The following is a 141,748-nucleotide window of genomic DNA, read 5'->3' on the forward strand; positions in this document are numbered from 1 at the left end:
CCGTAGGATGCCTGAGCCGTGGCTTGTGGGAAATGTAGTCGGCACGCTGCTGGGTGCCCTCTGATGGGCAGCAACAAATGTAGCTCTCTCAAAAATGCGACGGGATAGGATTGCCGTAAGCAGCTGCTGGCTGGCCAATGCACGGCGCCTGTCGAGAACTCGCCTCCTTGCACTGTGCAAGGATTGCCCCTCCCCGCTCTCCACGTTACGCGCACACACGATATAACAATTATTTTTTTGCAGATTTCGTTCTCCTCAACCGTAAGCGAGATCTCGCTGCCTTTGTTGCAGCGCTGGTCGAAGCCACTACAGTACGGTGGTTTCTTTTTGATTTCTCGCGGTAGGTATTTTACTTCCCTTTTTGTGGTTTGCCACAGAACTAGTGGCTTCCTCTCGTATCTCCACCGATGCCTCAGACGTTTTTTGGAGCGCACCTCGGTGACAAAAATAAGATCAGAAATGGCTTTTTAGTGGGCTGCTGTTGTACATGCGTTTTGCCGAGTAGAAAGGCTGTTGAGCTCAGTTTCTTACTTCCGAGTAGGCATGCCTAAGGCGGCACTGAGAGCCATTTTGAAGAGCAAATTTGCATTCTTAAAAAGAAACTTCGATTGAAAAGGGAATTTTAAGCAGTAGGTGCTTAAACCTGTGGCAATTCCTAATAGTGGTTCATATTTAAGATGATTCTATTTTAAAACTCAGGTTTTTAATGCCCAGCCCCATCACAAATCTTATTACTAAGGCAAGAGGTGGAGATAAGCAATGGTGTAAATGACTTATTTAAAAAACATATAAATGCAGGGTACTAGCTTTCTGCCACGCTAGACAAGAATGGCATTTCCATTGCAAGTTACCTCATGACCAAGTACTGAAGATACCCATCCCCAGTTTTGTCTACCTTTATTTCACCCCCTACAGATGCTCCACCTGTCAATCATGTCTTGTGGCTGGCAGGTAGATGGCCCCATCCACCTGTCAATGTTGGCAAGTGGGAGATGATGACCAAGCAGGATTGAACCCTGCTACCCATCAGCTGATGCACAGTGAGGGGTTCAATCCCGCTTTCTGCAAGGATCTACTCCAGGCATCCCCAAACTGCGGCCCTCCAGATGTTTTGGCCTACAACTCCCATGATCCCTAGCTAACAGGACCAGTGGTCAGGGAAGATGGGAATTGTAGTCCAAAACATCTGGAGGGCTGAAGTTTGGGGATGCCTGATCTACTCTGTTAATGTCACCAGACCACTGGGGTGATTGACAGTGAGCATGGTTTCAGAAAAACTGATGTGGGCCAAACTGCAACCTCTGACAGACCAGAGGTCCCCCACCTCTCCTTCAGGACTTTTGTCACAATGCAACAAAGGCCATGGGTGAGGTATGAGGTCACCATATTATTGAAGCTAAGATGATCTGGGTAAATTCTGAAGTACTGGTGCTCTTTGTGACCACTCAATATCCATGCTACTTCCAAGGATTAACTTTGGGCCAATGGATGCATTATACGTAACTTTAATGTCAAGCCAGCTTTTTCTTCGCAAACCAACTCACTGTGCTCAACATCCAGATTGATGAATAATTTTAGTGAACTCAGAACCACATTCATGTCACCTTGGGTTCCACAATAGAGGAAAACCAGGAAACTAATGTAAGAAATAAAATTAAATGAGCACCATAAGGACTACTGTGGTCCTTTCTGGGTCTATGGTGATAGCCTTGGGTGGGGGAAATCTCAAGACTGGTGCTTGTGAGGTTTATGAATGCAGAGATGGATCTGCAAGAACTATTGTTTCTTGCTTTACAATATGTACATAACAGTCAACCAAGCTACAGATAAGTGCCAATTATGACGATGCCAGCAAAGCGAATGCAGATGTTGAATATTTACCAGGGCTTAAGTTACTGTAAAGAATTCATGTTAACTTCTTTTGCCGACCCCAAAAAGCAACACCATCTTTGGTATTTGAGGATCTTTATTAAGTTAGTTTATAATTGTGCAGAAAGAAAAAAAATCAGCCACCTTCATCATTTGGCTCTGGCGGACATTAGCAGTGACATCCCTCCCCACAGGAACACACAGGTGGAAGACTAGCTTCTGGAATGTGGCCGGTGCCGACTTTGCAGTAGGATGCACAGACGTTTCATCAGCATAAGGGGGGGGGGGAACCACTGCCTTTGCTTTTAGTACATGAAAACAAACAGCTGGTCCCAAACAAAAAACAAACAAACCCATATTCTCAGAACAAAACCAGTTTCATCTGAGGAACATCCTCCTCCTCCTGGCACCGTGCATCTCAAAACATGGATCACTGTGGATCAACACCGTCCACCCAAGGAGACTTGCCATAAACTTGGAACATGTGTAAATTTTGTCTCTTTGCTTGGAAGAGAATTGGGAGCAAGAGGTCATTTGTGGTTTCAGATATATTCAAGGACCTGGAACAAGGATTCTGTTAGGACTAAAAGAAGGCTGGGGAAAATCTCTGGCTCACTTCTCTTGTCAACTGCTGGTTAAAAACATAATACAGGATTTTAAAATATAACACCCCACCCCCATATAAAATATATTTTCATGTATAAAATCCCAAAGAAGGTGCAAGTAGTAGGATCCAGCCCCAAACACGCCGAGTTATGCAGGTGCACGTGATGAATAGTTTGATAGAGGCTTGGTCCATTTCCTGGAGGGGGGTGCTGGTTGCTAGGATACAGCTTTGTCCTCCAAAACAAGGTACACAAAGCTGACTAACCTATGGAGCAAACAGACAAAGTTAAGTAAATTGACTTACACCTGAAACGTACCAAAATCTGCAAGGTATGTCATCATACCACAGGTTTAACAGTTCTTGTTTATAAACTTGTTTTAGACCCAGAGCCATTTCAAGGAAGCACAGGCCTGAATTCATGCCTATAAAGCTGTTTCAGGAGATTTACCGTATTGCCTGAATACAAGACGCACCTGCAAATAAGCCACACCTTTAAAATTAAAGGCTTATTTGCGGGTGTGGCCTGCCTCCCGGCACTACCTCCCCAAGCCAGTGCCGGGGTGGGGGGGCTTGGGAGTGGCGGGTGGGCTGCACGCCATTTTCCCGTACTCCCCACGGCCCTCGTGTCCAGCTGCTTCAGCAGCGATACCCTAAGGTTGTGAATATAAGCCGCACTTTAACTTTTCGAGATTTGGGGGGAAAGTGCAGCTTATATTCGGGCCAGTACGGTAGACTCTGTAGAGCAGAGATAGCACGGTGGAATACAGCTCCCATCATCCATGCATGTTGGCTGGGGCTGATAGGAGTTGGAGTCCAAAGAAAAACTAGAGAGGAGAAAACATTGTGCTGAGAACAAAGGAAGTGTTCACGTCTTAATGTTGGTGTTTTTAGATACCTGGGTCACCAGAAGAATTCTGCAGGCCAATTCTGAGCTTGAGCAGGGAGGGCAGCCTGCTGCGCTAGGCCTAACTTCAAAAATACAATGAAAGTTGGCAATTCAGACCTGTGGCAAGTGCAATTTGTCCCTTCCCCTGGAGCCTGTTGGGCAACATGGAAAAGAGGGCGGGGACAGAAAAAAGGAACAGCCCCATCCATTTTTGGATATGGCCTAACCTACTCACCTCTAGCATGTGCGCTGCCACATGTTACACACACTCACACACACGAGAATGAAGGCAAGAAAATAGCACCCTCCTAGAACACTCTTCTTGAAGGAATAGCTTCACATTGTTTTAGGGTAAGACTAGTTTTGATCATTGTGGCAAGCAGAAGGCAGAGACGCCATGCCCAATATAAGTGCCATCCCCCAGACTGGAAGCAAAGGTGGCCTCTCAAATCCTGTCTCTGCCTCTGCACCCTTGCTCATTCATAGCTCCACCCGACGTCCCCTTGTCAGGCCTGATAGCGGCTCTCGTCTACTTGCCGATACTGTTGTGCAGCATCTCTTTCTCTTGCAGGGCTGCCATGGCCAGGCGCAGATGCTCCTTCAGCTGCTCAATCTCTCGCTCTGACCGCTGTTTGATGTGGTTCAGCTCCATGTAGACATCCTGGTATTTCCCCGAGGCAAACCTCTTATCCTGCAGGGCAAAGGAATCCACACGCTGATGATTGGTATCCAACCCAGAGAGAGACTCGGTTCAAATCCTCTTCTCCAGGATCTCCTGCAGTCTACACACCAGGGATGTGGAACCTGTGGCTCACCAGATGTTGTGGGAGATGGAGTTCAACAACATCTGTATGTCTGTCTACAACAGTCTCATTAGCTAGTAAACAGAAGTAGAGTATTTCAAACAGGGGCAGGGGACCTCAGACCAAATGGGGCCCTCAGTACTTTCCCCAGGAAACACCTTCCACTCAAGTGCTCTTGGCCCGGCTCTGCATTCAAATGCTTTTGGCCTGGCTGGAATGTGTCCTTGAAATGTGATAATGCTTTTTGCTTGCCAGGATGTTTTTCTCCCTGTGTAAACCTCTGACATGTACATGGCAGGAACACAGGCTACTGTTCAAAGTTGAGAATCTCCTCCATTGCTCTACCTACTTTTTGCCTCTGGCCCTGCCTACCACTGACATGTGCTTCATCTGGTTAGCCACTGTGAGAAGATGGGCCATTGTCTGGTCCAGCAGGACTATTCTTCTGAAGATCTGCCGTTCTTTCCCATTTCCCCAAAGTCTATACCTTCAGCTTCCTCTGGCCCTCGATGGTCCAGAAAGGATGGAAGCAGGGGAGACTTATTCTGACCTAACTTAAAAAGCTGCCTTATACCAAGCCAGACCATTGGTCCATCTAGCTTAGTACAGTCTGTACTGATTGGCAGTGGATCTCCAAGATTTCAGATGGGACTCTTCCAGCCCTACCTGGAGATGCCAAGAATTGAACCTGGAACTTTCTGCATGAAAGCAGATGCTCTACAGAGCAGATTGATGTTGCAGATGGGAATCGCACAGTGACATCAGCATCAGGGTACCAAACGACGCCACACAGAAGTCAGCATACAGAGTACAAGTAACTCTGGCCCTGCCTGCAAGACTTGAGCAAAGGAGGGGCTCTGCCTTTTCCCTGCTGGCAAGCGAACCTGACTTGCTCCCAGGAATCTACCTTTTGCATCATTTGGAGTTCGTCCCTAAGACACCGGATTTCTTGCTTCAGGTACAGAAGTTCGTTCTCTTTCACTCGCAGCAGCACCTGCAGAGGAGAGCAGAAGGAGAGAGGTAAGGAAATGGGTTGAAAACTTGCCGAGGGCGCAGGTAAAATAGGTTTCCTAATCCCCTTGGGAGAATAAGCAACAATAGCTAGGTTGCTCAAGTGTCCCATATAGCATATCAGCAAAATGGCTTCTGGTACGAAGCAGAATATCAGAACACACACACATTTTCATGAATGGACCAGGGGGTCGTCTAAGAGTGCAGCCACACTCAGCAAGTCACCCATCTTGAGCAACAACAATTGGGCCTCATCCCAAGCTTCTTCAAATTACTACTTCACAGCCTATGGCAGCTATTGGGGAGGGAAATAGGTCGCCCCATGTCAAAGTCTAGCTACGTTAGCCCTCAGAAAGACAAGTTATATGCCTCTGCTTCCAATGTTCTGACCAGCATAGATCATACCTAGCAGCACACCACTGCGAAACAGTGTTCACTGTGGCACACCAATAGCCAATCCAAACTGAACTCAGTGCAAGGTTGTCAGACACCTATGGCTGTCACACTGTGGGGGTTAAGCAGCTGCAAGCTGTTAATTGGCAGCCGTCTTCCCACATGGCTGTTGTGTGTGAAGAGGCCTTGAGTTTCCTCCAGATTTAACCACCTGCACGGGATTTCTGTTTGCTAAACAAATAATCATTTCTAGATTCAAGTGCTTTGGGCAAACTGAAGGTAAAAATCAAATTAAAGCTGAGTTTCTGTTTTTATTAGTCAGACTTATGGCTTGTCCTTCCTTTGGAGAAGTTCATTGTGTTTTACACATGGTTCCTAGGCATTTCACATTAAGTTTCTTACTCTAAATTTCTAAGTGGCTTGATTGTATAGATATTCCTATTGCACACTGCTTTGATTTTTTAAATGATATAGTGGTATATAAATGCATTTATAAATAAAACATGTAACTCTTTGCTATTTCGTCATGGCATGAAAAGCTTCACTGTCCTTACAGTGCTCACAACTGCCATCTTTTCACGGACTGGGCTGCCCTAGGATTACTCGGGAAGCCCGAAGCCAAGGGTAGCTCACCCAAAGTCAGACAACATCCACTGTCCTCCAAATCAAAATCACTCTCCTTAGTTGCTGTACTCCGTGTTTTATCTGCTAACGTTTCCCCTTTCCAGCCTTTGATATCCACTCCTTTCCAAACTGATTACTCTTCTCCTGACACTTCGGAAGCGGCAAGCTCTCAGATATAAGCAGCACTTCATATCTGAGGCACTCGGCGCACAATGGGCATTGAACCAGGTTATAAAAAGAAACGAGTCCTTACCTCCAGCTCACAAGAGTTCCTCTCGTTGTTGTGTGAAGCACCATCACGTGAGCCTTGGGCTGCAATGAATGCCCGTAGTTGCCCAATTTCCTCCGAGAGGCGCCTCTGTAACTCCTGGGGACAAGGAGGGGAAGAGTCAGGCTTCGTTTATCTGCTGCTCTTAAACAAACAGGCAGATACTTGGCATCTTACAAAGCCTGCCTTTCCAGGGATTCTTAATGGAAATGGCCAAGTCCCAAATGCCTCCAGCTTTAAAATCTGCCCCCTGCGCAAGAATCCTATGAATTGGCCTTCATCATCATCATAGCTGTTGCCAAACCAGTCAGTAGCATGAACCACCAGCAGCAGCTCAATAGGAATTTTAGGTAAGAGCTAGGAGCTTTGGGGCTGTCTTTTGAAAGGCTTTGTGCATCTTAAACATTAACAAATATTGCAATGGTCCTCCTCTCCCCACACACAAAGGCCCCCTCCTGCTTTCATAAGCTACCCAGTCATCGCGGTAAGCCTGACTATCGTGGTTACCAATTCGTTTCTGGTCTCCACCCAAAGTGCTGGTTTGGACCTATAAAGCCTTAGGACCCTCAAACCTCAAGGACTGCCCCTCCCCACATGAATGAGCCCAGATCCTGTGGGTGTTCATCAGAGGCCCCTTTCCGTGTGTCTCATCTAAGGGAAGGGCAGAGAGTGGCCACAAAAAATGCGCTTTTTCCAGTGGTCTTCCCACCAATTGTTGTGGAACACTCTCCCCAGGGAAACTTGCCTAGCACTATCATTGTCAGTTTTTAGGTGCCAGACTAAGAGGTTGGTTAGTTGGTTATGTTTGTATAGGGAATTTTTTAATGTTTGATGTTTTATTGGGTCTTTATATTTTGCTGGAAGCAAAATAAAATTATTAATATTGTCATCATCATTATCAACCCAGGCCTTTGGGAATGATGTTAGCTTCTACTGCAGCACTTGTCTTTTTGTGTTGTGGCGGTCTTCCTTGTGTTGCTGGAAGCCCATTTTAGGATTTTTTTTCTTTTGGCTTTTAATTAATTGATTTTATCTGTTTATATTTGATAACGTGCGGTTGATTTGATACCCTTTCATATAAAACAATTAATAAATTCAATTAATGAAAATAATGAAAATCATCATCATCATCATTATAATAATAATAATTTATTATTTATACCCCGTCCATCTGGCTGGGTTTCCCCAACCACTCTGTGCAGCTTCCAACAAAATATTAAAAATACAATAAAACATCAGACATTAATAAACTTCCCTGAACAGGGCTGCCTTCAGGTGTCTTCTAAAAGTCATAAAGTTGTTTATTTCCTTGACATCTGATGGGAGGGCATTCCACAGGGCGGGCGCCACTACCGAGAAGGCCCTCTGCCTGGTTCCTTGTAACTTTGCTTCTTGCAGTGAATGTAAATAATGATGAAGATGAAGAAGATATTCTCTTCCACACCAACTTTCTTCTTTCCAATTCCCACCCTTGGATCAGGTGTGGGGAACCTTTGGCCTTTCCAATGGTGCTGGGCAATAATTCCCATCATCCCCAGCAATTGCTAGGTCTGATGGAAGTTGTAGTTCAGCAACATTGGGCGGGCCAAAGGTTCCCCACTCCGGTCTACGCAGAAAGCCACTCGCCTGGTTTTGCCGCAGCAACTCCTTTCCCTCCTGTTGGCAGCGCTGCAGCATATGCTCCTGCTCTTCTGCCTTCTGCACAAGGCCTCCAATCTCCAGGCACTTCTGGGAATACTGCTCTGAAAGAACCTGCAGCTCCCTCTTCAGGGACTCAACGTCAGACCTGCAGCAGAGGTTTAAATAAAATAAAATGCTGTTGCCAAGAGCTGTCACCCCATCCCAGGGCTCTTCCACAAACACAACCGACCTCCCCGTCTCTGATGGCCTCTTCTGCCATCATTGGTATCCGAGGGTTCCCCTTGTGGGCTGCACAAGCTGACCCTTGACCAGAGAACAAAGGTGCTAGATGACAGATGGGATTGGTCATAACTCTGCACAAATGACCATTGGTTACAAGATCATTGTCATCCAGTGAAAACTACTGATAGCATCTATTATACCACAGCACTTTGGCTTAAGATAGCTGCATGCTCAGAAACACTAAAAGCTGGACAAAGGCAGTATTCAGGGCAGTTTCCTAACCTAATCTGATTCCCAGTGTATCTTGGGATAAGAGAGTGTCCCAAACCAAGCCATGTGTGTTGCTTCAGGAGAAGGGCTCTTATCGACTTCCCCGAATCACTTTTTGCTTGGTGGGGGATATGGTAGTTAAAAGAAAAGACACTGACAAACAGTTTTAGGTGGGAGTTTTCTATCCCAAGCCAAATTCAAATGTGCCTCAAGGTGGGAAAATGTCCCAAAAGAAAACCATTTGTGGTGTGTCAGATGAAGGGTTCTAGTCTGTTTTTCCTGCCTGGATTGGTTTTTCTTGGAAAAACCACAAGGGACTTTAAAAAACAAAACAAAACAAAACAAAAACCAACCCCACAAACCACAACCCAGCACATTAATATTGGCTGGGGCAAAAAAGCACCCCAATAGTAAACATCAAAAGTCTTCATTATTATTATTTTCTTCAGGTGTTTTTCATTTACATAACCAAAATGCTAAATTGTTAAGTGTCTGAAACTTTGGGACAGTGTTTACTACCATGGAGGTGACAATTATTGCTGGAGACTTATTTCAATGTAAATTCTGAAACGTAAAGTGACCCCAGGCTGGATTTCCACCCACATTTATGCCGAAGAGCTGCATGTTGGACAAAAGATCCCACCATTGCAGGGGGTTGGACTAGATGACCCTCCCTTTCAACTCTACAATTCTATGATTCTGTGATTAGTTATCAGGATCCCACAATCCCCCATCCCTCCTTTTCATCAGACCCAACGATATTGCAAGCTGCACTTGGGAACACAGAACCCTCCCCTGATCTCTAAACTCAGGGACACTATTCCAAGTTCAGAACAGAGGCCGAAGAACCATTGCAGTTGCTCACTGATGCTGCCGCCGGAGTGTATCGGTGTCTGAACCACCCTTCTGGAAGCTGCGGGTCCTGCCCAGTTCTTTATTCAGCTCTTCCCTGTGTGCCTTCTTCAGTGCTTCAATGGCTAGAGGGAAAGAAAATTTGAAAAAAAATGGGCAAAAGGAACAGAAGCCGGGGGAGACACGCGAGATGTGCTGAAGTAGAAACTGCAATGCACTTTAATGCTTCCTAGCTAAATGGGAGAAGCCAAGCCTTCTTGGGGAAGGGACAGAGCTCAGTGGGGACACAGCACACGCTTTAAATTCCATCTCTGCCATCTCGCCAGTTTAAACAAAAGCAGCGACTGAGCAGGCAGCACGCAACAAGGAAGATCCTTTGTGCAAGAACCTGGAGAGATTCTGCCAGCCAAAGTAGACAACAGTGGGTGAGATAGACCCTTGGTCTGTCCCAGTAGAAGTAAGCCTCATATGTACACAAAAACCCCATTATTCTATTCCACGTATCAGAGAAGATGCTTGAAGATGTCTATACAATATGCATAAATGCACATACACATATGTATATAGACAGTCATGGCATGTGTCCTGATGATATCAAATTGTGTCCCACCTTTCTAAGATGGAAAAGACAGTCACCCCCCAAGTCTGCATTCTACCTTCACAATCATGCTGTGCAATAGGTTAGGGCTTCATATCCAAGGAGGGATTTAGAACTGGATTTCCCCAATCCTAGGGCCACTTGAAACAGTCATGGTTTCTCCCAAAGAATCCTGGGAGCTGGAGTCTCTTAAAGCTGCCAGGAATTGTTAGGACTGCTCTAATGACTATATCAGGCACCCCCGAACTTCGGCCCGCCAGATATTTTGGACTACAATTCCCATCTTCCCTGACCACTGGTCCTGTTAGCTAGGGATCATGGGAGTTGTAGGCCAAAACATCTGGAGGGCCGCAGTTTGGGGATGCCTGGACTATATTTTAGCTAGACAAAGGGGCACATGCAGCAACCCATCAAGCAAGTGTACAAAAACACACAGTGGCTCCTACCTGCAGCTGTAGCAGCTGCCTCCTCAGACAGAAGCCGCTCCTTCTCTTGCCGCAACCGCTCCATCTCCTGCTGGTGATGCCGCTGCAGTTCCGTCATAACCTGTTGATGGGAAGTCTCCATCTCTGCTAAACTGCGCTCACATGCCTCCTGCCAGAGAGATCGGGAGTTGGGGGTGGCGGGGGGGGGGGAAGAGGAGAAGAGAATGAAATGCTGCCTGCGAGACTTAAGTGGGGGAAATCTAGGGTGAACAAAGGTTGAGCTTGGCAAACCAAGCCATGGAGCCTGATTCAAGAGACATTTCAGGTGCTTAAAAGACAGCTGGCTCAGTGGCCATGTGTACCCAACTTTTTCCTATAAGTAGTAGCAGCAGCTGTAGTCATCATGACGTCATCCTACAACTCTCCCCATTGTTCAGGGATGGGGAACTTGCAGCCCTGCAGATGATGTCAGGCTCCAAATCATGGCCAAGGATCAGGGATGATGCGAGTTGTAGTTCAGCGACATCTGGAGGGCAATAAGCAGTGGCGGAGCTTCATGCTCCGGCACCAGGGGCGGGGCTGGCGCCCATTCTGGGGGCGGGGCACACCTCCCGGGGTGGGGTGGGGCACATCTCCCGGAGGGCCATGGCGCACATTCCAGGGGTGGGGCGCACCTCCCAGAGGTGCCCCTATCTTCCTATGCCCCTGGTAATAAGGTTCTCCACCCTGGCCAGAGCTAGTTGCATGTCTCTCTCCCCTCTCCCTCTCCCCCTCTCTCTCCCCTCTCCCTCTCCCTCTCTCTCTCTCTCACACACACGGTGAAATGGAAACATTCAGAAGTGCCTTCCCCCCTCATGGTTGTATCTCGGGTTGCCACGTGGGGGCCTACAAAAAGCAAATGATTGCAAAAGAATGGCAGAGATCCCCCACCACAGACACTGTACACTAGATGGAGTTGTATGACCATTCGTTTATAAAAACCACATCGCAAATGGAAAGAAATGTACAGTATTAGAAACACAAAAGCGGGGCAAAACTGAGCCTTTATAAGGCTTACAGTTCATTACACGAAGACTGCAAACCAGTTCTCAATATTTCTCTCCGCGGCTTTAAACGTATGTACCAACAATTTTAAAAATGTAGTGCACAAATATACGTATTTTACACTTTTGTTTCTAGAGTTTGATGTGCATGACGCAGAACAGAGCAGATGGCTGCAATCATATGGCAACTCGCTTCAGAGGCCAAGAGTGCAATAAATAACTTTCAGTGTTAGCTAAACTTGCCGCTCTTTCCTCCTGCTTATTTTTGGTAGATAAATAGACCAACAAAGGTGACGCATAAGGACAGGCCAGGATCAGGCTCTCTTCTGATTTTTCCTAAAGCCGACTGCCCTGGCCATGCGTTAGGCAGGGAGGTCTTTGCATACAGCAGTTATAAATAATTAGCATTGATTACAGATGGGTCTGGTTGTGGTTGCTATGGCAGCAATAAGCTATATTAAGTGCAAGCAAATGAGGTGGACTCTCCACCCCCCCCCCAAGTCCTTGCTTCCCTGCCCTTATGGCATGGGCTTGGTGGGGAGGAGAGAGAGAAAATGAAAAGCTGGCAGATTCAGATCACCACACTAGGCTATGTTGTTACCTGGGAGATGTAGCCTCGGGGCGCATGCCCATCTCGGTGAGATTTTGCTTCACTGTGGGCACGCAAGGACTCTAGCTGTGACCTCAGAACCTGGACCTGTGTAGGAGAAAAATGAGGTCTAACCATATTGAAGGATTTTTTTCAAATCCACATGCTGCACTAACCTCTGTCTGCCCTTACCCGGCCCCCACCTGCCTGCCATCTTGCCAGTCTAAGGGGTGGGCACTAGGGTGATGACTTTTTCAATTTTTCCCCTCAAAAATTATTTCCTGTAGCACAAATGGATTAACTTTTGCCTATTAATGACTAAAATGAGGTATATTCCATTGAAATATTTTAAAAGGTTACGCACAAACCGTTATTAAATTTTTTTGTATGCCGTTTTACCATTTCATAAAATTGTATTAACAATTCTATATATATTTCGTATCAAATTTGGACACAACACCACATTCCACAATGGGGAGTGTTCTTAGCAACATAGGGTATACAAATGTCACACCTGCGCAAGCTAAAAGCCGCTTTTTGTGACATCAAAACTCAGCCAGCAGATCCTGCCGGGCATGCTGGGAAAAGAACCTACAGGAGAGGTAGCAAAACATCGTCCTCTAGTGGCGTCTATACTGTTATTGCAGCTAAAAAAAGCTTCCTTGTGTGTTTGATGACCCTATATAATGTTGTATATACAGGTATGTGACTCTAAAGCTTGGGTTCAATTTTATATCTGCTTAAAGTGACTTCAAAAATGGTAAAAAAACTGATAAAAATTTTAAAATTAATTTGGTGTGTGAGGTTTTTTAATCAAATCTCTTTGAAAGTAAGATTTTATCTAATCTTTAATGAAAGCTCATCAAATTATGATACAGGGAAATGAAGTTGTAAAAAAGTCATCGCCCTAGTGGGCACTGACTGGCAGATTTCCCCTCCTCCTTAAGTCTCCGCAGTGCTCCTTGCAGGACCTAGCAGGGAGGAGGAAGAGGGAGGATAAAGCTGCAATCAGTGGGCTCTGCCCGCTGTTGGCTTTGGCTCCCCCTACTGCCGGTCTCCCTGCCTGCCACCCTACCAGTCTCAAGGGGCATCAGCCACCACTTCTCTTTGCAACAAGGCAATAAGCACTCAGAACAGAGAGAGGCCGAGGCACCCAGAGCAGGGTTAGAAATTAGCCAAGCGCTTTTTGCGACTGGCGAGGGTCCAATTGCGACTTTGTGGAGATATCTGGATGCCGGGTTGGCAACTGACATCTGGCTAGCCTCTCCAGCTTTCTTAAGCAGTCAAACAGAAGAGCTAATTTACTGCATTTAAATCCCACCTTTTCCTCCAAGGAATACATGGTTCGCCCCGTTCCTCAGTTAATGCCTACAACCACCCTGTGGTTAAGAGGTTGTGAGTTGCCCAAGGTCACCTAGTGAGCTTCATAACTGAGTGGGGAATTGAACCCTGATCTCCCAGGTCCTAGGTTTGGCACTCTTAAAACACTACACCAGCCTGGCTTCCTAGAGTACTTCTGCTATGGAGCAGCTCTATAAATTAAGTAGGAAAATTAACATGGGGGGAAGCCACATGTCATTTAGAGAAGGATCTGAAATATTTTCCTGGAAGCTTGAATTTGTTTTATTCTGAATTGTTCTATTTGATGTTTTAATGTGTTGCAAACCACTTTGAGATTACCCCCCTTTAAAATATAAAGCGATATAGGAATGGAATGATTAATAATAGTAATTTTAAAAATCTCATTTTACGAGACCACTGTAAGCAGATGAAAACATTAGCAGGATTTTAATCTCACTTGTAACGTAAAACAAGCACTATGGATAATATGGATAGATACAAAATATAGATTATGAAATAATAGGCAGTTGAAAATGTTGACAATAGGACCCATGGAGGGGATTTGGGGGGGGGGGGAAGAGTCAGATAAATCTCTTTATACGGATATGTATTTGGTATTGTTATATATTTATAAAATCAAATAAAAACGATTAAAATAAATAAAATCTCATTGCAAAAAAGGTGCCACGGGGCGATCAGCTTACATACCTGAGTTTCTAACACTGACACAAAATATGAAACAAGCTTGTGAAAAAAAGAAAACAGCACTCTCTTCCGGAAAACGATTAAGGCCATGCCATGACTAACCGTACCTCTTTCTCCAGCGCCTCGCTTGCACCCTCGTGGGCTCCTTTGCCCTGGTTCAGCAGTGCCATCAGGGGCACCCGCTTGGACTCCTTCAGGGGCAAGCGCTCCAGCTCCTGCCACTTCTTCTCTATCTCTTCACTCAGCCGAGTCCTCTGGGCTTCGGAGAGGGGGGCGCCCGGAGCCTCGTGGCCTCCTGCTTTAGGGCAGACGTCCCCTGCCAGGCCATCTGTCTGCAGGACCCCACTGGCTGAAGACTCAAACCACTTCCGCCTTTCCTCGGAGCGGAGAGCCAGCTCCCTCTCCAGCTCCTCGCGCTTGGCCACGCCCTCCGTGGCTCTCGTGCTCCCTCTTGTCCATTGAGAAGATCCGTGGCCTGCGGGCCCCTGCTGCAAGGGGGACAGCTCCACGTAGTCAAAAGCGTGGCGCGTCCCATCGGCTCTCCTGCTGCTGCCGCTCCTGGTTCCCGCCTCAGATCCTGTGCTTGGCCGCTGCTCCTCTGTCCTGATGGAGCTCTTGGGGGATCCGTAGCTGCGGAAGGAATTCTCCTTATTGCTGTCAGAGAGCCTAGAATCAGGAGGAGAGGTGGGAATGGCGCAGGCAAGCATCGTGAAAGTGGGCCATACAAAGTTCTCCCCAATCCTGTTATGTGGTCATGCCCAGACCTGGGAACAGCTCAAGCGCAGTCAGCCCTGTTACGTCATGCGGCAACATAAAAGGTTGTGGTTTTTTTGGTGGCTGCAGGATCAGGCCAAAGACCCATCGAGCCCATGAGGGACAGACCATGACAGAGGCTTCACCTGGCAGTATATCAGCAGCCATTATAGCTTGTTCCTCTCTCGGCTACTTTAAACTGCTCTGTGGAAGCACAGACAGCTATGCGCTTCTCAGCAGAGCAATTTAAAGAAGCCTCTGGCTTGTGTGAGCCAGAGGTGGGGCAAGAGCAGTTTAATGCTCAGCTGGGGTGGGGTGGGGGTGGGAGCCTTCGTGCCCCCCAGCTGAGCAGCGCAAGTTCCCTCCATGCCAAGTGCTGGGGACGGAGGGAATCCCTCTGCCCCCAGCGCCATTACAAGTTGCATCGTCCCCGGTCCCATGAGGTGCTGAAGTGAAACTGCCTTAGCTCCCTCGGTGAGAACAGCAGCAGTTTCAAGCTGGCGCCTCGAGAGCCAGGGTCAATGCAGCTTGTTGTGTCAACACAGCCCAACCCTAATCCTGTTCTTACAGAGGCCCAACAGATTGCACAGGCTTGGCATGTAGAAAGTCCCTGCTTTAATCTCCTGCATCTCCAATCAGGACTATAAAAGACCCCTGCCTGGTACCCTGGAGAGCGACTGATGGTTACTGTAGACAACACTGAGCAAGATCAGTGGGCCGGTTCATACCTGCTTGGAGAGCTCAGTCAGTAGAGCATGAGACTCTTAATCTCAGAGTTGTGGGTTCGAGCCCCACATTGGGCAAAAGACTCCTGCATTGCAGGGTGTTGGGCTAGATGCCACCTGTTACAGCTTGGTCCCCTCCAACTGTACAATTTTTATGATTCTAGGTGGGCAGAGTGACATCAGATGAGTGTTGTTTTTTTGGCTGCCAGGGTCTTGCTTTGTAATGCACGCTTTGTAATGCACGCTGAAAGACGCGCTGTGACCACCAGCTGACAACAAGCTGATGGGTGGTGCCTACAAACCCCCTTTTCAGCCGAGCCAGGTTTTTACCCACCTCACCCCGGATGACCTCAGGTATAGGGCAAGTGTGTGTGCCATGGCTCCAATGGCCAGCAGGGCCAAATGGGAAGGGTCTGGCCCATGGGCTGGAGACTCCCTAATCTCAAACTAGATAGATGCAGCTTCCTAACTCTGTAAAAACTCTGCCAGACTCTTTAGCATCACAGTTCTACCACGTTTGTTCTGAACGTGGCCTCCAGAACTCCCCACCCAAAGGATATGAGTATTAACCTACTGTCAGAACTACCAAAAGAGAACTTGTGCGTGTTTCTTTGCTTGTTTGGCTAAGAGGTCATTACTGCCCACCTGCCCCTAAGCAGTGGCTAATGATTTGCTGCAGCAAGAATCTGTGTATTATAGGAGTAATATCAAATAGCTTATCTGTGACATAGGATAACACACTGAGCAACTGCAATGGCCAAAGGAACAAAACTAGATTTACTGAAACAAGTGTTCTTGGCTTGTTCTCATGTTGTTGTTTTTTGGAGAGAGACAAAATGGTGAGCATATGTTTCTTGCCTAATGACAAGCCGTTTCCTCCCAGTGTGGCAGGAGGAGGAGAGGACCCATTTGAGCACTGTGCACCAACCCCCTCAATCATCCCCAGTAAGCCACAGTTTGTTTAACTTTGTCTTACTGTTTCATACAAATCAGGCCAATTAATCAATCAGGAAAATGGATCAAAACTGCTGTGCTGTCAGAGACAAGGGGGGGGGAAGTATCTGAAGGTGCCTACTTTGTGACATCTGGCACACTGGCAGGGCGTATACTTTTCCTCAGAGCTTCTATCCAATTCCGCCGGATTCCCGATGTCATTGCAGACAATGTAAAGACACCATCTTTAGTCTGAAAGGGAAAAACAGACATATTCAGTACTCTCCTTCCAATACAGCAAAGAGATCTGAAGATGTGATGCAAGGGTTCAGTGACAATGAGCATATCTGGCAAACATATCTATTTCCACAGAGCCTAAAAATGTGGGGCTGGCTAAACAGGGCCTCATATATGCTCATCCCAATAGCAACTGCCAAGCCCCCCTGAACTCCCCACCACCACATCATCATCATCATCATCATCATCATCATCATCATCATTATTAATTGAGTTGTTTTGGATTCAGGAGGGTTGCCTAATTTTTTGGCCTGGTGCCATTGGTGATTCATGAATTTTGCCTGTTTGGAGGTCCTGAGCATGACCAGTTTTTCTTCCGTGAAATGGGTATTTAATGGTGCCCACAATTGTTTTCTTATACAGTGGTACCTTGACTTACGAACGACTCGACAACTGAATTTTTCGACTTACGAATGGGGGTAATGGCCCTCAAGCTTATGGATGTCTTGACATCCGAAAGGAAACCACGACGGTTTTAGATAGGGATTTTTCAACTTACGAATTTTTAGATAGGGTTGCTTCGACTTACGAATTTTTCCGTTTCCAATGCATTCCTATAGGAAATCGCGTGTCCAGTGGCTTTTTTCGACTTACAAATTTTTCAACCTTCGGAGTGGATTAAATTCGTAAGTCGAGGCACCACTGTATTTCCAAAATCTAAATAGGAGAGCCTTTTGAATTAAGTGAGTCTTGAGTCCAAGACTCTTTGGTCCAAACCAAACTCTTTATTTACTGGGTCTCACTTTCTACATGTAAATTACAGGCACGTTTTACAGACACTTAATAAGACGTTGGTCCCTGACTCCGCTCCCCTTCTCCTTTCTGGCTGCAGATGCTCCTGTTCCATGGGATTGAATCCATCCATTAGAAAAGAGAGATCACTGAAGCTGGCAGCAGACAGGCCACTCCAAGCATCCCCAGGGGTGCTTGCCACCTGGAAGTGTGTCCATGGGCTGTGGTACCTCTTCCTTACCTTGAGCAGCAACGTTATCAAATCAAGAATTGGGCCAATAAGAATAGAAGAAGCCCCTTGCCACTCATCCACCCAACGTATGTGCCCTGGTGTTAGAATGAAGAACTTGCACATTATATAATTAAGGACTGGAGTGAACTGCAGGCAGAAATATCCACCCCATCTCCGCACTTCAAACAACATGGTTATTGCAGCAGTATCTAATAATCTAAAAAATGCATTTGTGGTGGGAACCATAGGCCAGGTGGCCTTTTTGCTCCTTCCAAGCACTCACATGTATCTGGAAGCCGTAGTTCCGCTGCACTGCATATTCTGTCACGTCGGTGCAAGAGCGAAGGTCAATCTCTCCATCCAGTTCATCAGCCTGAAATGACCACCAGACCATCAGCTTAAAAAAAGGAACCTCACTTAACAGCCTCACTTAATCACCACCACCACCAACAACAATAAAAAGCATGCATGTGTGTACACACATACACTCTGCACTTGTCTATCACATCCTATCTACTTTCCTCCAATATTTTTCCCTAAACCCCCCAGACCTGACATTATTAAAATTCTAGTTTACTAATCCTCCTCAGTTGATAGAAAATAGGATACAGGATTCCCATAGCTTCCACTCTGTCCTTACAAGCTTTGTCCCATGCACACTTTTGCTTGTTCCCCCGCCAAATAATAATGTCCAACAAGCAGAAACTGTAACAAAATGTTGCAGTATGGTATGCTCAGGATTCCAGACATTCCCACTCCCATCCCTCCAGTTTTCTATTTTTAGACCAACAGTCAGCATTAGGGTGAGCACTGAGCATGCTCAGTCCTCCCTGAGCATGCTCAGTCCTCCTTGAGTCCTCCTTTGGGTTCCACCCCCTCAAAGATTCTTGCACTTTTGCAAAATTGATTTCCCCCAAGCCTGCCAATGCCTCCCCTGCGTACATCTGCACCATACGTTTAAAGCAGGACTACCTCACTTTAAGCAGCCATGTCTTCCTGCAAACCATCCTGAGAACTGAAGATAGTTAAGGGTGCTGAGAATCGTTAGGAGACCCCGTTTCCCCCTTAGAGGGCTACAATTCTCCAAGTTTCCAAGAAAGGGGGATTCATCATTAAACCAATCTATTAATATCAGGCAGCACCTTCACTGTACTCTTTCTGGCTGCTGCAAAATCATTTTTGTTTAAGAAAACCTAACCAGACAATGTAAAATAATTACATGTGTTTCAATCTGGTTTTTAGCTGATTGGTGATTCTGATTATGTTTTGAATGTTTTAAATCGCTGCTTTTAACTGTTTCTTACTTGTAGTTTTATAAACTGCTCAGAGGCTTTATTACAATAAAGTGGTATCTAAATCTACCGGTAGTGAAACAAATTTAGGGCGTCCTCCCATCAGATGCCAAGGAGATAAACAACTACAATTGCACCTCTGAAGTCGAACAGAATCCCTTCCGGAGGTCCGTTCGACTTCCAAAACGTTCGCAAACCAAGGTGTGGGGGGCTTCCGATTGGCTGCAGGAAGCTCCTGCAGCCAATCGGAAGCCGCGTCGGACATTCGGGTTCCAAAGAAAGTTCGCAAACCAGAACACTTCCAGGTTTGTGGCGTTCGGGAGCCAAAATGTTTTGACTTGCAAGGTGTTCAGGCTCTAAGGTACGACTGTATCTGACTTTTAGAAGACATCTGGAGGCAGCTCTGTTTAGGGAAGTTTTTAAGGATTGGTGTTTGTAAGCTGCCCTGAGTGGCTGGGGAAACACAGCCAGATGGGTGGGGTATATTATTATTATTAAACTAACACATGGCGCAGCCAGGACCTGTGCTTGTGTGGTGCTGTGTGGGCTGTACAAGGAACGGCACTCACAACCTGAAAATTGGAAACAAGAGGTCATAATGGCATGCTGTGCTTTTAACGAAGAACACCCGTAAATTTCTCTCCATCGCTGTGCAAGTTCCCCCATGCAGGAGAGGTCATGCAGGTCAGGAAGCTTTTCTTACCTCCTCAGCATTGGAGTCCCTGTAATACCTCAGGCTCGAGTCTGTCAACACAAACCAATGCTTCGTCCACTGCAGACAGAACCATTAAAAAGGGAAGGAAAACGGGGAGGGCAAGACAAGAGGGGAGAGCTAAATTAAAACGTCAGCGGAAGTGCACTGCACAGCGTTCATTGACCTTTCAAACTTGCACTCAATAAAGAAAGGTGGTGGTGTCAACCTCAACTCTGACCACTCCATCTGCTCAGGAGACACCTCCCTCCCAGCGTTAATTCAATGAGATGTAGGGCAGAGATTGAGAGGAAATGTGCAACAGGGGTTATGGAATACACAAAGCATGCTGGGTAAAAGTAGCAGTAAGAATGCCTAGTCTTGGGCTGCCCAGGTTCTCAGCTGTGCATCCATTTCATTCCAAAAAGGAATTCTGCAAGGTTGCGCCAGAGAGGTTCGTTTTCTGTACGTTTGTTGGCTTGTTTTTAAAATCCGGAGAGATTTTCACGCACCAGGCAGAAGAAAAGCTTCCGAGAAACAGCACATTCAACCATGAAGGGAAATCAAAAGCAGCAGTCATCCTTGCCATAGGTGCCAACTTCCAGATTGAAAAATCCGAGATCGGCAGCTGCGCGGAACCGGAAGTTGCGCTGTGGCCATTTTGGAACTGGGCAGAGCAGCACCGGAAGTCGCTTCTACGCATGCTCTGCCCATTTCCAAAATGGCCGCAGCGCCAGAAATCGCTTCTGTGCATGGCCAGAGACTCCAGACATGCTCAGAAGGAGCCTCCCTGGGTCGGTAAGAATCCAGGGGATTAATTGGGGGGGGCGTTAAATCCGGGCTGCCAGCAGGAAATGGCTGGAAAAACGGGGGTTTCCCGGGGAATACGGGAGACTTGGCAGCTATGCATCCTTGCTGCTTGTTGGGGAGGAGGGAGAAGAGGACTACACTTATTTCTTTAGCCTTACTTCTCCAGGCTCATCCAATATGGACATCCATCCCTTCTTGAAGTTGAGAAGATCCGGCTGGAAAGAGGGAGGGAAAAACACACATTATGAAATGGCATGAGATTGAAGACAAACGTAGACATCTACAAGAAATCTGTATGTCTAAGATCTAACAATACCTGAACAAAAAAATGAAGACTATTTTTTTTTTATTCTAGCAGGTGTCATCCAACTACTGGATCAGAAGACATTCAGTGGAAATTAAAGACATTGTGCCCGTGACTGAGGACAACTGTTTGAACCCTTCCAATGGATTATGGGTGGGGGAGGGGGTGGGAAGGGAAAGGAAAGGAAAAATGGTACGGGAAATTAAAAATTGGAAGGAGATAATATAATGTATGTGTGAGGGACAAGGGATATCGGGAAGTCCCTCCCATCTTGAGGTCCAGCCCATCGCCAAGCGCTGGGGAAAGCAGGGAGAGTTCCGACTCGAGTGGAGAAGCAGGAAGTGGTGTCCGAGGCTCAGGCAAGGTAGCGGAGCCACCGCCCAAGGTGGGACAGGAAGGGGGAAGCAAGGGGGGAAGGCCGATCCCCCCAACTCCGGAATTGCGCAGGAAGCGTCGGGGGAAGAGGTTGGGTCTCCCCAAGTTGTTATGTTGGAGAAAGACGCGCCAAACCCCATTCGGAGGTTCTGACTCAAGCGGATAAGATGTGTCTCTGTAAATAGCACTGCCTTTAGCACTGTAAATACGCAGCACCAATAAAAAGATAAAATGCAGAGCTGTGTGGAGTCGTTACTCTGAAGTAGCCCACCCAGGCCACTGTGACAATATGTAAAAATTCTCGTACTTTAATAAAAATCTTTTTAAAAAAAGCAGGCATTATCACTGAATTCTGATTTTATAGTCTGTAGACGATGGAAATAATGGGCTGAGTTTCTGTATACCATGCATACACAATTGTAATTAAGATGGATTAAATGGTTGAAATAAGTATCTGGAAAACTGGAGTGTAGAAAGATGACACTTGTGGCAATTAGAAGAATCAAGTTCTACGCTTACTTGTAATGAGCAGAGGAGGTGTCTGGCTAGTCTCTGGTTGTGCAAAAATGAAAATGATACATTTCCCCAACCTGCTGCCCTCCAGAAGTTTTGGAGTAGAATTCCCTGTTCCCTGACTATTGAGCATGCTGGCTGGGGCTGATGGGAGGCCAAAACACCTGCAGATCAAGGAAGGCAGGACCAGACAGACCTTTAAGCTGATTCAGCAAGTTTTTTTTAAAAAAGAGAGGCACCTAAGACTTTTTACTATGCCCCTGGTTAAGGCACTCCAAGAGAGAAAATTTGAGCTAGATCTAATTTGCCTAGCCCCAATAACTATTACAGTTCAGGACTCCAGGGATTTCTGTTCTTTGAAGAGGAGCAATTATCCCCAGCAAACATGGTGCAGTGGTTAGTGTGTCTGACTAGGACCTGGGAGATCAGGGTTCAAATCCCCACTCAGCCATGAAGCTCACTGGGTGACCTTCAGCCAGTCACTGTTTCGCAGCCTAACCTACCTAACAGGATTGTTGTGAGAACCACATATGCCAACTTAAAGCTCACTGGGGGGAAAGTGGGATAGGAATGCAATAATAAATAATTGCACAATCTTAAGCTTACCATTAATTGATGCTACTGTGAACTTTTTTTGTGTGTGTGTGAAGCATTTTGATTTTAACCACACTGTATTTTCCTGAAGCCAAAACATAATATATATTTATCTGGTTCTTTGGGTTGTTGTTTTTTTTAAAAAACCCCACAATGCTGAGTGTATATACATATACATAAACAGTGAATTAGCCTCCTGATTCAATCAGATAGCACACAGCATCTAACAATTTCTTTTGTAAGCAGCACACCAAGAACAGAGAAACAGGAGACACCAGATTTAAATTACATATTCATTAGGGATGCTAAAATATTTCAGTACAGATTTTGAGAAACACTTACAAGCAGGCATGTCAAACCTGCGGCCCTCCAGATGTTTTAGCCTACAACTCTCATGATCCCTAGCTAGCAGGACCAGTGGTTGGGGAAGATGGGAATTGTAGTCCAAAACATCTGGAGGGCCGCAAGTTTGACATGCCTGACTTACAGCATCACTGTAGTACCGAATCATAGAATCTTAGAATTGAAAGGGACTCCAAGGCTCATCTAGTCCAACCCCCTGCAATAGGGGAATCTCAACTAAAGCATCCCTGACAGATGGCCATCCAACACGCTGCTTAAAAACCTCCAAGGAACGAGAGTCCACAACTTCCCGAGGGAGTCAGCTCCACTGGCAAACAGTATAAAAATTAACAGCTGCTCATTTCTGCAAGTAATTCTGGCCCTCCCCCAATGATTTCCTCACCCATAGTGAATATTGTGTCAAATCGTGAGACATGATTTGAAGAAACGGAGCTTTGCTTCAGAAATTGCACCTTTTCATTATTAACTAGAATTGTTACTGTCAGGGGGACTCCCTACAGGGAGCCTCCCCCCATCATCCTGACCAGCACTTCGCCCAGCGACAGCACTAGCAGCGGGTCAGGGGGAAGCGGGAGGGAGGAGGGACTGCTCAGGGAGGCGTCAGAGCCCAGGCACGGCTCCAGCCGGCAAAGGAAAGAAGGCACCGCTCTTTCCGGCACCCAAACGCAGGGCTAAGGGTCGGCGTTTCGGGGTGCCCAGGTTATTATGCTGGCCCCGAAGCAGACGGGCGCCATTGCCAGATTCTGAGAGTGACTAGGAGGCCATGTTTTCTGCTATCTCTGCACTGTAAATAGTATGCACAAGAAAACCTTTAAAGACACAACGGACTGGAGCGTCTTTACTCAGGAGTAGCTGCAACAACTCCCTGACAGTTACCATGAAGTAGAAAGACTGGATTCTGTTTTGTTTGTGAAAACAAAAAAGAAAAAAAGGATCCAAAGTGTATTTTCATCAGCTTTCGTTTGAACAAGCAAACAAGCATTCATTTTGTCATGTCCACACAAGAGAGGAGTAAACATAGAAATATATTAAAATTACTTGCCCAAGGCTATGGAACAAGTCAGATCTGAGATTACAAGCACTTTTCTTGAAGCGCAAAGGAGGTTTCTCCGATGAGCATCTTCCACCATCACCCCATCTGCTGGCAAAGGCCTTGTGCACAGTCAACAGAAACAGGGTGGATGCCATGGGAAATCAAAGCCAAAATGCCACACACTCACTCACTCACTCACTCTCACCAAACGGTTGCTACAGCCGAACCAGTTTTGCCTCCCAGCTCAGAACAGCTGACACAGAGCAACATTCATCCCTCTTGCTTCACAAAATCAAACCTGGGCATAGACCCCACCCACACAGCACACACACACAATAAAAATCCGGAGAAAACATTTAAATATTTGGATGCACAGGGGGAACGGAGGGACAAATAAAGGCATCAAAAGCAGCAGGCTAGATACACCCCCATTCACAAGCAAAATGTACCCCCACCCCCCACACAAATGCCTTCCTATCTTGCCTCTCCTCCGATCCTCTTGGGTTTCGGTACTTTTCAGAACAATTTCAACTTTGCTAATGACGCTGCCTGCCTTGCAGGTGCTGTTTACTCTGCTTCCCCACTCTGCCCACATAGATCCGTTCCTAGTGAGGCAGGGAAGATCTGCTTCTCCTCAAAACCCGAGCTTTTCAAATCGGGGGTGCCTCAGGCCCAGTCTGAACACAAGCCAGTAGGTGGAAGTATATTCTGGATTCTATAACCCTGAGACTTCAAGGTGGGTTTCCATGCCGTAGCGAGACCAGACGGGCGCCTCTTTCCACCCCGGAAACGGGAAAAGCAGAAGGGGACAATATCCATACCAGAGAGTCATCTGCATCATGGTGGCCATTCACAGGAAAGCTGTCCAGCCACCGGGCCACATCCTGCCACATCCTCCACACCTGGGGAGAAGGTTAAGAGCGGGAAGCAGCTCGGCAGCTCCTTCCAAGTGGGTGCTCAGAGTTCCCTGCCGTTTTCCCAAGAAAGCATCCGTAAGGTGATTTTGCAAACCCAGCTCAGCGAAACTTTCCCTGCTTTCATCTCCCAAGGCTGAGTTATTGGGTTACACCCAAGGTTATGGGGCAGGCAGGCAGGCTCAAAGCACAGAGGAGTCCCGGCCCGCCCCAAACGGTACAACCGGATTGGACACGGGGCAGGGCCACCTGTTGCTACAACTGCCATTCCCAGCCTATCGCTGCCCCGGGCTGGGCTGGGGTGTCCGATTGCAGGGACTGGATGTCAACAGGGAGGAGGGGAAAGAAAAGCCACATGGAAACCAGAGCCAGGTGACCGAGGCTCCTTCACTCTGCACCTCCAGGATTGCTAAACACCCCAGGGAGGAGGCAGGGGACGCAAAGTCAACAAATGAGACTGTGCAGTCCTCACGTCCTCACTGCTTCATGCTCAAAGCACCCTTTCTCTGCCGAGAAACAGTTGCACCTAGGCCCATCAGTACAGATGGATTTCAAGCTCTCAAACCCAGAAGAATGTTTAACCTTTAAACGGGATCGGACGTCGTTTGCTCCACTTTATTGTTTTGCAACTTGCTAAGTTGCCACAGAATGATCATCACAGAATGATGGATGGCAGCTAACAGATTGAGGTTGATTCCTGACAAGACAGAGGTACTGTTTGTGAGGGACAGGAGGCGGGCAGGTGTGGAGGACTCCCTGGTCCTGAATGGGGTAACTGTGCCCCTGAAGGACCAGGTGTGCAGCCTGGGAGTCATTTTGGACTCACAGCTGTCCATGGAGGCTCAGGTCAGTTCTGTGTCCAGGGCACCTCCATCTGGTACGCAGGCTGAGACCCTACCTGCCCGCAGACTGTCTCGCCAGAGCGGTGCATGCTTTGGTTATCTCCTGCTTGGATTACTGCAATGTGCTCTACGTGGGGCTACCTTTGAAGGTGACCCGGAAACTGCAACTAATCCAGAATGCAGCAGCTAGACTGGTGACTGGGAGTGGCTGCCAAGACCACATAACACCGGTCTTGAAAGATCTACATTGGCTCCCAGTACGTTTCCGAGCACAATTCAAAGTGTTGGTGCTGACCTTTCAAGCCCTAAATGGCCTCGGTCCAGTATACCTGAAGGAGCATCTCCACCCCCACCATTCAGCCCGGACACTGAGGTCCAGTGCCGAGGGCCTTCTGGCGGTTCCCTCGTTGCGAGAAGCCAAGTTGCAGGGAACCAGGCAGAGGGCCTTCTCAGTGGTGGCGCCCGCCCGGTGGAACGCCCTCCCATCAGATGTCAAGAGAAAAACAGCTACCAGATTTTTAGAAGACATCTGAAGGCAGCCCTGTTTAGAGAGGCTTTTAATCTTTAATCGATTATTTGATTCTTCTGTTGGAAGCCGCCCAGAGTGGCTGGGGAAACCCAGCCAGATGGGCGGGGTATAAATAATTTATTATTATTATTATTATTATTATTATTATTATTAATTATTAGTATTAGTATTACTACTACTACTACTACTACTATCTCTACTTTTTTGAAGTCAGGATTATTATTATTAACATTTTAATGTCATTCTGTTATTGTTATGTTATCCTGTGTCTTATTTTGTTTCTTTGCCGCCCTTTACTTTAATCTACTGTAAAAATGTATAATAAAATTTAAAAATAATAACTTGTTATTATTTAACAACAACAACAACGCTCCGAAGATGACAACATAAAGTGGAGCATACACCAAATTTGGCAGATCCTTCCTCCTGGAGCAAGTGTAGAAGCAACAACTATTTAAAGCGGGATCAGGGCCGTCTCGAGCAGGTCGGTTGCCCTGGCGCGGAGATTGCTCCGGTACCCCCGCCCTCGAAGCGCGGCTTCGCCACGCAGCACCCCCCCCCTGCCGGCCCTGCACCACCGGGAGTGCACCTAGAGCTGGGCCTGAGCGGGATCATAGTGCTTTAATTGCATTGCATGAATAAGGCCTAAAAGTCTAGTGCAGGAGTCAAGCATTTTTAGAAAACTTGAAAAAACAGAATTGTCCTGTCCAACCCAGACATACATACGCCCCAATGGTTTTTTTGTTGCCTCAGATCAACAGAGACGTCACGTTACAAATCAACTCGGAAGTGGAGTGATGAGCCATCCGGTTGAAACCAAAAGGCCTCCCTTGGCCAGCAAAGAGGCAAGAATGAAAAAGTAACAGGAAGCCAAGGAAATCATGCTGACAATTGGGATGTGATAAAACATGACTGCAGTCTAAACATTTGCCAGAGCATGAATACCGAAACAATTGCTTGGGCAGCATATTGGGGTGGGGGGTGGGGAGTGAAGAGCCACAAGGATCTGAAGAACACTGTCGGAATGTGTTGAGTTGGGAAGCCATTGCCCATTTTGCTTCCCCAAAAGGCAACTAGAAATCACGGCGGAAGGTAGAAAATGGTGCAAACAGCAGCAAGGAACCATTCCCCAATGCAGAAAATCTGTTGCTACAGCATCTCCAATTAGCAGAGGCCTAAAAATATCAAACCAAGTAAAGCCCACAACTTTCTGAGGCAGTCGGCTTTCACTACAAAATGGCTCATACTTTCAGAAAGTTCTTTCTGACGTTCTTTCTCGTAATTTAAACCAGTTGGTCCATACGTTTCCCTCTCCGTCCAAAGAATCCTGGGAACTGTAGTTTAAAGGTACTGGGAACTGTGTGGGGTTAACTGCAGTTCCCAGAATTATTTGGGAGAAGTCGTGTATTTTAAATGTATGCAGACTCCATTCAACAGCAATTTAAGATGGCTATGCTAAAAAACGTGCAATTAATCATGAACTTCAATTTTACTCCATTGCCCACCCACCCCTGGGTCACAACAAGCAATGCTAAATTCAAGGAGCACTAGCAGCACTGTGCAAGGCAACAACAAATCTAGATCATCTCCAGTGACTTCAGATTCGCTAGGATTGCTGTTCTAGCTTCGTTAAGAGTCATCACCATTTAATTCCAGAATACCACATATGTTGTACAGTACTAAAACATTTGCTGCACCAGAATCATCATTGCATCATTTACCAAACCAGAGAACCATGCTCTTATCCACTTCCTAGTTTCCTCCATCTCATTCCAGATTAACCACCAATGTCTGTCTGGCTAGCTCCCAGAAGAAGAAATACACGAGGAGTTTTGCAAGAAAATCCCTGGGTATTTAGATGGTCACAGAAACATGAACAATAAACAGCAAGCGATTATAATGGATCACTCGAGCCAGTTACACCCAGGTTTCAAAAGGGGCCAAAGGAATGCAGCATGTGTAATATATTTGTATTTTTGCAGCCAAATGTTGTGCTGCGTCTCCATGGCATTTTAAGTCCAAATAGACTGGGCCGTCACGCAGATTAGAAGCAAGATAGCCCAGAAGTAGTAGCCGCAACAAACATCAAAGTAATGAGATGGAGCACATTTATCTAAGAAAGATGCATGGTGTGTGTCAGGCATTTTCCCCAGTGGAAAAAAGAGCAAGGATAAAATTTAACCCTGTATGATGGCAACACTAAAATGATGGAGAGCTGCAAGCCACATGGGCCAGGCTTCAGCTTGTGTGTCTTCCATATTATACAGTGGCACTCCAGATATTGCTGGACTCTGAACTCTCCATCAAGGTCAACCCCAGCCAGCATGGCCAATGGTCAGGGCTGATGGGAGTGGTAGGCTAAGCATATCTGGAGGATCAGCTGGAAATGCCAGTTTGAACATGACCGTTGCATGGTTCTGCAAGAAACAGCCAAAGTGATTTAGCAGCACTCCCATGGGTTGTGTTTCGTCTTAGAACACCATGCCATTTGGACACAGAAACAAAGCCAAACTGATCGGAGGGATGAATCGGATGCATTGCATGAAAAGATTAAAGGGAATCAAATCAGGTCTACAGGGGGGAGCATGATAATAGTGTGCAAAGATCGCAAGCACCAAAAGGAGGAAAGGAATTGCATAGGATGGCACAAACGGGTAAAGGAGGAACAAGAAAAAAACGCTCAAAAGGCTTGTATGGAGATAATTCAGTCCAGTGGTGAGCATGCAACTAGCCTGAATAAAAAGGCAGTCCATAATTTCCTGAGTGTATGGAAGATATTTAACCTCTTGAGGGTGAAAGCTGAATTCATGGCCGGTTACATCCCAGACTGACAAGAGAAGGGTAGTTGGGTGGGTCATGGTGTTTGGCACATAAAAGCAACCAACCCACATCTGGTGCAGAAGAAGAGAATTCTGCTGTGAGGAATCAAATTTTAATCCCTGTTCACTCGCAAATCTTACTGGCTGTTCTGGCAAAGTTACTATGTAGGAATTGACCTATGTATTGACCTTCTTCAACCTACTTCATAGAGTTGTTATGAGAATTAAAGTGGCACAAATTTTTCAAACATGCTTTGGAACCTGACAGAAATGATACGGCAATTTGTAGCAGAATCACTAGGACACCCCAGGTCTATTTTCCACTGGGGCAACTGAAAAAGGAAGTACTGTAGATCTTGTCAAAATGGCAGATCTTTTCCATGTGTAAATCACACACTAAAAATAGTCAAAACCAGTCTAGAAAATTTAAGTGGACAAAGGTTAAGGCAAGCACAAGGGCTCACCCAAACCACTACCCAAAAGCTTGGTGACAGGACATCTGGTAACAGAGGGCTAATGAACAGAGAGCTGGATCTGATCTGCAGGAAGACCTAAGTTTGGCTGCATCCGCACTACACATTAGAAGCATCATGCCACTTTAGAGAGTCATGGGTTGCCCCAAGGAATCCTGGGAACTTGCAGAAAAGTCCCACTTCCAGCCAAGATGCATGATCAACCTCTAAATCACCTGAACTGCACATCCCTTTCCCTACACACCAGAAAACTGCCATTAAAAACCCTGTTTATGTTGATAACATGGAAAGAGAGTGCACATCCCAATCAAAATTATTCAGGATTCAAACTCCATCAAGTCAGTTGACCAGCTCACCACGGCTGAAGGCCCCCATTAAAGTAAACAGCGCATGGAATCCAGGGCAAGGAAAAACAAACACACACTTTATTAAAAATAGGTTGTGTGACAGATAGGGATGAGATAAGGAGGACACAATATCGGTTAGAAGGGGGGAAAAACCAAACACAGCATGCTGTTCCCTACTTAGGGTCTTTTTAACCCATTCCACGTCTGGTTTTCACTAATAAGGTTTGACCAGCAATAAGAAAGTTCTTATGCTTAGTGTTGTATTATCCTGCTGTGGAGTCTGGAAAATAATTATTTTATGGAGCTCAGAGTCTTATCTAGCAGCATAGTGGCAAATTCAGAGGTGTGGGGTCTTTTCAAAACAGTCACACACACCTGCCTTCTAAGATTATACAACAATCCTATAATGATGCAATAATAATTAGGGACACATTCCAATGATTACTGCAAATCTTCATGCACTGCCTTTCAGCTACAGCTACCATTTTCTGTGCACAACTATTGTGCGAATCGAGCCGTGTGGGTTCAAGCATAGGAGGAATCGTAACGAGTTAAGATCTATGCCAGGGGTCAGCAAACTTTTTCAGCAGGGGGCCGGTCCACTGTCCCTCAGACCTTGTGGGGGGCCGGACTATATTTTGAAAAAAAATATGAATGAATTCCTATACCCCACAAATAACCCAGAGATGCATTTTAAATAAAAGGACACATTCTACTCATGTAAAAACACACTGATTCCCGGACCGTCCACAGGCCGGATTTAGAAGGCGATTGGGCCGCATCCGGCCCTCGGGCCTTAGTTTGGGAACCCCTGATCTATGCAAACAACTTGCTGCAGAAACCAAATCAGCGGCAAAAGCGGCATTGCCAGTAGCTACTTTGAATGTAAGTAGAAAAGCAGCAAATATTTTTTTGGAAAAATTTAAATAAAAATCAAGTGGTGCAGACAGTAGTAGCTAAATACCAGAAACACAAGTAATAGTCCACAAGCAGGATATTGATGGATCCTCATCACAACCACACATCACTGTACCATGTGCCCAGCTTGCCAACAAACTAGATTTGTTGTGGGGCAATTCAGGTGACTGTAGATGTAAACCCCCCCCCCCCAAAAAAAACACCAAACCAACCCACAGAAACAATTAAGCAAGGGAGGGTGGAATGGAAGGGAGAAAACGTCTCCCTCTGCTTTCTTTAAAAGCTTTGATGTGTCTCTACTTCCTAATTTTTAAATGCAAACCCTTCTGCTTGATGCACAATTAATCTATGCTTTGCAACATTGTCCTGATTCATGGCACTAGTAATATGATCTTTCAAGTAGCACGGTCATGTGTTTTTTAAACAGGCATTCAGCTAGTTGCTTACCTGGAGTAAAAAAAATCAACCTCAGGTGACAGAGCAGGAACACTTTTGTAAACTCCGTGTTAAGTCTCTCCCACCTCACCCAACAAAACAGGCTATTAACATGTCACAAATGGCTTTTTTTTTAAGGTATGTGCATGTAGGCTAGCTAGTAACTTTCCGAACATACTTGAGGGCAAAAAAAGAAGCTGCCAACAATCCTTTCTGGAAACCGTTCCCTAGCCAGAATAACTCCTCACAGGGCTAACAAATTAGTTAGGATACTTCCATATGATCTGTCAAGATTAACTGTGGGACACACAGTCGAAAGAACTCTGATTTCTAATAAAAGTTGAGGACAGAACATTTGCAAATCTCTCCCCTGAACTTGAGTGGGGGGATGAAGTGTACGCCTAAATAGTTAAGCGATTTCAAACCCACCTGGAAAGCATAAGTTTGACAGACAACACAGCCCTATTTGGGTGTTCACTTCCCACGCGTAATCAGAATAGTGCAAGGGAGAACGAGGAAGAGGCCCGCTGCCTCTATCATGGACCCTTTGGGTGGCCATGGTGCCTTCCATGTGTAAGTGCCCCTAGCAGGAAGCCTGCTGTCCACAAGAAGATATGCCACGCAGTTAGGAATCCTAATTGTTCAGGGTTCTTGACTGCACAAGGAGCCTCTCAGCAGATGCTTGGCTGGAAATGTGTGGAGGGGTTGACGTGCGGGTTAGCACATTTTCACATATGAGAAGAATGCCTGAGCAGCTTATTATCAACAATGGAAAACTGTGAAAGGAAAATAAAAGATGAAGCTAATAGTCAAGACCCAAGGCAAAGGTCCTTCCTCACAAGTTCTCTTTCCCCCTTATCTATGGCACTTAAAGTAAAAGGTAAAGGGACCCCTGACCATTAGGTCCAGTCATGACTGACTCTGGGGTTGCGGCGCTCATCTCGCGTTATTGGCCGAGGGAGCCGGCGTACAGCTTCCAGGTCATGCGGCCAGCATGACTAAGCCACTTCTGGCAAACCCGAGAAGCGCACGGAAACGCCAGAGAGGTATCTATTTACCCTGTTTCTCATATTTTAAGACATACCCATAAAATAAGCCATAGCAGGATTTTTAAGCATTCAAGAAATATAAGCCATACCCCGAAAATAAGACATAGTGATAGGCACAGCAGCAATGCTGGCCGTGGCAGGAGGAGGAAGAAAAAAATAAGACATCCCTTGAAAATAAGCCATAGTGTGTTTTTTTGAGGAAAAAATAAATATAAGACATGTCTTATAATATGAGAAACACGGTATCTACTTGCACTTTGACATGCTTTCGAACTGCTAGGTGGGCAGGAGCAGGGACCGAGCAACAGGAGCTCACCCCATTGCAGGGATTCGAACGAACGACTTTCTGATCGGCGAGTCCTTAGCTCTGTGGTTTAGACCGCAGCGCCACCCACATCCCTAAGTGCTCTATGGGACTTAGAGGCAGCCAAACTTTGCTTTGCAGCAAGCCATAGTTTGGTGTTTCATCTCACTGGGTAGACAATAGTTTGAATCAGGATCCCAAATACGTTTGGCTTTGCAGCCCATTGCAAACCAGAGTTTGCCCAGCAGGACAAAAGGGCAGAGTATGGCTGAATACAATACATAGATCAGATGTTTCCAATTGCCATGAGCACAAAGAATGAGCTGAATGCTCATTACATTCTCAACATACCCTACATGGGCAAAAGCTACAGCTGACTGGTTCTCCGTGTATTTCTATAAATATTGCTCTAGGTATGCGTCTGTTAAACTTCTGTCTTCTCACCCTTTTTGGTGAAACTCTGAGGATCAGAAGGCACGTCTTTCTCCAACCAATCCTTACATGAGCACCGATTACAATCTCCTTTCTGCCCAGATTTGTCTATCTAGTTAACCATGTTCTATGCTCGGAAAAGCAGCGAGAAGGTTAATCAGATAACAAAGTGCCATGAAGTGATCTGGAGCAGGAGGCACCCATAGATGCTGAACTGGGAACAAGACCACGCCGGCAGGGGAAAATGGGTGGTGGTGCCTACTTCAGTCTTGCGTATCTGATGAGATGGAATCCAACCCTCCTAGAGATTAAAAACAGCTCCCTTTCTGCTAGGCTTGGCTATCGACCAAAGACACCCACTCCCTCCTCTCCCCCAACAAAAGCAGGGGGAATGCAAAACAAACAGGGCAAGCTTGGTTAGGATTTATGCCACTGTTAGGCAAAAGGGTAAGGGGAGGGGGAAGTTATTACAATTCTACCCTTCAGGCCTCAATAAGGGGGGGGGGAGAGCATTTTCACATGTCAGTTTCTTCCTCTCCCACTCCATTAGCAATTATGCTTGGTTTGGGTGCCAGAGCGCGTGGAGGGAGAGGAAAAGGAGCGGTGTCTCCAGGAAGGATAGGAAGGGCTGCAGGATGTTGCGAGGCTGTAGGAAGCACAGGCCAAGAGAGCTCACGGCCGAACTCAGAGCTGTGGGTCATTGCCTTCCCCTAATATGGATGTGCACACAGGCATGATGCCTCCGTTCCCCACGCAGCCAGCCATAGCTAATTGCCATCACATACACACACACACACACCCTCATTTGCACCAGGCATTTTTCTTTCACACACAAACTACAAGGCCAAGGGCTACAGAGGTGGAGAGAGGAAGGGAAAGGAGCCAAGTGCTCATTCATTTTTGCCTCCTCTTGACTTCAGGAGCTTTCACGTAGGAGTCTCCTGACAAATCTCCCGTTAGACCAGGGCTGCCAGCAAAAGCAGCGGCCTTCCTCACCCTTGGGTCACCAGATGTTGGTGGATGATCATTTCCACCACCCCCTAATCATTGGAAATACTGGCTGGAGGCATTGGGGGGGTGGAATGTTTATAGCTGCTCAGTCATGTCTGGTTGGTGGACATTGGTCCCCAACAGAGAAAGGGAACCTTTGGCTCTCCAGCTGTTGCTGAACCACATCCAGTGTTAGAAATTAGCCAGGCACCAGGTGTGTTTTGCGGCTGGTGCAGGTCCAATTGCGACCCTCTGGAAGCCAGGTTGGTGACTGGGGAAAGAAAGCAAAAGGCCACTTAGAGAAGGACCTGAACTATTTTCCCGGAAGTTCGATTTTGTTTTATTCTGGATTGTTTTATCTGATGTCTTAATGTGTTGTAAACTACTATGAGATTTGTTCTTTAAAATATAAAGCAATATATAAACAAAATTAATAATAATAATAAACTCAATTGCAAAAAAAGCACCTAGACATTCCATTGTGGCAACTGTAACCCAAGTTTAAGGTGCTGTTGGGCAATCAGATTATATATATCTGCATTTCAAACACGGACCACAACTCCCATCAGCCCCAGCTGGCATGGCTAAGGATGATGAGAACTGTAGTTCAGCAACATCTGGAGGGCCAGAGATATTCTCCACAGCTGCTCTACAAGAACAGAGAAGGAGCTGGCAGGCCATCGTGCACCGCTGATAGACTACATTAAACTGGACAGGGCACATGGAGTGCAAGTCCTGCCCCCCCCCCCCAGCCGCAAGCAACTGCTTCCTAAGAAGCCCTGGAGAGAGACCTATAGCCATCATTTGCAAGAAGCAACCAAGACTACTTGCTGTCCCACCATTAGCTCTCCCCACCAGGAACACACACACAGACACACACACTTATCTGTCCCAGATGTGATCAGCAACCCCATTAAATCCTCACTCAGGTAGAATAGGAAACTCAATCTCAGGGCCGTGGGTTCAAGCCCCACGTTGGGCAAAAGATTCCTGCATTGCAGGTGGTTGGCCTAGGTGACCCTCATGGTCCCTTCAAACTCTGTGATTCTGTGACATTGTCTGCAATGAGCCATGGAGATGGGGACTGGACCCTTAAAAAACCTCTGTAGGAGGAGAAGCAGGGAGGAAGAGACAGGAGGGTTAGAAGACAACAAGAAGGGCAAAAGGTGAGGCAGCCCCAGAGGCCAGAGCTCAGCTTTCTAAATCCTTTGGCTGGTTTGTAATGTGTTTTGACATCACAAAAGAACGAAAAAAAGACACAGGCCAAAACAAGAGAAATAATCGGGCCTTTTCCAAAACCAGCATAATGTTCATGTCCGAAAGAGAGAGTGAATCCATTCCATGATTGCAGCACACCCACCCACTCCCAGGAGGCCAGGGTGGGGGAGGAGGAAAGGGGCTGGAGGAAGGACTGCAGTTGTGCAAACTGGCTCCTGGAGCACCTCCGAAGGCCACAGGACGGGAAGCAGCTTCCGAGAGGCAACGATCCCTCCTCGGACAGGGAAACATTCCCCTAACCCGGCCGCAGAGACGGCAGTTCTTCCTGATTACATACACGCCTGCTCTCCAGAGGCGATTTTAAAGGTGGGAACAGAGTCTATCGAGGAAGATCGCTTGCTTCCTAACCCCGCTTTTTCGAATGTAAAGAATATATATTAAAATAAAAATAAAAATGGAAACATATGTAGGCTGGCTTTCCCGTTAACACAGAACTCTTTCCGCAGCCGCCCTGTTTTGAACTCAGAACTGGCACGCGCCTAGCCAAGCGGAAGGTGATCTTAAAATAAATAAATAAATAAATGTATCGTGCTCTCTATATCGTCTCTAACGGCCCTGGAACATGGCAACACGCCAACACTTCGTACTCCACGCCTGTGTTCGAACGTGTGAATCCTGCCAGCCTCGGCACAACAACAGCGTTGAGGAAACTCTGGGCCTAGAAAGGGGCACGCTAGCTACGGGGGTGTGTGATGGAGGTCTAGCCCGGAAACCTTTACGAACGGGAGGGTGGGCGGAAAAAAAGGGGGCGGCAGACTGGCACGGAATCCAGCACCCCTCTTCTGCCGCAAGAGGAAGCCCCCTCCCCCGCCAAGCAGGAATCCGGATCTTGTGGCTGAGGAGTAGCTGCCTACCTGTCCTTGCCCTCCAGCCCCCTAACAGAAACTTCTGCACGACTACGGTAGCAATAAAGTGGCAACTCACCGTCATGCTGCCGGCTGCGCTCAAAGAGGCTAGAGAAGTTCGCTGGTTACTTTTCCAAACCTAGCAAAGCAAAATCGAAATCACCTCCAAGCAGTAGCGGCGGCAGCCTCGATGTCCATTTCCCCACCCTCCCCCTTTCTCTCCCTCCGCTCTCAGCACTCCCAACCTCTTCTATCCGCCCAGAATAAACTTTTTTTCCTCTCTCGCTCTTTCTTTAAAACTTCCTGGAAGGACCCTTCCTAGCCAATGGGAGGAGATCGAATTTGCAACTTTTACAGGGCGCAAGTCGCGGGCAGCCAATGAGCAGGCGAAGAGGAGGAGGCGGGGGCGGAGCCCGGCTGCCCGAATGCAAAGAGAGAGAGAGAAAAGCGCCAATGAGGAAGCGGAGGGGCAAGGCTTCAGCCATAATAATGAAAAAAAGAGAGATGCAAGCTAAATGTTAAGAGAGGCGCCCGTGAGTCCCCTTTGCCTTGCCAGAGGACAGAAAGAGCATGCCAGGCAGTGCTGCCAAGGGTCAGTGGCAAGCCGTTGATGGTGGATTGGGGGGGGGAGTGCTGTCTGGTTGCAGGCAGGCTGGACAAAGCTACCCCACCATTTATGCAAAGCCACAATATTTTGCACCCCACCCTGGTTATAATTCGAGCAAAGCTGCAGAGGACAAGATCTGAGCCTTAAAGTTCTGCTAGTTTCTTCGTCTTGCTCCTGTGCCTTCTCCCAACGCTGGGAATTGGGGGTTGGGGACCGGCATATGGTTGCAATTTACTGAAAGGAAAGGAGCCCGTTTGACCTACTGCGGAGGCCTTACACCTCTGCATTCCTCGCTTCCGAATGTTAAACTTGTGTAAAGACGCCCCAGCATCGCAGTAAGAATCAGTGGGGCTGAGGGGGCAACAGAAAGATGGGGGATTGAGAGGAGGTGATGTTTAACTGGGTTTCACGATGGTTTAACTGGCAGCTTTTTCCTTGCGCAAGCGGCAGTCTGATGATCCTAGTGCCCCCAAACTATAAAGCAAACAAGCGCCTTGGCTATATTAATACACCAGGTTAGAATCAGTGGGGCTGCAAGGTCACCTCTAAACTGTCAATATTTTTGCAGGAGGATCATAGCAAATACCTGGAAATCCACATTACAAAAAAAACCACTTTAAAAAAAGAAACACTTTTTGCTGTCAGGAAAGTGACTGTGAAATGCACTGAAAAATGTGGGATGAACTAATTATTAATGGGGAAATGTACGAACACAGTGCAAACAAATCACAGTGAATGCTCAATAGAGTGTGGTTACTCATAAATATACAGTCAGAATAAAAATGTTTAGCTTTCCCTTACACCAGAGATCTAACAATTACACACATATTGGGCTCAGAAATCAGAATGATACTGAATGGTAACAGCTCACATATGAATTTTGTTTCCATGAAGTTCCTAAAATTAAAATTTATGCCACTTAAAACCATCAAGGTTCAAGTTCCTTTGCTGGCAATTCACAAACGCACACCTCAACATACAAAAGGACCCCCATGAAGTCCACAAAAAGCAGTAACCAAAAAAGAAACAAACATTGAATGGTACATAGAAGCTCCCTTGCCTACTCCAAGCACTAGAAAAGTGTTTACCTCCACTGCACAGATGCACACAAGGGCACAGAACAATTTAGCCCATAAAAACTCACATTCACAAAGCTTAAGTGCATGCACATAGAGACACATGCCTCCCCCTGCTTGAACCATCTTAGGGAAGCCTGCCTCACACCAAGACTCATACCATTGAGAGAATGTTAGGAATGCCATAAAGAATTTGCAAATAAAGGAGTAGGAACTGCACAGAACATACCTTCCAATGTTTCTTCTCTGTTATCCTAATTATTATAGAGAACTGCAATTATGTTAGGCACTTCAGACTGTTTGATAGGTTATATCTGCCAGCTGTGTTTATTCCAGCATACAGCACAGAGGACTCTACTGTGCCTTGCCTACAGCCCTCTGAATATTACAAGGTTAGCAAGTCGCCTTTCCTTCTTTCTCCCACAGTCCTTTAGGGGGAAAACAAACAAACAAACAAACAAACCAGGCTCTCATGCCTGCAGTTCAGCCTGGAGTGTATCATGTAAGCAGGTGATCCTCCTTTCCAATCATGCTCCACTGAAATTCAGCCTAACAGCTGAACTTCACGCTCTCTTAGCTGTGCCGTCCTGCTTTTGAAGGAAGGTCCCGTTCAAGCACTAGGGAGTTGCCACGCACCCACCGCCACATCTGCTATGATTCCTATCACTTCTCTGGTTGCCTAAGTGGGTATCAGCACAATAGCAAGCTATAAGTGAACACAGATACCCGGCTCCAGTATTTGGTAACTCAATGCGTTAAACCAGCATTCAGAGATCTCAGGGCCAATTCCTGCTAGAGGTGAATGGCTTCTCATTGCCATCTGCTTCCCTGGAGAACCAGGGCACTGAAGCTTTCAGGGCATGAAGCAGCCCTCTGCCCTTGCAACAAGCTGAAGACAAGCCAGTAGCAAGCTCAGTTTGCCAAAGAAAGACAACAGTTGCATGCGTGTGTATCAGCAATGATGGGGAACCTCTCTCAGAAATTTATTTTTCTTGCCCATATTTTATAACATCACTTATAAACTATACATTGTGTTAAGAAGGCAGTGGGGGGTTTCCTCAAGCCTTGAAAAAGAATATCGGTCCTATTCCAAGGATGACGTAGTGTGTGTTTGACTTAGGTCAAACTTACTTGAAGGACCCTATCACTATACAGTGGTACGTCGGTTTATGAACACAATTGGTTCCGGAAGTCTGTTCATAAACTGAAGCATTCATAAACTGAAGCGAACTTTCCCACTGAAAGTAATGGAAAGTGGATTAATCTGTTCCAGACGGTCCGCGGAGTACTTAAACTGAAGCGAACTTTCCCATTGAAAGTAATGGAAAGTGGATTAATCCATTCCAGATGGGTCCGCGGAGTACTCAACCTGAAGCGTACTTAACCCGAAGCATGGGTGTAATTGGTTCCGGAAGTCTGTTCATAAACTGAAGTGTTCATAAACTGAAGCGAACTTTCCCATTGAAAGTAATGGAAAGTGAATTAATCCGTTCCAGATGGGTCCGCGGCGTTCATAAACCAAAAATTCGTAAACCGGTGTGTTCATAAACAGAGGTTCTACTGTATGCACCTACCAGTACAACAGGGGGGACAGACGGACTTGCAGCCCTCAGGCAAGATTTGACCCACCAGTCTTCCCCGTATGGCCTGTAAGGCTGTTTCCCCTAAACCACACTCAACTGCCCCACACCACACAAAATGACGTGGCTACAAAAGAACAATCTATCAGTAGCTTAAAAATCAGTGCCCAATTGTTCAGCAACAATTTTTCAGGGTCAGCAACCTTTTTCAGCCATGGGCCATCCCTCAGACCATGTGGTAGGCCGGACTGTTAAAAAAAAAAACCCCAATTCCTATACCCCACAAATAACCCAGAGGTGCATTTTAAATAAAAGGACACATTCTACTCATGAAAAAACACACTGATTCCTGGACCGTCCGCGGGCTGGATTGAGAAGGTGATTGGGCCATGTCCAGCCCCTGGGCCTTAGGTTGCCTACCTCTGTGCTGGAGCCAGGCACAATTGATGGGTAGGGGAAGTGCACCCTGCTCCAAGCAATTTCCATTTAAATTGCTGCTAAAAGGGAAGCTTCCACCTCTGTTTTGGCAGTGGCTTCAATGCAAACCATTTGGTGCAGCAAAACCCCTTGTGCTGTGGTGTCTAAGTGACCAACAAGCAAGTTAGGTGCTGGACACCTGGGAAACACTGGGCAGCAGATTTCTGACCGGTGGGCTGGACAACCCAGCTGTCAGACATAGGACATCAGGTGATCGGCAGGTGGGTTGTCCCACCCACCTGTCAACATTGGTCCCCTAGGCCAAAAAGGTTTTTTCACCCCTGCAGTACAATCACATATTCAGTGGAGTCGAGGACCACCTTAGTGGGGGTGCCCCAGTTATGGAATGCTCTCCCTAGAGAAGTTTGCCTGGCACCTACTTTATTGTCCTTTTAGTGCCCTTTTTATTTTTCTGAACTTTTTAGATACAATTTGAATATTGACTGTTTTATGTCACTTTTACCATTTTGTGGCTCATGTTTACATTTTGTCTTATTCTTTTTGTAGCCCATGCTATAAGAGCAAAGACAAAGCACTATAAAACCAACCCCATCTTGCTAAGCATCAAGGATCCCCAAATATTGTTCTTGCAGCCTATGTAAAGTTTGGCATCTCTAAAGCCAGTTAAGTAATCCAGCATAGGAGCAAGTTGTCAGCTGTAAGGTCAAGGCCATTCTAGAGCAGAATTAACACATAATCTTATGCTTGTACCCAGAAGTTACTTCCACTGAATTCTATGAAGCTTCCTCTCAGTTACATGTGCATAAGACTGTAGCTTTAAACAGGTTGTGGAACAAAAGGAAACAATTGGGAGACAGTTACCTGGTTACTTTACATCCTAGCAGTACAAAAAAACCCTACATTTTTAAAGAGTTTCACTTGGATCAAGAAGCCACTGAAATGAAGTCATTTTTGCCTGACCTTGTTTCAGTAGATTCCAAAAGGATGCAGGAGAAAGGAAGACTCACATCAACAATGCACACCTCCAGAAAAGCAAGATAGGCTAGCTATCGCCTGTACACTATCACCAAGGTGTTCTGCCTTCCATCTGTCTGTCTTACTCAGGAGTACATCTGTTGTAGCAAATTATTGCCCTGCTCCGTCTTAAGCTTAAATTACATAGCTCACCTTGACAGGGGGGCTTTCAGACAGGGGGTTTAATAATGCAAACTGGCCATTCAGCTATCCCAAATGGGGCATTGGCAACAGGTTTTGTTTTGTGTCTAATGTAACCGATTTCGCTCAGAAAGGGTAAATTTGGACTTAAATGGGAAAGAGGGGATAGAGGCTAGCATTTTGATGCTGGTGCCATTGTGTGAACACCCTTCTAGAAGCATGCATATATATTTTTTCCCTTTTGCATTTTTACAGGTCACCTAGCATAATGCACATGCTTTCAAAGCAATGATCAGGAGCCATTAGCTGGGAGCCTGTATATAACAGCGTTCAGGGCGCGAGGTGCCGTTTCTTGTGTAGCCAAAACAGTACCACACAGGGAGGTATCAACAGGCATGGGAGAAGGCCAAGGTTTGCAGAAGTACAAAAATATTTTGAGAAAAAATACCCAGAGGGTGGGAGCCTGCACACCCCAAACAATCCAATGGAGGACCACCAAATTCTTGGACTTTTTGGGATAGGGAAATGAACAGGGGAGAAAGAAGAAATGGAACAGAATAGCTGAAATCCTGAACAGCAGCAATCTATGCTACCACATTTTCTTGCAGGCCTTGCTTATAAATCGTTTATTTGTGCAGATGCCTCAAATCTATCTACAAATACAGGTATCACCCACCTTGTGATGATGAATATAGTCTGAGCACATTGTGAGAAATGTTTCTAGCCTGGGCCTTTGCCAACGGCACTGTGGCCTTGGGATATTTCACTCAACTCACCTCTGAATAGGGATTAATTGAACTCTTGGGCTATTTGTTTTACTGCTCTTACAATTAAGGTGTGTTGCATGCTCAGCAGTAGAGAGGCAATGTCTGGAAAAGAGATGAGATGCAGGTGCTAGGCTTGCCCAAGGCATATAGGTAGACACATATCATTCCATTTCAGCTGCATTTCGAGCAGAGGCTTGTTCAGAAGGGGGGGGGGGACATTGTATAAAAGATACGTGCTGATACACAGGTTGAGGAATCAAGCAGCAAGCAGTGGGAAAGATCTCTGCCTAACAGCCACTGCCAGACAGAATAGACAAATATTGAGCTCATATAAGGCTGATTCTAATGTTACCTAGATAGGTCTCAAATCCATTTCCCCAGCATATTATTGCTTCCACTCAGTGGCGGAGCTAGGTGCTCCGGCACCCGGAGCACGGCTAGCCGCCTGCGGGGGTGCTCTGGTGGCGGGAGCCTCCCAGGCTGTGCCCCCCCCAGTGGGCGGTGTTCACTTCCCCCAGCAGCCGCCGGCTAGATTTGCGCGATCGGCGGTCAGATTTCCGCGACGCCAATTGTGCCAATCACGAAAATCCACCCACCAGGGGTGCCAGCAATGCCACGCCGATCCGCCCAGGGGGATTTTGTCACACACACCCCGGCATGACACCCGGGGCAGACTGCACGCTCCTGCTTCCACTGTCCTAGAACTGTGACCAAGCATTCCTTAACTGAAGAAACCAGGGATTGAGGCCAAGGCTGCCCTCCTACCATCAAACTACAGCCTTAGAGAGATAATATCCACTGCTCTATTGATCCTTGGCTGTATTGCCAGCATACATTACGGTGGCCCATTTTGGACATTCATCATGGATTCTCTGGTTTAATATCCACATCCTTCCATTTCATAACCATTGACCTTTATGAACAATACGTAGCTTCTTGGAGCCCAGAGATGAACATCAGGGCTATGTTCTCTTCCCTTAATGTACTGCCTTCAGAGCTATGATCCTGGTTTGCATTAAAACTTACTTCCCCGTTTCAGACACAGAATAGAACCCAGGTTTAAAAGATTAACTAACTAACCAGGGTATTATTTCCTTCGGTTTACATCTGCCCTTCCTTCTGAAAGTGTGCACAGGTCGCTTAACAATGTAGAATCTGAAAGAACTATACTTATGGCTAAAATGACAGTTATTGAAACTACAGCGCCTCCATGTATCTACCCCTTTCCAAAGGACTGGGCAAATAAAATGTTCTGTCTGAACACAGTTGGAAAAGGGAATGGGAGACAGGGTGCCACTATGAAGAAAGCCCCGTCTCGCGGTCACACCCTCCTTGCCACCCACAGTGATGTTACTGCGAGAAAAGTCCCTCCCTCATGAGCTGCATGTGAGGCACATAGGGAGAAAGGTGCTCCTTCAACTATATAGTTTAAATGTATTTAAGTATATGCAAGTATATTTAGATTAAATCTAATCCCGCTTTAATATCCTGCTTAGTTTTTAGTCCAATAAATATTTATTGCTTGCAGCCATAGATCACTGCAAATACAGTAAAATGCCTATTAGCACAGACATAAAACATGAATAAATATACCAATATTAAAATCAACCTTAAATCTTCCAGGGGTTACTCTTAAGATTTAGCTTGCTCAAGTTAACACGTAACCTCTACAAACCACTGACATTCAGTTTGAGATTCTCAATCAGATTTTCTTTGTTGAAATTGCAAACAGTGCAACTTGATAGCATATATACTCACTTTCATCAGATAACAAGTTAATTACTATCTCCTGTGTTGGACACTCACTACATCGTGACACAAGATAAACAGTTTCCCTTTCTAGGACAGGCATACCGTGGTCTATCCCCACGCAACTCTTTCCAAAGGACGCACAATCTGTTTCTTTCAGGGATATGACAATGCCTGCCATCCAAATAAATGGGTGGCATATGTTTAACTTAATCTGCAAAAGCTTTTCTCAACTGCAGGTAGGTAATGTTAAATAAACACCTTTAGATTTGATTTATCTTTTTTAAAGTGCAACATACCAATGAGAGGAGTGATTATTATTAATCACTTCCCTATCCCAGGACAGATGGAATGTTCCAATTTAAAGTGGGCCGAATGCCAAGGATGGATGGCTGGCTGCTCTGTAGGAACTGAGTACAGATTAAGTCTGTCCTGGGCGATCTTCCTTCTCCCTTGCTCTCAGGTGTTCATATTTACACATTTTTTGGAATCCTGAGTCAGCCATTTCATGGCATGCATATATATTCTGGATCATGTTTTTGTTAACTCTCAATCCCAGTTTAATACCCTGGATAGTTGCCAACATTAAACCCGTTAAACCCAAGCTTTCCTTTTGGGGCAAAATGGGGAACACTGGTTAAATGCAAACCACGTTTGCAATGCCAAAGATGTTGCACAAGAGGAGCATGCATTAGGGGGGAGGTGTCATGAAAATAAGATACAAATGCATTATGTTAGGGGAAAATGCTTGCAAAAATATCTACATTGGGTCAAAACTGCATATAAATATGTGTCTGCTAGGAGAAAATGACACTAAAATGCTGATGAATATTCATGCTGTCTCAAGTGTCCTTGGGCATAAAGGCGGGAGAGAAATTGATTAAAGACCAAATAAACACTCCATTCCTTGTGCAACTTGATTTGTTGTATGCCATTATGAGGAAACCTTCGTGACCCAAGTTTTGAATATTAGGCGCAACAAATTTAGTCTCCGTTGCTCCAGAGGACAAAGAACAAGCAATCCTGACTAAAGGATGGGAGAAGTGTAAGAGTTGGTGGTCTCTCCTTTGCAAGCAGTATTTAACGTTTGAAGTCAGCTGATATATGAGCATACTGATGCCAGGGAGATGCTGGGGATTGAACCTGTGGCCTTCTGCACGCTAAGCAGATGCTCTACCACTGTGCTATATGGTCACCACCTTACCTGATACAAGAGCTTCTCTTTGTTGCTCTCCGGTCGACTCTCTGGCCTCGCGGGACTTGGACACCTTCCCCGATTCGTACGTTCATCCTCTACCTGTTCCATTGGACTCCCTTGATTTCTCCAGTGACCCTCCAATTGCTGCTGCTGCTGCCCAGGCTTTGCCGAATGAGGACATTCTCCTTGGTTCATCCAGTCTCTCTCCAAGAGCTGCATTGGATGCACATGGCACAAGGACCCTTCATGGCTCTTTGGGCTAGCCTCCGGCCTTGCGGGGCAAGAGGGGTCTCCTGGGCCAGCCTGCTTCAGCTCAGACACTGGCAGGCTGGCAGGGCACAGGGATGTGCTGCTATCCTCCCAGTTGTCCTGCCTCCTGGGAGCAAAAGGGTTGACCGGCTCTTCTTCGCCCGGCCAATCAGTGTCTAGACTCGTCTGTAGGGTCCTGGTGCAGACCTCCCTTGAACTTTTCCAACTGTCCTCTGTGTGCTGCTTGCTGAGAGCGCAACACCTCGCCTGCTGTGGATACGTGCGACTACTCTCTGCCAGCCGCCCGGGACTGGGAGACCGCCTGACCTCCCCAGAGCTATGCCGGCTACTTTCTCTGCACCTCCCTGGGCTCAGGGAGCGCCTGGTCTCTCTCTGGCTACCCCCAGGACTAAACAGACCCCCAACCTCTCCACGGTTTTTCAAACCAATCCCTGTATCTCTCCCTGGGCTGAGAGCCCGCCTGGCCTCTCCTTGAGTCCCTCGGCCATCTTCCCTGTGCCTCGGGGGACTCAGGGCCTGCCCTCGGCCTGCCATTGCCCTCCCTGGGCCGAAACTGCACACAGCTCCCTGGTAGTCTCTTGGCTCCTTCCTCGGATGCTCGCCCGTGTCAAAGGGGAGCAAAGGCTTGCCCCGCGCCTTCCGGTCACTCTCCTTGTACCTCTCCAGCTGCCTTGCTTGACCCTTGTCCAAACTCCTCCCGGGGTGGGCTGTGCTCACGGCGCCCAGGCAGCTTTTCCACTTAGTCTCCGTGCTTTTCCCAGAGCGGGGCGAGAGCTGCGATTGGCTTTTCCTCCCATCACCCGTTGGCTTCCTGTGACTCGTGGGGCTGCGGAGAGGAGCCCTTTCCCTGTCGCCTTTCGGATGGGGCACGGGGTCCGCCCATTTCCGCCGCTCCGCCGGCTGCTGAGGTACCACCAAGTGTGGAGACACGGCCCTGCTCCTGCTCTCTCTCTCCGGGCGCTGAGGGGAGCTCCCAGAGCCACCGGGCTCCCCTTGGCCCCTGCTGCTTCGCTCAGGGCGCTGCTCTGGTCTCCCTAGGCGCTGGGGGCCTCCTCTGCTCTTGCTGGGCTGATCTGGCTCCCAGGGAAGTCTTTTGCTAACCTGAAAAAGGAGGAGGAAATAAGTAGCCTTGTGACAGCAAAAGGCTAACCCTCTGGGTCTTATGTTGGGAATTAACATTGCCTTGGGCCACATCCATCTTTTTTTCCAGCTCAGTAACTGTCTCCCCAGACTGACAGTGTGGAAGCAGACTAAATTAAATCAGCTGCTGCTGTTTCAACTGTGTCCAAAATGGATCACTTCTTTGGGGAATTATAGGGACAGAACTAGCTAAACTGTAGGGACAGAACTACCTAAACTTATTCGTGTATGCTACTACAGCGGCAAGAATGTTACTCGCCCCCAAATGGAAAGAAGTAGATGTCCCAGCAAAGGAAGAATGGATACAAAATTTTATGGAATTTGCAGAAATGGCGGAACTTACTGGAAGAATAAGAAATCAAGATAATAAACTTTTTTAAAATAAAATAATGGAAATGGTTTGTTGAATATTTACAGATAAATTGTGAACAGATGGCAGGATTATTGTAATAACCTGCAGTTTCATAAGAGTATATGTTTAAAGTAGATGAATAAATGAGCAAATTAAGTTAATTTGAATTTGCAGAAGATATTTAAAATAAATTTAAGGAGCCGGAGAAAGAAGGGGAAGGAAGTCAAGTTTTGAAATGTCAAAATGATTGTAATATCAGTGAAGTGTATACACCTGAAGTGTGTGTGTGTGTGTGTGTGTGTGTGTGTAATGCATCACTTCATACCACACCATTGTCAGTCTTACTTATGCTCAAGACCCACTGGGCTTGAAGGCCACCTCCTTCCTGGGCTACCATGATCTTTCGGCCTAGCACCACGCAGCATTGGACCTATCTTTATTTCAATGCCTGAAGTAACAGAAGTCACCAAGTAACAGAGCCATTTGCATCCAGGCAGTGCCTGGAAAATAAAGCCCAATGTGAGCGACTGCAGAAAAGTGTCACCAATCACAGCTGGGGAACCTGATCTGGACAGTGGGCAGGACTGCTCACCTGTTAATCACCTGACATCAGAACATCATCAATGATTGCTGGGACTTCAAAGCACCATGTAGGGTTTGCAAAGAGCTCTAACAAGATGCTTCGAAGCGCTGCTGACCAGCAGGCTTGAAGCCACCACTTACCAGCTGATGGGCGGTAATGCCAAGCCTGCTTTCTGCAGGGATTGGCTGCGTGACTGAGCTCCCCATTTCCCCAGGCCCCTCACACCAGATGTCACATGAGACTTCAGATGCGGGGCAGGTGGGAGTGGTTTGGGGAAAACATCCTTGTGGGCCAAATTGGGACTCGCGCTGGCCTGCGGGATGGAGCTTATCACCAGGACTCAGGAAGCCTCATAGAAGATCAAAGTGCTCCTTCCTGTTTCCATCCATCCGTCAGCTGTTCCCAATGGTTCTCAATGGGGCTAGGAAGGCATCAAAGTTGGGAGCTGCCAATCTGTCCTGTGGGGGTATGTGAAAAAGGAACCTCAGCCCTTGGGCTGGGAAAGGTTTTCCATCCCTGCTGTATATGTTAGGGAAATTAAGCAAGATTGGTCATTTATTTTCTATTTCTTGGCATTAATTTGTTGTGTAAGCAGCCATGCAAGCCACTTTAAGACCAGCGTCCTGGAGATGCCCCCAAGTTCAGGATGCTTGGCCTTCTTTGGAGCCAAACACCCAAACAGCTGCCAGAGGTTAAAGCTACATAGCTATGCTGCCACCTCCATCATTACTGACCATGAGATGCTTTAGGCATATTTTGAAGACTTGCCTTCTTACCCACAAGCTTTCCCCAGTTGTTAAAACTGTCTTCTGGATGTTACAAGGCTTGACTGCATTTCTGGACTCTTAAAATCGCTGTCCTTGGTAGCTTGGTCTTTTTGTTTGCTCTAAACCACTTAAGAGGCATTTTATACAATTAGCCACATAGAAATGATCTTAAATAAACACCACTCAGCCCCTTCTTTACAGCCTCAGAAATTTCACTAGCCATTGGCAACACAAACCTCCTTCGTAGTAGCAGAGGCTGGGAACTAGGGTGTGTGTTTTACTTGTCATAAAGAAAGCCAAGACAGTGAGGATGTTGGATTTGACACTCGTAAGGAATTGCAAAACATGCAGAATGTGCTTGATAATCCAGAAAAAGCAAACATGGCACAGGCCAAACTGGTCAGCATTGGACTAACTTGTCCAACAGGCTGTCCCCAGCTGATGACTTCTGATCCCAGGCATATCACCTGTGCTCTGTACCTCTTTGTCATCGTCTTTCCCTTTTTTAAAGGATCACTAGGTGGAAATACAGTCGTACCTTGGAAGTTGAAAGGTACCTTGAAAGACTTCCAAAAAGTTTGGAAATCAAAGCGTGGCTTCTGATTGGCTGCGGGAAGCTCCTGCAGCCAATTGGAAGCTGCAGAAGCTGCACCGGATGTTTGGCTTCCGAAAATTGTTCGAAAACCAGAACACTCACTTCCGGGTTTTGATCGTTCGGGAGCCAATTTGTTCAGGAGCCAAGGCATTTGAGATCCAAGGTACGACTGTACAAACTGAACTGCTGCACTACCTCCCATTTATGTATAGTGCTAGTATTTTAAAAGACTATGCATGCATGTGCATGCCTAGCACCACAAAGGGAGAGGGGAACCCCATAGAAACTGGGGCTGTGGCACTGGCAGACACAAATAGCAAAAAAGTGGCAGGGAAGTACAAGCAGCCTACAGCAATTTTGGTCACCCAGCTGTACCGCTGCGGCGCTGCCACCCTTTGGCAAGCGCAATGAGTCACCAGCCTTCCACCCCGCAACGCGGATATGGCAGAGTTGGGTGGGGAACATGTGAACAGCGGCGTGGTGATCCCTTCCCCATTCTAAGGATGCAAAAAAAGGCTTGAGGCAGAGGCTTCGAAGCTCAGCCATCCTGATTTTCGGCTTGGCTGGCAATGCAAGTCAAAAATGGTCCACAAACACACAGAGATACATACTAGTGGTGCTAGGAGGGAGCAGAGCCAGTTCAAGCAGCTTTGAGTAGGGATGGAGAACCGGCGTCCTTCCAGAAATGGCTGGACATCAGCTTCCCATCAGCCCTGGCCGGCATGAGCCCATGGTCAGTGATGACGTCTCCCAGTGGTGCAATGGATCAGTGCGCCTGGCTGTTAGCTAGAAGGTTGGTGGTTTGAGCCCACCCAGGGATGGCTGTGGGCAGGATTCCTGCATTAGATGACCCTTGAGGTCCCTTCCAAATCTATAATTCTATTATCTCTGATGTGGGAGGGTGGAGCCCAAGAACATGTGGCTGGCCCCCAGATTTGGATTTGAGGATCTGGTGCGGCCAGAGGGAAAGGGAAGCTGGTTAACTGTGTGCCAGGAGGGGGCAGCAAAGGAGGCGCAACGCAACAAGGTAGTCCACTCTCAAACCAGTGCACCTTCTGAGGTGGTGCAGTCTTCTGTTAAGATGGTACCTAAACAGCCTCATTCTTTCATACCAAAGTCGAGTAAAGATCGGAAAGCAAGAGCTTTGCCCTTTGAGGAGGACTGTTGTAAGTACATGGAGGCAAAATGAGGAAAACAAAGGCCAAGAGAGAATACAGTTTGAGCAGGCCCCATTCTCCCCCCACCCTCAGCATCCCACTGCCGTTCCTCACTATGGACTAGCCACTCACATCTCTGCGCAGACTGGGGCTTGATTGCCTCCTGACTAATCGCCCTTCCTTTGCCAGCTTTAGGGTCTTACTATCCAGTCGCTCCAAGAGTCCCTCTTCCAGGGCTTGGAATGCCCCCAGTGTCTCCGACTTCCTAAACATCAGAAAAGGGGGAAAGGTGGGGGTGGGGTGGGGAAAGAACAGATAGTTACGAGGTGCTGAATTAACAGCTGACCTTCAAAAAAAAAGCACCTCCAAACACATGACAAGGGGCTTTGGGCCCCCGTTATCGGATCTTGGAGGGCGGCGTTACCTTCCCCACACTGGCATTGTTGAGGCTTAGCTGGGTTTAAAAAAGGTAAAAGTAAAGAAAGGACCCCTTGATGGTTAAGTCCAGTCAAAGGCAACTATGCAGTTGTGGCGCTCATCTCGCTTTCAGGCTGAGGGAACTGGTGTTTGTCCACAGACAGCTTTCCAGATCATGTGGGCAGCATGACTAAACCACATCTGGCACAATGGAACACTGTGACAGAAGTCAGAGTGCACGGAAACACCATTTACCTTCCTGACACAGCGCTACCTATTTATCTACTTGCACTGGCATGCTTTCGAACTGCTGACAGGAGCTGGGACCAGAACAGGAGCTCACCCCGTTGCTGGGTACATCAGGGTGGCAGCCAGGTCAGAGATATGCAGGTGCCCTTCTGAAAAAACTGGATTGGTTCTGCTGTTGCACTGACTTTGCTTTACCCCTACTGCCAGGGTAGTGATGCTCGTTTCAGGAGACCAGCTCCACACAAAAAGACAAGGCGTGATTCTCCCAGGGCTGCCCCATTTCCTCACCTGCGCTCGTGGCCAAAGATCCGCTCCACCTCCACCCGGCCAGGACTTCTGGTGCGGCTGCGCTCTTTTTCAAAAGCTTGCCGGTGGTCCAGCCGCTTCACCTTGGGCAGGTCGGCCAGCATGCTGTACTCCTGCTTCATCAGGCCGTGGCGACCCTCGCTGCTGCCACTCGTGCGCCAGCTCTGGTCCGAGTCAGCGGAGCTGATGGAGGAAGCAGGCCACCTGCCGGGGCCAGAGGCATCACCACGGGCAGGCAAAGCACCACGGCCTGCACGGGGAGGGGAAGGGGCCCGGCTCGGCTCGGACTTGCGTCGCTCCAGAGAGAAATAGCCGCTCTCGGCTTGATGCTTCCTCCTGCCGTCCCCTTGGTCTTGGCTCACGGCCCTGGAAACTGGGAGGGGGAGAAGGATCTTGCAGCAATTCCTCCCATGCTCAAAGTGTGTGTGTGTGCGTGTGTGCGTGCGTGTGTGCGTGCGTGTGTGTGTGTGCGTGCACAGGAAAAGAGCACAAACCAGCAGTGAACTTGATGTGCCAAATGGACACCCAGTTGCCTCTCCAAGCAGAAGAGATTTATTTATTGGCCAGAAGTGGGCAGCACAACAGCCAGAGAAAGGGAAGCTGTGGCCCTCCAGATGTTGTGGGACTCCAATAATCATCAGCTCCTGCCAGCATGGTTGATGGTCAGGGTTGATGGGAGTTGTGGTTGGCATCCGTCTGTCTCAAGGGACAATGGAGTGCACCTCCGGGGGTGAGGTCGAACTACTGTATTAGCAGCACGGAAGTGACCTTTCTGGGGCACAAGCCTGGGCAGTGTGTATGGAGGTCCAGGGCTGCCCAGATTACAAGAGCCCCCTCTCGACGGCTTCACTGATGTGGTCCAAGGGAAAGCAGGGCAATACAGGAGCTGCCAGAAGGAGGCATACAAGGCGCCATCCAACTGCCTTAGGGACTCCACCCTGGATTTGTGTAGGGTTTACTCTTTAGCCTTTTCTTCTCCCAAGATATCCTGCAAAGCAGTGGAGGTGTAGGATCAGAGTTTTCTCTCTCCTACACGGGCTACCTACCCAGGTAATTCCTTCTACAGCACGTGCAGAAACCACCTCCTTGACTGTGGAACCCACTATTGGTCTCGTCCACACAATCCGCCAGAGCCTATCCTCACATGCAGGGGAAAGCCCCTAATTCACTGAGGCTTTGAAACCCATCTGCTACTCTCACCTGTTTTAGCCGGCCAGTCAAAGCCGTTTCCTGGGGCATGGTCACTGTCGTATGGTGACAGCATCTAGGAGCCACAGGTGAGAGCTGAGTGTAGGGGTGGACAAACTGCCCCAGAAGGAGCATGACATGTCCCCCATCGGAGCTAATATCCATCCCCTAACGAAGAGGACTGCAGGTTCTCCATCCCTGCTCTGTTGCATAATGAAATGGCTGGTCCCCTAAACTCACCCCTTTTGGAATATCCAGAGGGCCACCTCCTCAACCATACCAAGGGTACGTGTGCATTATAATGGCATCTACATTTATTATAAGCACTTCACCAGCAGGTCCCAGGTCAGGTGATAACAATTATAAACTACATCCTTCCATTCGGTTATTGTACTGTGGGCAGAATCCAGTTTCTGGGATTTCCAGGTTGACTTTTCAATGCAAAAGCTCCCCACGGTTAATAGCCCTCCTGGTCAAGGGACAAAGGGAGGGATGCGAGAAGCACGTTTCATCAGACAAGGATTTTTGATTGTGCAATGGGACTTCTGCTTTCCTCCCCTCTGAATGCCAAATATGGCCCGAAAGGCTGGGGGAGCCCCATAACAGATTTAGGGGGTATGGGGGTGGGTGGGACGGGAAGTCGCCTCAAACTAGTGGAAATCCTTGCAGTGACAGGACGCATGACTCAGCACATTTTGCCCTTTGCCATCTCAGAACCCAGCTAAAAGTTGCTTGAGATCCTAATCAGTGGGAGAACTGATTATGCAAATGTATTCCTGTTTATTAAATCCAGGCACAGGATCTGGGTTCCTAGTGCAACACTGCAGTTACAGTTCTTTCCTTTGGGATGGTGTGTTCCCACCCCCAGAAGAAACAAGATCTACGGAAAGATCTGTGCTGGCAGGAGGCGGGGAGAGGTCAGCAGACCGAGGAAGGGGGATGGCACAGACCTGCTTTTGGGCAATTCCAGGACTCTGTTCTCCCAGAGGATGCTGGGTCCGCCCATCTGGGCCTATCAGCATGCAGTTTTTCGGGTCGTGCCTCTTGCTTCTGGCCTGCATAGTACATCATGCTGTCTTTGTCAGGCTCCAAAATGCTCTCAAGCAGCCGGGTCATTTCCCAGTCCTATGTAAAGGGGAGGCAGGGGACGCACAGAAAAAGAGAGGCTGTTTCCTACACTGCCCTGCTGCCACTGCCTGTCAGCAGGAAAGCCTGTGTGTCAGAGATACCAAACATCAGGTCCCCAGTAGAAGGGCCCCATATACTTTAAGTCAGGAACGGAGGATCTTTTTTTCAAACTGAGGGCCACATTCCCGCCTAGGCAAACGTCTGGGGGTCACATGCCACTGGTAGGCAGGCCATGGGGCAAGAAGGAGGCAAAGCAACACCTTTGTACAGTAGGCTAGTTTCGACCCTCCATTCAGGCATGCAGGATGCCATATCAAAGCCCAAGGGCACATTCCAGCTGAGCCAAAACACTCAAGGAAGGTGTGAAGTGGGGCCAGTGAGGGGGGTAGCCTGCAGAAAGCTCCGAGGGACAGATTTGGGGCCAAGAGGGCCGCATTTGGCACACAGTCTGAGCAATGGTGCCAACTCTATAGGGCCAAGGTGTTTTTTCTGCCCCTCCCCCCCACTCCACTGAAGTGGCGCCGCACTGGGCTCCGCACTGGCCTCCTCCTGATGATGCAACATTGCATGTGCAATATGCACCGGGCTCCCTTGATATTGGGCGCAAGCAGGTGCCTCTGAATCTGAGGTTCCCCAAGTTACTGTACATATAGAGCATGTGGCTTCCCCCAAAGTGCCTCGGAAACTGTAGTTTACCCCTTACAAAGCTACAGTTCCCTTACACTACAGTTCCCTAGACTTCTATTTTAGGGATTCGGAGAACTGCAGAGTTGGGAAGAACCACAAGGGTCACCTAGTTCAACCCCCTGCAATGCAGCAATCGTTTGCCCAATGTGGGGCTCGAACCCATGGCCCTGAGATTGAGAGTCCCGTGCTCTACCAACTGAGCTATCCGTGAGGCAGCCCTGTGCTTGAAAGGCATGGTGACCCTAAACCTCAAGGCAATGTATAAGGATCTGCTCTGCCTCCCTTTGCTTGGTGAGCAGGCATGCAGTGGTGCCTCAGCAGGGATCTAAAGAGGCTCGAAAAGAAGGAATATTACAAAGGGAACATTGGACTGCCAAGAGACGTACACACATGCACACACGTCCATCTCACCTCAAGCGTGGCACGGGCATCTGTGTCAACAACATCCGCTTCTGCATCAAGGACGGTACTGGTGCTGGGACAGGTACTAGCTTCTGCGGGTTCTTCCTCAGCTCTGCAGCTCAGCTGGGTGTACTCCAAGCTTTCCTGCCAGCTGCAGGGCAGCAAAAACACACGCAAATGGTCAACAACCACCCAGCATGTGAGGGCTAAAGCCAAGCGCTGGGCCCATGGCAGAAAGTTGCTCAAGCATTGCCCGTGTAAAGGCAGCCAACGCTAAGAGCCAAGGAGGGCCACAGCGGCTGCCTTACTGTTGCACCAGCAGGCAATTTGAACCTGGGGCTTCCTCAGAAATTGCTGGACTACCTTTCCCCACATTCCTTACCACCTGCCAATGCTGGTTGGGGCTCCCACGGCACATTCGGAAAACTTACGTCTCATCTTTGTCCTCAGAGCCCACACAGACATAGAGTTCACACTGGGGCACCAAAATGCACAAGGGGTCACAGGGACTGGTCACGTTGGCACCATCGAGGCAATTGGGAGTTTTCGCCGCGTGTTCCTTCGATTCCTGTCAGAAAGGAATGGGAGTCGGCAGGAGATATTTCAAGGGCACCACAGTGCTCCCTCTGCCCTCTTCAGGGCACAGAAAATGTCTTCCTTGCACAGCAGAGAGCAATAAAGAACGTTGCCACATCCCCCCCGAGTTGCGTTCTCAGTCTGCTTGATGAAGAGTTCTGTGCAAGCTTTAAAGACTGCAGTGTCCTTTACACAAAAAAAGCCCTTTGAGACACTGTACCACTTGTATAGGAAAGTAATAGGTGAATCCTCTTGTTTTTATCCTCCCCTTATTTAGGCAACAGAACTATTTTTTTGAACAATCTGATCCTTAGTTCTTGGGAATTTCACTCTAACCCAAGCCCATTGTGCAATTCCCCAAGATCAATGGAAAGATCAAATTCAAATACAGCACAGCCTTCTTGATGGTGGCTCCTCAACTGTGGCACTCCCTCCTAGCATATTTTGATGGGTTCATCTATCAGCCCTTTGAAAACAGCGACCTGTGCCGGATTGACATATAAGCTAAACAAGCTATAGCTTAGGGCCCTACTGTCTTGGGGGGCCCAAAAAAATTAAAGGAAAAAACCTGGATGTACATTTCCAAAATATAAGATAAAAAACAAATAAAATAAAACCTACATACAGCAACAGTGTTTTGTGTTTGTAGGCTCCTTTGATGTAAGTAATGGGCCCCGCCATAGCTGCCACGTCCCTGTTAGAAAAATATGGGATCAGCAGCGCCGGCACCGGAAGTCGCTTCTACACATGTCCAGACATGCGTAGAAGCAACTTCCAGTGCCGGTGCTGCCCGATTTTCAATGCCCAGACATGGGCAGAGTGGCACCGGAAGTCGCTTCTACACATGTCCAGACATGCGTAGAAGCAACTTCCGGTGCCAGCCCTGCCCGATTTCCGGTGCCTGGACATGGGCAGAGCGGCACCGGAAGAAATCGGGGGAATTACGGGATATTTCGCCATTTGGGATGACAGCGGGAAATGGCTTTAAAAACGGGGGTTTCCCAGGGAGACTTGGCAGCTATGGGCCCCGCCTGCTAGCTTGCTCCCTAAAATATCACTGGTTTGCTCATTTCTATATATAGGGTGCCGACATTTTGCATATAGCATATACTGTATTCAACAACAAAAAACCAGCGACAATTTGTTGTTGACAAAGGACAGCTGGACGTATAAAGGGCCCCATTACCTTCAGTAGCTTAGGGCCTTATCAAACCTAAATCCGGCCCTGACAGCGACAATTTCTGTTTAATCTTTTGGACTATAGTTTCTGGGATCTAGAGTTTCAAAAGAGGGTTGCGGAACCACATGACCAGGAACCAAATATCTCCCTCTGCCTTTTGCACATCCCAGCTACACAAAGGTTCAAGTAGCATTCAACATTTATCACTCTGCCCACTTTTGTCTCTGCCCCCCCCCCCAACTTGCACACAGCCCGCAGACGTTTGTCCACAAACTTTGGACTAAAAAACAAAAGGCACTCCCCACCCCCAAAAAATCCCTGGCCGAAAAGGCTATTTTGCTTCACATTGTTGCAAATGGCACAATTTTATTATTGTATTTTGTAATCTTTGGCTTGTGTCCTAAGTGAGCCCAAGGGAGTTCACAGAAGGAAGAGTCTGTCTCCTCCAAACTCCAGCAGACTCCTGTACCCTGCACCACAAGGTTTTCTTGAGAAAATCAGGAAGAACTTCCCGACCAATGATATATGGGGTGCAGGGAGCAGCTGGAGAAAAGCATTGGTGGGCTGGGGAGGCACATCCTGCCTCTTTCACAGCAGAACCTGGAACTCCTAACACTGAAAAGCTAACACACAAGTTACGACTGGCAAGAGAAGCATAACTTTAGGGCCACTTTTGCTGGAGACTGCCGGAACTTTATTGTCTTTACAGGAACACCAGAAAGTGGAAGACCAGTCCCTAGGGTTTAAACCAACATATGGATTTTATGACAACCAAATTTCACATAGATATACAGACACACACATACACATATATTTCTATTTATGGAAATGTCTGCTATTATTGTGTGGGAATTGTTTTCATCACAGCAGTGAAGGTTTCTCCAGAGTGAATAGTTGCAGCTTTTTGGTTATGCTGATTGTGGTTATGTAAGACAACTATAAAATGACAATAAAAAGTTAATTCCCCCCTCTTTTAAAACTTTTTAACAGCATCTGGCACCACTGCAAAGCACAGCTGGTGACAGTCCAGCCCAGCCACCCTAATTTTCCACAGTAATCTATACATATAAATTAGACTGGCAATTTTTATTTTTATTTTTTGTATTTTGTAAATTTGGACCACAGGCCTGTGCTCCGAGTCCTTTAAGTGTCTAGCAACACCTTGCGGGTGGGGGAGAGGGAATCAACCCAGATTAGTCTTGGATCTTAAATTAACTTTAATTTAAGGAAGGAAAACTCCATCACTTCCTTCCAGTACAGCTCCCCATGGCCCATTGTTCTGGAGGGGGGTCCTGATCCTCCAGAGAGCCTTTTTTGGAGGGGGTCACAGATGGCTTCAGGGAAGGGAGGGATGGGCAAACTTTGCTTTTGTGAACTTGCTTAGGGCGACTTATGAGATCCAGGCCTTTGGCTTGCGGCTATAATTCACTCTGAGGACAGTAGTTCAAAGAGCAAGTTACAGGTTCCTAAAGAGAGAGGAAACATTCTCAGACTCTAGCATGCTTAGCGACTGAAAGTCAAACGTTGAGCCTTCCCCATTTGTTCAGATGAAGCATTCTTTGTGTTAAGGCTTGCAAACCAAAAATATAAATAGCATACGCCAAACGCCGTTCTCCCAATTGATCAACCGTGGCAATCAATAGCTGGCAAAGGGCATGCCGCCTCCTGCGCTACATTAACTGGAAGGTGTAGATCGGATGAGCAACGCTTGCCTTGCGCTGTCACAAACGTAAACAGGGGAGAGCACTCCTCTCCTGACAACCACCCTCTCATGGAGCCCTGCTCTTAAAAGGTGCCTGCAGCACCTCCAATGCTAAGGAGCCTTCCTTGTTTCTTTAGGCATGGCACCGGGTCACCTAGATAGCACAAGCTAATCGGGCAGAGATAGAAAATCTTCCTGCCTTGTACAGGAGGTTGAGCTAGAAGATCACCACCCAATCCTATGGTTCAGGAAGTCTCCACTCCATCCCTCCTACTCAGCCCCACAAGCAAGGCAGGGGAGCACCCCGGAAGCACAGGAGGGCTCAGCAAGATAGGAAGCACTCCTTATTGCCTGAGCTCCAGCGCTTGGGAGAGGGGATTTCACAAGGCTCCAGAAGCAAAGACAAACAGCAGGTCCTTCCCTGCTCAGATCCAGAGTACCATTTCAAGCACGCCTGTCCCTTTAAGAGTTTCCTCGCTGCCCTAGCCAGCTAGAGAGCCATCCCACCCACCCCGCCTTCACCCCAGCCCAGTTACCTTAGCAGGTTATGATCTCCAAAAGGGAGGGTCCCTAGCAGGCTGGTTGTCAGCACCACTTCCCTTCCATTGTCCTGATCAAGTGGGGGGGGGAGAGAGAGAGAGCAGGGATGGCTCTGAGCAGATCGCAGGCGAGCCAGGAGGAAATTCTAGAGGGCCAGTACTGGGGAGAGAGGGAACCTCATTACTATTTCATAATCCGAGGCTGATCCAGCGCAGCAAACAATGAACAACACGAAACCCTTTGTTAACAGGACACCGGCTGGCACCCCATAGGGAGGGATGGAGTTTACACCTGGCCAGCCAGGGAATGGGCCAGGAGCTGACAGGTGACTCAGTCTGCCTGGCCTTTTAATCCAGGGCCACAGTTAAAGACCAACACTTGCGCTTGTCAGGTTGGCATCTCTATCCCACAGAGCAGGGACAGGGAATGTGCAGAGCTCCACATCCTGCTGGATTACCGCCCTGTCATTCCAAACCCACTGGCCGTGCTGTCTAGGGCTGGTGGGAGCTGGAGTTCAGAAACATCTGCAGAACCACAGGCTCCCCATCCCAGTCCTGGAAGGAATGTATAAACTCTGGGCAGCAGAAGCAAAAGCATGACTTGCCAAAGTGAAGCGGGATTCACAGGTTGCAGCTATTTCGAAAGTGGAGTGGAGGAATAAAGGTGCTTCTCTCTCCCCATTATCCAAACCTGTGAATTGTCATTCTGCTGGGAGATTTGGGAGCTTTTAGAATGGCCTCTATGGATTTCTTGCTGAAACCAAGACAGGAATGCAGGTTTCAAGCCAGATCAATGTTTATAGTGTAGAAGTAGCTTTGGTACTTTCCTGAGCGGAGGAGAGGGATATAACTTTGACCATAACCAGTTCAGGCTTCCTCTTTAAACTGTAAGGAAGATTAAAAAGTGGGGGCTTGACACTCCACTGTTAGAAATATCACAGCTGATCAACTTTCCCTAGGTGTGGACTCCTAGTACGGCAATTAAACTCTTTTATTTAGCACACAGAAGAGCCAGCGTTAGTCCTGAGAAACTTAGGACCTAAGTCAATCATTTAAAGCACTGCAGGTGACCCCAGGATTTGTAGCCGCTTCTCCTCTGCTCTTTTTGAGCATAAACAGTTGGCGAGTGTTAATGCTGTGTGGCATCCATTCTCCTTTATTCATTGCAAGAGAGCGGTTCCTGCATTTATTTATTTTTAAATGCTGGAATGCTACTAGGCAAGGTCAAATGTAAGCAGGAGATGCACGACCTGTAGTTTCTTCAGGCAATGAGAATTGCATTTCTTGTGCCCATGGAAAAACATGGCCAGATTCAACCCCTGGTATCTTCAGGTGCAGCTGGGAAAGAGCTCTGCCTGACTCCCTGGAGAATGCTGCCGGTCGGTCAGTAAATAGATGATACTGAGCTGAAGCGAACAATAGTCTGACTCAAATTAAAGGTAAATCAGAGGAGCCATCCGGACTGCTGAATTTCAGGCTTGCAAGCTCCTTAAGGGATAGCCTCTTAAAGCACCAAGCCCATGGATAGGTGTGTTTATCAAACAATAATGTGGAAGTTTTTCCTGCTGAATTACTCCCTGCCCCACAGTTGTTAAAAATACAGAGCCCATCTCCATTAAAACAAGGAGACCACTAACCGCACTCCCCAGCAACCACTGAGACTTCATTTGCAGCTTTTTACACCTCTTGTCAGAACCCTTAGTATCTCATTAACACATAATCTAGCAGTCCCTGTGGTCTCATTCAAAGTCCACATTCACAAACAGCACTCAAGTGCCTTTCCTTTCTTTCTGCATGTCAGCAGGGGAAGCCCCTGCTTCCCTCCAATAACTGCTCGGATTACCAGTTCCCGCCACTGCCCCCCCCCAAAAAGTCGCTCTAAAATATGGAAATGGATGAGCTGGGCAAAGGCCAGATCCATTTCCTGCTCTATGGCAGGGATGCTCAGCCTTTTGACACGTCAACAGCTGCAGAAAAAGGACATTTCAGCAGGTGGAGCTCCTCACATGGCAACAGGGCAAGAAAAAGCGGCATTTACCAACATTCCCTCTTCTACCCAGCTCTTAAAGGTATAATAACTCCGGTGTTGGACGTTTGGTGCTCCTCACTTTCTGGGTCGAACCTTGATTACAGCGTGCAGGTACATTAAAAGCCAAAGGAATTACAATGAGGATGTGGGAAGGGCTGGAGCTCAGTGGCAGAGCATCTGCTTTGCATGTAGGAGGTTGCAGGTTCAATCCCCGGCATCTCCAAGACCCCTGCCTGAAGAGCTGCTGCCAGTAAGTGCAGACAGTCCTCAGCTAGATGGACCAACCCGTCTCAACTCTGCATGAGCTGGCTTTCTATGTTAGGAGAAACTGATGTGATGAATCTGGGAAGAGACCAAGCATGAGCATAGGCAGCAATTCCAAACAATGGATTGGGGGGGGGGCTGATCCGTTGAGGAGGCCTTGGGGAGGAGGAGGTCCATCCCTAGGCTGCCCTTAGAACAACCGGACGAAAGGACCGGAATTGGAAGAGAGGATGGCAAGCAGAGGCTGGAAGGCAGCAGTTTACTCCAAGACAACCTGTGTGACTGAGATATTAATGCAGTTCTCAAGATCACAGTCAAAACATTAAACCACTAAAACACATGAGCAATTGTCATGAAAGAGCCAATATCTAAGGAAAATATTATGAACACCCAAGCTGTAGGGACGGTCACACTCGGCGATCTCTGTGTGTTGCTGCAAGTTTAAAGGCACCAGCCTCTCTCGTGATAACGGTCTTGATCCTGCACTGCATTAGCCACCATCATGCCTCAGTCCTTGGCTACCAAATCACATCACAGTTATGCTCCGGTCCCATTCACTCAGCTCTGCCGATAACTCACGCCACACCATTTTCTTATTTTCCCAGCCTTTAGAAAACTTACCCCTCCCTATGATGCACATGCCATGCTGCTCTGGCAATTGTCATGCTCCGTCACCTGTCAAATTGCCAATTTTGGGGAAGGTTTAAAGTTATTTATTAAAGAGATCTATTGACTGCTTTTCAGGCCACATTGTCCTCACAGGGCAATTTTACCCCCCCCCCCAAAAAAAAGGAAGAAAAGAGAAAAGATTAAGGCATGCAGCATAAACACCACAATTATGTGCCAAAGATCCTACTAAGTTAGAAACAGTAGCAAGAAACATTTCAAAGCACAGCACATTGAAACTAACCAAACACAGACTGGAGGGAAAATGTTTCTGACGTTCTCTTCAAGACAGCAGTTATGGGTCCCATCCTTATTTCCCTAGGAAAGGTATTCTAAACAAGTGGAGCCACAACCAAAAAGGCCCTGTTCATGGTAGGAGAAGGCCTACTCTCAAGGGCAGAGCATCTGCTTTACATGTACAAGGTCCCAGGTTCAATTCCTGGCATCTCCAAGTGGGGCTTTGGGGGTGGGCTAATGCTCCGAGGCAGTATAAGGCAGCTTCCCACGTCGCCCACCAAGCCAATGGGTCAGTGAATCTGGCTGTTAACCAAAAAAAGGTTGGTAGTTTGAACCCACCCAAGGATGGTTGTGGATAGGATTTCTGCATTGCAGGGGGTCGGCCTAGATGACCCTTGGGATCTCTTCCAACTCTACAATTCTATGATTCTTTATCAACAGACCACAGAGCAGTGCCTCTTACGCAGATCATAAATCTTGGAAAGCCTTATACAACTGATCGTTTAGGAATATTGCTCCTTAACATTACTTCTCCTTGGAATTTTCTTGGGAACAGCCCCCCCCCCAAATGCAATAGAGCAGGCATCCCCAAACTTTGGCCCTCCGGATGTTTTGGACTACAATTCCCATCATCCCTGACCACTGGTCCTGTTAGCTAGGGATCATGGGAGTTGTAGGCCAAAACATCTGGAGGGCTGCAGTTTGGGGATGCCTGCAACAGAGGATACTCTCCCCCTCTGCCCACAATAATCAAGGTCAAATGTAAGCTCACCTGGTTACCATGCTTGTGAGCCGTGACAGTTCGAAAGCAGTTCTGGCACCGGGTCTTGGCAAATACATTGGCCTCGAATTTCTCACACAGAGTGCTCTCTGACATTTCTGACATGGTCCATGCAGGGAAGGGAAGATTCCCCCAGGGCATGCAGTTTTAGGGAACAAGCTTCAGGGTAGGGGTGGGGAAACAGCTGCAACGAAAGGATCATAAGACATAAGACACAAGACATCAGTAACCCCCCCCCCCCCCCAGTTTCCCTCAGCCTTATCAAAGAGAAAATGTTCTGTATAGCCTAGTGCTCATTGGCACCAACCAGCAGGAAGTGTCTCATTCTCCAAGAACATCAGAGGAGAAGGAGGAATCTTCAAAGAGCATCAAAGTCTGCAGGCCAAAAACAGACTCGGTGACGGCAGCCATGGGGAAAGTGCTTATCCATCCCATATGTGGGGCAGTGTGGTGTAATAGTTAGCAATAAGAAGTGGGGAGACAGCAGCTCAGATACCTGCTCAAACCATGAAGCTCACTCAGACAGTCATTATCATTCAGCCTCACCTACTTCACAGGGCTGTTGTGAGGATAAGACTATGGGATCATGTAGCTCAGTTGGTTACAGTGAGGTGCTGATAATGCCAAGGTTGCAGGTTTGATCCCCATATGGGGCAACTGCATATTCCTGCATTGCAGGAGGTTGGACTAGATGATCCTCAGGGTCCCTTCCAACTCTACAATTCTGGGAGCCTCATTTTAAAATTCTACCGGACAAGTCAGACATGCATTAAAAATGTGGACATCTAGCAAACAGTTATGTCAGCATTCTAGGGCCATTGAGCTTGCTGATTTCTCATTGGGCTTTTCTTGGGGCGGGTTTGTCAATTTTTTTGGTACTTTTTCAAGCTTCATGGTTTCTCTGAGCCAGCAGCTACTGCTCTCTTATGTTGGGGTGGTGACATTTTAGCTACATTATAAATGGTACTCATGGTTTGAACATTAGAATGAGAAAGAATAGCATTTAGCATGCAGTAAGATTATCACATTCACCCCTTCACCAGGTATGTCAGGTAAGCAATTTTAATTTGGCAGACACTGGAAATGGAAAGGGCCAAGTTCATGCACAAGGGACAACTTGGGGGAGGGAGAAGAGGAGAAACAGAAACACATGCTTGGTCACCAGATTAATTTTAACAGTGAGGCATCAATCAATGGGTGTTTCCATAAGCATTATGTCTGGATTAATAACCATTGGCACCTACCCTTGCTTTTAATCTATTGGTGCTCATGAGGACATAAGGGAAGATGAATAAAATGAGGTTGCTTGAACCAAGCATGAAACAAAATTGCCTTTGCAATTTTGCAACTTTAAAATAAACATAGGCCTAATTTGTTTCCCACCACCAACAGGGTTTCTATCTACACATACTATTTCTGTGTGCTGGATTTTATGAGCCACCACAGTAATTTTATTTCTTTGAAAGAGGTCGCTGGGCTGGGCTCTTCTTTTAAGAAATAATCCATCCAATCAAACACAGCAAAAGGCTGTGAAGAACAGACCAAACCACCATACAATGATCACTTGCACACAATTCCCCCTCACATCACAAAGCACAATATCCAGTCTGGCTAATCAATCAAAAGACCATTTTAGTATTAACCAGAACTACCACAATATTTTTGGTTAAAGCCAGTTAAAATGAATTCATCCTACATCAGTGGGTACTGCAGAAGACAAACTCTCACAATTAACACATACTGTTCCAAAGCTTCTTCACTTCTCAGCCTTGCGTGACTTCAAATTTCTTTTTTGGCTCCCATTTGCAACGCCCCTACAGCAATAAAACCAGGTTTTGTCATATCACCTGGACCTGGGGAAGCCACAAATACTTGACAATCCACTTTCTGCCTTCAAACGAGAGGGGGAGGCGTTAGGTAGTTTCACGTGTGTTTATCAAAATTCGGAAATACTACTGTACTAAAATACTTCCGTGTTGCTTCCCCCAGTTAAGCTTATCAATATGCTCGCAACTTATCAATAAAACATACCGACAGAAAACAGCAGAAACGCGCGCACCCTTCAAAATGCAATCCTAAATATATATATACACACGCGACTACAGCTGGAGCCCTTCCGCCGCTGTCTCCTCTCGCTCTCTTTTTTTTTAACAATGAATACAAACTTTCCTCGGGGAGGTGGACCGAGAATACAAGCACCGGCCCCTTTCCCATTGGCTGAACGAATCACCTTCATTTGAATGCTACGTTTTAAGTGGCTGTTTGAGAGAGGAGGGTGGGCTAATTCGGGAGCGAATCAAAACCGCCGGAATGTTGATCAGGGCTTGGAACTTTCGGAGTCGAAACTTTTGTTTTGTTTCGTTGTTTTATACATAATTAGCTCGGCGCCTCTTCATGTTTTGCGAGCCACGTTGCAGCGGCGCTGGGGATGTGATCGATTTCTCCCTCCCTCCCTTTGCAGCGTGAGCTCGCTTGGCCTTCGTGCCAAACCAGCGTCTCGCTGATGCTCCGAGTATTTTGAGTAACGTGGAATCTACCCAAACGCAGCCACATGTGTTTTGACTCCCTGCGGAGTTCTCTGCCTCGGCTTTCGCCGTCACGGAAGCCTCTGCCTCGCTTTCTCGGCTTAGCACTCTTCAAAGGGTCGGCGCAATGTGTTTTGCAGGTTGTTGAGGGAGCAGCTGCAAATGACGCCTCCTCTCCAGCCCCGCCCCCCAGCAAGGTGCATCTTAGTACCTTGGGGCAGTTAATTTATTTTGGCACCTTAAGCAGAAAAAAACAAAAGTCCCATAAACACCTCTTCGCTTACCTGGCAGTGAAAACAAACGTCAAATTAAATAGCTAAACAATTTGCTGACCTTTCCCTCACACTCAAAATCAGCTGCCTTAGGCAACCACCTCACTGCTTAATAATGGAAGGGCCAGCCATGATTTTTTCGTCTCCCCTGATCGCCTCCTTCCATCTTGGTCAGGCATCTAGTTCATCATCATCATCATTGCAAGAATGCTGTCCTCAGTCATATTACATATTACTGTCCAGGGGAGCTTATTTTAAAACAGCTGTCCTAAAAATGCTACAAGGCTCTGCATTGTGTTTGCTGCTGTTTCGTGCACTATGATTGGAACACAGGAAATAGTGTTATACCTGGTGGTCAAACCACTGGTTCACCTAAGCTCAAGTATTGCCTAGGGAACTTGAGGTCCTCCTGATGTTGCTAGACTTCAGCTCTCATCATCCCAGACCATTGACCATGCTGGCTGAGGCTTATGGGATTTGGAGGGCCACAGGTTTCCCATCCCAGTTCTAGCCTGACTGACAGCAGGTACAGGGGTTCAGATAATATTATTTCCCAGCCTTATCTGAAAATGGTGGACCTAGCAACTGAGAACATCCATAGGCAATGCATGGTGTAGTTTTGACTCTGGACTAGTGTTTTTAAAACTCTGTATCCTGAAGAAGCTTATTGGGGATTTGTTAAGAAGATGACCGTCAATATGGAGGACTAGATTTCCTTAATGGCTGCTGGCCGACTGCAGCTGATGTTCCCTTCAAATGTGCAGCAGCAAGGGTGGCTGTGGCCCAAAGTGTCCTCTGAGTTCAAGAAAGGTGACAGGAAGGCCCAACAGACCCGGCTTATCATGCACCATGCAAACTGAGTATGCTGCACATGAGAACACACATCAGAATTTGGTGCAGCTTCGGTTTTGCAGCAGACAGTCCAATCTGGAAATGAATCCCTGGAAGGTAAAAGTTTCAAAGCTGCTGTCATTATCTACAGACTAAGCAAGCTCTCTAAGGCATAGAACTGAGACTAGAAGGTTATATCCAAGGATAGTCATGCTCAGAACAGACCCATTGAAGTTCTATGCACAGCCAGGCTCAAAGGCTAACCTGCTCTTGTCCAAACCTGCAAAAACTTCCATTCCCTGTGCCACACACCTATGCAGTAAGAGGCTGGGTGCAAATCAACTCAAACTACATCTGTCTCCCTTTGTTCCATTCGCTTTCATTTCTCCTTGTTGCACCCGGGTGTTTTGGCCTGGTGCAGTCTAATCCCAGCCTCACTTGTGGAAACGGTGCACCTGTCATTTCTAAACACACCCTTCGAGGGGGGAAATGGGTCAACCCCAGATTAGCCTTTCAAAATAGCAAATTACTAGCCCAATCAGAGGAGATAAGTAGAACAAACTGGGGCCTGCACCTGTGTGAGAGACTAAACAATGTCACATTTGCAAAGGGAGGCCAGCGCTTACAGCCGCAGCCCCACATTCCTGCTCTCTGCAAGCTACCCTCTAAGGATGTGCAGAGGTATTTCTTACTAGCTTACAAGCTGCAGTATTGGGGACCACATCCTGGAAGTAGTTTCTGAGATCTTGGTCACGTAGGGTTGCCAGACTCAAACGAGAGCAGGGCAATTAAAGGCACAGAAGTCCTGTCCTCTATTGAGTCTGGCAACCCTAGTCACAGGCAGAAGATGTGAGTGTGGGTACCCCCCATTCTGGGGGCCAAATCCTGCCCTCTGGCCCTTGCCACTCTTCCAAAACCACATCTGCTTTCACATATCCCTAAGTGCCCCCCCCACGACTGGAATGTGCCCTTCAACTCTGATAAACCCCTCTTGCTTGTCTGGACGGAGGCTAGAGAAGGGTGTGTGAGTGTGCACAGAATATAGCCTACTGTACAAAGGTAATAATAACAACAATAGCTTTCATTGCTTGGCCCTTTTCTGCCTATGGTCTTACCCACAGGGCTTCCTGGAGGTTGCCCAGAAAGGAATGCAATATTCTTATTGAAAAAAAATATCTCCCCAAATCTATTACATAGATAATGTGTTTGGTATGGACCAGGGTGCCTGCGAGATGCTGTTGAACTTCAAGCATGATCAGGGAGGATAGGAGTTATGGTCCAACGACTTCTGGTGAGCACCCTGTTGGCTACTCTGGGTGTGGACTTTCCGTATAAGAGTTGGAATATGAGCTCCTGGCATCCCCTTCCCAGGACGGAGAACCTGTAGTCACCCTTCAGGTGTTCTTGGACTCCAAGTCCCATCATCACCCCCACTCAGCATGGGCAATCAATGATCAGGGAGAATGGGAGTTGTATAGAATCATAGAATTGTAGAGTTGAAAGGGACCTCATCTCCCTGCAATGGGAATCTCATCTAAAGCATCCATGACAGGTGGCCACCCAACCCCTGCTTAAAAACCTCCAAAGAAGGACAGTCCTCCACCTTCCGAGGGAGACTGTTGTAGTCCAGCATTACCCTAAGGGGCAAGTTTTTCTGAATATTTGCATGGGCTGCATCCACTGACATTAGCTCCATTTTCATAGACTTTCCAACTTCTCATAAACTCTGGGGTCCCTACAACCATGTCTGAAGCCTCTCTTCTCTGTCGCTCAGTCTACCTGCCCCCCAAGGTGGGACGTCAGCCTCCTGGAAGCTTTGGCTTCGATACTCTTGGCCATGTTGTTCTCGCACTCTACCGAGGGAATCTCACTAAAGCAAAGTCTGTGCATCTCTTCATTAGACCACCCAGCCACTGAAAGCTGCTCTTCCGCCCATCAAGAGGAAAGCTAATTCATTGCACATTCGAGCACATTTCTAATTGTGGGTGATTCCCAGATGGAGGCAGCCGACTGCAGACAGGCCTTGCAATCCTATGGTGCGGCTAAGTTGGCAACTGCTACACAAGAGGCAATGGTGACGACGTTGCTACGGTAACTGGGGTCCTGCACTCCCGCAGCATCACTCGGACACACTGCAGCACAGACAGAGGGGCAGGGGGGGAGTGCAACCCCTGGGACTGCCAGAGGAAGAGGCGCACCCCCCTCCTGTCCCCGAGACCACCGGTGCCAAAGGCTTCAGGTCTAATACGAAGCGTGAAAACACAGTATGCATCTTTGGACCCAGAGAGATTGGTCTAGTAGTGAGTAAGGGGGTCTACTCATGAGTAAGCAATCCCTGATACTCCTCCACTGCCAGCAGCTGTGGTTAGGGCGTGGTTTAGGAGGCCAGAGTATAAGCCTTCCCTGCAGGATCAGGCCCATGAACAGGATCAGGCCCGGGACAGTGGTCAACTAGATGTCTGTAGGGCATGCTATGTTCATGGCTGTTTGGCTGCCTGTATACTCATCTCACTCCTTGGGGGATTCAGAAGAGGGTGTGCAGGAGACACATCTTTTTCCGTAACCACCTTCCGCTACTCAACTTCTGGTGGTGAACTGCAATGAGCTCTGGATTAGCTAGAATCCGATTCTCTTCCAGTCCGGTGGGAGTAAGAACTGACATCTTCAACTCACTCCCCATCAACTAAAGCGGGTGCCAGTTCAGCTCAGGAATTATTTTGCTAGTATAATTTCACATACAAGAGAGTGGCAGACTTTGGGCTCTCAAATATCAGCGGCGCCCTCTGAAACGCTAAAATTTGGCACCCCCCTCCCGCTGCACTCTGTTCTACATCAGTGATGGGCAACCTTTTGAGCTTGGTGTGTCAAAATTCGCCAAAAAACCGAGCATAACTCGGGTGGTGTGTCACTTCGAGAAAAAAACACCATAATTTCACGATATTTATAGTTCAAATAACAAAAATGTATAATTGTAATATATAACTGTATTTAATAAACCAAAAACTAATTATTTAACCAAACCAAACCAAAAACCCCTTATTTATCACAAAGTGCCCAAAGTTGTTGAGCTTTTTGGGGGGAGCTGCTGACCAAAGTTTTGGAGGTTTTTTTTGGGGGTGCAAAAGTTGCTTTGCTTTTGGGAGGGGGATGGCCCAAAGCTGCTGCGCTTTTTTTGGGGAAAGATAGCAGAAATAAATGACAAATAATACTTTCGCTAGAACTAACACGCAGCACGGACATAGTCTGCCAAAGCACAAAAAAACCCCAGCACAGAACAGGTTAAAAAACGAACGCTGTTACACCCAATCATAGTCTGCCAAAGCGCCAGAAAAAACAGCACGGAAAGGGTTAAAAACCAATCTCTGGCTACCAGCAAAAACAACAACAACAGGTTTTAACAGCAGAGACAAGCTGTAGGAGGAGTGGGAGAACAAATGGGGGGAAAACAACAACAACAGCACGAATGGGCCGAAGGGGCGCATGCCAGCAGTGAGGGCTCTGCGTGTCATGTCTGACACACATGTCATAGGTTTGCCACCACTGTTCTACATCATCACTGCAGTGCCCAGTGCGGCTGAGCTGGTCATGCTACCCTAAAACTGCCTCTGGAGGGTCCCAGCCATGTAGAAGACCGGGATCTGAACTGAGGGTGCTCACCATGCCCTTAACTTTGCTCCCACTCCTCCGCACCGTTATAATTATGAGGGGCATTTAGCACAGTAGAGCCACTATATTGTTTGAAATTCACTAGCCTTTTGGCTAGGTCATCTAGCTCAAAGGAATGATGTCATCTTCTGACCACTCATGTAACCCTGATACTGCTTTGTACTGTTGCGCTGTTTTGTTTTTATTGTTTGGAATAAAAATGATATTTTATATAAGAACTTCACTAGGCCAGCACGAGGAATCGAGTGAATAGCTCTCTTATGTTCATCCAGCTGCTGCAACTCAGGGCTAGGACTGCTCCCCCCCCCCGGCAAACACTTGCATTTGACAGAAATTCTTTTAAGAATCGACATTTGAAAATTTCACCCCAATCTTGTATCATTTCAACAGAGGCAATTGCAAGCTAATGCCCTCCGGTTTCAGGGGATTATATGCAGTTAAATAAAAAAGTGGGAAAAAACAGCAGCACTCCTCACTGAGCTGTGGAATGCGACAGAACCAGACCATTACGAGTTACTCAGAAGTAGGGCAAACCCATTGATATTTCTTCATTTAGCACCAAAGCATCAGGCCTTTTTCCAACTCAATTTCCATTCTCTTTGCTAGTTAACAACTTTGGGGTACAGAAAACACTTCAGAGGCTGTCCAAGAGCCAAACAATGCTGCTTAGCAGCAGCCAATAGCCAATAAGAAAAATATAAAAGACATCATTTACACCCCCCTATTAAAAAAAAAAAGAGCAAGGGTTCTATAGCAACCTAGAAAGCAGAAGATGTAATGAAAAAGCAGAAATACTTCTGATTGTCACGAAAACGGTGCTTTTTGCGTTTAGCCATGCACCAGGAGTGGCCTAAATATTTAATCCTATGAGCTGCATACCAAAAATCCTCATATGATCGAGAGTCACAAGACACACACATAACCATGCCTCTTCACAGTCAGATGCAGTAATGCTTCTTAACACCAGTTGCTGAAAACCCAAGGAGGAGAGAGGGCTCTTGTGCTTGGATTCTGCTTGCAACTTTCTCACTGGCATCTGATTGGCCACTGTGAGAACAGGATGCTGGAGTAGATGGACCACTGGTCTGATGCAACAGGCTCTTATGTTTTCTCCTCTTCCCATCCCCACACTTATCCACGAATCCCAAATATCTCGCCCAAGAAGAACAAAAAGCAAGCTGCTTTAACAGTCAGACATTCCTACAGTCCTCCTGTGTGGGGCATTTTGGATACTTATGCTTGCTGCTGACAAATCTCTACATGCTATATCTTGCTTACATGAGTAAATGACTCCCCTAGTTCCTTGGCGCACTGTTTGTTCCATCTACAGTGCAACTCACAATTAAAAATGGCACAAGACCAAATGGGACAGATTACGACAATCGAGCATGGACATGAAGGCTAGATCTCTTGACTGATGTCAAAAAGATATGAAACTTAGGGCAATAATCCCTGACAAGGCATTCCATATACAGGATTTCACAACTGAAAAGCCTCTCTGACCTATTAAGAAGTGGTGCCCGAGTTTGCTTTTTTCCTCCTCCCTCTCATCTCCTTTTCCTTTTATGTTGGACCTTTTAAGCCCAAGCGCAGGGATTTGTCTTTTGTTTAACTGATTTGAAAGCCATGCCGAGGGACTTTTTTGTCCAAAGAGGGGTGGTGGTGTGGGCTTTAAAATAAGTAAATTATAAACACAGAAGGCAAGAGGACTCAGCTGATGAATATAAGGTTCACACAGTCTCATATGGGAGAAGGCTGTCCTTACTTACCTGAGTGTCTCCGGTTTTAAAAAGCGCAAAACCAGCACCTTTGAATTGTCTGCAGAAACGGAACAGCACCCGCTGCAGTGGTTTAAAAATATGTTTCTTTGAAGCCCATTCCAGTTAGCGGCCAAACAGCTGCTTTTGAACTAAGCGAATCAAAAAATTGTAGAGTTGGAAGGGACCCTGAGGGTCGTCTAGCCAAACCACCTGCAATGCAGGAATCTGAAATTTCTGGACAGTCAAAGGCAGCCTTGTGTTTAATGTCTTGCAACAGTCTAATCAATAGGTTGCCAGAACACAGATAAGTGCAGTCAACCTTTCTATCTACATCACATCCCACACTTAGGGCTCCAGTGGACCAAGAATGAACGCAATTCCTTAGAAGTGCTATTCCCACTAAAACAGGTTAAATATCGCCTCACCATTATGGGGGGGGGGGTCATATGGAAGTCAGTCGGTGGGCAATGCAATGTTGATGGCCCTTTCTATCCCTTGCTCAATTTTTTTAAAAAAAGTTATGTGCCTTGTAAAAACTGCTGCTGCAAATTTGGCTTCTATCATTTCAAAACATGCACACTATATAAGCAATGAATTATCCTGCAATATTTAGACAGGCCTGCGAGGCTTGTCTTCAGCACATCCTTCTCTACGCACCATTATTTTTTAAAAAAATTGGTGCCTCCTCCAATTGCGAAACAGTGCTAATGAATACCAGCTACCACGTAGACTCATAGTATCCAAAAAGCAAAGTAGAGCCCGATTGTTAACATGTTCGCTGAACAGCTGTTTTGAGAATAACCTCCAAGGCAGTTCTAAAAGTTCAAAGGAGGAGGGGACCCCAATCTGTGCTGCTGCTGCACAAGAGGCAGACAACAGATGAATTTCTACTTCACACATGTCTGAGGGGCTCTCTCTGTATTGGTGGAGTGGACATATTGAAGCAAATGCCAGGTCACGACACATAAAACCCCAGCTTTTAGTACCTGAAGAGAGAGATTACTTTCCTCCTAACACCACCCAGCTCCAGATAAGCAAGAAGCACTGCCCACGATCTGAAGAATTACGCTACAAGACCTACAGAGAAACATGGGCCTCGTGTTTTCCAGAAATCCTCCACCCCCATCAATGCATAGATGATTCCATTTTTTTTAAATTCAGGGGAGATTCTGTAATATTTTATGTAACAGCACAGGGTCCATTGTTTGGGGGGGGGAAGAGACTAAGAGAGGCAGTGTGGTGTTGCAGCTTTGAGTGCTGGATTAGGACCTGGCAGACCAGGGATAAACTCCCCGTTTAGTCATGAGGCTCACAGCGTGACTTTGGGCTAGTCAGTTTCTAAGCCTAACCTACCTCACAGGGTTGTTGTGAGGATAAAATGGGGAGGGGGATAAGATGTAGGTACAGCATCTGGAGCTCTTTGGAGGAATGCTAAGATAGAAATGTAGTGGTAGCAGTAATAATAATAATAATAATAATAATAATAATAATAATAATAATAGCAGCAGCAGCTGGAATACCCGGACTTACCATCTTTGCCCTCCCTATAACTTCCCTTTTGTTGCTACTGCTAGCTTCCTTTGGCTACCCCATTGATAAGACCCCCCCAACCCCCTTGGCACTGCATTTAAGACAAGTTAAATAGCCACCTGTCAATGATGCTTTAGTTGAAATTTCTGAATTGCAGGGAGTTGGACTAGATGACCCTTGGGGTTCCTTCCAACCCTATGACTCTAAGTTTCTGGTCCTTTGGAGGACAGCAGGACTAGCTTTGTTGCACAGGTTAGTTTTAGTGGGTGGGTGTGCACGCTAAGTTTGATTTTGCTCTGCATTCACATATTAAGCCTAGATTTAGTTCTTTAATAAATCCTATTTGAATTTATTAAGATGTTCTGTAATAAAAAACCCCTCCAAATGTCTTGTATTTTGACTGTCACTGTGGTTTTATTAATTAAGCAAGATTTATATACCACTTAATCAAAAACATCTATCTCAGTGGTTTGCATGATGCTAACACTGTGAGTGGCTTTGGGCATTGTGGGAAATGACACAAAAAATACCTTTTAAAAATCCCATCAGGTAAATGCAAACCCATGGACACAACTAAGCTAAAGTAGCTCTTGGATCCTGGCCATGTTATTTGTTTGGATGGAGCAACAGCCTTTGATCTGGGAGACCTGCTTTCCATCCCCTTCTCTGTTGTGGACTCACTGTCTGTGACCACAAGGAAGTAATTGTGTGTGTTTTCACAGCTAAAACGAGAATAGCACAAATCTTTTATGAGGGTAAAGCAGAAAGTTACAAAGCCCTTTGTCGCAGATGCTCTATAAATAATAGTAGCCAGCAGATTCTCCTACAATCCAAGTGTCAGAAGAGTGTGTGAGAAATAAAAGCACATAAAGTTTCCTCCCAACAGACATTTATATAACAAAATTAAAAAATGATGCAGGCAGAAGAAAGAAGTTTGCCTGGGGCCTATGTGGTCACTCACTAAGCATTCATAGCAATAGATTTCCCAGTGAGGAAGGACACCGACCCTGGACTTCTATGCAGATGTAACCATTTAACAGTTTAGCTGTTATCAATACTTGGGGAAAGTGCATCTGTTCTTTCTTTTCCCTTCTTTCTTGTGGGGAGTTACACAACAATCACACTTGCTTAGTCAAAGTAGGGTATTGTACACAAAAATATTTTACTTTTCCAAGCAACAGGCCCAGCACTCCTTGGCTCACGAACTAGTTTCAAGAAAGTTTTGCACTTCCACTGAAGCTCTGAACGAAACAGACATCGCTGATACAAAATGAGCTTTCCAAGTAAGCCAGAGCTCTCAAAACGTAGGAGGCTACTGTTTCCACTTCAGTCTTGGAAATGCCTCCCTTTGCCCGTCATTCTTCGGCGCAGGGTCTTGCTCGTCCGCCCTGTACTTGGCTTCTGGGCTTTCTTCCTTGATCCTTGGCTGTGTCTGGCCTGCCTTCCTTTGGTCTTTTTCTGGCTACGGGAATGCAGTGTGGCCGTGAGCGAAGAAATCCTGTAACGGGGAGGAGAAAAAATAAATAAACTCCAGAGCAAACCAGTTCCCAGTCTTCATTTATAAAACGCTTCAACCCCGGCTACATTTCCCACACCTGTTTCTTGCTTCTCCTGTGTCAGGGCACAAGCTGCATGTTCTATCTGGAAGGCACTACTGCTGAAGTTAGGCAAATCTGGCCCTGTATGCTACCTAGATGGGAGATCACCTAGCTCAGTGGTATGAGCATACAGCTGGCATGTGGGGGGGGGGGAGCATCGTGGGTTCAATTCCTGGCATCTCCATGGATCTCAGATAGCAGGGAAGACCCAGGCTCGAGACATGCTGCCAGTGTAGACTGCACAAGGACCAACTGGCCTAACTTGATACATGGGGAGCGTCATATGCTCTGAATGCCATATTCTAGCCACTCCTTCTTGTAGAAAGAACAGGGATAGCCAACGTGGCGCCCTCCAGTTGTTGTTGGGAGCCTCAGCCAACATAACCAATAGTCAAAGGTGACAGGAACAGGCAGTCCAACATTAAAACTCATCGGACGTCTCCCTTTTCTCTGCAACCTGCCAGTCTCCCTTTGTACGTGGAATATTACAGTGGTACCTCGCAAGACGAATGCCCTGCAAGACAAATTATTCGCAAGATGAATTCGTTTTGCGAAAAATTCGTCCTGCAAATCGCGGTTTCCCATAGGAATGCATTGAAATTTAATTAATGCGTTCCTATGGGCAAAAAAAGAAATTTCAATGCATTCCTATGGGAAACAGCGATTCACAAGACGAATTTTTTGCAAAACGAATTGACTCACGGAATGAATTAAATTTGTCTTGCGAGGCACCACTGTAATCAGTTCTCTTTTCTTTCATTAGGACACCCCTTTTCCCCCAACCTCAGTCTACGCAACTCTGACCTGCATAACCAGAGCCCTGTTGGACCAGGCCAAAAGCTCATCTAGTCTTGCATCCTGGTTCCCCACAGTGGCAGGCCTACTATGTTTCTGGAAGACTGCAAGGAGGGCATGAGGGCAACAATCTTCTCTTGCTATTGCTTCCTGCTTACTGGTATCCAGACACATGTTGTGTCTGGTTCTGGAGGTGGTATAGAGGAGGCATCCCCAAACTTCGGCCCTCCAGATGTTTTGGACTACAATTCCCATCTTCCCTGACCACTGGTCCTGTTAGCTAGGGATCATGGGAGTTGTAGGCCGAAACATCCGGAGGGCCGCAGTTTGGGGATGCCTGGTATAGAGGCATAACTAACAGCCACTGGTAGCCTTGTTCTCTGTGAATTGCTCTCATCACACCTGAAAGCCATCTAAGTTGGTGGCTATTGCCACGTCTCGTGCAAGCAGTTTCTGCAGGCTAACCCAAACTTTGCCAACCTGGTCCTCTCAATATGTTTTGGACTGCAACTCCCATCAGCCCCAGCAGCATCTGATGTCATAGGACAGCGGCCCAGTCAGCAGCCTGGGTCAAGAGGCTTGGCTAGATCCAGTTCCCCACCTTCACAACCCCTTTCATCGAGTGCTAATCCTAAGGAAACCCTTTGCAATATGACAGCAAATTGATGCAGGAATGGAAAAGGTCTTCAGAGGCACCAAAAAAAGAAAAAGAAAAAGAAAAAGAAAAAAACAGCTTCGGGAGAAAGGCAAAACTCCAAAACTACAACAACAACAACAACAACAACAAAAACACCCAGCCCCAATGAAGATTGAGCATGTTCAGTGGGCACAGAACATTGGCTGACTATTTTGGACAGGATGTGGGAGAGGGAGGAATGTGAACCGGGCTTCCTGGAACCCTGAACAGGAGCACTGCACACAGCAACACTTTTAAAAAATGCACTTGCTAACATAGTCTTTAAAAAGGACAGGTTACAACACAAACGATGTCACCAATGGTGGAATAAAAACATTCTCATATGAACATGTGTGATGCAGATAGCTGCTTGGACAACAACAGTTTTTTCATTGCCTCCTAAATATTTAGAAAGTGAGTGAATGGCGCTGAGACAAGAATGCCCTCTTGTGGTGCAGAATGGCTATCAACCCTTTCTGCTACATAATGATATTTCAGTATTGAGCCCATGTTGCATTTAACAACACAGTGCTCACTGGTGACCAGGAATTTCATGCAGGCAAGTTCAAGGAGAGGCAGATCTCTCCATTCCTCCTCCAGCACTCTGCTTGGTTTCTGGGCTGGTTGCAGAGGAAGGGAAGACCATCCATTTGCATTGTCCTCTCTGCACCACTGTTTGCTGGGTGTTTTTGTTTTTGTAGTTTTGAAGTGTTGCCTTTCTCCCGAAGCTGTTTTTTTCTTTTCTTTTTTGGTGCCTCTGAAGGCATATATTTACATAGGATTGAGGGGAAGCAGGACCAGAGTATAGTAATTAAAAAACCTGAGAGGGAGATAAGTGGAAGTCTAATATGGGAGGAGGAGATACAGGGGAATAAATAAATAAAGGTGTATGGTAAAAAGAAAATTAGGAATATAGCTGAAATGTATTTTGATTATGGGTATGAATGAATGAATGAACGTATGATTTTTGTTTGCTTGTGTTTTCTTTACGATTACGATTATTATTATTTACATTATATTATGATTATGATTATTTATATTTGAAGTTGTATGGTATCATTTTTATGTTATATTATTATGATTATTTATATATGATTTTGTATGTTATTATTTCTATATTATTGTTTCTTTAGTGTGTTTGTGAATGTATTTTAATTTGAATTCTAATAAAGTTTATTTTAAAATTTAAAAAAAGAAAAGAAAAGAAGAAGACCTTTTCCATCCTGCATCAATTTGCTGTCATATTGCAATGGCCTTTCCTTTCCTTTTTTTGTACTGTTTGCAATGGGCTTTCCTTTCCTTTTTTTCTTAACCAGGCTATGAAAAGTTACTACCTTGCACTTCCACAGCGGCCCCAGAGGAAGGCATTTCCCCTCTGTGCCCACTAGCATGGAGGCAGTTTTTGGTAACTAACAGTGCAAGCCTAACCATTTCTACCCAGGAGTAAGTCGTATCTAGCTCAATGGGGCTCAAATCCAAGGTAAGTAGGATTGCAACGTAACTTATTTACAAGGCTGTCATTAAGACTCAAGGTCCTTGGCACACAGCTGACATTCAAGACAGTTTGTTCACAGATCGGTTTGTGAGTGGGCGATAAAGAGCAAGGGGGAGGGTCTCTTCCAACCCCAGAATTATCTCTAGTCCAGCATCTGGTTCTCACAGAAGCAAACCAGATCCCTATGGGAAGCCCATCAGCAAGGAATGAGTGCAATTAACTAGAATACAGAAGCATGGTTAGGGATGAAATGAGTCGCTTTCCAGCAGCACTTGGGAGAGCCACAGATGTTCTGAACATGGTTTTGAAGGTTAAAAGGTAAGGGGTAACCAATCTTAACTACCTCTGAGACAGGAAAGGATCTCTAGATTTCTTAGGAAAGATGCATGCAGGTTTGCTTGAAGCATCTTCGTCTTTTTTTTCCATTCCAGCATCTTCTCCCTTAAAAAAAAAGGCACCTGAGCCACACAGAAATCTAGACACTGCTAGTGTAAACACATACGAACCCAGGTCAATTTGACAAGTAACTTACTTACTAAGCTAGTTTCAAAATCAGCTACTGCATCAGACTTGTCTTCTTTTGTAGGGTAAATCAGAACTTGCAGCATGGGTGTAAAAACCTCTCGCACATATTCCTTCAGTGTGGTGGCTATCAGTGTGACCTATGACCCAGGAAGCCTCAATTTAAATCAAGGATACCATGTGCAGTTATGCAAGCTCCCATCACCATCTCTAATACTGGCCTATCAAACAGTGCTATTGTGGGTATTAGTGAGATCTAGGATGTTAAATCCTTCAAATACACAGAGCATCGTATGTGACAGTCAGCATGGTGCAGGACCAGGGAGAGCCAGGAACAGATCCTCACTTCATCATTTTATTCTAGCCTACATTAGAGAATGTGAAGCCATGTGTTTATATGAAGATCTATTTTTTTATTTTGAAGAAACAATTCTGATCAAAAGCAGATTTGGGTGAACAGCACAGAGCTTGTGCTGGGCTTTGAAAAAGCAGCTTGTGGGAATCTGGCTGATGCCAAAAGAGGCAAGGACTCAGCACAGAAAATGCTCCTCCCTCCAGCTGTTCACGTTTATCCCAAGTGACTAATGTTGAGGGTTTCCCTTGTCAATAACTGCAGGAGTTGCAAAGCATGTGGCCAGAGAAGCTTATATTGAACTTCTCCAAGTACCACTTTGGACAGAGACATGGTTCTTACTTAGCAACAGCAAGTGGAATACACACCTTCCTCGGCTGTTCACAAGCATATTCCCTTGAGAAACGGTTGGCCCTGAAAACTGCTTACCCTGTTTCTCATATTTTAAGACATACCCATAAAATAAGCCATAGCAGGATTTTTAAGCATTCAAGGAATATAAGCCATACCCCGAAAATAAGACATAGTGATAGGCGCAGCAGCAATGCCAGCCGCGGCAGGAGGAGGAGGAGGAAAAAAATAAGACATCCCTTGAAAATAAGCCATAGTGTGTGTTTTTGTGTGGAAAAAAAAATATAAGACATGTCTTATAATATGAGAAACACGGTAGATGGCTTTTCGATCTTACAAGACGTCTCACGAAATGAAACATTTTCAAACTCGGCTGGTTCAGCTCCATGGAAATTAAATCCAGCTGCAAGATCCAAACTGAATGCATATTCTTCCACCCCCACCCCAATGCCTTCTCTATGCTGAATTTTAGGCCGCAGGCTCCTTGGGGCAGCAACCTTTTTTTCGTGACACACAGATGGGATTGTTAAAAAGTTAAGAGAGATGCCAGTCCTAAATTCCAGTAGTTAGTTAATCAACAAATATACACCTCTAGAAAAAAAATAGAATTAGGCTGAACATACAAGCTGGTAGAGAGGAATTACCTCATTGGTGCTTAGTCCCACCAGGCGTGCTCCTGAGAGGTCCAAGTCACTGATTGTAGTAACAGTGACTGTGTGGTTTGGGTGATCATAGCTCACAGACTCGGTTTGGGATGTTACCATTTGCTCCAACTCATCAGCTTCCTCTGGGAAGATTAATTAAGGAACCCAAAGAAATAACAAGTGTCAAAACAGTTTCTTCAAGGGAACGGATGGAGAATTTAGGGTAGAAACTCTTCTGAGTTCTCAGACAAACTGCTACATATTCTATTTCTTCATACACACAGTCGCTTGCGACTCCCAACTACTGTACTTTTTGTTGTAACTACAGTGGTGCCTCGACTTACGAATTTATTCCGTTCCAAAGGCACCTTCGTAGGTCGAAAAATTCGTAAGTCGAAAAGCGCCATTGGAAACGCGATTTCCCATAGGAATGCATTGGAAACGGAAAAATTTGTAAGTCGAAGCAACCCCATCTAAAAATTGGTAAGTTGAAAAAACCCTATCTAAAACCGCCGCGGTTTCAGTTCGGATGTCGAAAAAATAGTAAGCGCACGGCCATTTGCCCCATTCGTAAGTCGAAAAATTCAGTTGTCGAGTCGTTCGTAAGTCGAGGTACCACTGTAGATGATTTCTGCCACGGCTTTTAGAATTCTAATGAACTATACCAATATGCTCCAGGTGATTTGAACCACAAATCCCACCAGCCGTTCAAGAGGGCTGATCTTTGCTAGGATTCCTGCAACTACATACAATAACCATCCTTCTAAAGGTGGAGAGGGAAAGTCGATCAGTAACACATAACCAAAAAGATGCACAAAATGAACCGCTATCTCCATAGTCTTGACATTTGTAAATACCCGTGCAACACATGTAAAAGGGGATTAATAAATTAAATAGCAGCACAGACAACTTTAACGGTTACACCTTCAGAAAGGACACATACCCAAGGCTTCTTCTCTCTCTTTCAACATCTTCATGTATTCTTTGTGCCTCTAAAAACAAAGAAATGCCCCAAATAATTAGAATGCTTTCAGATAAACAGTTGCTTGGTCTCATCCAAGACATCAGCCAAAACCCGATAAACCAGAACTTGCACGCCTTCTCCTCTGGAGCCAAGGGAGAATTCCAGCATTTAGTTTCTCAGATAACAACACTGTGTCCATCAAGCCTGCAATCCCAGGGTTGTTGTTGTTGTTGTTGTTGTTGTTGTTGTTGTTTTTACTGTGGAGTAAACTAACACAGGTCTGGGCTGCATATCTTGAATGAGATGATGAGTAGGAAAGACAGGGAGGAATAGGTTGTCAGGATAGTGGGCAAGTGCAATTTTGCATACTCTGTGTGGTGTTAAAGGGCACGAAGGGAAAATGGAAGGCAGGCTTCTGAGAAGTAGGACTGAAAGGAGATTCAAGGTTTTGACCAAGTCAAAATAAAACGAGAGGAAGCCTAGAAACAGACCTTTGGAAGAGGGATGAGGACCAGGGTGTGATAAACAACAAGGGAAGTAGCCGAGTCGCAGAGTATCTGCTTTACATGCAGAAGTTCCCATGATCAATCCTGGGCATCTTCAGATAAGGCTGGGACAGAACCCTATTCTGAAACCCTCAAGAGCTTCTGCCATTCCATGTAGACAATACTGACCTAACCGGACCAATAGTCTGGCTCAGTATAAGGCAGCTCCCTAAATGATCTTTTGGGGGCCAAACCAGTCATTGTAGAAATCTCATGTTTCTTGAGAAATCCTGTCTGTCAGGCTATTCTGTTGGTCACAGGCTCCCAGCAGGGATAGGAAACCTGGGGCCCCAAAACAATGCTGGACTCCAAGTTCCATCAGGTCTGGCCAACAGTCATGGATGATGGGAGTTGTAGCCTGGCAACAGCTAGATGGCCATAGGTTTCCTGGCAAAAACAGTTTCTGACCAGGAGGAAACTCTAAGGCAGGCATCCTCAAACTGCGGCCCTCCAGATGTTTTGGCCTACAACTCCCATGATCCCTAGCTAACAGGACCAGTGGTCGGGGAAGATGGGAATTGTAGCCCAAAACATCTGGAGGGCCAAAGTTTGGGGATGCCTGCTCTAAGAAAACTCATTCAATAGTTCCTAGGCAACCATTGCTTCACTATAGCTTCATGAACCATGCAGCATTACTTAATACAGTGACACTTCACCAGAGAATTGGAAAAGCTGACAAAGGACTGATATTTTATTATGTTTGCTTTGAAAGTACCCCCCCCCCCCGAATATATACCTCTTCCTTCATCTTCTTTTGCTCATCTTTCAGTTTCCGTTTTATCTCCTCCACAGCCGCTTTCCTCCTCTCAACCTTACGCTTGTGGAACCCTGTCAAGTAATCCCTGCGAAGAGTAAATATACCAAAGAGCAAGTTAGAGACACTGGAAGAACAACTATCCCCTAGCAGCTCAAAATCCATCTTTCTCAGTCACAATCACCTCATAAAGCCACAAACAGCACAAAACCACCAGCATCATGGGCTCAGCTCCCTTTATAGGGTCTGGCGCACACATGCAGCAGAATAAGGAATTAGAATCTGGGCTAAAAAGATTGTTAAAATACACGTTCCCCAAAAAAACCAGAATTATTTTTGTTGGGACTAATGGGGAAGGAAATAAAAAAAGAGGACCATAGAACAGGCACCCCCAAACTTCGGCCCTCCAGATGTTTTGGACTACAATTCCCATCTTCCCCGACCACTGGTCCTGTTAGCTAGGGATCATGGGAGTTGTAGGCCAAAACATCTGGAGGGCCACAGTTTGGGGATGCCTGCCATAGAATATTCATGTACGCAACCACTGCGGCCAGAGTACTGCTGGCACAGAGATGGAAAACGCCAGACATTCCAACTGTGAATGAGTGGAGGGTAAAGATGGTAGAATATATAGAACTGGTCAGGCTGACTGGAAGAGTGAGAGAACAAAAAGACCAGAAACCTCAAAAAGAATGGAACAAATTTAGAGAATATCTGAGAGCATATTGTAAACCAACAATAACACTAATTGGCCTGACATAATACCTACAACTGTTTTTTTTTAAAAAAAGAGAGAAATAATGGAGAAATAGACAAAAGAGAAAACGTATAGAAAAAAAAGAGCAGTTAAGAGAAAAGAAGATAGAAAACCAAACGTGAAAGGAGGAGGAAGCTGAGTTTGGCAGAACTTATAAAATAGGAGGTGGAAAAAGAGGTTAATAGCGAAGGGTGAGGGGTAGGGGAATTTGCTGTATTTGTTGTATTAACAATATACAAAGATATATGAATGTTTATGTTTGTTTATGTTTGGGAAAACTTAATAAAAATCACATGAAAAAAAGGAATTAGAATCTGGACAGGGGTAGCCTAACTTGTTATCTATGCTCTAGGTTAGATTACTGCAACATGTTGTACATGGGGCTGCCCCTGAAGGCGGGTGGTTAGTCACAGGGACAAAACAGTCCCAGCATATCACACCGCTCCTGGGTCGACAGCACTGGCTGCCAATTAGTTTCCGGGCCCAATTCAAAGGGCTGGCTTTGACCTATACAGCCTTAAAACGACTCAGGACCACCTCTCCCCATATGAACTGACCTGGACCCTGCAATCATCACCTTCTTCGTATGCCTCCTCCCCAAGAGGTCTGGAGGGTGGCAACACAAGAGTGGGCCTTTTCTGTTGTGGCTCCCCATTTGTGGAACGCTCTCCCCAGGAAGGCTTGGCACATTCATTAAAAACATTTAGGCGCCAGGCAAAAACATTCCTCTTCTCCCAGGCCTTTGGCTAATTACACAATCTATGGCCTTTTAAACCGTATGAGAGGATTAGTGTTTTGTTTGTTTCTCTGGTATGTTTGTGGTTTTATATTGTACACTGGGGAACCTGGGCGGTATAGAAATTCAGTAAATACATAAAATAGGCAGAATGGTCTTTATTATAAAACTCAGTCCAGCTCTATGCCAGTTATACACCTTTAGGCACCAGGCGGCAAACACCTTGCTTTTTAACCAGACCTTTGGTTGATCTTATTGACATCCAACACCCTTTTAGAATGGGGTTTTTGGCCTATAGAGCGAGATGAGTGTCACAACCAGAGTCATTCGCGGCTGAACCTAATGGTCAGGGGTACCTTTACCTTGGGGGGGGGTATTGGGTTACTGCAGGCATCCCCAAACTGCGGCCCTCCAGATGTTTTGGCCTACAACTCCCATGATCCCTAGCTAACAGGACCAGTGGTTGGGGAAGATGGGAATTGTAGTCCAAAACATCTGGAGGGCCTAAGTTTGGGGATGCCTGGGTTACTGCTTTTGGTTTGATTTTATATGTTATAGTCTTGTTGTGAACCGCCCTGAGACTTTGCTGTTTTTTTGTGTTGAATTATTTTATTTGTTTTTTATCTTATATTTTGGAAATTTACATCCAGGTTTTTTTTCCTTTAAATTTTTTGGGGGCCCCCAAGAGAGTGGGGCCCTAAGCTACTGTAGCTAGCTTGTTTAGCTTATACGTAAACCCGGCACTGCTATGTATGCGTTTCCCGCGCCCCGTCGAAGCACACTCCACTCCATCCCCGTCCCGCTGCACGTGTGAACGAGACCCTAGGATCGCGGTGCTCGCGCGGTTTGCTTCCGAGGGTCGCAGCTGCCTCCCGAGGCGAGAGGCAATCTGGATGGGAGACCTCGTGGAGGGAAGCCGCGCCCGTCGCCTCGCGCGGGGAGACAGAAGCAGCTTGCCGCCCGCCCGATTCCCCAGCACTGACCGCCGGTTCTCCTCGTCGAAAGTCACGACCCTGCGAAGCGCCGCCGCGCGACTCTCCTGCTTCTGCTTCTTCTTGCGGCCCATGCTGGTCTCCGGCGGCCAAGGCGCGCTTCTTCCGGGGCCGGACTGCAAACCCCGTCCCAGCCTCGACGCCGCCTCTTCCGCCTGGGTCTTGCTGCAGCCGAGCACAACCGACTGGCGGCGCCCAGCTGCCACTTCAGAAGTAGTATCGCTCCCCAAGCATTGCATAAAAAACAAAACAAAAACGCAATGCAGACTACATATGTGCACGCGACAGATTCGAATTACGTTCCCCTCTCTACCCCTTCACAGAATTCTGGGCGCTGCAGTTTGGTTGGACTCGGTTGGTAGAGCAGCACGAGACTCTTCATTTCAGGGTTAGGGGTTTGAGCCTCATATGCCGAGCAAAAGATTCCTGCACAGCTGGGGGGGGGGTTTGGATGACCCCTGGGGTCCCTTTCAACTCTACAATTCTAGGACTCTAAGGGGAAAACTATAGAGTGTCCAGAATTGTCTTGAAGGGGAAAATGCAACGAGAATCTGAGAGTTATAGTGCAGCCTGGTGGCGCCTTCTTAAAAGACTAGCTCAGTTTATTGTTGCAAGAGGCAAGCCTTCTTTCCCTCTGAAAATTGCTTCATGCATCTAATGGAGCGGATCTATAGCCGTAACAAATTGGTTAGTCGAAGGTGCCCCGTTTCTTGTTTTTTTTAAAGACATGGCTGCTGTCCTGGGAAAGGTTTTGGTTCTGTGGTTAACTGCAGTCCTGTGCATGTCTACTCAGAAGAAAGACCCATTGAGTTCAACAGGATGTACTTGTAAGTAACTCTGTAGTACTGGACTGCAGCCTAAAATTGCCAACTACATCAGCTACAATTGCCAACTACTGTATTGCTATGCATCTCCTCTCCTTCAGTAAGCTGATGTTTTCTATTTCTACTACCATACTATTATTATTATTATTATTATTATTATTATTAAAATTTGTATACCACCCTATATCTGTAGATCTCAGGGCAGTTTGCAACACAAAATTACAATATAAAATGCACAAAATACATAATAAAAATAAGAACAAAAACCAATAATCCCCACTACCACCACCACACATTTAAGTCTATGGAGCCCAGTGGGCCTTATTCCCAAGTAAGGGTGCATAGGATTGCAGCCTAAGCTTTAAAAGGGGTTTGCATGCATGCAATACTGTCAACTTAGCATTTTTAGATTATAGCATTGCTGGTGGGAGATGAGAGTCCCAACAACATCTCAGGGGTACCAGGTTGGCAAAGGTTGCTTCAGGGAGCCTTCTAGCCTTTGCCACTGCTTCGTTCTGTGGGCTTGGTCAAGCTACAATCTCTTGTCTCTTAGATAAGACCAAAGGGAGTGTTTGTGTAACCTTAGGAGCACTCTTAAGAATCTTTTTAACAAACAAGGGCATAGTAACGAATGTGGGTTGTGCTGCATTTTATCACTTTTGTGTGCTGCTTGAGTTCCTTTTTCTCGGGCTTGGCCTTTAGCCCTGCGAGATGTGGAAAAACCGGTTTTTATGTTTAATCGCTGCACTTCCCTTAATACCCACAGGCACAGCGTCCTTTGCCGCTGCTGTTGCTGCCTCCGCCTGCAGCTAACACCTCAGCCTCGGCTCCTTTCCCTTGCAAGCATTTTCTTACCACTCCAGCTGCCTCACACAGAGGCAGCTGTGTCTCTGCCGCTCCCTCCCTTAAAAGAGGAAAAAAAACACCCTCTAAAAGTTCTCCAAATTTACCTCTTGTGCAAGGTGGACGTGTGATCACAGGTACCAAGGAGGCAAATTTCCGCTCCGCCCCGGAGGGTTCTGAGGCATTCCAGAGATGATGGCTACAGAAGATGGCAGGAATGTGAACACCCTCAAGGAAGTGTGGAGCAGAGAAGAGAATGCCTTGTGTGCAGATTGCGGGGAACCTGGTAAATCAATTTTTGAGGCTTCAGGGCAGACGTGGAGGACAGCTAGCAAACGTGATGGACGTCTGCAGTCAAAGAAATGACCGTTCCTTGGAAGGAGTGGCGGGTTGTGGGGAATTAATGAAGGAGAAGCAGCGCTGTGCCCTTTGGGGGCCAGGCAGGTTTGGGCATTGTGCGCTTTATCTAGCCTGGAGCTCCTCCAGATAACTTGCGCATTGAGCACTCATCCTGATCTGCTTGCACAAAGCTTCCATGGAGATTAGATTATATCTGGTCTTTGCTGAGTGTTCGTTCTGATTTGTTTGAGGGTATGTTATAAGACAATGAGCATTCATCCTAAAGTGTGCGCAGGGCATTCATATATATTTCCATTAATCATTCATTCATTCCTTGCTGTTTTAAAAGTGAGTTTGTTGTGCTAAGGCAGGGGTTTGGGGACCTCAAGCCTGGGAGGCTGGCTGTGGCCCCCTGTACCTCTCTGTTTAGCCCTTGCACCTTTATCAGGCCACACCCATGGCTTCACCCCCTGAAGTGTTACTGGCTGATTGGAAAGTCTTCTTGGATTCTAATAACGGTCCCGCCATGTGACATGAAATCCCAGGGTGGGCCACAACGAAGTAAAATAACGGCATTTAGAAACAGTTTTAAACAAATTTCCGTCAGTGAGGCCTAAAATGTATGCCTCTCAAGGGTCAATGGCCTTGGTGAAGAACTGCATCTTCAAACCCATGAAGAAAGCTTGATAATGAAGGTGACAGAAACATCTTTGTGGTGAGGGAATTCCATCACTTGGGGGCTGCTGCAGAAAATGCCCTCTCTCTTGCCTTGAGTTTGGGGCTGTCAGGATGGCGGATGGAGAGTGGACCTTAGAAGGTTGGCCTGGAATGATTGTGGCAAACCTAAACTGTGCTCGGGTTCTGCTTGTATAGGATTACTACAGGCCTCTGGCTGGTCACTAAGAAGAGGGTGATGAAGAGCCTTTGTCAGCATCCAGCAGGACTCCACTTATATATTAGTCAAACAAGGCCGCTCAAGAACTTTTTTTGGGTGGTGGTGGTGGTGTTCCAGCCTGTTTATTAAATAAATATAATACCCAGTCTCCAACCACTGATACACTTTTATTCCCCTTAGACCCTGACTGGGCCTCCTATACTTTGGGAGTCTTCCTCTGCTTAAACTGCTCAGGGATTCATCGCAACATCTCTGACATCAGCAAAGTCAAGTCACTAAGGATGGACCACTGGGATGAAGGTCAAGTGCAGGTGCGTCTTGTGTCCCCAAGAAGCTACTCACTCGATGATATATTTGCACAGGAGATGCAAACGATTCCCCCCTCTTTTCTCTCAAGAATGCTGGCAGTAAAGAGGGAAGGGAAGAAAGGAGAGCACGAAGCTTCAGAAATGTAAGATGGAGGATGAGAAAAGGTTGAGCTCTCCTGAGGTTGCTGTGTCAGGGAAGGAGGGGACCCCTGGGGCCTTGTAGAGGTCAAATGTCATGGTGATGTGGCTGGTGCATAAGCGTGGAATAGGAGAGATAGGGATGTGTGTTAGATGCAGAGTCACTCAGGTGGCCACAACCGTGTGGCTGACTCCTTCCTCTCCTCCACCCCAAAGCCTGGATTGCTTTGTGAGTGTAGCAAAAGGGTTTGAATTGTTTGTCACAAATCTGAAACAGTGATCTGGGGCCTAGCCACAGATCTCATTAGCAGGGAGTTCAATAGCAGCAGGATTTTGTGATCAAGAACAAAGCTTGCAAACTGCCTGAAAGTCACTGGTCCATGCTGAAGAATGAAAACATTTGGGTGCCAGACTTATAGACATGCAATTTTATTATGTGTACTTGTTTTTAATTTTTGTTGATTTCATCTGTATTTTTGGATGAGCATTTTATATTGGGCTGCACATAAATCATACATTTTAAACACCCCCCCCCAATAATCTTGCAAACTGCAGTTTTTTTCAGGGTGCTGAGAACTGTAGCTTTGTGATGGGGTAAATTACAGTTCCCATGATTGTTTTGGAGGGGGGGGTATATGCTTTAAATGTGCTTTCAATCAGTGGTTCCCAAACTATTTCAGGCCACTGCCCTTTTGGTTCAATAAGCTCATCCCCAGTGCCCCCTACCCTACAAAAAGCATCATTCAGAATAGTGGTTTGCGTGACCCACCAAGGCCAATAATAGAACCATAAAATTCGAAACAGTAAAAGTTAATTCAAAATCCAATTGAAACAATTTAGTTTAAGTAATTCAGCAAAATTGATGAACTGGATCGAGTGATACCAGCTTTTGAAAGTCATTTAACTAGAGTCTTAGATACATTTAGTAACTATTTCACTGTTCTGCAAATTCTAAATGCGTTGGATGGGCTTGATGAAGTGATACCAGTTTCCCAGTGTCTGGTTTAAAGTCACGTAGCAAGAGTCTTAAATCACCACCTTTAGTAATCTGGAGTCTGTTTCATTGCTTGGAGAGAAGTTGGATGACCACACTTAAAACCACGTTCCACCGAATATGTTGTTGGAAATGCAACACAGAGCTTTTTGACCACTGTGCTTAGAAATTTCCTTCTGTAACCAAACCTCTTGGTATGATTTCTTAAGCTTTGTCTTCAGCTCAATGCCATTTTGTAGCTCAGGGCTTGTCCACCTGTTAGATGACTGGCAGGTAGGTGGTCTCACCCACCTGTCCAAGTTGACCTGTGTGGGGTACAGGCTGGAGGGGTCAGTGGAGAATTCAGTCCTGCTGGCTGCAGGGGTCTCCTTTGTCAGTATGTTTCCCGCTTGGAATACACTGGGAAAACTGCACCCAGCAGGAATGAACCCTGTCCATCCGCTGATATCACCCAGTAACATCAGATGATTGACAAGTGGATGTGGTTTGGAGAAATTGCCTTGCAGGCCAACTTGGACCCTTTGGCAGCCCAAGGCTGGCATTCAGCCTGGAGGTTTTTTCCTCCCCACCAACCCACTCTAGGGTCTAGTTGGAGGACAGCTTTGCAATGTGTAAAATGGCCCTGATTTCATTGATAACAGAATCCCAGAATGTGATTTCAGCCTAATCTCCCCAGTTCATCACGTTCTGATTTTGGGAGACAATTAGCTGCACAGACAATGGATATTGTGCAGAGTTGTAGGTGGCAAGGCTCTTGAAAATTTTAGGGGTGGTACATAAAAGTAGGACCACCCAGGAGAGCATCTCTGTCAGCTGATCCCAGGTAGCTGGGGCTGATGGGAGTTGGAGTGCAAAACATGTGGAGGGCACCAGGTTGAGGAAGGCTGGCTTACATGAAAAGTGTATGAGCAGTAACTTGTGCATCTTCCCCTTTTTAGTTTTTGATGCAGCACGGGAATGCAGTGGCCAAGGCAACGTATGAGGCCCATGTTCCTATGTACTATTACCGCCCAGTCCATACTGATTGCCAGTAAGTGCCGAATCTCCATCTGGAAAGGGACAAAGGGTGTGGGGTTGTGCATTGCAAGATTTGTCTTACCTGTCACTATATCATCTCTTGCGACTTCCCACAGAGTCCTGAGAGAGCAGTGGGTACGAGCCAAATATGAACGGAAAGAATTCACGGAGCCAGGAAAACATCCGCCGTATTCCAATGGTAATCATTCTGCAGTGGAATCAATCCCTCTGAAAAGCTAGCAGCCTTGTGACCAGTGCCAGATTTATGTATAAGCTAAACAAGCTATAGCTTAGGGCCCCACTCTCTTGGGGCCCCCCAGAAAAGTTTAAAGGAAAAAACACCTGTATTTACATTTCCAAAATTTAAGATAAAAAACAAATAAAATAAAGCCAATGTACATACAGCAACAGTGTTTTGTGTTGTGTAGGTTCCTATGATGTAAGTAATGCGCCCCGCCTGCTCCCCAAAATATCACTGGTTTGCTAATTTCTATATATAGGGCGCCTACATTCTGCATGGACGGGTTGCATGGCAACATGTGCAAATGGCTTTAGATACCTATTTGGTCCATAAATTACCATATAGCATACATTCAACACAAAAAGCAGCGACAGCTGGATGTATAAAGGGCCCCATTACCTTCAGTAGCTTAGGGCCTCATCAAACCTAATCTGGCCCTGCTTGTGACAGGTGTTTTTAGCGGGGCCTATCAAGATCCTGGGGTTCTTGTGACTGCCCCCGGGATGCCAGGTGCAGATTCAAAGAGTTTTAAAGAGAAAGACAATTTGGCACATTGTCTTCCCTCCTTCAAACTCCTGGAGTGGGTCATGAAATGACATAATCAGGGCTGCTCACCAGAGGAAATGGTTTACCTGTGAAACAGGAAGAATTGTAATTCGGTGCTTGTGGCCTGTATGTAGCAAAGGGTGTGAAAACAGAGTGGAAGACCATCTCTCTGTGTGAATACTTCCTCAGTGGGGGCAGGCAGAGCAGTTTTGAGGTCCACCTTCCACCCTTTTAGAACTGAAGTACTTATAGCATGGCTGCTACTTTTTCTTATAGCAAAGCCTCCCCCCCCCCAAAAAAAGACTTCAGAAATTCAATGATGCTTTTTTCTGGCAGCGTTGGAGGAAAGGGCTACCTGCTGAATTGTTGCTGTCACACATCTGTAAAAAGACACAAGGAACGGTCATAGGAAAAGTGGAAGCTAGAACTTAAGTAGCTAGTCCTTAATAACACAGATCAAATAATTCCTCGATCATCTCTCGTCTAGGATGTCTCTCACCCTGACGGCATGGAGGAGAATGCACTGTGCTAAAATATGTAGACTTTTGGAGTAGAATGATGGAGGGGTTTGGTCACTGTAGGGCAGTATGTATCTGCTGTACAGAAACGTCAATAGTTCACTGGCAGGGGCCATAGCTCAGTGGCAGAGCCGCACTATTGCATGCAGAAGGCCCCAGGTTCAGTCCTCTTGAGATCACCAATTAAATGATGAGGGAGAAGGTGATAGGAAATACCTTTCTCTGACTGAGACCCTGAAGGACTACTGCCAACCAAAACAGAGAATATTGGGCTAGATCAGGCTTCCTCAACCTCGGCCCTCCAGATGTTTTTGGCCTACAACTCCCATGATCCCTAGCAAGCAGGACCAGTGGTCAGGGATAATGGGAATTGTAATCTCAAAACATGTGGAGGGCCAAGGTTGAGGGAGCCTGGACTAGATGGACAAATAGCCTGGTATAATCTGTTTACAAATGCACTAGGTAAGTGAGATGCAGGAGCAACTACATAGGCCTCTTCCAGACAGCCTTTTCATTGAGCATTAATCCATATTTGCTTGCATAAAGCCTAGGCAGAGGTTAGGCAATGTCTGGTCTTTCTTTATTGAGTATTTGTTGTGGTTTGCTTGCAAGGAGGTTATGTGGCTGAGCATTCATCCTCCCGTGCTTGCGTGGTGTGTTTGCTTCTTCCCCTTAATCATTTGTTCATTCCACACTTTTCAGTGCATTCCCCCATTGCTTTCCTAGGTGCAAAAAGTCGTGTGTGTGTGTGTGTGTAAGTGGATTTTTTGCACTAGGATGACAGGGCACTTTAATCCACTTCAGTTGCATGAACCTAAATTCCCAGTATATGCTGGAATTTCTCCCACTACATACTGGCAGTCTGTAGGCAACCCTGATACAGTACATGGCAGCTTCCTGTGTGTCTTGGGCTGCCTGATGTCTCCATTCTGGCCAGGGCATGTAAGCTCCAACTTGCATTTTCCTCCTAGGATTGAAGGAAGGGATCCTGTGGAAGCGAGGCAGAGACAACGGGCAGTATCTTCCGCGCAGGTTTCTGCTGTCCGAGAGAGAGGGCTGTCTCAAGTATTTTGTCAAACAGGATGTGAGTAGCAATCTACTTGTGTGAGTGCATCCCTGTGGGAATATTAGGGATGTGGATTAGGATATATTATTAGATAGATCCTATCCAAGCTTGTGTTAGCAAGCTTCCAATATCAGCAGAGTGACATTCCCCTTTTGTGCGCAGCAAAGCGTGAACGTTAGGTTTGCTAAAACCTGTACAATATTACACTTCAATATTATACTTCCTGGCAAATCCCCTTAGTCCCTCTTAAAAGAAATACACGACACAATAGTATTAAAATAAGATAGAGTTTACTCACATGACATCCTGAGTTAACAGCATAATCTCAGAAAGGCAGGCTTACGTAGAAAAGTTACAAATAGCCTACTTAGTAAAGTGAGGCTCCATCTGGTCTCTCTCTTGGCAGCAGGCCAAGAGGGAGAACCATCCTAACTGGAGATTCTCTGGAGATGTGTTCCCGTTGAAGGAGAAAAGGCTAAGAGAGAGAATGGCTGCTGGCTAGGGGCGTTTTTCTGCCAGCTAATCCATCTCATCTGCATATCTGGAGGAACAGGAACTGAACTTAGTCAGGTGTCCCTCCAGGTGAGTTCCTGTTAGTGGACACTCTAGGAACTGTTGTGACTTGTCTGCCCCAGTGTTCCATCCCACAATCCCAACCCGGAATGGGCAACCTTTCCTACAGTCTTCAGAAGGATGCTTCAGAATTTTCTTTGCAGTGCCGTAAGGAAACCTGAGTTGCCCTTGCATTGCCCCTGTCATCTCACATCTCTTCACACTTTAAACTGTTAAGGGCCTGCCCCTGTTTTTATTTTTGCCTATGAAGCTCTGCAAGATCCCTTGTGCACCAGTGTTGTTGTATAAATACCAACATTATCTTCTTTGCAGGCCAAAGAACCAAAAGTAGTTGTTAAAATTGACACTGTCAATGCCACGTTCCAGCCAGAGAAGACAGGGAACCCAAATGGCCTGCAGATCACCTACCTGAAAGAGAACAAGACTCGCAACATCTTCCTTTATCACGAGGATGGCAAGGTACAGGGGCCTTGGCTAGCAGTATGGTGTGGCACTGTAGGAAATTGTGGAGAAAGCCTGGATTTGACAGAGTCAGCGTCTTCTATCAGAAGATGGTCTAGATAGGGAGTGACACAGGTAGATCTCTGGGTGATTCGCAGTAGGTCAGCATTGGTTTCTGACTCAATAGCTTGACAACAGCAACAGCAAAATGACTTTATCCATCTAACTGGGCTGCTGAAATGAAGAAAGCTAAACAGGAGTGGTCTTCTGTGCGAAAGGCTTGTGAGCCTAGTTTCCGTTCTGGTGCCAAAAACATTCCTAGGTTCAGAAATGTGCTCAGAAGCAGCCTTTCTTCAATATCAACTGCATGTGTTTTGCACCTGGCTCTGGCTAGTGGGTCTTAGGGGTTCTAATAAAAAAACACAAAGTTGACCCAAGAAGCCTGGGGCCTGCCCACATCTCGCATAAATTGTACTAGAGGTCAAAGTCCGCCATTGGAGACAACCCAGATCCTTCTTGCTTCATGTCTGGAAATCTTTGTGTCCAAGGCAGACTCCCTTTCCTCATCTCTCACACCATCTGAACTTAGCAATGGCTGCAACAGCTGCAAATTAAATACAAGTCCTTAGCACTGCCAGTAAATATGGCCGTGGTAGGAAACCATTGTGGGGAAGGATGCTCTTTGGATTATTATGAATTCTAGCTGTGGGAGATGTTCACTGATGTTGCCCAGGAACTTTATTCAATTGGACTTTGGGTTCCTCAGTCACATGCTGCAACCTTACCAGGAAGGAAGTTCCATAGGCATAGGGGATTAGACAAATTCATGGAGGATAAGGCTACCAGTGTTTACTTGTCACAATGGCTAAGTTCTGCCTACACTGTCGGAGGCAGTGTGCCTCTAAATACCAGCTGTTGGGGATCACAAGTGGAGAGGGTGCTGTTGCATTTACATTCTGCAGGTGGGCTTTCCGTGGGTTTCGCCGCTATAAAAGCAGGATACTGGTCTAGATTGGAGCTGGCTTTTCTTAGAAACCAACGAGATTTGCTTCTGAGTATACCTTCTGAGAAGACAGGAGTGCCTGGCGTGCTATGGTCCATGGGGTCACGAAGAGTCGGACACGACTAAACGACTAAACAACAACAACAACAACATACCTGCTTGGGGGTCAGGCTTCCGGTTCATTGTTCTTTTGTGTGCCCTTCCTCTATCTAGGAAATTGTGGACTGGTTCAATGCAATCCGCGCAGTACAATTCCACTATTTGAAGGTGGCCTTTCCTGTTGCCAGTGATCAAGAGGTAAGGAAGTTATGGAACAAGATTGGGCTCCTTCAGGCAGCCTGTTTATCCAACATTCATCCTGATTTTCTTGCACAAAGTTTGTGCAGAGATGGGACTATGACTGGTCTTTATTGAGCATTCGTTTTGATTTATTTGCAGGAAAGTTATGTGACAGCAGCATTCATCCTGATTGTCATGTCAGGTGTTTGTTTGGTGTTTACACATTGCCTTGTTTATCCCACACTTTTCAGTGCATTCCATTTCTTAACTGCATTTTTTGCAGTTGGTTTGATTTCTTTAAAAGTGGATCTGTTGTGCTGGGGCAACAGAGCACGTAAATCCACTTTGACTGCAGAGACCTAAATTTTTAACATGTGCTTGAATTTCTCCTGCATAGCCTGCTTTCAAGGCTGCACTACAGACTAACTGACTTCCTAGTGTCATTGCAAATCGAATTGCTTTAAGCTCTTTGGCCATCTTTGACTCAAAGTGAAATTGGGTAGAGTGTGTGTTTTTGGTTGGGACAGCATTAGGCATTTTGTGTGTGGGGGGGGGGGGAGCTGGCATGTTTGGCTGGACAGAACTAGTTGTTTTGATACCTTGGGTAAAAATACGTTTTCCCCTACCCTACCCTACCCCACCCCATTTCCAGTCTATCCAAAACTTTGATTATGCATATTGTTTGAGTGTCCTCCCAGCCATTTCTGATAAGTCAAAAGCTGTCCTTCTGTTGCAGCTCAAAAGCCGGCTGACTCGGAATTTCCTGAAAGAAGGCTACATGGAGAAGACTGGGCCCAGGGTATATCAATTTATTTATTTAGGTTTCTATATTCATTTTAAATCTCTGTTCATCTCAGAAGCTATTGGGAAGTGACAATATGTTGTTGCTTTTTTTTTTAAATCACCTGCCCAAGGTTTAGCCCAAGAGTCAACTATCAGCAAAATGAAAACAGCAAGAAGGCATCTTGTGAGATTAAGGTTGAGGCAGTCACACTGCTTCACTTCCAATCATTACATCCTATATAATAATGTCCAAGTTGTCCCTGCGTCCAGTTGTCCGGTGTGTCCCTGGGGTACTGCGCATGGGCCCCAGGGACACAGGGATTGGACAGCAGAGACGACGTACACACACACGCACACGCTCTCCCCCCCCACCCCTCTGCCAACTGCCGCTCCCAGCCGGACAAGCGCCTCAGTGTGCTTGCGCTAAAGAGCGAGGAGGAGGAGGAGGCTGCTTTAGCCCCCTTCCCCCCCTACGACCAGCAGACCAAGGGGCTCAGTACCTTGGATGCCGGTCTGGTGGGACATGACGGCAAGCAGCCGCCAGGAACTGCCGCCTCTCGGGCCAGGGGCAAAGGCAGGAAGCGGCGCCGGGGAAAGAGAGCCGCAACTCAGCGCCTCGCTTGCCTTCGCCCCGGCGGAGGCTCCTTCGGGCCAGGCAGCGGCGCCAGGACTCGGGCCGGAGACACCGGCGAAGCGGCAGAGACACCGGGAAAGCGGCAGAGTCACCGCTGCCATGTGCAGCTGAGGAGGCGGCGGGCTGAGGAGGGCGGCCCGGGCCGAGGCGGCGGGCGTCGAGCCGAGGGGGCCGCCGGGGAGGCCGCCTCGAGCTCCGGGCTCCTTCCTTCCTCCTCCTCCTCCAGCAGCAGCAGCAGGAGCGCGACAATGGTGGGACCCCCTCCTCCCATCTCCCGGCAGCTCCGGCCGCCCCTCGCAGCTCCTCACGGGCGTCGCCATAGCCTCTGGCTGGCTGCTGGAAGAGGAGGAGTAGGCTCGCTGGCCCTGGGATCCACCCACCGCCGCCTCCTTTCCGCCCCTTGGCTGCCTGAGCCCCAACACCTCTCCTTTTCCTAGCGGCGCCCATGGTGTCCTGGCCGAGGAGGTGGCACCGCGGCCCCGGCTTCTGCCGAGACACGCGCTCTAGCGCCCGTTTTTAAACGGGCTGAATTCCACTGGTATCCCATAATATTTTATACCACAAGTGTTCTGGTATATTTTTGTCCTGCTATGGTATCTTCTAACACACACACACACACACACACACACACACACACACACACACACTCCCCAGACAGCTTTAATGTGGTAGTACTGGGGAAGCATTGTAGAACAAATTAAAGTAGGGAAAAAACCCACTACTAATGTTGTAGAATACAGTGGTACCTCTGGTTAAGAACTTAATTTGTTCCGGAGGACCGTCCTTAACCTGAAACTGTTCTTAACATGAAGCACCACTTTAGCTAATGGGGCCTCCTGCTGCTGCTGCACGATTTCTGTTCTCATCCTGAAGCAAAGTTCTTAACCCGAGGTACTATTTCTGAGTTAGCAGCGTCTGTAACCTGAAGCATTTGTAACCTGAAGCATTTGTAACCCGAGGTACCACTGTACCTGCAATAAACAACAGCCTGGGTGGGCCCTCTTAACTCTGTGCTACTAGGGCACATGTGATATAGGAATTGATTTGTGTAATCTCAAAAACTTGTAAAAGTTGTGCAAGTGACAATAAAGTACAGTGGTACCTCAGTTTACGACGACTACCCGTTCTGGGGAGCCGGTCACTCCCCGAGTCCGTCGCTCGCTGAAGGCACACTTCTGCGCATGTGTGAAGCGTCGATAGAGCGCTTCTGCACACGCGCGCACTGCGCAGATTGCTTCTGCACATCCGTGCGCGCGGAACCCAGATGTAATCCAGGTCCACGGCAGTCGTTCTCTGAGTTTGTCATAAACGGCAGTCGCAAACCGAGGTTCCACTGTATTTCAATTTCAATGCACTCCTAAAGTCACTTTTGAAGATTGACCAGGAGAGGGCTCCAACCTCTTGTAAACACCTCTGGTTCTTCTGCAGCAAAAGGAGTCTTTCAAGAAGCGCTGGTTCACTCTGGACCACCGAAGGCTGATGTACTTCAAGGATCCTATGGTAAGCCAGCAATCGGATTGCCCCTTATTGCCTCCTACTTTGCTCTGCTCTCAGTTCTTTACTATGTTACACTGTCTTCCAGCAGATGAATAGACATCTTGTGTTGCTTGAAACAGGAGCAGGGTTGCTGACTATCACACCGGCTCCTGTTGCCATGCTGATTTAGGAACCTAAAGTTTTAATGCTTGCTTTCTGCCCGTCAGACTTTCGTTAAAGCTGGGTTTCCCCCCCTCTCTGACCAGTGGCAAGCTCAAAACAGGTGCAGAGAGACGGCTCCTGAAACCTTGAACTGTTCCCACGGGATGGCCCCCAACTTGGACGGCTTTAAGAGAGAGTGGGAGAAATTCATGGAGCAGACGGCGATCGGTGGCTACTAGCCGTCATGGCTGTCCTCTGCATCCATGGTTGGAGGCAGCAATGCCTCTGAATATCAGCTGCTGGAAACCACAAGGCATGAGGGAGTGGTCTTGTGTTCAAGTCCTGCTTGCAGGCTTGGCACTTGGCTGTCTACTGTGAAAACAAGACACTGGACTGGATGAGCCATTGGCAGGAACAGAGAACCAGGTGTTCTTGGACTGTAGCCCCCATCATTCCTGACCACTGGCCATGCTGGCTGGGGATAATGGGACTTGGCCATTTTGGCACAGTCCATCATCTTCATCAACCATTCGTCTCTGGTCAGGACTTTGTCTTCTTTCCATCTCTGGCCCTGTAGTATCCGCGCTGCTGTCATTGCATACATAAATAATCGTTTCTGGTATATCTGCACCTAAAATTCCTAATAAAAAAAGCCTCTGGTTGACGGCCCCATCAGAGTTTTCATCCTGGTCCAGTGTGTGCTCTCGGTTGCTAAGGCGCGTCTCCCATTTCCCTCCTACCTTGCAGGATGCTTTTGCGAAAGGTGAAGTGTTCGTAGGTAGTGATGGGCATGGATATGGTGTCCGGCAAGGGCTGCCAACCGGCACGCAGGGCACCTTCACCTGGCCGTACGGCATCACCATTATCACACCTGACCGGGAGTACCTCTTCACCTGTGAGACTGAGAGGGAGCAGCAAGAGTGGATTGCAGCCTTCAGGCACGTTATAGAGCAGCCCATGACACCCCAGGAATATGCAAGTAAGTGTCAGAAAGACTTCCTTCTTGGGCACTTGGGTGTGTGTGGCAGGGATCTATATGGAGAAGTCAAGCGCTGTCACCCTCTCTTGCTCCAGACCAGAGGTGCAGCAAGTTTTGGGAGGGCCCTCTGCCCTCCACCTGCATCACCACAACCTTCTCTCTCTCTCATATATAACATTCCTGACAGTAAGAGCTGTTCGACAGTGGGATTTGCTGCCAAGGAGTGTGGTGGAGTCTCCTTCTTTGGAGGTCTTTAAGCAGAGGCTTGACAGGCATACGTCAGGAATGCTTTGATGGTGTTTCCTGCTTGGCAGGGGGTTGGACTGGATGGGCCCTTGTGGTCTCTTCCAACTTTATGATTCTATGATTTACATTTCAAAATACTCATTTAAGCAACCTTAAATCAATGACTTCCCTTCTTCTCTTTCCGTGGTCCATTTTGCATGCCATACATCCCCTGCATATTTTACATGAACTAAACCATTCTGTAAACCATTGTTACATCCATCAAAACTTATTTACCCTGTTGAATTTATCTTAATGCTACCAGCGTTTTTTAATGCACGCAATTCTCACCCATATCTTCAGTAAACATTTCCCAGTCTTCTTTAAACGTACATTCTTCTTGTTCTCTTATTCTGTATGTTAAATCTGCAAGCTGCGCGTATTCTATCAGTTTAAGCTGCCATTCTTCTTTAGTTGCTCATTTTCCATTTTGGGGCTAACGAGCCGCAGTAGTAGCATACATAAATAGTCTTTTTTGACACCAGGGAATTTCCCTCTGAATTATTCCCAACAAAAAGGACTCTGGGTTTTGTTTTTTTTTTAATGTACTTTTAAAACGGGATGCAGGTGGTGCTGTGGATTAAACCACTGAGCCCAGGGCTTGCTGATCAGAAGGTTGGCGGTTCGAATCCCTGCGACGGGGTAAGCTCCCGTTGTTCGGTCCCAGCTCCTGCCCACCTAGCAGGAGCGGCTAGCAGCGGCTTTGTCATGCTGGCCACATGACCTGGAAGCTATACGCCAGCTCCATTGGTCAATAATGCGAGATGAGCGCCGCAACCCCAGAGTCAGTCACGACTGGACCTAATGGTCAGAGGTCCCTTTACCTTTACTTTTAAAACATTTTTTTCAATTCATTATATATCATTTCCCAATACCCTTTTACAAGTCCACCACATATGATATCATATCATATCACACCACAACACTTTCTCTTCCCCGCCCCCGAAAACACATGTACATGTTCAGCAGGCTCAGATGAACAGCTTTCGTACATGCTCACATACATTGCAGCATTTTTGCTCTTAAAGCAGCACAGGGGAGCGGGGGTCTCCTACATCAGCCCTGGCCCGGAGAAGCAAAAAATTCATCTTCTCTGCCTCTCTATCTTCTTATTTCTCCATGTTGCAGCTAACTCTTCTTTTTACAGTGAGTGTGCTGCTGCATTCAGAGCAAACGGTTGCTCCCACTCTCTCCAGTGCTCAGGCTGCCCCTGGACACAGCCACACCTGTTTGCTTTGCTTGCAGCAGTGCCTCAACTGTATTTTTTTCTAAAGACACTGGAGACTGTCAACTATTGTGGGGACATTGTTTTAGGAAACTCAGAGGCTGCAGGGCCTCTGATCTGTGCCCCAGAATCTGGTCTTATGGGTGTTTCTGTGGCTGACCTCTGGAAACCCTACCCTGACTTTATTGTGATTTTACCAGGCACTGTCCACATCCTTGAAAGCTTGTCTCTGCACCCTTGAGAACTGGAAACTTAAATTAGAAGATAAAACAAAATCTGCATTCCTTGTGCCCAACACTCAATTCTGTTTGAGAATATATGTAACTGCAGAACTCGTCCCTCCCTGCTCTGATGCCTCCTCTGTTTTCCTACAGTTGAAGCTTATTTCAAGCTGAAGCCCTAACATCTTTGAAGGTGAGAGACTTGCTGCTTCTCTACTTGTTGGTCTGCCCTCTTGGGAAACACAGGGTTAAAGAACGCATCCTTTCTCAAAGAAGCTGCTTTGCTATATTCCAGCGCCTCGTGGTTGGGCTCCATTTGGACAGCAGAGCTTTCTGCCATTTTGATCAGCAACGGATCCAGAGGGAAAGCGCAGGGGCTGATCAATTGAGGCATCGTTTGTCCTGTCCCACCATAGGCTTGGCAGGCTTGCTTTCTATTGGTCATGCTATATGCAGGGGCCCTCCTCTGTGGCTTACTACTGCTTGCTATTGGTTGGCTGCTGTCTATTCAAGGCTTCAACAGGAAGACAGAAAAAAAAACCCACTCATCAAAACAGCTGTGTGTATATGTACCAAACTGATGAGTATTTTATTTTGCTCCTGCTTCTACTGTTGCCCCATGTCTCTCACTCTCTGGTTATTCTGATGTCCTAGCTGCCAGGCTTCCCCACTTTGCTATCTATTCAAAGCCATGATAAACCTGCCATCTTTCTCTTGACTTCAAGTTCCCTGCAGCAGCGCTTGTCTTTTGAGTTCATACTGTTGCCTCCAGTAGAAAAACGAGGACTGTCATGAGTACAGAGACTGTTCTGGGTGGTCCAGTCATGCATGCCTCCCTCTTAAAACTGGCCAAGAAACACACACACACACACACACACACACACACACACACACACACACACACAACTTATCTCCCCAAAGCATCAGACCAGCCAAATAATTTCAGGCAGATTGGTCAAAGGGTATCAGTTTTTTATAAGGCATATCCTCCAAGGTATTCCTAGTTTTCAGTGGAGAACCACCTATTCCTCTGCTTGTAACTTGGCATGATAATTTTGGTGTACCTTTTTTAATAGACCCCATTTTATACCTGACAGATGCATTGATCTCTCTGCCTCTTGTCCTCTCCACATCAACTTTCTGTGACCTGTATAAGCTGCTCCAGACTATTTCTATTTCTTCATCCCAGCGGAAATGAGTGAAAAATAATCAAATGAAATATGTTGTTGTTGTTCTTGTTCAGAACTCTTCCATTTGAATTCACATATGCTGTCCTAACTAAACCGAAAGAAACGAATGGGGCTTGTTCCTTTCATTTTCCATTTGTTTTCCACAATGAATATACACCCCTACTCAAGAGACAGCTATAACAACACAACTTATTCTTTATAGACAAGTTCTTGGGGATTCTCGCCAGCCTGCTTGGCCCTCTTCTCTGATCCAAGATCTCTGCAGTTAGCAGATGAGCCTGCCAGATGAGAAAGTGGGGGTCCTAGCCCTCTCTGCCAGATGAAGAACTCGAACTCAGGTTTCTCTGTCTGCCCAAGGCAAGGGTTAAAGGTCCAGCAGGCATAGGAGCCAACTCCTAGGGGCTGAGGTCCCTTTGCCCCCCCCCATCAAAAGATATGAGGGAGCTATCCTCCCCTCCCCAAGTTGATGGGCATTGCCATTCAAATAGTGTGTGTGCTGTGTCATGTGATTGATTATCACATGACAGGTCAAATGCATGGCTAAGTATGAGCTGAGACATTGATCCAACAAGCGACACTCTCCCTCCCACTATTTTCTTTTGAAGAGCAGGAAGGGCACAAGCCTTAGCATGGCAAATGGCAGACATTTCTGGTCTTGGCAAGCAAATGGAGACACCTGCTAGTGAGTTGAGCCCATGAGGTTTGTTGGTGTCAGCAATGGCATCTTCATGTCCTTTGTGTCGGAGGAGACAGCTCAGCATCAGACTCACTCCCTGGAGGAACAGTTTACTGATAGGAGGCACCAGAGTCCCTGTTGTGACGTGGGGTTTGTGATTTCAGCTCTCTTGACAAAACATGCTGGAGACAGTTCTCTAGTAACAGCTCTTTATTAAAGTGAACAAGACTGAAGACTGAGGAGAGGAAAGCTACATTTATAGGGACAGGGGACTAGCTAGGAAGGGATACATTTTGGAGGGAACAATATCAAGCAATCACAGTGCTGCCTTTTGGAGGAAACCAATAAGACAGAGGATCCAAATACAGCAGCTTAAATGAACCAATAGTAGCTGTACCCTCTGGGACCAAAAGGCAGTTACTTTATCCTAATGCAAATACAGACAATAATAATACAGATATAAAATCCTTTGACTCAATACACAACACCCCTCCCCCCCTAGTGAGCACAGCAGACGTAATCCCTCAGGTACTGTGGGGTCCTACAACTTCTACCTGATCTCCTGACAACAGGTGTTGCAGGTTCTGGATTGGCTGTTACCTGTGGTGGAGGGGCTGCTATAGGGGTTTCATCAGGAACAGATGGAGTCCCAGACATCTCAGGGTCCCCGACCTGTACCTCGTCATCATGAGGACTAGCAGACCCTGGTTCATTTGCTGAAGCCCCTGGTGACTGTACCTCTGGACCATTTTCACTCTGGTCTTGCAGCTGTGGGTCATTAGCCAGGGATGAATTATCTGACTCCTCCCTGCTGAGCACCCGGCGCCTCAGCTGATCTATATGTCTCTTCCAAACTTGCCCATTTTCCAAGGTCACATAATAGGACACAGGTCCACTAGCCCGGGTGATCACACCGGCCACCCACCGCGGACCTCGTGAATAGTTCCTCACCCAGACCAGATCTTCAGGGGCGAGATACCTTGTTGTGTCAGTCTCAGCCTGGGGGGTTGCTCTTGAATTACGGTTTGGCATTTTATCTGGGTGGACATAATCCAGCACCGTTACCAGTCTTCTACCTAAGAGCAGCTCGGCTGGCGACTTGCCCGTCGCAGTACACGGCGTCGCATGCTGCAAAAATAACATTCGCGCAATGCGAGCCGACCAGTTACCCTCCATTAAGCGCGCAATGGATTCTTTGGCTGTTCTTACCATGCGCTCAGCCTGCCCATTGGAGGATGGGTGAAAGGGCGCGGATGTGACCCCTCTTATAAAGTTATCAGCCAAGAATGCCCTGAATTCTTGGGATACAAAAGCTGCCCCATTATCTGATACAATGGTCTCAGGTAACCCGTGGGTAGCAAACAGCTGCCTCAACACCTTGATTACGGCAGCTGATGCCATGCTAGGGACCATCGCCACTTCTAACCATTTGGAATATGCATCAACGATAACCAAAAAGACCTTCCCTTGGAATGGCCCAGCAAAATCTATGTGCAGCCGGCTCCAGGGAGTCCTGGACTGCTCCCACCAGTGGACTGGTGCTCTGGCCACATCTGGCCGCACCTCTTGGCATGCCTTGCATGTTCGTACCCATTGTTCTATGTTCTGGTCCATTCCAGGCCACCACACATAACATCGGGCTAGCGACTTCATCCTGACCATTCCCGGGTGTCCCATGTGAAGCGTCTCAAGAACCCTGTTTCTCAGTGGTGCTGGGATGATCACCCTATCTCCCCATAGGAGACAACCCTTATGCATGGACAATTCGTGCTGCCTTGTCGCATAAGGCCTGAATTTTTCTTCATGCGGACCACCTGGCCACCCCCTCCCCACCCAAGTGAGCACACGGGAGAGAACAGCATCTTTCCTAGTTTTCTCAGCTATATCCGTAGCTGTTACAGGAGCCCCCGGAAGTGTTTCTAGCATCATAATGTGCTCCGCCGGAGCAGGATCCTCATTGCTCCCGCCAGGAAGGGGCAATCGACTCAGCGCATCAGCATGGCACAACTGTTTCCCCGGCACATGGGTCAAGGTGTACTGGAACCCATTCAGGAATATTGACCAACGCAACATTCTGGGGGAGAGAATTTGTGGCGTTTGTTTGTTTGGGTTGAACAACCCTAACAGTGGTTTGTGGTCCGTTTCAATGGAGAAATGGCGACCGTACAAATAATCATAGAACCTTTTGATTCCGGACACAATAGCCAGTGCCTCTTTATCAATTTGAGCATAGTTGCGCTCTGTGGGCGACAACGTACGGGAATAGAAAGAGATGGGCTTTTCCGACCCATCCGGTTCCCTATGACTCAGCACAGCCCCCAGACCGTATTGAGAGGCATCACATGCCAGGACCAGCGGCTTTGACTCATCATAATGAGCAAGGACGCTCCTGCTACTCAGCATTCCTCGCAAGGAGTCAAAAGCCTTCTGCTGCTCCCGCCCCCATCGCCACACATTCTTTTTCTGCAATAGTCTATGTAATGGTTCAGCTACCGAAGCTTTCTGGGGTAAGAACGAATGATAAAAGTTAATAAGTCCCAGGAATGACTGCAACTCCGTCTTGTTCTGTGGTCGTGGTGCCTCGATGATGGCCTTAATCTTAGCATCTGTGGGGTGGATGCCTGATGCATCAATTTTAAACCCCAAGAAATCCACAGTTGGCACCCCAAAACTGCATTTTTCTTTTTTCAGTTGCAACCCCACCTCCTTGAACTTGAGCAACACTGCACGGACACGCGCAACCAGTTCCTGTGGGTCTTTTCCAGCAATCAAAACGTCATCAAAAAATGGCAAGACCCCCGGCAGACCTCTTAACAGGCGTTCCATGAGCCCTTGAAAAATCCCTGGGGCCACACAAACTCCGAACTGTAATCTGTTAACTCTGAACGCCCCTTTATGTGTGACAATAGTCTGTGCTTCCGCTGATTGTGGGGTTACTGGCAGCTGTTGGTAAGCTTGTGCCAGGTCAATTTTGGCGAACACCTTGCCCCCAGCCAGTTTAGCCAACAGATGTGATACGACTGGAATGGGGTATGAGTTTCCCCTGAGTGCCTTATTGATAGTACATTTGTAATCTGCACATATCCTGACTTCCCCATTTGCTTTAAGGGGCGTGACGATTGGAGTCTCCCACTTAGCAGAGTCCACGGGTGAGAGAACTCCCTGCTTGACCAATTTATCCAGCTCTGCCTCGATCTTGGGTTGCAGTGCAAATGGCACTCGCCTTGGTTTGAGTCGGATTGGGGCCACACCGGGGTCCAACTCGAAGTCAACTGGGGGCCCTTTATAACAACCCAGTTTTCCATTAAAGAGACCAGCAAATTCCTTGCATAATGCCTCGCTCATCTCAGGGCAGGTTTGGATTGAATTAAGCCCTGAGATACTCAGTCCCAGGGCGGGGAACCAGTCAGTGCCCAGGAGACTGGGGCGACTGCCCTTCGCAATCACCAGTTTGAGTACAGCCTGTTTGTCCCGGAACTGTACTCTCACGGCACACATTCCCATAACATGGATGCGGCCTGCTGAGTACGACTGCAAGGTTGCCGGAAAGGGCTCCAGAGGGGGCAACTTACCCCTGGGGAAGAACGTCTTCGCGGTCTGGTCCGACACGATGGTGAATGCGGATCCGGAGTCCACCTCCATGTCGCACTGCTGACCCTCAATCTTCACCTTGACGTGTGCCTTGCCTTGCGCTGGAAACTGCACGGCCCTCCCGTTGATCTCCGTTACGTAGTGGCAGTCCTTTAGAAAACAAGTTGCTGTGGGCGGTCTGCGATGCTCCAGTCTAGGTGCTCCTGTCGCTCCCGACGCCGCCGATCTACAGACCCTGGCGATGTGACCCGTCTTTCCGCACGTCCGGCAGATAGCATCCCTGAAACGACAACTCTTCCTTTCATGGTTTCCGCCACAACCTGGGCAACTGCCTCGGCGATCTCTGTGCACTGTGCAGGCCTGACACACCGACTCGACCCCACGGACTGGGCTCTGGCTCGGAGTAGCCTCTAGCTCGTCCATGGCATGCGCAACTTCTATCTGTGGCTTAGTGGCCTTGCGACTGGCATCAAGCTCCTCTCTTTCATAATTCTCCGTGGCGGTGGCCTCTTTCAAGGCTGAAGCAAGGGTAACCTCTTCTTTAGCCACGATGCGTCTTCTGGCTTTCTTGCTGCTCAGACCACCAATAAACCGATCCAGGAGAGTCTCTTCCAGATTTTGGAAGCCGCAGTGCTGAGCGAGCTTCCGGAGTTCAGCCAGAAATGTGGATACAGACTCCCCAGCATGCTGCTGCCTCTTATGGAACTCCATCCGCCGGGCCATCTTGGTCTCAGTAGGCGCCAAGTGGCTTGTTAGGCAGGCAAGAATATCTTTGAGAGATGTCTCACTCAGCTTCGCTGGAGCAAGTAATGCCTTGGCCAGCTTGAAGGTCTCGGGCCCACAGTAGCTCAGGAATGTGGCCCTTCTTTTGCTGGCATCGGTGATCCCTTGAGCCACTGCAAAGAACTCGAAGCGTTCGACGTAGTCTTCCCAGGTGTGGGGCTCTGATGGCTGGAAGGGCTCCAATACCCTTGGACTCTCCATTGTCCTAGCGGGCAGGGTCGTCTTCTCAGCTGGCCAGTGAGTCTTGTTCTCAGCTGCAATCCGGACTCTGAGGCAGGGTTGTGTTTAACCGCTCCTCAGCATTCCGGATCCCACCTTCGTCGCCAGTTGTTGTGACGTGGGGTTTGTGATTTCAGCTCTCTTGACAAAACATGCTGGAGACAGTTCTCTAGTAACAGCTCTTTATTAAAGTGAACAAGACTGAAGACTGAGGAGAGGAAAGCTACATTTATAGGGACAGGGGACTAGCTAGGAAGGGATACATTTTGGAGGGAACAATATCAAGCAATCACAGTGCTGCCTTTTGGAGGAAACCAATAAGACAGAGGATCCAAATACAGCAGCTTAAATGAACCAATAGTAGCTGTACCCTCTGGGACCAAAAGGCAGTTACTTTATCCTAATGCAAATACAGACAATAATAATACAGATATAAAATCCTTTGACTCAATACACAACAGTCCCATTAGAAAGTGCTTGGCTAGAGGTGCCTGATGCCACAGGGGCAAGACAGCTCTCTGACGACCCACCTGAACCTTCTCCAGGCTACCTGATCCCCTGACACTCCTCCTGCCCAGACATTTTGCCTCCCTCACCCCGTTCAGACCCTCCCCCCAGGTTATCCAGCTCCCTGATCTCTTCCTCTTCAGGATTCAACTGTCCCCTCTGCGACATCCCTGCGAGACTGATGACAGTGGGGAGGGAGGGCAGCTTTGCAAATTGTCTCAAGTCCATGTTTGTATTTGCAACCAGGCAAATCTCCCAGAAGCAGAGGCAGATTTATGGGTTTGCCCAAATTGAGCACCGAGCTGAGAGGGCGTCACAGGGAGTTCTGCAATAATGGTGAGCGATGGAAGGCAGGAGGGGGCACCAAATTTTGGCATTGCGCTGGGCACCACTGAAATGTTAAAGTCTCCACTGCCAGAAATGGGGGGTAGATTTTTTCTGTTTCATGAAAAATGACTAGAGATGTATTGGGTTGCATGTGAGCAAGGACATCGTGTGTGTGTTTTGGGTTCAAGAAGATGAGTTCTGAGTGGCTCAGTAAGAATGCTGGAAATGTTTGTAGGAGTATTATTTTGTTAAACTGACTCCAGAAAGAGTACTGTACTGAAACAATCAGTTACGCTGCCAAACCCTTTCCAGTTATGTTTTCCTCTCAGCTGATCAAGCTGGGCTGATAGAATGGCTCATCTCGCACCAAATTGCCAAGGCAGCTGTTTGCAGCTGGATTTTCCCCTAACTGTGTTTGTGGAGCTTAAGAGGAGGGAAAATGGCTGGCTAGAGAATTCCACTTAGTGCTATTGGAGATCCCTGGCATTAGCATTACTGCTGACTACATGGCATAAACTAAGGGTATTGTTCCAAGCCATGACATGCAACCAAAAACCTCACTGCAAGCGTGTGCATGCCTCCTTACACGTTACTGGTAAGTAACAGCCAACAGTATAGAGCTTTGTCGTTTTTAGTTTTTATGCTGTGGGCCCAGGGATGGGGAACCTCAGGTCCAGGAAACAAATGTAACCTTCCAGGCCTCTCGAGTCTGGTCACCTCAGAAGGCTCCCTTGGCCACTCCCCGCACTGGCCTCCCTCCACACCCTGAAAGTTTTTGTCTGACCGGAATGTGCCCTTGAACTCTGACAATGCCGCTAGGCTATCTGGACAGAGGATGGAGAAGGGTTTGTGTTAAACTATCCTAGAGGTCAAAGATGAAATGTACATTCATTTGGGCCACCCACTTTTGCTTCTGGCCTTGCCTGCCACTGGAATGTGGTCCTTGGACAGTGGTCAAAAAGGGTAAAAAAGGAAAAAAAGGCTGATAGGTTCCTCCCCCCCCCCCCGCTGCATGCCTGTTGTGTAGAATTGAGAAGTGTCCTGATTTTGATCAAGATAGGGAAATTGCTATAATGTTTTAAATTTAAAACATTCCTTTGGAAATATCCAGAATGTTTAAAACAAAACAACAAGCAAGCGGCTGTGTTGGTCCTTCATTAATATAGTAAAAAAGTAACATTAACATTTGAGGACCAATTAATGTTGTAAACAGCTTTTATAAAGCTGTTTATGTGCTTAATCTTTAAAGCCCATTTGAAACACATTCTAACTTCAAAGAAGAAGTGTGCATGCACACGAAAGCTCATACCAGTGACAAATTTAATTGGTCTCTAAGGTGCTACTGGAAGGGATTTTATAAATTTTGTTTTAACTCCAAAGAGTTCTGGGCACTGTAGTTTGTCAAGGGTTGTTTGGAATTATAACCCTGTGATCCTAAAAGTAAAATTAAAAATGAGATGCTGTCCCTTGGGTTTTTGACTGCCATTCATAGGTGACTTGATACATGTTAAATGCAGCTGGCTATGCACACACATCCTTGTGTGTTGTTTCTACTGCAACAGGCAGATATTTGCACTGAATGCAGCTACCCCTCTGTAACATGTTCATTGCTCCCCTTCCAAAATTTCTTTTTTAAAAAGGAACTTATCTCAGAGGATTGTTCTCATTCCCAGCCCCTATTTGACCCAGTTTCTTAACCACGTCTCTATTAATTCAGGACCTTCTATTCCTCTCTTTATGGGGTTGAGGGCAGAGAAAGGAAGCAAGCAGAGGCAAGGTTAAAAATAAAAAACCCCAAAGGAGATACAGACAGAAACGGGAACGTTGAAGAGAAAAGAATTCTGGAATCTGCTGGGTGGTCGCACTACAGCGCCATTAGCTATTGCTGAGTGTGTTTGCACTTGAGTGTGAAGCCATGAGTCAGAGATGCTCCACCACTCAGCGGCGAATGATGTTTTTGAGGAGGGCTGCCGTTGGGAAAGCACAACTGCCCTGCATCTCTTGTCAGGGAGAAGAAGACGGGAAAGAAAGCATCTTGGCTGCCGTGGGGCTGGTTTTATTTGTGTCAACAAATGCTTGATGACAGAAGTCGCGGAGGGCCAGCTGGAGAGAGTATGAGAACTCTGCAGCAACAGAAAGCAGCAAGAGGATGCCATGCCATCAAATCTGGAAACGTGGAACGGATGTGCCTTCAAGAATGGTAAGATGAGCTTGGAATGCAATGAGGACAGCCATCCCAATAGCCTACATAATTCCCTATGAGGCTCACCAACCCACACCCAAGTGATTTTAGTTTCTTCCCATCATCCTTTGCCTCCCTGCCCAGCCAAGACTGTCAAACACACACTTTGTGTGGTTGGTAGTTCCTCTTAGAACCAGAGTGCCTCAGCTATCCAATGACGACGGAGCTCATCGAAGAAGCTTCATTGGGCAATTTCTCCTATGACGTGGAGCGTGGAGAAGAAAGTCCTGTCACCAGGGCCTTGGGCGCAGTCCTCCTCCTCATGTGTCTCTTTGGGACGACAGGCAATATCTATACACTGGTGGTAGCGTTTGGTGGCATGTCTGTTCGCTCGGTGGGTTCTTTGCGCATCTACGTGGTCAACCTAGCCTTAGCCGATCTGCTCTACCTTTCCACCATCCCCTTTGTGGTGTGCACATATTTCGCCCAGGACTGGTTCTTTGGGGACGTGGGCTGCCGGTTTCTGCTCAGCTTGGACCTGCTGACGATGCACGCCAGCATATTCCTGCTGACGGCCATGAGCGTGGAGCGCTATTGGGCCGTGACCAGACCCCTAAGGGCCAGGCAGGCTGGAAACAGCTACCGCAGGCTGGCTTGCGTTGCCGTGTGGCTCGTCTCGTCTTTGCTTACGGTGCCCATGATGGTCATGATCCAGCAGCGGGAGGGCAGGAGCCGAAAGCTCATCTGCTTTCCCACGTGGACGCCTGGCGCTTTCCGAGTGTACCTCACGGTTTTGTTTGGCACAAGCGTCCTCGGTCCTGGTTTGGTCCTGGGGGTCGTGTACTCCCGGCTTGTGCAGGCCTATTGGGCTTCCACAAAAGTCATGTGGTCACCTGTGGTGAGCAGGGCCCTGAAGCAGAAGCTGTTTCCCAGGATCTTCAGCATCATCGTAGCCTACTGGGCCTGTTTCGTACCATTCTGGGCCTGGCAACTCACCAAGCTGTACTGGCCAGAGGACTTGGAGATCGGGCCGACCGCCCAGGCTTACCTCAACTTTGGCGTTACCTGCTTGACCTATGGCAACAGCTGCGTCAACCCTTTCCTTTATACCTTGCTCACCAGGAATTACCGCGAGTACATGGCCGCTCAGGGCAGAGAAAGGCCACATAGGAGGCATGCTTTCTTCAAGAAGAAAACGCATGAAACGCCCCAAGCAGAACATGTGTCTATGGCAGAGGGAGAAGGGCTTGGATAAAGGAAGCAAAGGATGGCCACCAATAATCTACCCCAAGGATGCCTTTGCCTCTGCCTGCACATTCCAATTTGGAAAATTGGAATAAAATGTATTTTTTTTAAAAAAAAAATAGCTTTGGAGAGCAGCAGCAGCAGCAGCAGCAACAAGGTGGGAAATAGTGACTGCAAACTTCGCTCTGGGAACCTGCATGTTTGGTTGTTCACACTAAACCATCGTTTGGCTTAGTGTTGTTTTGTAACTGGGCCATAGTGTATACCAGAGGTAGGAAACCTATGGGGCAGATTTGGCGCACCAGGCCATTTCCCCCAAACCACACTGACCTGACCTATAGCTGCTGTTTGGCCTGGCTTCTAATTTTTCTGTGCAATTCTGTTTAACCTTCTTCTTTTCTGCAGATCAGTTTTCCCCAATGTAAAGTTTTGTATGTTATTTTCATTAATATATGTATTTTTATGCACCCGAGTACATACGTTATGGCTGGAGAAGTGCCTTGCAAGATTTGAAGCAGTGTAAATTTCCAAGGTTGGCTGTGTGTCAATGTTTGTGTTGTTTCAGAAATTGCAAATTGGGTAGGTTTGCCTTTAAATGCGAACTGAACTGAATTTCTCCCCATTCCTACCTATAGCTCCCAATCGAGACAATGAATGCCATTTGGAAGTCTTTGCATTGCAGCTGTCCTGTAATAAGTACAGCCAGATCCATAGCTGCAGAAATCACATATCCTTCCCCTGTTGGCTCCTGTTTTCATTTCCCTCTCCTTCATCTGTTGCCTTCCTTGTGTTGACAGCTAGACTGTAAGCCCTTTGAGGGCGGGGACCTCTCCTTTGATTCTTCAGTTTATTTATATGGATGATGCTTTAATAATAGTAGCAACAAACATTCTGTTCTCCCCCCCACTCCCAAATAAGCATGCATTGTGATCCGCAAGCAGCTTTAGTAGCCAGTGTAGGACAAATTATTGAGGACAAAATGATTGCAGCATACAGGAGGCAGAAAAGAGATTTCAGCAACAATGTTAAGGGCGAGTGGGGAGGAAGGAATCCAGTGATGATCTTTGGTGCAAAAATAGATGTTTCAAATACACAAATGTCTCTAGTTTCGTCTGTGAAATATTGGCACAGCATGAGACCAGCTTAGCAACAGCCAGAGAAAGAATGTCTTATGTGGCTGTAACATACCTCATAGCAGGAGAACTTCAGAAGGCAGGAAAATATGTGGAGAGAGAAGGGTTGGGAGGTCACACTTTCCTGTGACTAACAGAGTAGTTTGTAGAATATAACAAGGCATTTAAAATGTTGGTAGCTGATCCACAGCAAGGTGAGTTTTTTCTACTGCACACATATAAGTGCTTGTTGCACTAGATTAATCTACATACAAGAGTTAATAAGTTTTTAGTGCTTTATAAACATTAAGAATACAGTCCTGCTAAATGAAGAAAAGCAGAATTCTTTGCAACTGTCTCAGCTGCAGACTGTCACTGTTTTGTGAGAGGGACTCAAAAACTTGTAGGTTCCTGAAATCAGAATGGATTAAAGAGGTCTGCCACTCTGGTGCAACAAAGCCAGTTTTTAAAAATGACATAAAAACCCTGACTTTTTGTGGTTTGAAAAGCAACACCCCCACTGTAACGGTTGTGCAGAGGATGTGGTTTTGTCTGGCATGCCTTTTCTAAGCTCAGCAGCACAGTGGTATGGCAAGCACCACCAGCCACATCCCCCTCCAAAATGATTCTGCTTGCCCTTTGAGATCTGTGGAGGAGGTCTGTGTGGTGCATATGGGCAGGGCCTTTTCAGTCATGGTGCCCAGACTTCAAAACTCCCTCCCTCAGGGTGCCTGTGTAGCTAGCAAAGACTGCATTGTCTGCAGGCATTCGCGTACTCTGAGGCTGCAAACATCCTATACATTTAAAACACACAAATTCCCAGTGGAACTTTGCTCAGGGTGCTGGGAATTGTAGTTTTGCGATAGGTAAACTCTAGTTCCAGGATTTGTTGGGGGGGGGGGAATGTGCTTTAAGTGTATGGTGTGTATGATGAATTCAGCAATGCAGTGGGAAATTCAAAAGTGCAGAGTCCCTTCATGGTAGCCACACCCCCTGACAGCCACACCCCTTCCAAGATTATACAATAATCTTAAAACAATACATTAATAATAATGTTTTGCATGTTTTGCAATGATCAATGTAGATCTCAATAGGTTGCCTTTCAGCTGCATCAACTATTTTCTGTGTGTGTATATCAGCAAATGATTTGGACTGCTCTATCTCCTTCTGGGGTGACTTAAGTTGCGTCTCCCTTGACATTCCATTGTGCATAACAGAACTTACACACCGTTGAGGAACCTGTGTTTTTGGTGTTCCTAAATGCTTAGCTTTGAAGAAGAGGAGTTTGGATTTGATATCCCGCTTTATCACTACCCTAAGGAGTCTCAAAGCGGTTAACATTCTCCTTTCCCTTCCTCTCCCACAACAAACACTCTGTGAGGTGAGTGGGGCTGAGAGACTTCAGAGAAGTATGACTATGCCAAGGTCACCCAGCAGCTGCATGTGGAGGAGCGGAGACGCAAACCCGGTTCACCAGATTACGAGTCTACCGCTCTTAACCACTACACCACACTGGCACACTGTACAGTATGTTCTTTGGAGCATACAGGGCAACTTCTCCCTGGTGATCTTCCCTAGGAGCCAGTCCTCCATGGCTGACTCACCTCCTTTCATTCTGGCTGACTCTTAAGCATGACAAAAGCTAAGAAGTTCCCCTTTCATGCTGATTGTGCAGTTCTAGGATGCTGGAGACATGGTCCCTTCTGCAGAAATAGTAAAGGGTCTCTGACCCGACCCGACCCCACTCCCCACGACCCCAGATCTGAATGAATTTGACCGGGCTTTACTCTTCACTTTATTTCCCAAAGTGCTGTGCTTTTTATTATGTTTTTCTTGAGGCTTTTATTGTGTTCTAAAATACAATTGCAGGAGACCTCTCCTTAAAAAGCATGCATATATATGTATGTATGTAAAATAAATTATTCACGGGATTGTCTCCCACCAATGCATTCTCAGCTGATCCACTGCCATTAATAGACGTAAGATAGTCATTAACTTCAATGGATCTACTCAGAGTATGACTACCATTGGCTACAGCCCAAGCTAAATAAAAACACTACCCGCTCTTGCACCTGATGACCCCAGTAGGTTTATGCGTATTTGTGTGTTGTGCACACCTTTGATGCAGCGATGGTGTCTAAAACCATGTGAGCAGCACCTGATGGAGGAGTCTCATCAACTGGCCAAGCAGGCAGTGTTGGCTGGTGCAGGGAGATGAGCAGTAGGTGGCGCTAGAGCCAATGGGCTATTCTAGTTTTGTCCCTATCATCCTACAAGGGCAACATGGAGACTAAGGAGAAGGAAATTACCAGGCGTGGCTTTACCCCTTGGACTTGTTATAAGAAGACAGGCAGATGATGCTGAGTGCAGACTGAGGTTGGAGGGATGGTGCCCCATTTGCCCCCCCCAATCATCCTCCACTGCTTCCAGTGGCTAGAGAGGTCAGACTTCAGCATTCTGCTTAACTCCTCCCACCTCTCTATGGTTATTGGGCGCAGGCTATATTAAAACAATAAAATAAAGAAATGAAATGTGCACCTGCATATTTTTTTATTTAAAAAATCAGAATTGTGGTTGGACCTGTCGGAAGTGTTGGCTCTTAGGTCCCCCCCCAAAAAAAAATTCCACAAGGGCATCTACTACTACTGACCACAAACACCATCTGTCTCCATGGCAATGATGGCCCTGAAAGAACCACGTGGCAAAGACTCAGAAAGACACACCACCAGCTTACACCAGAATTCAGCTGTGTTTATTTTGCTGCCTTATTAAGCAGGAGAGGTGAGCAGGACAAGACTGGGAGAGGCACTTAACCGAGAGAGATGCCTTTGAAGTTAAAGTCGCCTTCTACGCAAATATATTCAATGCCTTCCAAGTGAGCTCCATTGGGGACCTTGAACTGATGGTTGCCAGGCAATGTGATGGACATCTCGTTTTTGTCATGACTGAAGAACACCTGAAGGAGAAAAGAAAGAAAGAAAGAAAGAAAGAAAGAAAGAAAGAAAGAAAGAAAGAAAGAAAGGGGTGGGTGGGTGGGTGGCGTGGTTTCAGCACCACCCATCAGTTATCCCGATTCCCAACTGCTGAGCACCACCCATCAGTTATCCCGATTCCCAACTGCTGAGAGGGATAGCTCACTTGGTAGAGCATGAGACTCTGAAATCACAGGGTCATGTGTTCAAGCCACATGTTGGGCAAAATATTCCTGCATTGTTTGGGGGGGGAAGGTTGGACTAGAACTAGATAATCCTTGTGTTCCCTTCCAGCTCTTCTATTATTCTAGTTATCAAGCGACTGGACTGGAGTTATGGCTGCTAGTGGAAGATGCACATCTATCCTGGGCTTGCTGGCTTTTGACAGAATTTTTGGGCCTTTTTAGGACTTGAAGAAGCAAAAGTCCAGCAGGTAGTGTTTCATTTCCATACTAACAGGATTGGGATCCTACTCCCCCCCCCACACACTGAGGGCTGTTTTCCTTCCTGGGCAACTGTTTGGGGGGCCACAGGCCAGTGTTGGGTGGGACCTGAGGCAAAACAGGTGACACAAAACAGGTAAATGTCACCTTTGGGCAGCAGGCTGGTTACTAGGCACAGACTTAACACACCTGTCCCTAGCACCCACCCAGGAAAAGGCAATGTCAGAATTTGAGGAAACATTCAGCCAGGCCAAAGCACATGGGAAGGGTGTCAAGGGTTGTGGCCTGGGGATCTCTATCATCTGCATTCCAAGGCAGCTCCACCTGTTGAATGTTTGCTTCTCCTTTAGCTGCTAAGTGCACAGACAGGAATCTGGAATTGGGGTGGGCAGGGAAGCATCACCTCAGTTTGGATCAGTTGCATAGGAACAGGGCCTGCAGTCCAAACCTCAGCAGCACCTCCATCCCATATTCATGCACTGCGGAGACCTCCATCCATGCCGCTTTCAAACGTGGCTTTATCGCCTCTCCTTATGACACTTCCCCACTCAAACCCACAAGCAGTCCCTCCTTTTCCCTGCCACAACCTGTGCAGATCTGAGTCTCACCTCCGTACTGCTGGCCTCTTGGAAGGGGAAGTTGGACTCCCTGTGTTCTTGGCCCCATTTCCCGTTGATCCTGGAGTTGCAGACAATGGTTCGGATGTCCCCGTGAGCATCGAAGCGCGGGTTGAAGTGCAGCATGATTTCATTTTCGCCTTTGCCCAGGTTGATGACAAAACTGAAACAGGCGGCAGAAAGTTAATCGCAAAGCCCTCGTGTCTCAGGGATCCACCGCTACGCTCTTCAGATGCTCAGTGAAGACTGGGTGCAATCTAAACGCATACAAGCACACATCCCCTGCAGTCTTTGTGCTAGCAAATCAGGAGAGACGTTCAATAAACAGGTCATGTGGAGTAGCCCTTAGGGCCTCCACATTTACTTCAGAGTTGCCCAGAGAACCACAATGGCAGCCGCTCCGCGCTCAGTCCCACCTGAAGCAAGTTGGTTCACTCCCTGCTGCATAGCAGAGCTGGATCTCTCTCTGGGACAAATGGTGCTTTTTTTCCCACAGAGAGAAGAGGTGCTGGGGAGTGATTTGGAGTGGAGAAACAAGCCACTCGGTGGGGAAAGGCCTTTCTGCTTTAAATGATGATAAAAAGCTAGCTTTCATGAAAAGAGGTGTTTGTTCCCCTCCAAGACAAGCTGCAATAGCAGAAGTTGCTTCACAGACTCATAGAATTGGGCTACGTAGACGTTGCCCACTTAAAACTCAGCAAGGTCATTTCCCTCCCCTCACTGTGTTTCAAGGCGCATCAGTAGACTTGGATTTGTTTCCAAGTTGTCTGTCCACACGTAGAAGCCAACTCCTAGGAGCTGTGGTTCCTTCAGCCCTCCCCCCCCCATTGATGGGCATTGCAGTTCAAATTGTGTGTGCGCACCGCATCTTGTGAATATATGGGGCAGGGCCTACCTGCCCCCCCTCAATATTTTACTCAAGTTGGCACCTTTGCAAGGGGGGTGGGACTGCCTCTGTACGTTGTATTATGGTTTACATTTTCAAATTGGTTTGAAGCTGGCTTTGGACTGGGGAACACGTCAAGCCACAGTATTTCACAAGAAGCTACTCTACGTTGTGGATATCACTGTGTGTGCAGGCATTCAAGAACCAGCGGTGGGAGCACAATGGAGCTACAGTACATAGTCATGTGTACACAACTGTGGAGATCATCTTGTGGGGGCAACCCACAGGCCACCAGATGTTGGATGGCAACTCCCAGCCAGCATGGCAAATGGCCAGGGGTAATGGGAGTTGCAATCCAGCAACATCTGGAGGGCTACAAGTTAAGCTTCCTTGATCTAGGACCATCCCTCTGCTCAGTTTCTATTCGTGGAAAAAATGCAAGCTGCTTCTACCTGTCCTAGAGGCAAGTTGAAGCAATCCCACAACACCTCTCCTTATTGAAGAGCATTATCTGCCTCTTTTGAGTGATCCACCCTACCCTTGAGGCGTCACCATGTAGGTGCAAGCCAGGGAAGTTTGGGGAATGAAAAACTAGGAAGCTTCACTGATGGTATCACAAGGAGAAGGGAAGAGTTTGGGCATGTTCACCTTCGAGTGTTCCCAGTGATGGAGCCAAAATCCCTCCGATTTGGCCCTGAGGCCCCCTGCTGTCCAACCACAGACCTCCTCTTGCATTGCTGGAATTTCCCAACATTTGCTCATTAAGCCCTCTCTTTCAACAGTTACAGTTCCTCATATAATGAGAATTCAGAAGAAACAAAGGCAGCTCCAACCCTTGTCCTCTGGAAGCACTAGAACAACCTCCTGTGGCTAGATTTCACTGCTGTAGCATGTGATCATGCAGCAGACAGAAAGGGGTGTGGTGCTGTCTCCCCGCTACTGTACTGTCTTTTTGGCAAAAGAAATCTTTCAGCCAGCAGAACTACTCAGTTGGGCCTTTGATAGGGCTGGTTTCTGGCCTGTGCAATTGCAGCCTCCTTCAGCTTGCTGCTTTATGAGAGCCCTTATTCCCCACCCCAATTCATAAACTCTTCTCCTTTCATCTCAATCCAATCCCCACAAGCTAAACTTTGCTCAGGATTGAATCCAACCTGGCGCGGATTAGGGGGTGTCTCAAACTTGCAGATTCTTTTGGCAAATGTTCCGTCTTCTTCCCACCCCTATTTGCGCTCCATCGCTCTGTGAGATCCAGAAACTGCATTTATTTCAGAGGTATACGTAGGTCAACGTGGGAAAGGCTATGGCTCTGTGGCAGAGCATCTCCTTCAGATGCAGAAAGCTCCAGGTTTGATCCCTGGCATCTCCAGAAAGGGCTGGGAGAGACCCTTTCCTGAAATCTTGGGAGAGCTGCTGCCAGTCAGCGCAGGCGGTATAGAGCTAGACGGACCGACGGTCTGACTTAGCTCTGGCATTATGTCCTGGGCTGGTATGCCAGTACCTGCTCAGGACATTTTGCCACTTGAGGCAAAAAAGAAAATAGTGGAGGGGGGGCACCACCTTTTCTCTGCTGCCGCCTGATATGACGAGGCTGCCCACTGAAGCCCTGGCGTGGTGAAGGTGGCGGAGAAAAAAAAGAAGGCTGGAGAGGAGGAGGTGGCAGTGGTGGGAGTATTGGAGGGGAAGTGGTGGTGGGTGAGTTGGAGGCAGCAGGGAGTGGTCCAGATCTGACGCCACTCCAAGCTCTGCCCAGCCTGCCACCCGAAGTGACTGCCTCACCGAGCCTCATGGACTTTGGTTCCAATGGCCAGCCCCAGGTGCACCACTGCTGCTAAGTGAAGCCCCCCGTTGGCTGCTATTTGCATCTCCGGCCCCCTGCACATCCATTACTCTTACACAACTGTGGCTCCTCCTCGAAAGGAAGTAGGCAAAGTTCTGTGCTCTCGTTTAAATGCTTGCCCTTATTGCTGTGGGATGGATTGTACAGCTTGCCCTACAAAAAACGAGACGCTCGTAAATCTGGGACAGGGGAGGGACTCCGAAGCGGAAAACCAGAATGAGGAAAGAGAAAAGCAGTGTGTTCGTCCAGAGAAGGTGTACATTCTTGCTGGCAACAGCACCAAGTGGGTCTTGACTGTGTGCAGTAGGCATGCAGGGGAGAAAGGCTTTGCAAGAGGAGACTGTAGGGGCAGATGTGGGGTGGGAAGAAGGATGGTTGCTTCCAACATCTGGTTCTGTTTAGGCTCTTGGCAGGAGCAGCAGAAGGATGGGGGAGGGGAGGCCATGAGCTGGCCTAAGTTCTGATGTAACACACTGGAAAATGCTGCGGGGTGGGCATTTCTCCTTCCCCTCCTTGGCAATTTCCACAAAAGCAAGGGTTTCTCCACAATGGAGAAAAATGTGTATTTGCACCGGCTTGTTTCCCCATTCCTGTTGGGAGACATGGCATCCTCTATACTAGGCATCCCCAAACTGTGGCCCTCCAGATGTTTTGGCCTACAGCTCCCATGATCCCTAGCTAACAGGACCAGTGGTCAGGGATGATGGGAATTGTAGTCCAAAACATCTGGAGGGGCAAAGTTTGGGGATGCCTGCTCTACACAAACCCTTCCCTATCACAGGGTTTCCCCTTTAAATGCGGGTGTGTCGTCCCCCCCCCATCCTTAGAATATCTGAAATGGCCAGGATCAGAAAAAAATCCACATTTAAGGAGATCTGGAGACAACCTGGGATGCAGTCCACCTTTAGCTCTGGTGTGAACACACCCTAAGACAAAGGGAAATGGGCTTCCTCTTTGTAGCTTAATGAGGAGCAGTTTTATCCCTAGGTCTCCCTCCTCCCTCCCATGTCACCAAGGGCATACCTGCGCACTTATCCATACTGCTTTTTAAGGCGGGCAGTAAGTTTCCTGGGTCTTCATTAATTCCCTCTTGTGTATATGAAGCCAACCTTCCTTTCCATGCTTTCTTCTCTCTCCTTAATCCAGACTTTCTCATACTCCGAAAAGCAGAGGGAATGAGAAAATCTGGATTAAGAGCAGGGAAAGGAGTGGGCAGCCAGTGATTTTGAGGAGAATGTCATACAGGGAACATCATTACTGTCAAACGACAATGGGGACTGTTGCATAGTGCTCCACACTAGTTTAACCATCATTCCGAGGAATCCCAAGGGATTCCGATATCTGGAAGATGAGGGGCAGTGCAGGTCTGCAAAAGAGTTCTCAGTATGTTGTGAACGATTCCCAGGATTCTTTGGGGGAAGCCATGAGAGCCAAAGCTTCCCAAGGCCCATGCAAGTTTGGAATGCCTGTGTGCTCAAAGGTAATTTCTCCCTATGAAACCAGCTTACCTCTTAGCTCCTGCTGGGATATCACCTTTCACAGAGAGACGGCTGCCGGGGGCCACATTCAGGCTGGTGCAAGTAATTCCCTAGAGAAGGAATTGAGAGAGGAGTGATTCGTTCTCTCCCTTTGCCAAGCAGCAGTAAATTCTGCTCTAGTTATATTATTGCAGATGAACTGCCCTCAGGAAGCTTGCCCCCGTTTTCCTGCTTATCTAAGAGGGGGGGGCAGGGAACCTGTGGCCCACCAGATATCACTAGACTCCAGTTCCTATCGGCCCCAGCAGGCATGGCTAATGGTCAGAGATGATGGGAGTTGTAGTCAACAGCACCCAGAGGGCCATCTCTGGTGAAAGAAGATGTCATGTTATTCTTCACCCACCAAAAAGAAATCCGAAACAAAAATGTGGGCATGTAGCACATTTTATTCCTAAACTTCAAAGCAGGTTAATATTTTTTTAAAAAATCACCTAGTTTTGAAATAACTAAATGTCTGGCAATTTTTGTGGCGGTAGATTTGGCAGGCAAGAGTCTGTTTTCATCAGATGAATTAGATCAACCAGGGCACTCTTAAGCACCAGCTTGTCAGGCAGTGATGGGTAACCTGTGGATGCTGGAACTACAACTCCCATCAGCCCAGATTATTGGGCATGTGGCTCTGAGTATCCTCCTTCCAGACTCCCTGATACCCTATGCAAGGGAGTATGCTCCTCACCTCTCCTGCTTCAGATGAACAGAGAAGTTAGTGCACTACTTGCAGCCTCAGCCATCCAGTCAGTAAAATGGGTATAAAACCTTGCTCCTTTAAAGCAGCAGCCTGAATTAAACAATTGGGGCTTTTCCTGCTACAGAGATAAAGAGATGGAGGAAACACCCCCCTCCCCAATCTTAGTTCCTGTGTTGGGAGCAGGGCCAGCAACAAGAAGCCTAAGTTACAAAACTTCCCTAGAAAGAAGTGAAAATGATATATATATATTTCTCCTAGCAAGAAGGGAAAGGCTTAACTGGCGAAGGCTGCCGGCAGATGTTCCGAGCCACACCCAGCTGCCTTTGAACATTCCCATCTCTCACACCCAACAGGTGCCTTTAAGTGCTTATAATTCATGGATTAATTATTACTCCAGGCTCCGAGCAAGTTTCAAAAATGGGATTAGGGAGTCTGGGCACAAGATAGGCGAGCGCCAGAAGTAGCTAGTTCCAGCCACTTTCCCTATCTGGTGCATGTCTCTCTGTGTGGTGGGAAGCTTATAGGCTGAAGACTAGGAAAAATGAATCATCGCAAATGCAAATCTAAGCAGGACTCCAGTCTTTGCCTTGCTACAAACATGCCCTTCTGAGAAAGAGAGGGTTGCAGGATCCCTTTTGCTATGGGGTTCTCCCCTGACCACATCCCTCCTTTTGACTGTAGCATGTAAACACTTACAGCTAACAAAACCAACATAGAAGCTATAAAGATGAGGTAAAAGTGATAAGAATACAACAACATTTGATTCAAAGAACATAATTTTGAAGTGTAGTATTGCAAGCAGGACAATTTCTTATGTAAAAAAAAAATCCAGGAGGGGAAGTCAAGGGGGAAGGTGGAAAACGGGGAATTCAATTTTTTAAATTATTTGCTATGATGTGATTGTGAATATATATATATATATATATATATATATATATATATATATATATATATAACCCAATAAAATTATTTTTTTAAAAAGAGAATGCACAGTCTCATAGCCAAACATCCTATCTCACTACAGATGAATCAGCACAACTCCTGAAAAAAGCACCATCAATCGATAGCAGGACTCTCTCCCTTCAGCCTGGCTGACATGCCTGCAGATTTCCAGCACTGAGCTTGGCACTCCAGTGCCCTTGGTGCACTGGAATGCCTGCCCCTGTGGGCAGTCAGTGATACCCACCAGCTGCCCCCCCACCTCCTCCCCAGACTCACAGGCATGATGCTGTCCTTCCAAGCTGTTTGCTCCTGTAGCTCACTAGGGTCCTTGCTCAAAGTTGTGGGGGACGAGAGTGCCACTCCCTTGCCCTTATATAGGCTAGCAGCCGAAGAGTCACAAGCTCCAATGACCAATCCAAAGGCAGCAGCAGAAGATGGGCGGAGAAGGGGGTGGCGGCAGCTATTTGTGGGGGGATGTGGCACAGCCTTCCTTGTGGGTGCTGAAGGCGGCTTTCGTGATGCATCCCAGCCATTTGCTGGGAGAGTGTGGCAGTGACGAAGCCAGTGGAAAAATAGTTTTACAATGAGAGGGTTTTATTGTCCGGGATCTTTTAAAAAATTAAACTTGGCAGTTGGCAGGCACAGTCCTGGGCCTCTTTGTTTAGAAAAAAGCCAAGAGCAGCGAGAAGTACCGAAGCCAAAAGATGCAGAGAGATATTGGAATAAACGGCTTTTATAGAAGAAGGCGAAAGAATAAAATCAACGCGCGGAAGAAACGCCGTGTATTTATGTAACACAGATATGAAAACATTTGGGAACTTTACAGATAGTTAAGTCTGTGGCCTGTGGCCAAACACTCCAACGTGGCTTCACAGCTCTGAAATGCAGGGGAAGAAACAGGAATTGCTGAGCTGGAAGTGTCTCCCAGAGACTATTTAACCCATTATCCATGCACAAATCAACTTATCACACGTTTGTCCAACGAGCAGTGATGGACAGTCAACTCAACAACATCCTCTAATAATTGGTTCTGCTGCCCTGCTCTTCTCTCACTTTGAGATTTCAAACCGAAATCTTTGCTACTTTTTGCCATTATCTCCGGAATTGGAGTGGGGAGAGAAAGACAAGCCTAATCCTCTTTAGTTTTTGCGCATCCTGGCATGCATGGCTTCTTCTGTCCCAAAGCTACCACTATAGGCTCACCTGCATGACACATATATAAGACCACACCCCTGTTCTCCACATTTATCCATCTGAAATAGCTACCATACCACACCCTAGTCTCATGCTTTTAGCTACCATATTGGAAGATTAACATATTGGAAGGTTACCAGCCCTTTGTTACCAGCTAGGTGGAACTTAAACACAACCAGGGTAAGGTTGGTAAACCCAATGGTAGCAACCCCACCCAATGAACAATCAATTTCCTTGCCCATTCCAAGAATGTAGAAAATGCTGGCATCAATATATACACACACCATGTAGCTGAGAAGACCTATGGAGGGCCAAAGATTCTTCACCTTCATTAAAGACATTATATTACAGGGTTACTATATAAGTTTATAATGATGCTAAATACTTTAAACTGTGGCTGGTTTGTTCCCACGCAACATCTCAGTCTCCAGACTGCCAGCTTTTCTGTTTGTAGTACACAACAGAAAAATGTACTACAGACAGGCAGCATCATATACCCCAACAGGTGCGATTAAGAATAAATTCAGTAGAAGCCAACAACCCGTACCACAACTTCCAATATCCGAGGGAAGGATATCATTGCACTTATTCCATATTGCAAGAACAAAGGGTTATTGCTGAGAATTCCAAATACGTTTACCTTTGCTTGGATTGTGCTCACATTGTCCTGTGGGTATGTTCACACACTGTTCTTGTGCTGCGTATGTGCCGCCAAACAGAGGGACAGTCTTCTCAAATGTTACAGCAAGGAACATTGGCTTGAGCATGTGGGTTTCAAATTGAGGCACCCCTTCCACGCCAGCAGCCAGTCAGTGCTTGATAGCATTGACTTGACTCTTGGTTTGGTGAGTCCTTCTTTGCAGAGATACAGGAGAATGCATGTTGTTGCATGCAAGGATATCTGGTTCAGCTCCCCACCGAGAAGATAAGTGTTGCCATTTTTCAACAACTATGATAGGAGAGCCTGCTGGATGGATGTGGCGGTGCGGGGCTGGCCAAGTGCCATTTGTAATCATTCTGATAAGTACAGTTGAAATGCATGTAACAAGAAACAAAGATCGGTCTTGCTTTTCTGCTAAAGCACCCAGCACAGAATGGAATCCAGCGTGCTGGCTGGGGCTGATGGGAGCTGTAGTCCAGAACATCTGGAGGGCATCAGGATGGTGAAGCTTGGTGCATCTCCGCCGATCCCTGTTGTTAATCCACACCTGCACTCAAGCACCTGAGAAAGCCACCAGGTGGGGATGACTCATGCATGGCTGCTAAAAGGGGAAGAGGGTGAAGCTTGCTGGCTTGGGGTCTCAGAGTTTGTTCGGCTGGTGGCCAAACCTCCCATCCGTCTTTGGCTGGGTGTGTCTTGAAGTGGCTCTAATGCTTCTTTCAAAAAGAGCGAGCAAACAGTTTGGTGCAAAAGGCCCTTCCAGAAAATTCCGCATCTTTTGAAATCTACCCACATTTGGTAGACCAGACCAATTGTGACTCATTCTGAACGGAAAATACTTTTTTTTTTCCTGAAGGGGGAAAGAATTAACTTCTCTGCAAGAGCAGCATCTGTATAATTAAATCTGTAGAGCAGCGCAAAACCAGGCTGCAGGCCAAACGTCTGCTTTTGTGGTTTGTGTGGCTATGCTCGCCTTGTATGCTTCCACCCCCACCTCTCATCACAAGATAGGCTGAAGCCCTTCCAAGAGATTCAGAACAAATCTTTCTTTCTTCCTCTACTAGGTTAGTTTCTCTATGCTTATGGCAAGAGCGTTAATGGTTCACATATCATTTTAGCCCTCTAGCATAAACTCCAGAGTTTAATAACAGTTTGATGGCGTGTAGTACAAAAGACAGGAGACACTGCAGAACTCTGGTGGGTGGTGGCAGCACAGGACAGGGAAAAAAGAAATCTTGTGGGGAGGGATAAGTCTCAAGCCTTGTTTAAAAACAGAGCGACTTCCCTATTACCATCGCACTAGTGCCAATGTAGCATTTGCAGTTTTGTAACTGTATGCCGGTAAAAAGGCCTCTGAATTGCAGCCATCTATGTCAACAATTCCATCTAAGTCAACAGAATCATGAAACTGACTATGTCAGCCGACAATCTGTTTCTGGTCCGGTGTCAATTTCATGCCCACCCGAAAGTGTTTTGGAGATGGGGAAGAAGGGTGGGGAAATAAAAAAGTGTTTTTGAATGACAGATCACTGCTGAGAGTGAGAAACGGCTTTGCACTGCTGCTTCTCCCTTGCTGCATGTGTGGAAAAGCAGGCATGCAGAGTTCAAGTGGGGTGGGGTGGGTGCAAGGTGTATGGGTGTGTGTGTCCCGCTTTCCCAACCAGAAACGTTGGAAGGCTTGCAATGAACATCACTGTCCAGCCTGGGATAATCAGGCAAGTAACTACAGAGAGGGCAGTTAAGGAAGCCTCTTTACAGCTGAGCAAGTCCAATGCTATTCTCTCACCTGGACAAAAAGCTTCTGGTTCTCACCTGCTGGTCGCAGCTACTATCTCTGTTCTTGCTGGCTATAAACTGTCTCCACCCTCAGCTTCACAGAAGCTGAGTTAGACATGGGGGAAGTCTGCAGAGTAGACCAGAAGAGAGATATTATCTATACATTTGGGGAAGAGGAAGGAAACAGAGAGAGTTAAATAGATCAAAAGTCACTGCTTGCATCTCCCCCTCCAACAGAAGCAATTCTGTTATATTCCTCTTCTAGCATTGAGTTCCCCATCAGCCTCCAACCTTCCCTTGCCTACAGTAGATCTTGCATCAGACAAATGTACTGAAACCCAGTGCTTGCTAGTTAGGCTGCCACACCTTTGTATGAGTCATTCCTAAGACATTGGCCCCCAAAGCACCTGGCAACATCTGCCCGGCACCTGAGAGAGATTTTAATTATGATGAACGGTGGCAAGACCAAAAAGAGTGTTAACAAGTATATTAAGTCAATGGAATACTTTCTATGTAACAAGGACTGAGAAGGCCCATTGACACACCAAAACAGCCCTGGATGTTGCAGTAATCGAAGAATGGACATACAGGCGTGAACTAGGTTTGGCACAGGCTCTCAGTGGTCACTGGTGGTCTCTGGTGCTGACAGGAGGGCCCACCGTAAAGACTCTCACACATTGCCCTGGCTTCCTCAAGCCAATCCAAGATGAACACTCCTGCTCTGGAGCAGCTTGGCAGGAATAGGGAACATTATTTCAAGCTGAGGGCTGCCTCCCCTTCACGACACATCTTCTGGAGGGGTTCCATGGCAGTGGTGGGAAGGACTGGAGCCAAATGTGGGTTGGGCCAGAGCCCTATTCCCTTTTCCTTATATGCATACAGATTCTAAGCATTAGAAATAATACTAAAATAGTGGCCTATGTACTGGGGTGCTGCCCTGACACTGGGGTTGATTCTGCACATTGGTTGCTCCCCATCTCCATGACACTGAGATCAGTAATAAGGTCAAGTCTACACCATACATGGTCCCTCCGTCCAAGAATCCTCAGAACTGTTGTTTGTTAAGAGTGATGGGAACCATAGCTTTGTAAGGAGTAAACTACAGTACCCAGAATTCTTTGGGGGAAGCCATGCACTTTAAATATATAGTGTGGGTGTGAAGAAGAACTGCTTTAGGAGAAATAAAAAAAATTCCTTCAGTAGCACCTTAAAGACCAACTAAGTTTTTATTTTGGTATGAGCTTTCGTGTGCATGCACACTTCGTCAGATACACTGAAACAGAATCCACCAAACCCTTATGTATATTCAGAGGGTGGGGGTGATGGGAATGGGTGATGGGCTGATGGGAGTGGTGAACCTGTAGATGGCTGTTAACGACTGCTGATGACTGCAATTGGTCCTGGGGGGAAAAAGCAAGGGCTGAGGCGCTAAAGAAAGCTTGATCATGCATAATGAGATAAGAATCCAATGTCTTTATTCATCCCAGGTGGCTCCATGGTTTTAAGCTTGGTAATGAGTTCCAATTCAGCAACTTCTCTTTCCAGTCTGTTCCTGAAATTTTTCTGTAATAAAACAGCTGCTTTGAGATCTTGTATAGAATGTCCTGGGAGATTGAAGTGTTCTCCTACTGGTTTCTCTGTCTTGTGGTTCCTGGTGTCAGATGTAACCACATCATCTAATTCTCCCTTGTCAATGACCACAAAAAAGTGGCAACAGAACATCACAGGATTTTGTTTTTTGTTTTTAAAAAAAGCAGCCCAAATTTTAAAGTTACAATCATGAACACTCCTTTTTTTGTGCAGATTGATTGTTAACAGTCCAGCCTAATCCATTGAAATTTCATCATTGGGAACTAACCATTAAGACATTTTTCTTGGGGTGGGGGGTGGGGGGGCGCAGAATCCCTAATATGGAATGGGAATCTTTCTTATGGGCCAACATGGGCTTTTCCTGTGACCCAGAAAATGCCAAATTTAGCCATTCAACAAGGGAGGATAATAAACCGGAGGAAGAGGATTATAAACCACCAGAAGATGTGACTTCATTCTCTGAGGGAACAGTTCCCTCTGACAGCTGGGTGAAGCTACCCAATTTGTCATCTAGCATGCCACCAAAAATTAATCTCCACCTTTGCTGGTAGAAACACTGCCTGGTTTCTTTGTATCCCTATTCTCTGCTTATTAAGGAGCTTATGCATTTTGCCTACGGATGGAGACAGACCTGGGCAGAAGCCAGTTCTTGTGTCTGATGGGGAAATCAAACTATTGTTCTGCTTCTTCTTCCCAACAGGCCTTGCTGCAACTACCTGAAACCTGTCTAGCACCTTAAAGAGCTTCATCTGAATGTCTGCCACCTTCTTCCCCCATTCTGCCTTAAGGCCAAGACCAGATGCAGACTCCATGGCTTCTGTGTCAGCCCAATCCATTTTTTCCCTCCCTTCCCCAATCTATTTCCTTACCATCTTGTCTGGTGAAGTGATCCACACCATGCATTTGAAAATTCTAAAGCACATCAAGTGCACATTTTCCTGAAAAGAACCATGAGAACTGTAGTTTCTTAAGAGTGCTGGGAATTGATGTTTGTGGGGACGGGAGGACAACAGTTGGAAATATTGTGGTTAAACGTGCATTGAATGTGCTTTAAATGTATAGTGTGGAAGGTAAGGTAAAGGATGCGGGTGGTGCTGTGGTCTAAATCACTGAGCCTCTTGGGCTTGCCGATCAGAAGGTCAGCGGTTCATATCCCCATGACGGGGTGAGCTCCCATTGCTCTGTCCCAGCTCCTGCCAACCTAGTAGTTCGAAAGCACGCGAGTGCAAGTAGATAAATAGGTACCGCTGCGGCGGAAAGGTAAACGTCGTTTCCCAGCGCTCTAGTTTCTGTCACAGTGTTCTGTTGCACCAGAAGCGGTTTAGTCCTGCTGGCCACATGACCCGGAAAGCTGTCTGTGGACAAACTCTGGCTCCCTTGGCCTGAAGTGAGATGAGAGCTACACCTCATAGTCGCCTTTGACTGGATTTAACCGTCCAAGGGTCCTTTACCTTTTTTTTATAGTGTGGACCTAGCTCGAAAGCAGGCACAATATTTTGTGCTGTTTTGACTGGCCTGATAAATGGATTTTTGAACGATTAGGAGCCAACATGGCCACTTTTACTTTCAGAGTTTCTGGAAGATGCAAGAAGTAGAGAGAGATCCCTAAACAGTTTTTTTTTTCTGGAGCTAACAGTAACTGGAGTACAGTTATGGGGTTTACTCATGTATGTTGCTGGGAAATCTGCCTTGTAAGGGGAGCTGTTTGCCTCCCCTCTTGCTTTGGGTGTTAATAATTATAGCAAATATATATAATATATAATATATGCTGTAAGTCACCTCCAACATCCAAATAAAACAAAGCCAGGTAGTTCTGCACTTTGAGTTTCTCACCACTCTGGGAAGTCAGGTTCAAAGTTAGTGCAATGTAGCAGATCATAGTGCAACTATTTGTTTGTGTCATATTTTATGACGTTTTAATTGATTGTAGTTCATAGATACATTGCATTGTATTGTTCACAATTTTAAGGTGCAATTGAGGTGCCTTGAGGGGACGTTTGAGTCAATTTGGTGGAATACAGGACCGTGCATTGCTTATAAAACACCTAAAATTTACTAAGCACTGTTGTTGTTGTTTAGTCGTTTAGTCGTGTCCGACTCTTCGTGACCCCATGGACCAGAGCACGCCAGGCACTCCTGTCTTCCACTGCCTCCCGCAGCTTGGTCAAACTCATGTTCGTAGCTTCGAGAACACTGTCCAACCACCTCGTCCTCTGTCGTCCCCTTCTCCTAGTGCCCTCCATCTTTCCCAACATCAGGGTCTTTTACAAGGATTCTTCTCTTCTCATGAGGTGGCCAAAGTATTGGAGTCTCAGCTTCAGGATCTGTCCTTCCAGGGAGCACTCAGGACTGATTTCCTTAAGAATGGATAGGTTTGATCTTCTTGCAGTCCATGGGACTCTCAAGAGTCTCCTCCAGCACCATAATTCAAAAGCATCAATTCTTCGGCGATCAGCCTTCTTGATGGTCCAGCTCTCACTTCCATACATCACTTCTGGGAAAACCATAGCTTTAACTATACGGACCTTTGCAGGCAAGGTGATGTCTCTACTAAGCACTGTACAGAGTCTCAAAGATAAGACAGTCGCTGCTCGCAGGCTTACAACTTAATAGACACAACACAGAATATAAATCCAATGAATGAAAGAATGACAGTTGCTAGGCATGAAAACCAAAGCTTCAGGCCTGAAGGTGTGGCCTTCTCAAATGAAAATCTACGGACCACACAAAAAAAGAACAATAGAGCAGATATCCCCTCTAGCAGGGCTGTCCAACTTCCAAGACACTGCGATCTACTCCTTCTATAAAAAAACTGGCAGTGATCTACCCATTGGATTGACCAAAGTTATTGAGCTTTTTTGGGGGAGCCAAAGTTGTTGAGCTTCCACCTCTTTCTACTTTAGAACTGGATGGTTCTCTGTGTGTGTTTGTGGCTAAGATAAACTTCCATTGCTGTGTAATTGCCGGGGAGATGGTACTCTCACTGCAAAGCTACGTGGGTAGTCCACACCCTCTCCCTGATTTTCATGGCCACAGTGCTGTTGCCTGCAGCTTTGCAAGCCCACACAAACTCTTAATTCTCTGGCTTCCAGGCTGAGCTCAGAGCTTGCAAAATGGGACTAACCTGTTGGGTCTGATGTCTTGCCGCCTGTTTGTGTATGGGACAAGTCGTAACTATGTAAACGTCCCACACATGCTATCTTGGACTTTTCTTGGGAAAAGGAAATGAATGATTCTGAGACAGCTCAGTTTAAGAAAAAGTGGGAAAGTTCCTCTTTAGCTTTTTTTTTTGCTTTTTAATATCTTTCTCTGTGTTTCCTTTCTTTATTTCTATTGCCCTTTTCTTATCTTCTGTTTTCCTCCTTTGTTTTGTATCTTCTATATCTGCAATTTTACTGCATTATGTGAAAATCTCAATGAAAAAAATCAATAACTGAGGACCATCCATTCTGATGGGCAGCAACTATGTAAGATCTCAGACAGAGGTATTTCCCACCTGCTGGCCGATACCATTTCAAGTGGAGATGCCAATGATCTTCAGCGTACAAGCCATCTGCTCAGTATTTGAACATCACCTGCTTATCTCTAGCTAAGAACATAAGAGCAATCTTGCTGGATCCACCTAAAGGCCTATCTAGCTCAACATCCTGCTTCCCATCATGGCCAACGAGATTCCTGTTCGACACCCACAAGCAGGTCACTTTTCCAGAGAATGGTATTCAGATGTTGATGCCACTAATTCTGAAGTTATCACATCACTAGGGACCACTGACTAAAGAAAAAGAGGACAGAATGACATGGATTTGCATATGCTAATTCATATTCATAGATGCAGATTTGCAAATAATCCCCACAATTTAAGCAAAATCCATTAGATCGCATAATGGAAAGACTGGGTCTAGGTCACCTGTTTGCCTACTAGGTCTGCTGTCCAGGTGTGAACTGTTGATGGTGAATTTAAAACCCATGCTCTCTGTTCAGTCAATTCTTTATCTTTAAACCAGTTTTGGACCAGACAGCCCTTCAAATAGAGGACTAAATTCTGAAAGACGCTGTCTTCTGTTAAGTAGGACTTTTAGTGTTTTGTGGGTTGTTGTTGTTTTTAACAAGTAATCAGGGCTGGGGACTATGTGCACCTGATACATTTTAGCTTTCCATATCATGTGGAAGGATTTCTGTGGCAACCCCACGAGTCATTATGAGTCATTCAGCAACTGAGGCTCAACTGTTTTGATACAGATAGGATGGGATCCATAGAGCTGTGCAACAGACAGATACTTTACAGGCCGCACAGCAGCCACTTCTGAAATGGAGGGGGACTTCCCATACTAGCTTGTCATACGGCCTGGGAGTCTGCTGACCAAAGAAGTGGAGAAGAAAAAGAAGGAGGCTGCGGCAGAAGTTCAGCCTGCTAACCACATCTGGGTCCTTGAGTTTGCCTAATGCAGCTCTTTGGCTCCTTGCCTGTATTGCTTAATTTCGGAGCATGGGAAATCCTTCCGGAAAAATGAGCTCAAGGGTTAAACCCAGGCAAACTCTGGTTTACGTTATGATAATGCACAGGACACTTTGGCCCATGCATGTTGCCAATGTGGTTCTTAATAGGTGCTTCCTCTGGTTTGCCAGAAGTGGCTTAGTCATGCTGACCACATGACCCGGAAGCTGTACGCCGGCTCCCTCGGCCAATAAAGCAAGACGAGCGCTGCAACCCCAGAGTCGTCTGCGACTGGACCTAATGGTCAGGGGTCCCTTTACCTTTAATGTCGCTCTACTCAGCCATTGCCATGGAATCAGGGCAGGCAATTCCTAGAAGTAAGATGGGTCGTTCTCCCCCTTCCCTGCATTTAATCAAGAAGCACGACTGATGTCTGTTGGGTCTTATCAGCTCTAATCTATTCCTTCTTCCTAAATATGTCTTTTCTTATAAAAGGGCTCTGGCACGATGTTGGCTGTGGAGCGTGGGAAACTTTGACTGTCACACCCTTTTTATTGTCACACACCAGCATCTTAATTTGGGTGGAGAGAGCAATAAATAAAAAAAGGATCCATATGGGTCTAGATAAGATTGCTTGCCAGTAATCTAGCGGAGCGGAGAGGAGAGACTCTTTGTGGTTTGTTTGAATGAATGGAGCAAGACTAGTATAAATCGACACCCATGTTTTCTTGAGAAAAATTGCATCACTGCACCTGTACCTCTTCAGAAACTAGTATATCTTGTGTGCCCTACGGTTTCTGGGACATTACTGAATCCAATACGCAGAAGCACATGCTGCCCTTCTCTTGCAGGGCAGCCTTGGGATCAGGTCTGCCTAACCACCCTCTTCACACAGGTAATGCTTCCCCCAAAAGCTTGTGGCATTGCCACCTAGGGGCCAACAGGAATCACAAGTGGCACAGCCAATGGGAGTCTCTTGTGCACCTGAGCTGGAAGGCCCCAACACTTGTCTATGGTACAGTTTGGCTTGTGGTGCCCACTCCCTGCCAGGGTGGACTAGAAACAAAACTAGCTCAAGCAATGTTTTATGAGTGCTGCACGCAATGCATTGCAGTGCACATTAGAGCACCAGATGTTCATATTTAGGACTTGGCCTTTGGCATTTCCCTCTCCCCACCCCCGATCAACTTGCATTGAGGGACATCTTTGGGGGAAGAAAAGGCTAAGGAGTAAACTCTACACAAATCCAGAGCGGAGTCCCTAAGATGGTTGGATGGCGCCTTTTGCAGCTCCTTCTAGCAATTCCTGCAGTCAAGCTGGTGCCAAACATATTGCTCTGCTTTCCTTTGGACCAGCTACACCCCTAGTCAATGGAAAAGATAAGGCTGAGCAAGGCAGCGCAATGGCAACACTGCTTACTCCCAATTCCAACTCCGTAACAAGCTGCTCAGCATACAGAATGATGCTTGGAGGACCCCACTGCTTACTTCCCTCCCCTGGAAAAGCTGTCTGTTTATTTATATACTCTGCTTCTGCTTTTTTAACTAGTTACCAGTTCATATGACAACACTCACTTTTTTCTGCTGACTGCTGATGTTACATGGCTGCTTTTGGGAGGTGGGGATTGGAATTAGGAAATCCATCTCCATTCATTGCAGTTTTCAATCTAGCACAGAGTAAGCATGTCTCTGTGTCTCCAGATTCCAGCCTGCTTCCTGCTCTCTGACACAACTCTGGCTACTCTTCTCATAACTAACAGCTAGGTGTGGGAAGGTCCACCAATTTGTTCAACGGCACAGAGCAACTTCTTTGGTTATGCTAATGGTGGTGGTTAGCTAGCAACCCAAAGCAATTTACCTAGTCCTAGACTGGGTGGGCAAGGTTGCTCTCATAAATTCTACCCCCACAGACACAGGATCCCAAGAATGGGAAAGGACTCGGAGCACCAACCAGAAACTTATAACAATACTCTTTCTAAACAAGCAAGGGCAGAAATAGAATCCCGGTTTGATCAAACATAAAATAATTTGTGCTTGAAGACCATACACCGATTCTGGAGAAGGCAGCTGAATCATTCTATGGAAAGAATGAATGGGAGTAGCTTATGCTAACTAGCAGCCAAAGAGTTAGTAAAAGCTGTTATTTGAGTATGTGAATCAGAACTTAGGACTCTCACTTCTTCCTTCCGCTTTTTTGTGGTTCAAGCTGAGCCCCAAGCTTTTCTATGGTTAGCTTTTTCTGTTTCTCCCTTTAATTGGTACCTTAGGGGTTCTTTGCAAATGCTTAAATAGGCATAGACCTGCTCATCCGTTTGCATTTTGGTGGCCAGTACGTTTTGATTATTTTAGGACTCTCACTTGGCAAGTAGACCACTTAGTGGGGAACAAGAGAAAGGGGCAGCCCAGCGCTTGCTGTCTTGGGTGTATGCGTGTGTCCAGGGCAGGGTGGGGCCGATTATGGGATGAGAGAAGAGGCCCTTCTTTCCATGTCCTTGCCCTCTAATCCCGTGACATTCAGAAGGCTGAGAAAGGGAAGAGTTGAACTCATGCCCCACAGAAGGCAACCGGTTGCTAACTTTTATTGTAGGCATATAGAATCTATTGAATTAATATACTTGCTTCATATGCAAGGAATCTGCACATTTTACAACAAACTATTCTGGCACCTTAAGCCGAATGTTCGTTGCATGAGCTGCTGCACTCGGGAGCCCTCTGCTGGATGAAACGTTGATTTGAAAGGTTTGGTACTTGCAACGACTTTCAGGACTGGGCAGGCTTGAGTTTCAAAGCGTAACAAATGTTGTGGGGAATCAAACTGTCTCCCTTCAGTTGCTTCAAGGAAATGGAGATATTCCAAAACCTGCAATGCAACATGCAGGAATGGATGCTTTCAACTGATCGTGTGAAGAAGCCTGCAATGCCTTATTATCCGTAGTTGTGTTTAATATCTCTCTTATTATCTCATTGTTACGTGGGCTTCTTTATTTCACAACCCTGGATAGTAAGTCAAATATTCCACTGAAGATCACTCTGCATCCACCCACAGAAGCCCGATAATGACAGCTTCTTGCTTATTCATCACCCTATGTTTATAACCACCGTTAGAGCAATTTTTTTTAATGCAGCAGGTTAGAGCACAACTATTGTTTTGCACAGCAAACACACAGGATAATACATACCAATTTTGTTACCAAGGGAATTTCATTTGGACCAGGAATGTCCATCCACTTGACTCTTGTAGGGCTGGGATGGGGAACCCGTGAAAGAACAGAGTTCTCATCATCCTACTCAGGTTATGCTGGCTTGAGGAGCAGGGGAGACACAGCTCTGTTGCAAGGCTCATCATGTTATATGCACAGCGAAGCCCAAAGAAAATGAATAATCACCTGTAACATTCCATGCCCTCCTGTTTTCTGTGCATCAGTTCTCACTTTTCAAGGCTGTTGTGGTGAAACAGTGTGTGCTTTATCTCTGAAGCGTCACCAGAACAGCCAGGCAAGAGCAGCAGCAGCAGCAGCAGCAGCAGCAAACTTACTCATTGCCCTTGGGACTGGCTTAAATGCAGTATCTCCCAGCTCTGAAAAATTAGCTGCAGGCTCTGTAGTACGTCAAAAGAACTGAACTAAAAGGTCAGGTCTGTATCCTATTTCCCCATCGTGAAAGGACATATGAAAGATGAATTTAATAAGGGCAAACAAGCTTGCTCTGGTGATATTTAGATTTGAGTTAAAAGAGGTATCCCATAAGTGGATTTTGTTTTGCAAATAAGAGTAAAGCAGGAATGTGGCACCTGTGTCCCTCCAGGTGTTGCTGGACTCCAACTCCCATCAGCCCCAGCAAGCCTGACCAATCGGCAGGGATGGTGGGAGTCAGAATCCAGTAACACTGGGGTAAAGGGATGGTTGTTGTTTGTGGAGACAGGATGCAAAAAGAGGCTGCAAGCACCCACAACTGCAGTGTACAGAAAGATGCATTGAATCACCTGTTCTCTGAACCTGCCCAAGCCCCAAGATCAGACGGGGAGACCTCTTTTTCTCCCCATCAGCAAAGGGCTTTTTCAGAACTGAAGCATCTAACACAGTGGAACAGCACACCACAATGATCTCAGTGATTGGGATAATAGATGTATAACTGTTGGGATACAAGCCTGAATTTCAGAGCTTGGGCTTGTAAGCCCCAAGCGATCTTTGAGTTCATCTGACACTACGTCTCTGCTCACCTTCCTCTTTGGCACTTTCTTCTACATATGAACTCAGTGGCTGCTCAACAATTATATAGTTCTTGGATCAGAATATTTTTATGACCTTGTTTGGCCTGGCCTTTAATGGGTCTCAGGAAGTATCAAGTAATCAATTTTTGTGTATTACAAGGTACCCTTTGGCTTGATGAAGGTTTTTAAAAATGTGTATCCTCTTGTGAAATATCTCAGCTTTGCTCCATTGATTAGGGATAAACCTCTGTAGAACTACCGTCTCTCCTAAAGCTTTCAAAGCTGAAGAGTTCAATTCTTCTTCCATTTTTTTCTGGTAAACACCCAAGCAGGACACTTTCAGGCAACTGAACAGGACTGAATTCACTCTCCTGAGTTGCACTATGTCTCCACGTTCACTTGGCCCAGACTTAATTTCTTAACATTTGGATATCTTATTTTTTTTTAAAATTAGAAATCAGGAAGAGCTGAAGTTAATACGCAACAAGATTCTAAGCAAATTTGCAGCAAGTCTTGGAAGGGCTTCACTACCAAAAAAGAAACAAACCACCTTCCAGTTCACACCAACTCTAAAACTTGAGAGATGTTTTGTATTTGCCTCAAGTCAGTTTCTCAGCTATTATTATCAGGCATATTATTTGCATTTTTAAAATGAAACAGAGCTCATCAGCAAGGACACCCTTGGTTGGTAAGAAGTTGTGTCCAATTTCAGCACCTTCCATTTAGCTTCTTCTGCAGCCCCCCCCCTCAATTTGAAAAGGTAATGTGTGTTAAGATAATCAACTAATTTATTCAGTCATTATACACAGCTATCCCTGATTTGAGATATTTCCAGCATGCCCACTGAGTAGATTAATGGAAAAACAAAGCCAGATTCCATCTTGTGCCTGCATTTTATTATGTGCAGAATGACAGCGAATGTCAGAGAACCACAACAACATGGAGATACAGGTAAGTGAGTGGGCCCAGAGGCTACATACCCACTTTGGCACAACTCATCAGCATAATTTATACAAACACTTTAATAAATACATAATAAACCATAAAAAGACAAGCAAGGACTTATTTTGGGATGCTGTGGCACATTGACAACACTGGAAATGCCAACGTTATCCCACAAATCAAGAACACCACAGCAGGTCAGAGGGCGGACCAAGGTTCCCCCCCCCCACCTAGGAGAGTGGTGAATCCTATCAGGCACAGACAGGACTGAATTAATTGACTGACATGTTTCATTGGTCCACCCAGTCAGAGGGAAGGGGGTGGGGTGGGGAAACACATTGGGTTCCTACCTCAATACAGGCAGGAATATCTGGAGGCTGTTATTACTGAAGGATTACCAAGACGAACTGACAGCCAATCCAGAACTTCATGGGCACAAAAAAAAAATCGCTCTACGCATTTCATTCCTTATAGCTGCAATCCCAAAATAAAATTGGAGTGATAAAAATTCTGTTACCTGAGAAAATTCTCAAGACAGAAAAAACAACAACACCTTTCATATTAAATTCAGAGTTAAAAGCGTTTTACATATTCCAGATTTACCACACTTATACGCTTTCTGACTGAGCTAGTTGGCAATTTCTCCCCACACAGCACTTTTGGAGTAATTCCTGTGGATGAAAATGCCAGACAAAGTTTGAATGGATCAAACATGTAACTTGCATCAGAAACTTACCCTCAGCCCTTATCACTTCAGAGTAAGCTGTAGTGTTATGATAACCCCTGTTTGTATATACACCCACAGGAATTATTCCCCCCAAAGAGCCGTTCTGTAGAAGAACTGCGTTACTTCTGAACTGGATTTTGAATGCTCCCCTTTTCACAGCAAGAGTTCTGGGATAAACCCCGCCACCCCAACACTGGCATGGAATGACAGTGGCTATAGAAGAGAGATAAATAGTACCGGTACAAACGTTGCTTCATTCAAGCTTGGGAACAGCAAACCACAACACAGCAAGCACATCGCTGTGCTTAAAAAAAAAAAAAAAAGAGCCCAGGACAACAGTAAGAAGGCCACTAGTGGCAGCAGTAATATAATTTAAATAAATAATTTAAATAAATATAACTACTTCATGCCAAGAGGAAGGGGAAATAAATAAATAATGGTCCGGCCTATAAATAACCCACTTTCACATAAGATTCTCTGTTCCCTTATAGCTGGCTAAAGTAAAACAAAAGGACTTCAAATAGTGAACTAACACCCCTCTCTTCATTCCTGAAGAAACACTGGAATGTGATGAGCCCAGAATCAAGGAGAGAGGGAGCAGAAGTAGGAAAGGGGCGGCAATCAGGAATGGGACTAGGAACTCTGCCCACCCACATCTCCCCTTACTCATCCAGGCCGGGTATTAAGTCTGCAATACTGTCCACATAATAATGAGGCACCAGGTCCCTTGCAGCAGGGCTGTCGCTGGCCATGTACGCCTGTGCCTCCTCTAGGTTTGAGACTCCCGTCAGGGTCAAGACCGTTTCAAGGCCACAGTTCTTGCCAAACAGGATATCTGTCTCCAGCCGGTCACCCACCATGAGCATGCGAGACGGATCCACACCAAAGCGCTCCACAATGCACTCAAACATATACGTGTTGGGCTTCCCAATTACCATTGCCTTGCGCCCAGATGCTGTTTCAACTGCAGCAGTGAGACTCCCTGTTCCTGAGAGATAAAAGACAATAAGACACCCTCATGTGAAAAGATTGGTCTCCAGTTCATTAAGCAACTTAAGCATAGCCTACATATTTATGCAATCGAGCTAAGTTGGGTTGACAAAGGATGTGCAAAAGAGCAACTTTCTAAGCCTTCAAATGGTGAGGCTGAGCAGGCTAGTTGTCTCAATGAGGTGGTAACTCTGCAACCGACAATACCTTTTAGGGGACAGGGACGTGCATCACTGAATGCTCCTCCAATTGCAGGGAGGAGAATTCAACCGTGCAGTCCCCACCTGCAGCCAACCTGTGCAGCCCAACACACTATGACCTCAGCCTCAGTGTTGGAGATAAGCACCTGCTTGGTAGCCAAAGGCAACAAGGAACTGCAGGCAGGTGAAGGAGAGGCATAGCACTCCATCCCTCCTATGTGCCAGGCATAGAAACCAAGCAGACTGCAGGACAAGGGAAGGTCCCACCTCCACCCCCAGGAAAGAAATGCAGTGAGCTGCTGGAGGAAGGACGGAGCTCTTTATCTCTCCTTTGAGAGTCTCCAGCAGGCTAGTAACTTTGGTGGGCTTATTACAAGGCTGCTGCGCATCTTAAACCCTAGTCCAAGAATTTAAATCCTAGTCCAAGGATAAAAGCACAAACTTTATCCAGGATGAGAGAGCTGGCTCCAAGGCATTGATGAAAAGCAATCCTACTCCACCCCCTGCTGGTGTCTTAGTTCCTGGAAAGAACACATTTCTAGCATTAGGCAAGATATTTGAATTTTCTTTCATTGGGTCATGTAACTTACACATTGTCCTGCATGACTACCAGTAAGCTTCTCCTTTGATTGATTAGCACTGGCACAAAGTGGGATGTAAACTGGTCACATCTGGGATACTGTTGAGGTTAACAGTGAATGAAGAATGAACAGACATGTCAGCTGCCTCACAAGTGTGGCACTAGGAAGTCTGAGGAAATAAAATCAGGAACCTGAAGCCAACTAATGGAATTGTAACCCCCCCCTTTTTTAAAATTCTCTTACAATCCTTAATAGATTCTAGGTTTGGGATTCCCCAAGGGTACAGAAAAGACCTGAGAAAAGACGGCCTGCACTGTCACACAGAGCCTGATGCACAGGTGAAGGAAAGTGGATGGCTATTCATGATGGTTTGAGGAACTGCATGGCTAACTCACAATACTGATTAATGTAAGCCACCATAATATGTACTGCAGATCTAGCTAGCAACCCAAACAGCCTACCAAGAATATTGGGTACCTGGGATGTGCCATGTATCCCTAGCTTTACAGGACCCCATACTTGGCGGACATAGTATTTTAGCATCTGATGAGCAGTATACAGGAATCGGCTCCCCAACTAATAGTGCTTGACCACTTACGACATAATGCATGGCCAGGAGTTCCTCACTAGTCCAGGATGCTCCTAAGAGGCTCCACAGAACAGAAGATAGATGCCAGCAATGGAACACAAGGGTAGTGTTCCTTTACCTGATGTTTTAGGGAAAAGGACACCTGATCATTTTTGAGAACCATCCTTAACCCTTAACCCAAGATGGGTGGTCTATGGACTTAGAGTCAAACCCTAGCTCAATTCATCAGGTCTCAAAGTAAGCCATAAGCTTTCAGCCTCAACTTGCAGATCTATGGTAAAAATACTACAAGCAAGACGGCTTGTATTGTTCCGTTTGAACCTCAGCAACATGGGGACAAGCCCCATAAGGCTTAAGAAGCACTACCCCAATTCTAAGCACAACTACCTAGATTTTGAAGGTATCCGTTTCCATCCACGAGTGCTTACCATCTGAACCCAGGGCACAGGCCACTACTCTGTCCTCCAAGCTAAAGTTCGACAGCTGAGGTTCCAGATCTTACTTAAAAAACCCTGGGCTCCTTGTCCTGTCGGCTTGGAAATCCCTTTCCAAAGGTAAGGAACACGGGGGCGGAGGGGAGGGAACCGGGCAAACTACAGTCATTCGGTCAAGGGAGCTCTGCTCATGCTCAGGAACCCATCTCTCCTGCTACCAGCAGGCGACGCAGAGGCTCCGAGGCGGAGCCGCGCTCCTCGTCACTCACCCGGGGTGCGCTGCCCGCTGCTCAGCGGGTGCCAAGGGTCCGGGTCGGTGGCCACGAGCAGGCACTGCGGGTCTCGCAGGTAGGCGCAGGCCTCGGTCAGCTTGGCGAACGTGAACTGGTCGTCGTAGCCGACGACGACGGCGCGCACCGGGAGCCTCTCCTGGCCGGCCGGGTCCTCCTCCTCGTCGTCCCCGCCTCCTCCTCTTCCTTCGCCGGCCAGGCGCAGCCCGGCGTCCCGCAGCTCCCCGCGCAGCCCTTCCCCGCCCAGCACGAAGACGCAGCCCGCGGGGGGTGAGTCTCCGGAGTCGCCTTCGGCCCCCAGCAGGCGATGGCGGAGGTAGAGCGCGGAGCAGAGCGCGGAACTGAAGATCTGCTCGGCACGGACGCCGCGGAAGCCCAGGCGGGAGAAGCGGCGCTCCAGCTCCGACACCGAGCGGCGGCTGTTGTTGGAGACGAAGAAGGCGTCCTTGCCGTTGCGGCTGAGGCGCTCCAGCAGCTCGGGGGCGCCGGGCACCGCCCGCTCGCCGGTCCACAGGACCCCGTCGCAGTCGAAGAGGACGCCCTGAGCCTCGCCCAGCACCTCGCGAAGGCAGGAGCCGCTCAGCCGCCTGCAGCCCGCCATGCTGGGAGGACCGGCCGCTCTCGCCGCCGCCACCCCCGCACCGCCTCTTCCTCCGCTCCCGCCCAGGCCAATCAGGAGCGCGGCGCGGCGATGACGGATGGAGGGGAGGCGGCGGCGGGGGAGCACCAATCGAGGGGCTCGGCGACCAGGCGCGTCGAGCGAAACAGAAGAGGGCTCAGGCTCAGCGGCCAACCGCGTTGCAGGAAGACCCGCGACTGGACGAGGCGGATGTTGCCAGCCATGGTGATAGGGGGCGGGGAGGGGAGGACGAGGACTGTGTTGCCATGGCAACCCGTTACAGTGATTCGGAAGGGAAGAGGATCCAGATGTGAGCGCGCTGGATGGGCTTTCTGAGCGGGTGGGGGAAAGGATGGACCGAGGACATGAAAAGCCCGCCCCCTCCCGCCGTAGCCTATGGAAAGAAAGCGGTATAGAGGCCGGGAGCAAAGTGACAGCTGCTGTGAGCCTATCAGGTAGAGGAATGGAGGTTACTATCCTATAAAATACGGCGAACTAAAACAACAGCGTTAGCGTAAGGTGGGCGTCACAGCTTCATCTACCTATCGTAATTGAAGAGTGGAGGCGGGACTAAAAAAAAGGAAGTAGACTGTTAAATAAATACATCAGATGGTAAACAAACCTGGGCGTGTGCAGGGAAAGAATGAGAGGCGGTTGTTGACGCCAATTGGCGGTTTCAGAATGAAAAATGAAGGCGGAGCAAAAAATGGCCAGCCAATGACTGCCTTGGAAAGGCCTTGTGGACGCCTGTGCTTGCTTACAAACGGTTCTTTTGCAGCAACTGACACCAAATAACACCGGGAACTGTAGTTTACCATTCACAGAGTGCCAATTCCCAGTAGATTTAATGAACTACAGTTCATAGGATTATTGGGAAATGGAACTGTTATGTAGTCTGTTGTCTGTGTTTGCCTGAGCTTGAGTCTGGAGTAAGGATTCTGAGCTCCTGTGTTCTGATTCAATACATGATGTCCAATCACAGAACACTTCAGGATTTGGGCCTCTGCCATTCGTCCTTAAACTGAGTCGTGATTTGCAGCTTGGAAGTTTAGACAGCCAATCACAGTGGCTTTCAGGAATGTATATAAGCGGCTGCTTTGCCCCTGTTCCCCAGTTATGTACAGTAGTTCAATAAAGGTTCTTGCTGTTATCACTGTGTCTTGCCTTGTGGGAACCCACCCACACTTCAGGAACGTGCCTGAGATGTGTGGCATGGGCTCAAGTCCAAGGGTGGCTGCGAGGTCCTTCAGAAGTGCCCCTTCATCCTCCCCGTGGCAGAACTGAAGTCCTGTGGATGCCTACCTGGCTTTCGCCCTCTATAAGCAAAGGACAAATAAATGGCTTTTCACTAGCAGCTGGGTGGAAGAAAAGGAATTGACCCACCCACTCACCCTGACTGTGGCCCTGCCTATGGCTGACTTGTGGTCCCACCACTAATTGAGATATC

The 141,748-nt window shown here is 46.9% G+C and overlaps 6 protein-coding genes and 1 non-coding gene across 11 annotated transcripts; 2 read left to right on the top strand and 5 right to left on the bottom strand.

The window, feature by feature from the left end:
• Positions 1 to 1,948: 1,948 nt before the first annotated feature.
• Positions 1,949 to 61,938, bottom strand: TRIOBP (TRIO and F-actin binding protein). 3 transcript variants are annotated; one of them, XM_060279850.2, is made up of 20 exons: positions 61,746 to 61,938; positions 54,212 to 54,348; positions 53,790 to 53,931; positions 52,514 to 52,688; positions 50,358 to 50,748; positions 49,536 to 49,668; positions 44,546 to 45,910; positions 20,771 to 20,827; positions 19,815 to 19,883; positions 18,103 to 18,192; positions 16,701 to 16,810; positions 14,255 to 14,813; positions 12,114 to 12,209; positions 10,491 to 10,638; positions 9,460 to 9,571; positions 8,088 to 8,247; positions 6,447 to 6,560; positions 5,073 to 5,159; positions 3,900 to 4,053; positions 1,949 to 2,740 (listed from the first exon to the last, which is right to left on the bottom strand). In XM_060279850.2, the coding sequence occupies exons 1-20, from the start codon at positions 61,893 to 61,895 to the stop codon at positions 2,736 to 2,738; spliced, it is 4,254 nt and encodes a 1,417-aa protein (XP_060135833.2). In that variant the 5' UTR covers positions 61,896 to 61,938; the 3' UTR covers positions 1,949 to 2,735. The 3 variants fall into 3 exon arrangements, with proteins under 3 accessions (XP_060135833.2, XP_088508220.1, XP_060135835.2); XM_088652094.1 differs by lacking the exon at positions 1,949 to 2,740 and having other exon boundaries at positions 3,892 to 4,053; positions 61,746 to 61,893; XM_060279852.2 differs by lacking the exons at positions 1,949 to 2,740; positions 44,546 to 45,910; positions 49,536 to 49,668; ... (3 more) ...; positions 54,212 to 54,348; positions 61,746 to 61,938 and adding an exon at positions 36,049 to 36,239 and having other exon boundaries at positions 3,892 to 4,053.
• On the bottom strand, positions 53,517 to 53,592 carry TRNAE-CUC (transfer RNA glutamic acid (anticodon CUC)). Its single transcript has one exon. It is a non-coding gene; the product is annotated as a tRNA-Glu (tRNA).
• An 11,272-nt stretch (positions 61,939 to 73,210) lies between the features above and the next one.
• NOL12 (nucleolar protein 12) lies at positions 73,211 to 83,637 on the bottom strand. Its single transcript, XM_035127107.3, has 6 exons — positions 83,511 to 83,637; positions 81,017 to 81,122; positions 79,715 to 79,763; positions 78,772 to 78,914; positions 77,246 to 77,343; positions 73,211 to 73,836 (listed from the first exon to the last, which is right to left on the bottom strand). Exons 1-6 carry the CDS (start codon positions 83,591 to 83,593, stop codon positions 73,665 to 73,667), a joined length of 651 nt encoding a protein of 216 aa, XP_034982998.2. The 5' UTR covers positions 83,594 to 83,637; the 3' UTR covers positions 73,211 to 73,664.
• Positions 83,638 to 85,132: 1,495 nt separating this feature from the next.
• LOC118090835 (arf-GAP with dual PH domain-containing protein 1) lies at positions 85,133 to 100,543 on the top strand. Of its 3 annotated transcripts, XM_035127101.3 has the most exons (12): positions 85,133 to 85,472; positions 86,601 to 86,731; positions 88,799 to 88,890; positions 88,994 to 89,076; positions 91,154 to 91,266; positions 92,134 to 92,280; positions 93,479 to 93,562; positions 94,281 to 94,343; positions 96,390 to 96,461; positions 97,347 to 97,578; positions 99,463 to 99,502; positions 100,407 to 100,543. In XM_035127101.3, the coding sequence occupies exons 1-11, from the start codon at positions 85,379 to 85,381 to the stop codon at positions 99,489 to 99,491; spliced, it is 1,140 nt and encodes a 379-aa protein (XP_034982992.1). In that variant the 5' UTR covers positions 85,133 to 85,378; the 3' UTR covers positions 99,492 to 99,502; positions 100,407 to 100,543. The 3 variants fall into 3 exon arrangements, with proteins under 3 accessions (XP_034982992.1, XP_034982991.1, XP_060135839.1); XM_035127100.3 differs by having other exon boundaries at positions 99,463 to 100,543; XM_060279856.2 differs by lacking the exon at positions 99,463 to 99,502.
• An 8,313-nt stretch (positions 100,544 to 108,856) lies between these two features.
• Positions 108,857 to 110,176, top strand: LOC118090836 (urotensin-2 receptor-like). The gene has a single exon (XM_088652095.1). The coding sequence runs from the start codon at positions 108,999 to 109,001 to the stop codon at positions 110,037 to 110,039; it is 1,041 nt and encodes a 346-aa protein (XP_088508221.1). The 5' UTR covers positions 108,857 to 108,998; the 3' UTR covers positions 110,040 to 110,176.
• A 3,695-nt stretch (positions 110,177 to 113,871) lies between these two features.
• LOC118090838 (galectin-1) lies at positions 113,872 to 121,396 on the bottom strand. Its single transcript, XM_035127109.3, has 4 exons — positions 121,341 to 121,396; positions 119,405 to 119,484; positions 115,165 to 115,336; positions 113,872 to 114,097 (listed from the first exon to the last, which is right to left on the bottom strand). The coding sequence occupies exons 1-4, from the start codon at positions 121,344 to 121,346 to the stop codon at positions 113,951 to 113,953; spliced, it is 405 nt and encodes a 134-aa protein (XP_034983000.1). The 5' UTR covers positions 121,347 to 121,396; the 3' UTR covers positions 113,872 to 113,950.
• Positions 121,397 to 135,803: 14,407 nt separating this feature from the next.
• PDXP (pyridoxal phosphatase) lies at positions 135,804 to 141,444 on the bottom strand. Its single transcript, XM_088652097.1, has 2 exons — positions 139,662 to 141,444; positions 135,804 to 137,586 (listed from the first exon to the last, which is right to left on the bottom strand). Exons 1-2 carry the CDS (start codon positions 140,281 to 140,283, stop codon positions 137,261 to 137,263), a joined length of 948 nt encoding a protein of 315 aa, XP_088508223.1. The 5' UTR covers positions 140,284 to 141,444; the 3' UTR covers positions 135,804 to 137,260.
• Positions 141,445 to 141,748: the final 304 nt, after the last annotated feature.

This window comes from Zootoca vivipara, chromosome 9 (genome assembly GCF_965207765.1).
Source record: "Zootoca vivipara chromosome 9, rZooViv2.hap1.1, whole genome shotgun sequence".
Lineage (NCBI taxonomy): Eukaryota > Metazoa > Chordata > Lepidosauria > Squamata > Lacertidae > Zootoca > Zootoca vivipara.

Bases quoted from the DNA above. Each gene is read 5' to 3' on its own strand.
- TRIOBP (XM_060279850.2), bottom strand. From the start codon at position 61,895: ATGCCCTGGGGGAATCTTCCCTTCCCTGCATGGACCATGTCAGAAATG. The intron at 8,248-9,459 runs GTGAGCAACTGC...CCTCTGCTGCAG, and splicing joins ACACTCCGGCGGCAGCATCA to GTCTGACGTTGAGTCCCTGA. The intron at 5,160-6,446 runs GTAAGGACTCGT...TCTCCTCTGCAG, and splicing joins GGAACTCTTGTGAGCTGGAG to GTGCTGCTGCGAGTGAAAGA.
- NOL12 (XM_035127107.3), bottom strand. From the start codon at position 83,593: ATGGGCCGCAAGAAGAAGCAGAAGCAGGAGAGTCGCGCGGCGGCGCTT. The intron at 81,123-83,510 runs GTCAGTGCTGGG...TACTCTTCGCAG, and splicing joins TTCGACGAGGAGAACCGGCG to GGATTACTTGACAGGGTTCC. The intron at 78,915-79,714 runs GTATGTGTCCTT...TAATCTTCCCAG, and splicing joins AGAGAGAGAAGAAGCCTTGG to AGGAAGCTGATGAGTTGGAG.
- LOC118090835 (XM_060279856.2), top strand. From the start codon at position 85,379: ATGATGGCTACAGAAGATGGCAGGAATGTGAACACCCTCAAGGAAGTG. The intron at 92,281-93,478 runs GTACAGGGGCCT...TCCTCTATCTAG, and splicing joins TTTATCACGAGGATGGCAAG to GAAATTGTGGACTGGTTCAA. The intron at 96,462-97,346 runs GTAAGCCAGCAA...CCTACCTTGCAG, and splicing joins TGTACTTCAAGGATCCTATG to GATGCTTTTGCGAAAGGTGA.
- LOC118090836 (XM_088652095.1), top strand. From the start codon at position 108,999: ATGACGACGGAGCTCATCGAAGAAGCTTCATTGGGCAATTTCTCCTAT.
- LOC118090838 (XM_035127109.3), bottom strand. The intron at 115,337-119,404 runs GTAAGCTGGTTT...CGCCTGTTTCAG, and splicing joins ATCCCAGCAGGAGCTAAGAG to TTTTGTCATCAACCTGGGCA. The intron at 114,098-115,164 runs GTGAGACTCAGA...TTTCTCCTTCAG, and splicing joins AAGAGGCCAGCAGTACGGAG to GTGTTCTTCAGTCATGACAA.
- PDXP (XM_088652097.1), bottom strand. From the start codon at position 140,283: ATGGCGGGCTGCAGGCGGCTGAGCGGCTCCTGCCTTCGCGAGGTGCTG. The intron at 137,587-139,661 runs GTGAGTGACGAG...TTTATCTCTCAG, and splicing joins CAGCGGGCAGCGCACCCCGG to GAACAGGGAGTCTCACTGCT.